Source organism: Callithrix jacchus, chromosome 12 (genome assembly GCF_049354715.1).
Source record: "Callithrix jacchus isolate 240 chromosome 12, calJac240_pri, whole genome shotgun sequence".
In the NCBI taxonomy this organism is placed as follows: Eukaryota; Metazoa; Chordata; class Mammalia; order Primates; family Cebidae; genus Callithrix; species Callithrix jacchus.
In genome coordinates, this window is record NC_133513.1 from 61333709 (window position 1) to 61454459 (window position 120751).

The following is a 120751-nucleotide window of genomic DNA, read 5'->3' on the forward strand; positions in this document are numbered from 1 at the left end:
CTGGGGCAACATTGAAGTGCCATCTCTCAGTGGGATAACACAGTAAAAGTTTGTTTTTTACTCTCAGAAAGTCTGTTGCGGGTCTGGACAGCTCTCTAGGGCAGCTGCCTTTAGTGATCTAAGCTGCTTTGATTTTGGGGCTTGACCATCTTTTGAGGTCTCATCGCTATGGCAGAGGAAGAGAGTGCCAGAGGGTCTCACACATATAATTACTTGCATTGGCCTGCAAGCAACACTTGGCACTTCCATTCATGATCTGTTGACCAGAACTAATCATGTGGTCTCACCTAAGTACTAAAGACAGGAAGTGTAAACTTCCTGTGTGCCTGAAAGGCAAGGGAACCAGGTATGGGCAAGTGTTAGAAGACCTACCTTGAAGTTATAAGTGCATATTTTAAGATACACAGCAAGTAATGTGAATAATATGCCATATAGGTAAAGTATAATTGATGTTTAAAGTGACTCATTGCCATTATTCAGTATATGAAATATGATTTTCCAATACTTGTATGGCAAATTGGTAGTTTTTATGGATATATCAAATTCGAAGTGGATTTCAGGCAGTATAATTTTTTATGCTCCTATAATCCTTTTATTTAAAAAAAGTCATTGTTACCAGAGGCTTAAATAGCACAAACCTTTTTTTAACCTCTATCAACACCTTGTATACAACCATTTAATCTAGAGAGAGTATCTTCATCTCATTAGATAAAGGAGGCTCAGAAAAGGTGACAGTTTAAGACCTTTGTCTTACTAGGACTTTTAAGGCAAACATAATTGACCTGCAAATGAACAGTGTCCAGCAGATGGCAGCAGTGTACCACTTAGTACCTGACAGTTTTTAGGGGCTAACAATCTTGAGTTTATTGTTTAATCACAAAATAGCTATCTCTAAAAGTTCAGAATGCATCTGGATTGACCTTTAGTCCTTAAGATCCATGAGTTTCCTTTTTGTTCAGTAGGTTTATGTATATGGTATGGGAAACAACAAAAACATTCATTCTGTGCTTTGGAACAAGACAGTGTTTCTGATCTAAAGAGAAGACAAAGTCTGAGAACGGTTAGAGAATTGATGGCAAAAGCTGAGAACAGTGTGTTGAATTCTACAGTGATATTGGAGTTGCCATTTTTGCTTTGAAGTTCTGTGAATTTTTTGTTTTGTATAAATTTTAGGCTTATTTTGTTAGGTTTGTACCTGTTCAGAATTTTTGTGGTGTTTTTTTTTTTTTTTTTTTTTTTTTTTTTTTTTTGGTGAATCGGACTTTTCATCATTATTTAGTGATCTTCTCTAATTGTGCTTTTTGTTTTCAGACTTCTTTTTTCTTAAATATTAATAAACCTTACCAGTTTTATTTATATTTTTTCCTTCTTTTACTATCAACCTTTTTACTATATAGCAAATAGCTTATTTTGTTAACATTTTCAATTTGTCTTTTTCTTTTAACTAGTGAGTTTAAGTTTTAAATTTTGCATTTCTTGGTATACTTGAACTTTATTCTTCCTTCTTATTATTTTTATTTAAATTTTTCTTTTTCCGCCCCTCCCCCCAACATAGTTCAAAATAATGTCTCTAACTTAGCCCAAAGACCTTTAGCATATTCTCACTTTTCTTGGTCTCTACAACACTGCTTCTTCCAGTCCAGGTCAAAATAAGGAGCTTTCACTAGATAGAATGTACATCAACTGTGTCACTTCTGACACAGCTTAGTTCCATCCACTATTTATTTCTGCTGACATTGTTTTTATATTAAGTCTTCCTTTTTAAAAGAAATAGTTCCTTCCTGTTCCTTTCAGTCATTCTCTTACTCTGCAAGAACTTTATATAAATGAAACCATAAACATGTACTAGTTTTTGTCTGGCTTCTTTTCATTAATATTATGTATTTGTGAGTTATTGTTTCTTTATTCTTGTTGTATCATATTCCTTTGTGTGAAAATACTACAACTTATCTTACTGTTCATGGGCATTTAGGTTGGTTCCAGTTTCTGGCTATTAGAGTATGCACTATTGTGAAGATTTTGATGTATGCTTTTATTGGTGAACATTCATTTTTGTTGGAAAAATGTGTAGGAGAGAGATTCCTGGGTTATAGGCTATGCTGATGTATAAAGATGCTTTCAGTTTTTCAAAGTGATTGTGCCTGTTTACACTCTTCATTGGCAGTAAATGAACGTTCCAGAAATTTCACCTTCTTCTCTATGCTTGGTGCTTTCTGCCTTTTTGCATTTTTTATTTTCTGGCCATGGGTATAGTAGTATTACATTGAGATTTTTTCTTGTATTTTTCAATAACTTTTCACAGAGCCTTCACATATGTTTATTGGGCCGTGTGTCTTCTGTTGGGTTATTTGTATTTTTTCTTAATGATTTACAAAAATTCTTGATGTTTTTATATATAAATCTTTTATTTTGTTTCAATATGTAGATGTTTTTATGCATGTATGTATTTAGATATTATATATGTAGATTATATTATCTACTGAGGGTTACTTTTGAAATCTCCTAATAGTGTCTATTGGTGATAGAACTTACTAATTTTGATATTGTCCAATTATATAGGTTTTCCCTTTATTGTTACCAATTTTTTAAACTCTGAAGCTTTTTCACACCTTAATATCATGAATATATGTTTCAGTGTTTTACTATAAAAGCGTAAAAGCTAGGTGCTGCTGTTACAGAAATGAAATCAGATATCATCTCATTTTCAGTGTCTCACAAATGCAGCCATTCCCGATTCAAAGGCCAGTCTCTTGACTCCAAGTGCTCACTTTTGCGAGCTTTGCTTAATGTGTATATCCCCCTATTCTCCAGGTCTTCTTTCTTTCTAGTTCTTCTTAGTATACACAACCTCTCAGGGCAATCACTTCCATGCCATGGCTTCAGTTGTTTCTCTATTCACTGAGGACAATAGAATTTTAAATTTAAAATATTACCTTTATTCTTTGTTAAGATCCCTCATTTGCTATAACCATAGATTCAGAGTTGCTCCATGAAAGTAAGAAAAAATGGTGATATACTTAGCATGTAAATTTTAGGAATTTTTCCATTACTCTAAATGGTTTGATTTAGTATGTGTGTTATTTTTAATAATATATGTTGGGATGTCACAAATGGACTTAGCCTACAGAAATTTATATTCAACTTTGACCAGAGAGATCCATTTTAATGTGATACTGAGCGTAAAAAAAACTGCCTTTTCTTTTTTATCTATTTCTCTTCCTACATTCTCTGCCAGGAGAAAGGTACAACTCTGTACCCGGTCTTCCCCAACAGAGCCGAAGCAGCCCCGTTTTTCCCTCTACTTTGCTGCTTTCACATCTCATGATTAAGTACTTCCTATTCTGTCTCCTTAATAATCACAAAATTTTTTCCTCCACTTTTGTCACTGCCACTGCCTTTTGCATCAGTCTTCCTTTAGATAGTCTCTTAATTGGTCTGTTGCTTTCTTCAGTCCTTCCTTATTATACAGACCACTACACCCACATCTGAAAGAGACTCCTCAACTTTGTATGGTTCAATGACTCAAATTTTCAGAATAAAATTAAAACCACCCAGTGTCAAATTTGAGGTCAGATAGAGGTGAGTTTGTATCTCAGATTCCTACACTGTCCAGTAGTGTGATCTCAGAAAACTGAACTTCGTAAGCCTTTGTTTGTGTATCTGCCTACCCTCATTGAAATTTTGGGCGGTTTCACATATACAGTGTTTGGCATGTAGAAGGGACTTCATCAATGTTGAATGAAGAGGAGGCATTTTAAAATTCACATTTAAAAAATCATTAAAAAAAAATATGCCAGTCTATAATATCACTTCCCTTCCAAGCTTGACTTCTACCTGTACTTTCTGATAGTTTGGTCATATCCTCACCCAAATCTCATCTTGAATTGTAATCTCCAAAACTCCCACATGTTGAGGGAGGGACTCTGTGGGAGTTAATTGGATCATGGGGGCAGTTTCCCACATGCTGTTCTTGTGATAGTGAGTTCTCATGAGATCTGATGGTTTTATATGTGTTTGACAGTTCCTCCACATGCTCACACTCTTTGGCCTGCCGCCTTGTAAGAAGTAACTGCTTCCCCTTCTGCTAGGATTGTAAGTTTCCTTAGTCCTCCACAGCCATGTGGAATGTGAGTCAATTAAACTTCTTTCTTTTATAAATTACCCAACCTCAAGTATTTCTTTATAGCAGTGTGAAAATGGAATACTGCACTTCCTGATAATCATGCTTGAGGAATTGGGGAATTCATACTACCTGAGATCAAATAATGGCCCCAGCCTGGGCAGTCATATGACCTTGGGGATAACTTACCTTCTCCATCTTAGAGTCTTCTCTAAACTGGTGAGATTGTTTCTGAGGGCTAAATGAGCATAGCCCACTTGGAACACTGTCAGGCACATACTGCTTGCTAGGTGTTCAGTATTCATTTTTATTGAGTTAGCACTGTGGTAACCCAGCTTATGGCTCTCGATTTTGTATAACAAAGTCATGCTTAGTGCTTTGTTAGTAAAAGAGAGAAAATCTAAAAGTCCCTGCCATGGAAGGAAGAAACAGGGGAGAAAGGGAAGTTGGTAAGTTTCAGTACTTTAGAGCTTGGGGGGACAAGTTAGGTTTCTATTTTCTGGAGAAGGAGGTGGAGGCAGGATGGATTATAAGGTGTCATTCAAGACACACAGCCATAAGTCTTTAGTGAGAGTAGAGCTAGGGCCCCAGGGATGGCTGTGGACAAGTTGCAGACAAAAACTACCACTCATTGGAAGACAGGAGAGGAATATTTCAGGTGTATCTATATTGAGTTAACAAATAAAAGTTCAACTTAGTTGCCAATGGGACCCACTCTGCTAACTGCCACTTTGTATAGAACTCCTAGAGGAAGATGTCTTCCAGTAATGAACCACCCTGTTTTTAGGACTAAAAAGCTCAGGAAGCTGGTGGGTGATGAATGAAAAACTTAGTTCCACTGGCACTGAAGGAGGGGCCAGGAGAGCAGTGGCATCATAAGCCACAGGGTGGGGCAGCCTGGGCAGTGGGAGAGGGGTGACAGCCAGGGTGGGGCATTGTGAGGTGTGGGGTAGGGCACTGGGGCCAGTGGGCTTCAGTCTGTAGGTGACTGCAGAAGGAGGAGGAGCTCCTTTTGAACTCTCTTCCAGCAGTTGTATCACTTGGCGCTTGTTGGGTTCCCAACCTATTAAATTAGCCAGCTGTTTGTTACCCTCCCAGACAAGTCAACTTAGGAGAGGCAGCGGGGTGCGGGCCTTGGGCCCGGCCCCAGCCGGGGCGTGGTGTGGGCAGGTGAGCAGCGGGCAAGGCCATCTCTGAAAGTGTGGCACAGCCTCGGCCTAGGGCAGCAGGAGTGCCTGGCCAACACTGAGTGGAGGCACAGGTGGCGGCAGACAGTAGAGGTGCCTTATGGGGAACAAACTGTGCTGCTGTGTGTGCCCCGTTTCGGACGATGATGAGGTGTCAGGGTGTTCTCCAGATTCTAAAATCTGTGAAGCAGCAGCTGAGGATGCCACAGCAGCAGCACCCACGGCTGCTGCCATAGAACCTGCCGAGTTGACTGTTGAAGCTGGTGACGGCCTTCCTGTGCGTGACATCAGTGATGGGGAGATGCCTGAAGGTAAGGAGGTGATGGTGCCATATGCCCTGGCCACCCCTCTGGCTGCTGTTTTCAAGGTCCCCTGGGGGCCATTTCCTACCCCAGGCTCCTTTTTGCCTGTAGCCAGCTGTTCCAGGGCTGGTCAGAAACACAGGCTGGCTCTGCCTTGTGTTCCTTTTTCAACCACTTAGTCTTTCTCCACGGAGTCCAGTCAATTTTGTCCTCCCCTCCCAAACACCCAGTTCTTGCTCCCTCATCTCATTCTCTCAGGCTGGCCTGGGACCATTTATTTATGTCTCTTCTTGTCTGTAGCTCTGTTTATTATTCTGTGAGATTTTTTTGAGGCTTTTATTAGAATATCTCTTCCTTTTTTCAATAAAAACTCAAATACACCAACTTTCCAGGAGCCATCTCATTCTTTTTTGTACCTATCCAGATGGTACCTAAGTGAAGGAACCAGGTAAGTGCCTAATTATTTCCTTCTTTAAAGTAGCTAAATCTCAGGACAATTCATGCTGAAATATTTGGGGATTTCTTTTTTGAAATCAGAATGAGGTTGCCATGGGAGAGATGATAGGATATTCTTTAATTTTATTTTTGAGTTGGAGTTTCACTTTTGTTACCCAGGCTGGAGTGCAATGGTGCAATCTTGGCTCACCACAACCTTCGCCTCCTGGGTTCAGGCAATTCTCCCGCCTCAGCCTCCTGAGTAGCTGGGATTACAGGCACGCACCACCACGCCCGGCTAATTTTTTGTATTTTTCATAGAGATGGGGTTTCACCATCTTGACCAGGATGGTCTCGATCTCTTACCTTGATAGGTGCTTATTTTTTTCTAACTGTAATTTGAATGCAAAAGGAAAGAAAATGGGAGGGTGCTTAAATAATTGTGAAAGGTATGAAATGTCATGGCCAGGGCTGCAGAAAAATGGGTGTTTTTTTTCCTCCAAAGGAGTTTTCCTGTGAGGCTCTGATGAGTTTAAAATTCTTACTTTGACAAAATGTGTCTTTAGATTTATTCTGGTGACTTAACAGACTTTATTTGCCTCCTTGTTCTAAAAGAGAGGTACGGATGGTTCGTGGTCAAAACTTTCAAAAGACATGAAACGTCAATGTAGACTTAACATGTAACAAAGATTGAAGGTTAAAACTGTGGAAGAGTGTTTGCTGCCATGGCTCCCCATTTGTCATTCCCCCACCTGACAATAGCATCTTGTTCAAAGATAAGAACATAAAGCATAAGAAGCTGGAAGCCATCGTTCTCAGCAAACTCACACAGGAACAAAAACTAAACCCCACATATTCTCTATCATAAGTGTTAGTTGAGAACACATGGCCACAGGGAAGGGAACATCACACACTGGGGGGTTCGTTGCTGGGTGGGGTGTAAGGGGACGGAGAACATTAGGACAAATACCTAATGCATGTGGGGTTTAAAAACCTTGAAGATGTGTTTATAGGTGCAGCAAACCACCAGGGCACATGTATACATATCTAACAAGGCTACACGTTCTGCACATGTATCTCAGAACTTAAAGTAAAAAAAAAAAAACAAAACAAAAAAACCAACATTGGTTGGGCTCTTAGTTTTTTCCAGAGGTAGAATAATTAACATTCATGATGAATGTGACATTGTAACTTGGAGTACTATACTCACTTTTCAAGATGTTTAAGAATTTTGAATAAACAAATATGTGAATTGATTATACCTTTATACACAAAATGTGTAAGTACTTGTGTAAACTTATACTCTGGTTGCTGGTGTAAGGAAAGCCTGTGAGTGATTTTACACAACAGTTTATAGATGGGTGGTGCTGGATTAGAGAACAAAAAAGGCTCTTTATTGCTATTCTTTAGGATTACAATACAGTTTATGTATGTCTCTTTTGGCCCCTTCCAATACAAAGAAGGCTTGTGTATGTTCTCCCTATGTATTCCTAATGAAGAAATGAAGACAGAGATCTCACATGACTATGGAAGACAGCTGCTCAACAGAGCTAATATTCTGTGTCTTCAGAATGTTGTGGAAGTGACAAATATGCTGAATTTACTTTTTAAAAAACTTTTAAACTCCAGAATATATCTTATACTTTGTCTATAAAATAGGCCTCACTTTTAAAATGTATTGCCATCTTGATTTATTTTATGCAAAGTTGATTTTACACAATTTAAAGGGAACATTTACCTCTTTCTTTTTTTTAAATAAAAAAGAGTCTCACTATGTCACTCATGCTGGCCTAAATTCCAGACGTGGGTTCAAGGGATTTTCTTACCTCATCCTCCTGGGTAGCCGGGAGTACAGGCATGCGCCACCTTGTCTGGCCTCATCTTATTTCTATACATTCATTTCAATGGATAAGAATAAAAGTAGAAGTATGAAAGTGGCCTCCTTGTCGAATAAATGAGTTGATAAGTTGTTATACTGATCATATCTTTTTTCTTTTCTCTCTGTATAGATAGGGCATTGGAGTCCGAACCTTCCGATCGTCCAGAAACAAAGAAATCTGAAGCAGTTGGTGAGCCAACAGTGTTTTTCTCCACCAAGAAAAAGACTGAAAACGCTTGTTTGATGAGGTGTATAGTAGAAAGAGTTTAGCAGAACTCATATTGGTTTAAATTTTTAAAATTTTTACGTATTCACTTGTGTTATGTTAACATGTGATATACTTTGCTTGTTATTATGTTACTGAAAACATGTCAACTTTTTCTTCATTGATTTTCCCATCTTTATCAACACACTTTGTAATGTAGTTGAGGAGTCTTACATTTATCTTTATGTTTAATTCTTTGTCCCTTTTCCCAATGGATAAGAATAAAAGTAGGTGTAGAAATGGCTTCCTTGTCGAATAAGTGAGTTGATAAATTGTTATAAGTGATTACATACTTTTTCCTTTCTCTCTATGTATAGATAGAGCTTTGGAATCTGACCCTTCTGATCATCCAGAAGAAAAGAAATATCCAGCAGATGGTGAGACATTGTTGTTTTCTACCAAGAAGAAGAGTGAAAACTCTTGTTTGAAGAGTTGTATAATAGAAGGTGTTTAGCAGAAGTCATATTGGTTTAAAATTTTCACATATTCACTTTTGTTATTTTAACATGATATACCTTGTTATGTTAGTGAAACCATGTCAGCTTATTTTTCATAGATTTTCCCATCTATTTATCAACACAATTTGTCATGTAGTGGAGGAGTCTTAGATTTATCTTTATGTTTAATTCTTTGTCTTTTTTCCCAATGGATAAGAATAAATGTAGGTGTAGAAATGGCTTCCTTGTCAAATGAGTGAGTTGATAAATTGTTATAAGTGATTACATACTTTTTCCTTTCTCTCCGTACATGTATAGATAGAGCTTTGGATTCCGACCCTTCTGAAGATCCAGAAATAAAGAAATATCCAGCAGATGGTGAGACAACATTGTTTTTTTCTACCAAGAAGAAGAGTGGAAACTCTTGTCTGATGAGATGTATAATAGAAGGTGTTTAGCGGAACTCATATTGGTTTAAATTTATAAAATTTTCACATATTCACTTGTCTTATTTTAACGTGTTATATCTTACTTGTTATGTTCGTGAAACGATGTCAACTTATTGTTCATAGATTTTCCCATCTTTTTATCAACACAATTTGTCATGTAGTGGAGTCTTCGATTTATCTTTATGTATAATTCTTTGTCTTTTTTCCCAATGGATAAGAATAAAAGTAGGTGTAGAAATGACTTCCTTGTTGAATACGTGAGTTGATAAATTTTTATAAGTGATTACATACTTTTTCCTTTCTCTCCGTACATGTAGATAGAGCTTTGGAGTCCGACCCTTCTGATGATCCAGAAGTAAAGAAATATCCAGCAGATGGTGAGACAACATTGTTTTTTTCTACCAAGAAGAAGAGTGGAAACTCTTGTTTGATGAGGTGTATAAAAGAAGGTGTTTAGCAGAACTCATATTGGTTAAAATTTCTAAATTTTTTCACGTATTCACTTGTGTTATTTAACATGATATACTTTACTTGTTATGTTAGTGAAGCCATGTACACTTATCGTTCATAGATTTTCCCATCTTTTTATCAACACAATTTGTCATATAGTGGAGGAGTCTTAGATTTATCTTTATGTTTAATTCTTTGTCCCTTTTTACCAATGGATAAGAATAAAAGTAGGTGTAGAAATGGCTTCCTTGTCGAATACGTGAGTTGATAAATTGTTATAAGTGATTACATACTTTTTCCTTTCTCTCTGTGTATGTATAGATAGAGCTTTGGAATCTGACCCTTCTGATCATCCAGAAGGAAAGAAATATCCAGCAGATGGTGAGACAACATTGTTGTTTTTTACCAAGAAGAAGAGTGAAACTCTTGTTTGATGAGGTGTATAATAGAAGGTGTTTAGCAGAAGTCATATTGGTTTAAATTTTTAAAATTTTTACATATTCACTTGTGTTATTTTAACGTGATATACCTTACTTGTTATGTTAGTGAAACCATGTCAGCTTATTGTTCATAGATTTTCCCATCTATTTATCAATACAATTTGTCATGTAGTGGAGGAGTCTTAGATTTATCTTTATGTTTAATTCTTTGTCCCTTTTCCAAATGGATAAGAGTTAAAGTAGTTGTAGAAATGGCTTCCTTGTCTAATGAGTGAGTTGATAAATTGTTATAAGTGATTACATACTATTTCCTTTCTCTCCGTACATGTACAGATAGAGCTTTGGATTCCGACCCTTCTGAAGATCCAGAAATAAAGAAATATCCAGCAGATGGTGAGACAACATTGTTTTTTTCTACCAAGAAGAAGAGTGGAAACTCTTGTTTGATGAGGTGTATAATAGAAGGTGTTTAGCAGAACTCATATTGGTTTAAATTTTTAAAATTTTTACATATTCACTTGTGTTATTTTAACGTGATATACCTTACTTGTTATGTTAGTGAAACCATGTCAGCTTATTGTTCATATATTTTCCCATCTATTTATTAACGCAATTTGTCATGTAGTGGAGGAGTCTTAGATTTATCTTTATGTTTAATTCTTTGTCCCTTTTCCAAATGGATAAGAGTGAAAGTAGGTGTAGAAATGGCTTCCTTGTCAAATGAGTGAGTTGATAAATTGGTACAAGTGATTACATACTTTTTCTTTTCTCTCTGTACATGTATAGATAGAGCTTTGGATTCCGACCCTTCTGAAGATCCAGAAATAAAGAAATATCCGGCAGATGGTGAGACAACATTGTTTTTTTCTACCAAGAAGAAGAGTGAAAACTCTTGTTTGATGACGTGTATAATAGAAGGTGTTTAGGAGAACTTATATTGGTTTAAATTTTTAAAATTTTTCACATAATCACTTGTGTTATTTTAACGTGATATACTTTGTTATGTTAGTGAAACCATGTCAACTTATGGTTCATAGATTTTCCCATCTTTTTATCAACACAATTTGTCATGTAGTGGAGGAGTCTTACATTTATCTTTATGTTTAATCCTTTGTCCCTTTTTACCAATGGATAAGAATAAAAATAGATGTAGAAATGGCTTCCTTGTCGAATAAGTGAGTTGATAAATTGTTATAAGTGATTACATACTTTTTCCTTTCTCTCTGTGTATGTATAGATAGAGCTGTGGAGTCCGACCCTTCTGATGATCCAGAAGGAAAGAAATCTCCAGCAGATGGTGAGACAACATTGTTTTTTTTTACCAAGAAGAGTGAAAACTCTTGTTTGAAGAGGTGTATAAAAGAAGGTGTTTAGCAGAACTCATATTGGTTTAAATTTATAAAATTTTCACATATTCACTTGTGTTATTTTAACGTGATATACTTTACTTGTTATGTTAGTGAAGCCATGTACACCTATCGTTCATAGATTTTCCCATCTTTTTATCAACACAATTTGTCATATAGTGGAGGAGTCTTAGATTTATCTTTATGTTTAATTCTTTGTCCTTTTTCCAAATGGATGAGAATAAAACTAGTTGTAGAAATGGCTTCCTTGTCGAATAAGTGAGTTGATAAATTGTTATAAGTGATTACATACTTTTTCCTTTCTCTCTGTGTATGTATAGATAGAGCTTTGGAATCTGACCCTTCTGATCATCCAGAAGGAAAGAAATATCCAGCAGATGGTGAGACAACATTGTTGTTTTTTACCAAGAAGAAGAGTGAAAACTCTTGTTTGATGAGGTGTATAATAGAAGGTGTTTAGCAGAAGTCATATTGGTTTAAATTTTTAAAATTTTCACATGTTCACTTGTGTTATTTTAATGTGATATACCTTACTTGTTATGTTAGTGAAACCATGTCAACTTATTGTTCATAGATTTTCCCATCTATTTATGAATACAATTTGTCATGTAGTGGAGGAGTCTTAGATATATCTTTATGTTTAATTCTTTGTCCCTTTTCCAAATGGATAAGAATTAAAGTAGGTGTAGAAATGGCTTCCTTGTCAAATGAGTTAGTTGATAAATTGTTACAAGTGATTACATACTTTTTCTTTTCTCTCTGTTCATGTACAGATACAGCTTTGGATTCCGGCCCTTCTGAAGATCCAGAAATAAAGAAATATCCGGCAGATGGTGAGACAACATTGTTGTTTTCTACCAAGAAGAAGAGTGAAAACTCTTGTTTGATGAGGTGTATAATAGAAGGTGTTTAGCAGAAGTCATATTGGTTTAAATTTTTAAAATTTTCACATATTCACTTGTGTTATTTTAACGTGATATACCTTACTTGTTATGTTAGTGAAACCATGTCAGCTTATTGTTCATAGATTTTCCCATCTATTTATCAATACAATTTGTCATGTAGTGGAGGAGTCTTAGATTTATCTTTATGTTTAATTCTTTGTCCCTTTTCCAAATGGATAAGAATTAAAGTAGGTGTAGAAATGGCTTCCTTGTCAAATGAGTTAGTTGATAAATTGTTATAAGTGATTACATACTTTTTCCTTTCTCTCCGTACATGTATAGATAGACCTTTGGAGTCCGACCCTTCTGATGATCCAGAAGGAAAGAAATCTCCAGCAGATGGTGAGACAACATTGTTGTTTTCTACCAAGAAGAGTGAAAACTCTTGTTTGATGAGGTGTATAATAGAAGGTGTTTAGCAGAAGTCATATTGGTTTAAATTTTTAAAATTTTCACATATTCACTTGTGTTATTTTAACGTGATATACTTTACTTGTTTTGTTAGTGAAGTTATGTACACTTATCGTTCATAGGTTTTCCCATCTTTTTATCAACACAATTTGTCATATAGTGGAGGAGTCTTAGATTTATCTTTATGTTTAATTCTTTGTCCCTTTTTACCAATGGATAAGAATAAAAGTAGGTGTAGAAATGGCTTCCTTGTCGAATACGTGAGTTGATAAATTGTTATAAGTGATTACATACTTTTTCCTTTCTCTCTGTGTATGTATAGATAGAGCTTTGGAATCTGACCCTTCTGATCATCCAGAAGGAAAGAAATATCCAGCAGATGGTGAGACAACATTGTTGTTTTTTACCAAGAAGAAGAGTGAAACTCTTGTTTGATGAGGTGTATAATAGAAGGTGTTTAGCAGAAGTCATATTGGTTTAAATTTTTAAAATTTTTACATATTCACTTGTGTTATTTTAACGTGATATACCTTACTTGTTATGTTAGTGAAACCATGTCAGCTTATTGTTCATAGATTTTCCCATCTATTTATCAATACAATTTGTCATGTAGTGGAGGAGTCTTAGATTTATCTTTATGTTTAATTCTTTGTCCCTTTTCCAAATGGATAAGAATTAAAATAGGTGTAGAAATGGCTTCCTTGTCAAATGAGTTAGTTGATAAATTGTTATAAGTGATTACATACTTTTTCCTTTCTCTCCGTACATGTATAGATAGACCTTTGGAGTCCGACCCTTCTGATGATCCAGAAGGAAAGACATCTCCAGCAGATGGTGAGACAACATTGTTGTTTTCTACCAAGAAGAGTGAAAACTCTTGTTTGATGAGGTGTATAATAGAAGGTGTTTAGGAGAACTCATATTGGTTTAAATTTTTAAAATTTTTCACATTATCACTTGTGTTATTTTAACGTGATATACTTTACTTGTTATGTTAGTGAAACCATGTCAACTTATTCATAGATTTTCCCATCTTTTTATCAACACAATTTGTCATATAGTGGAGGAGTCTTAGATTTATCTTTGTTTAATTCTTTGTCTTTTTTCCCAATGGATAAGAATAAAAGTAGGTGTAGAAATGGCTTCCTTGTCCAATAAGTGAGTTGATAAATTGTTATAAGTCATTACATACTTTTTCCTATCTCTCTGTGTATGTATAGATGGAGCTTTGGAATCTGACCCTTCTGATCATCCAGAAGGAAAGAAATATCCAGCAGATGGTGAGACAACATTGTTGTTTCCTACCAAGAAGAAGAGTGAAAACTCTTGTTTGAAGAGGTGTATAATAGAAGGTGTTTAGCAGAAATCATATTGGTTTAAATTTTTAAAATTTTTACACATTCACTTGTGTTATTTTAACATGATATACCTTGTTATGTTAGTGAAACCATGTCAGCTTATTGTTCATAGATTTTCCCATCTATTTATCAACACAATTTGTCATGTAGTGGAGGAGTCTTAGATTTATCTTTATGTTTAATTCTTTGTCCCTTTTCCAAATGGATAAGAGTTAAAGTAGTTGTAGAAATGGCTTCCTTGTCTAATGAGTGAGTTGATAAATTGTTATAAGTGATTACATACTATTTCCTTTCTCTCCGTACATGTACAGATAGAGCTTTGGATTCCGACCCTTCTGAAGATCCAGAAATAAAGAAATATCCAGCAGATGGTGAGACAACATTGTTTTTTTCTACCAAGAAGAAGAGTGGAAACTCTTGTTTGATGAGGTGTATAATAGAAGGTGTTTAGCAGAACTCATATTGGTTTAAATTTTTAAAATTTTTACATATTCACTTGTGTTATTTTAACGTGATATACCTTACTTGTTATGTTAGTGAAACCATGTCAGCTTATTGTTCATATATTTTCCCATCTATTTATTAACGCAATTTGTCATGTAGTGGAGGAGTCTTAGATTTATCTTTATGTTTAATTCTTTGTCCCTTTTCCAAATGGATAAGAGTGAAAGTAGGTGTAGAAATGGCTTCCTTGTCAAATGAGTGAGTTGATAAATTGGTACAAGTGATTACATACTTTTTCTTTTCTCTCTGTACATGTATAGATAGAGCTTTGGATTCCGACCCTTCTGAAGATCCAGAAATAAAGAAATATCCGGCAGATGGTGAGACAACATTGTTTTTTTCTACCAAGAAGAAGAGTGAAAACTCTTGTTTGATGACGTGTATAATAGAAGGTGTTTAGGAGAACTTATATTGGTTTAAATTTTTAAAATTTTTCACATAATCACTTGTGTTATTTTAACGTGATATACTTTGTTATGTTAGTGAAACCATGTCAACTTATGGTTCATAGATTTTCCCATCTTTTTATCAACACAATTTGTCATGTAGTGGAGGAGTCTTACATTTATCTTTATGTTTAATCCTTTGTCCCTTTTTACCAATGGATAAGAATAAAAATAGATGTAGAAATGGCTTCCTTGTCGAATAAGTGAGTTGATAAATTGTTATAAGTGATTACATACTTTTTCCTTTCTCTCTGTGTATGTATAGATAGAGCTGTGGAGTCCGACCCTTCTGATGATCCAGAAGGAAAGAAATCTCCAGCAGATGGTGAGACAACATTGTTTTTTTTTACCAAGAAGAGTGAAAACTCTTGTTTGAAGAGGTGTATAAAAGAAGGTGTTTAGCAGAACTCATATTGGTTTAAATTTATAAAATTTTCACATATTCACTTGTGTTATTTTAACGTGATATACTTTACTTGTTATGTTAGTGAAGCCATGTACACCTATCGTTCATAGATTTTCCCATCTTTTTATCAACACAATTTGTCATATAGTGGAGGAGTCTTAGATTTATCTTTATGTTTAATTCTTTGTCCTTTTTCCAAATGGATGAGAATAAAACTAGTTGTAGAAATGGCTTCCTTGTCGAATAAGTGAGTTGATAAATTGTTATAAGTGATTACATACTTTTTCCTTTCTCTCTGTGTATGTATAGATAGAGCTTTGGAATCTGACCCTTCTGATCATCCAGAAGGAAAGAAATATCCAGCAGATGGTGAGACAACATTGTTGTTTTTTACCAAGAAGAAGAGTGAAAACTCTTGTTTGATGAGGTGTATAATAGAAGGTGTTTAGCAGAAGTCATATTGGTTTAAATTTTTAAAATTTTCACATGTTCACTTGTGTTATTTTAATGTGATATACCTTACTTGTTATGTTAGTGAAACCATGTCAACTTATTGTTCATAGATTTTCCCATCTATTTATGAATACAATTTGTCATGTAGTGGAGGAGTCTTAGATATATCTTTATGTTTAATTCTTTGTCCCTTTTCCAAATGGATAAGAATTAAAGTAGGTGTAGAAATGGCTTCCTTGTCAAATGAGTTAGTTGATAAATTGTTACAAGTGATTACATACTTTTTCTTTTCTCTCTGTTCATGTACAGATACAGCTTTGGATTCCGGCCCTTCTGAAGATCCAGAAATAAAGAAATATCCGGCAGATGGTGAGACAACATTGTTGTTTTCTACCAAGAAGAAGAGTGAAAACTCTTGTTTGATGAGGTGTATAATAGAAGGTGTTTAGCAGAAGTCATATTGGTTTAAATTTTTAAAATTTTCACATATTCACTTGTGTTATTTTAACGTGATATACCTTACTTGTTATGTTAGTGAAACCATGTCAGCTTATTGTTCATAGATTTTCCCATCTATTTATCAATACAATTTGTCATGTAGTGGAGGAGTCTTAGATTTATCTTTATGTTTAATTCTTTGTCCCTTTTCCAAATGGATAAGAATTAAAGTAGGTGTAGAAATGGCTTCCTTGTCAAATGAGTTAGTTGATAAATTGTTATAAGTGATTACATACTTTTTCCTTTCTCTCCGTACATGTATAGATAGACCTTTGGAGTCCGACCCTTCTGATGATCCAGAAGGAAAGAAATCTCCAGCAGATGGTGAGACAACATTGTTGTTTTCTACCAAGAAGAGTGAAAACTCTTGTTTGATGAGGTGTATAATAGAAGGTGTTTAGCAGAAGTCATATTGGTTTAAATTTTTAAAATTTTCACATATTCACTTGTGTTATTTTAACGTGATATACTTTACTTGTTTTGTTAGTGAAGTTATGTACACTTATCGTTCATAGGTTTTCCCATCTTTTTATCAACACAATTTGTCATATAGTGGAGAAGTCTTAGATTTATCTTTATGTTTAATTCTTTGTCCCTTTTTACCAATGGATAAGAATAAAAGTAGGTGTAGAAATGGCTTCCTTGTCGAATACGTGAGTTGATAAATTGTTATAAGTGATTACATACTTTTTCCTTTCTCTCTGTGTATGTATAGATAGAGCTGTGGAGTCCGACCCTTCTGATGATCCAGAAGGAAAGAAATCTCCAGCAGATGGTGAGACAACATTGTTTTTTTTTACCAAGAAGAGTGAAAACTCTTGTTTGAAGAGGTGTATAAAAGAAGGTGTTTAGCAGAACTCATATTGGTTTAAATTTATAAAATTTTCACATATTCACTTGTCTTATTTTAACGTGATATATCTTACTTGTTATGTTCGTGAAACCATGTCAACTTATTGTCCATAGATTTTCCCATCTTTTTATCAACACAATTTGTCATGTAGTGGAGTCTTCGATTTATCTTTATGTATAATTCTTTGTCTTTTTTCCCAATGGATAAGAATAAAAGTAGGTGTAGAAATGACTTCCTTGTTGAATACGTGAGTTGATAAATTTTTATAAGTGATTACATACTTTTTCCTTTCTCTCTGTACATGTAGATAGAGCTTTGGAGTCCTACCCTTCTGATGATCCAGAAGTAAAGAAATATCCAGCAGATGGTGAGACAACATTGTTTTTTTCTACCAAGAAGAAGAGTGAAAACTCTTGTTTGATGACGTGTATAATAGAAGGTGTTTAGCAGAACTCATATTGGTTAAAATTTCTAAATTTTTTCACGTATTCACGTGTGTTATTTAACATGATATACTTTACTTGTTATGTTAGTGAAGCCATGTACACTTATCGTTCATAGATTTTCCCATCTTTTTATCAACACAATTTGTCATATAGTGGAGGAGTCTTAGATTTATCTTTATGTTTAATTCTTTGTTTTTTTTCCCAATGGATAAGAATAAAAGTAGGTGTAGAAATGGCTTCCTTGTCCAATAAGTGAGTTGATAAATTGTTAAAAGTGATTACATACTTTTTCCTTTCTCTTCGTACATGTATAGATAGAGCTTTGGAGTCCGACCCTTCTGATGATCCAGAAGGAAAGACATCTCCAGCAGATGGTGAGACAACATTGTTTTTTTCTACCAAGAAGAAGAGTGAAAACTCTTGTTTGATGAGGTGTATAATAGAAGATGTTTAGGAGAACTTATATTGGTTTAAATTTTTAAAATTTTTCACATAATCACTTGTGTTATTTTAACGTGATATACTTTACTTGTTATGTTAGTGAAACCATGTCAACTTATGGTTCATAGATTTTCCCATCTTTTTATCAACACAATTTGTCATGTAGTGGAGGAGTCTTACATTTATCTTTATGTTTAATTCTTTGTCCCTTTTTACCAATGGATAAGAATAAAAATAGATGTAGAAATGGCTTCCTTGTTGAATAAGTGAGTTGATAAATTGTTATAAGTGATTACATACTTTTTCCTTTCTCTCTGTGTATGTGTAGATAGAGCTTTGGAGTCCGACCCTTCTGATGATCCAGAAGGAAAGAAATCTCCAGCAGATGGTGAGACAACATTGTTTTTTTTTACCAAGAAGAGTGAAAACTCTTGTTTGAAGAGGTGTATAAAAGAAGGCAGAACTCATATTGGTTTAAATTTATAAAATTTTCACATATTCACTTGTCTTATTTTAACGTGATGTATCTTACTTGTTATGTTCGTGAAACCATGTCAACTTATTGTTCATAGATTTTCCCATCTTTTTATCAACACAATTTGTCATGTAGTGGAGTCTTCGATTTATCTTTATGTATAATTCTTTGTCTTTTTTCCCAATGGATAAGAATAAAAGTAGGTGTAGAAATGACTTCCTTGTTGAATACGTGAGTTGATAAATTTTTATAAGTGATTACATACTTTTTCCTTTCTCTCCGTACATGTAGATAGAGGTTTGGAGTCCTACCCTTCTGATGATCCAGAAGGAAAGAAATCTCCAGCAGATGGTGAGACAACATTGTTTTTTTCTACCAAGAAGAAGAGTGGAAACTCTTGTTTGATGAGGTGTATAATAGAAGGTGTTTAGCAGAACTTATGTTGTTGTAAATTTTTTAAATTTTTACATACTCACTTCTGTTATGTTAACATGATATACTTTTCTTTAGTTGTTATTATTGTAGTGAAAATATGTCCACTTTTTGTTTATACATTTTCCCATCTTTATATCAACACACTTTGTCATGTAATGGAGGAGTCTTAGATTTATCTTTATGTTTAATTCTTTGTTTCTTTTTCCAATGGATAAAAGTAGAGGTAGTGAGATGTTTTTCTTGTTCAGTAAATGAGTTGATTATTTGTTATAATGATCACATCTTGTTTCTTTTCTCTCTGTATAGATAGGGTTTTGGAGTCCGACCGTTCTGATCATCCAGAAACCAAGAAATTTCAAGTAGTTGGTGAGCCAACAGTGTTTTTTTCCACCAGGAAAAAGAGTGAAAACTCTTGTTTTATGAGGTGTATCATAGAAAGAGTTTAGCAGAACTCATATTGGTTTAAATTTTTAAAATATTCACGTATTCACTCGTGTTATGTTAACATGTGATATTCTTTGCTTGTTTTCATGTTAGTGACAACATGTCAACTTTTTGTTCATGCATTTTCTTATCTTTTTATTAATTCAATTTGTCATGTAGTGGAGGAGTCTTAGATTTATCTTTATGTTTAATTCTTCGTCCATTTCCCAATGGATAAGAATAAAAGTAGTGGTAGAAATGGCTTCTTTGTCGAATAAATGAGTTGATAAATTTTTATAAGAGATTACATATTTTTTCTTTTCTTGCTGTATAGATAGGGCTTTGGAGTCTGACCCTTCTTATCATCCAGAAGGAAGGAAATATCCAGCAGATGGTGAGACAACGTTTTTTTTTTTCACCAGCAAAATTAGTGAGAACTCTTGTTTGAAGAGGTGTATAATAGAAAGTGTTTAGGAAAACTCATATTTGTTTAAATTTTTAATATTTTTACATATTCACTTGTGTTTTCTTAACATGTGATATACTTTGCTTGTTATCACGTTAGTGAAAACATGTCAACTTTTTGTTGATTGATTTTTCCATCTTTTTATCAACACAATTTTTCATGTAGTGGAGGAGTCTTGGATTCATCTTTAATTTTAATTTTATGTCCCTTTTCCCAATGGATAAGAATAAAAGTAGAGGTAGTAAGATGGCTTCCTTTTTTAATAAATGAGGTGATAAATTACTGTAAGTTATTATGTATTTTTTCTTTTTTTTCTTTACAGATAGGGCTTTGGAGTCCAACCCTTCTGAAACAAGGAAATCCCAAACAGGTAGTGAGACAACATTGTTTTTTCTGCCAAGACAAAGAGTGAAAAATCTTGTTTGATCAGATGTATTATAAAAACTTTTTAGAAAGACTCATGTTATCCGACATAGTCGGAGGTCTTTTCTCCTTCCTGGATTTTCCCTCTGGCGTCTTACTTCCACACACTCTCTCGTGGAAGCTTTCTCTCTTCTCTGTTTCTCTCTCACTCTGTCTCTCTGTCTCTCTCAATAAAACATTTTGTTTAAATAAGCAAAAAGAAAAACTCATGTTGGTTTAATACCAAAATGAGAATTTGCTTTTTACCATGGGAATGGCACTAAGCCATTTATTAGGAATGCTCCACTGTTATCCAAACACTTCTCATTATGCCTTGTCCTCAGCATTAAGGGTCCCATTTTAACATGAGATTTGGAGAGGGAGACATATCCAAACCATATCAGAGGTTTATTTTCCACTTACTTTCAGAGACATGGGCTTATCACACTTGGAGAGCATGAAAGCAGAAAAAAAAGCTATTCCATGTCTCTCACACTTCAGTGATGGGAATGTTTGTCTACAAGGCCTTTCCAGCATTAAAGGTAGAGGCAGTATAAGAAACAAAGCAAGGCCCAAATCCCTCTTGAAGCTCTTACTATTCTTTTTTTTTTTTTTTTTTTTTTTTGCTGCAGACACCATATCCAAATTTCTTTACTTTTTTTAACATTTAAATTTGGCCGCGTGTGGTGGCTCATACCTGTAATCCCAGCACTTTGGCAGGTGGAGGTGGATGGATCATGTGGTCAGGAGTTTGATACCAGCCTGACAAAAATGCTGAAACCTTGTTTCTACTGAAACAAAAACTAGCTGGGCATGGTATTGTGCGCCTCTAATCCCAGTTACTCCGAGGCTGAGGCAGGAGAATCGTTTGAACCCTGAAGGCAGAGGTTTCAGTAAGCCAAGGTCATACCATTTTACTCTAGCCTGGGTGACAGAGGGAGACTTCTTTATATCAAAAAAAAAAAAAAAGAACAAACAAAAGATTAAATTTAAGATTGGTTACTTTTCAGTTGTGTAAAGACCCTGTTTTTGTTTGTTTGTTTTTTTGTAGCGACATATTATAGATGACCACTAATTGTGGTTGGAGAGGCTTACAGGGATTCTGATGCATCTAGAGATAGGTGCCTGGCCAGCAAGTAGTTCTTAGAGCTTTTAGCTCTTAGATTCTGGTAATTAAGCTATATGTAAATCCAGAATGGGAGAATACTAACGGATCATGGCTCATATATGCAACAATTAAATTTTTTAGTTAGCTAAATTTTTTATCTGGCCTAATTTTTGTGCCTTTTTTTACATGAGCATTATTTCACTCGTATATAACAAAACAGAAAGTAAACCAGGTCAAAAAACAAATCTGAGTTTTTGTATTTTACTTATGAGATTTATCATGCCAGAAAATTTAAATTATAAATTGTTGAAATTAATTTTTTAATGGAATTTTCTCTGATTATACATAGGAGTAGTAAGACTTTCACAACTACTTTTATTTTATATTATTTGTGGCAGAAGTGACCTTTTTTTCTTTTATTCTTAGCACAAGAAATAGGAGAAAACAGCCATAGAAACCATGTAAGTAAACAGTCAAAAAGTTGAGGAATTGATAGTTTGATGTAAAAGTATGTCTGTTTTGATTACTTTTTATTATAATGGGGACCAGTGGTGATAGAGTGGACCTCGTTTCATGGATTTTTCTGAATCTCTTCTACTTTCCTATCAAATTTATCCCAAAAAGTCTTCAGCTTAGTGTGCCCACCTTTTAAGGATTTCTGACACTTAAGTTAAATTTCAATACTTGGTTGTGGTATAAAGATCTGCTTTAAATATTTAGTCTTATTTTTAATGAAACAACAAAAAGAGCTAAGTTAATTGTCAGTATGGTGTATTGACCCTCTGTCACAGCAGGTGAAAGCTTATCTTCCTTGCTAAACATGACCTTATTTTTCTCCCTCTGTTTCTTTCAATTGTAGCACACTTTTTAATTCAATCAGTAATATTGACATGATTATGACTATCCAAATATTCACTGCTGAGTTATATGTTGTTTTCACTGTGTCTCTTCATTACATATTCCTTCATCCTTTCTCTGAAACAGTTCTGAAATCTGAGCACTTCTGCACTTCTTCTGGATCATCTTTTTTTCCTGACCTATGCTGGTTTATACAGCCAAATGCAATACGTAGCCTCTGGATGGTCTGTCACTTTACTGAAAAATAATAATTGTTAAATTATATTTTACATATAATTTACATTTTGCATCCATTATTTTTTAGCATGAAGCTGATTTTCTGACTATATTCATTTGCCTGTTTTCTAACAGCTGATTCCCTTCCACACACACTCAAGTGTGGTAGCATTTATCACATGCCTTTCAAAGATATTTTCCATCTGCTAAAACATATCTGTTCCTCTTTGTTTTTGGCGGGTGGTGGGCAACCTTTCTTTGGCCTTTTGTCATCCTTGTTTAGTATAGAGTGGTTTTACCTAGATATACTTGATGTTTTAGTCTATCTGTGCTATCTTTTTAAAGTCTTTTGGGAATCTCACATAACTGCCTTCTTGTGTGGGATCACGTGAGTCCTAGATTCTGTGTTTTTTTTCTGTCTTGTTATCCTCTCTAGTTGTACTTAAGCACACGTTCCTGGGCAGAGATGTTTAGAGATCTGACCAGTCTTAAAATTCTTCTTCCTTGATAGAGAGTAAACTTCTAGGTTGAATCTAAATTTTATGGTTCTGAAGATATTCTGCAATTTTGCTCTCATCACCTTTTTTTCTTGAATCTACTGCCATTGCGTGACACGTTATTTATAACCACGTTTTTATGTGTTTTGGGAAGCTTTTTTGGAGCTTTTCTATCTCTGAGATTCTGAAATTTTATAATAACAGCGTAGCAGGGGATCTTTTCATTTTACTGAGGCTACTAAGTCTGCAGAGTCTCTTTTTGAGAATGTTTTTTATTTTCTCTGTTCCTTTTTTCTGGTAGTCATGTTACTGAGGCGCTACACTGCTTAGACCAGTAGACCTGCTTTTGTTTCCAATTTTTTCCCTTCAATTTTTTATATGTATATTTTTGGAGAGTTTTAACATTTTTTAAAAAGTTTTGCTCCCGATTTTGACTGGTCCCATGAATTTTGTGTGTTGTTTTAGTCTCTCTTGTTGGAGGCTTTACTCCAATGTGTGGTGGTCCCTGGCTTCCTTGCTTGGATTTGGAAGCAGGACTTCTGTTAACTGATGGCACTCAGTGTGAGGTTGTGGAAGCAACTAGCTTTTCATTTGGGAGACCTCAGTGTATTACCTGGGGATCTTTATTCAAGACAGTTTAGTTTCTTGAGAATGTTCTTTTAAGTTTCTGCCTGACTACTTGCTTTCCAAAAGCAGAGTTAGGGAAGCAAGTTGGAGTTCCATTTTTGGTGTATAGTTTTCTTTATATCTCAGGTTTAATCTTTGGTAGTTGGGACCCAGAAATTCTCAGGTTTGGTATAGCCAGGGAACACACATCTAAGTTTCTTATCAGATGGGAGAACAAGTGGATGTGAGTCTCTAACCACAGATTTTCAACTGACCTTGGTGGCTTTGTTTTACATTTTGCACTACTTTTTAAAGTGCTATTTGCCTCTAAGTTCACAGCCCACCTTTAGTTCTACAAGACAAACTGCTCGCTTCTGTTGCAGTCACTTTCTCTTTTTTTTTTGAGACAGAGTCTTGGTTTGTCACCTAGGCTGGAGTGCAGTGGTGACATCTCAGCTCACTGCAATCTTCGCCTTTTTGGTTCAAGCAATTCTCTGCTCAGCCTCCTGAGTAGCTGGTATTGCAGGCAACTACCATCACAGCCAACTGATTTTTGTATTTTTAGTAGAGATGGGGCTTCACCATGTAGGCCTGGCTGTTCTTGAATTCCATGGCCTCCCAAAGTGGTAGGATTATAGGTGTGAACCTCTTTTCCCGGCCTCCACTTTCTTTAGGCATCATAGTTGTGCTTCTCTGTTATTTACCACTTTTTTTTATCTACTTTTTATGTCTCAGCATTTATTAAAAATTGTCTCTTTTCAACTTTCTCTCCTGGCACTGTGTTTCACCTTTATTTTGTGACAAAAGAGATGTCTAGAGGGAGAGGAAATAAGTTTATGATGAATCTATTATATTTAATCCAAATTTAGGACCTATATTAAAGCATAAATCAAAGTTTAATTTCATTAATATCATTAATGATATTAACCCAGACAATTTTTTAGTGATGTATCTATAATAAGCTTGTTACAGATAAGGCCTTGTTTTTTTCATTCAAACTTTGTACACTGTTATATTATCTTATTACTTCATAACATAGATGGAGCTCTTTTCATGAATGCTCACAGTGTTACAAATATTTAAGTTAATTAAGAAATGTTTATTTTTAGCCTGGTCAACAAAGCAAGACTTCATCTCTACAAAATGGTGAACTAACAAATTAGCCAGGCATAGTGGCATATGCCTTTAGTTTTACCTACTCAGGCAGCTGAGGCAGAGGATTGCTTGAACTCAGGAGTTTGAGGTTGCATTAACCATCATTGCACCACTGCCCTTCAGCCTGGGTGACAAAGTCAGACCTTGTCTCAGAAAAAGGAAAAAAGACATGCCTAAAATTTGTCCTGCCAAAAAGGAGAGAGAAAAACGTAAACTTTAGTTTTTATTTTATTTTATTTATGTTTGCTGAGAAGATTGCTATAGTTTATTTATTTTATATTTCAGTAGGTTTTGGGGGGAACAGGTGGTATTTGGTTACATAAGTTCTTTAGTGATGATATGTGAGATTTTGGTGCACCCATTACCTGATCAGTATCCACTAAACCTGATTTGTAGTCTTTTATTTCTCACCCTTTTCCCACACTTTCCCGAGTTTCCAGACTCCGTTGTATCATTCTTATGCCTTTGCATCTTCGTAGCTTAACTCCCATGTATGAATGAGAATATACAATGTTTAGTTGTCCATGCCTGAGTTACTTCACTTAGAATAATAATCTCCAATTTCATCGAGGTTCCTGGGAATGCCATTAATTTATTCCTTATTGTAACTGAGTGGTATTCCATCATATATATAATATGTATATAAAATATATGCACGTATATCACATTTTTTTATTCCCTCGTTGACTGATGGGCATTTGGGCTGGTTGCGTATTTCTGTAATTGAAATTTGTAAATTGCAATTTGTTTGAGTTCCTTGTAGATTCTGGATAATAGCCCTTTGTCAGATATATGAGTGTGAAGACTTTCTCCCACTCTGTGGGTTGTTTGTTTACTCTGCCGATCACTTCTTTCCCTGTGCAGAAGCTCTTCAGTTAAGTCTTACCTGTTTGTTTTTGTTGCATTTGCTTTTGCGTTCTTGGTCATGAAGTCTTTGCCTAAGCCAGTGTCTAGAAGGGTTTTTCCAAGTTTGTCTTCTGGAATTTTTATGGTTTCAGGCATAGATTTATGTGCTTGATTCATCTTGAGTTGATTTTTGTGTATGATGATAGTTGAGGATCCAGTTTCATTCTCCTGCATATGGCTTGCCAATTATCCCAGCATAATTTGTTGAATAGGGTTTGCTTTCTTCACTTTATATTTGAGTTGGCTTTGTTGAAGATCATTTGGCTATAAATTTTTGGGTTTATTTCTGGGTTCTTCTGTTCCATTGGTGTATGTGCCTGTGTTTATACCAGTTGCATGCTGTTTTGGTAACTACAGCTTTATAATATAGTTTGAAATTAGGGAATGTGATTGATGCCTCCAGATTTGTTGTTTTTGCTTCATTTTGATTTTGCTATGTGGAGTCTTGTTTGGTCCCATATCACTTTTAGTATTATTTTTCTACTTTTGTGAAGAAGGATGATGGTATTTTGATGGGAATTTCATTGAATTTGTAGATTGCTTTTGGCAATATGCTTATTTTTACAATATTCATACTATCCATTCATGAGCAGGAGATGTCTTTCCTTTTGTTTGTGTCCATCATTTCATTGAGCAATGTTTTGTCCTTCTTAACAGCATATTAAAAAGATCACCGTGATGAACTGGGTTTCATACCAGGGATCCAGGGATGAAATAACACAGGTCAATAAATGTGATACACCACATAAACAGAATTTGTAACAAAAATCACATGATCATCTCAATAGACACAGAAAAAGCATTTGACAAAATCCAGCATTTTTTAATGATGAAAACCCTCAGCAAAATTGGCATACAAAGGTCATGTATGTAATAAAAGCCATCTATGACAATCCCACAGCCAACATAATTCTGAAGAGGGAAAAGTTAAAAGCATTCCCTTTGAGAACTGGAACAAGACAACGATGCCCCAGTCTCATCACTTTTATTCAGCATAGTACTGAAAGACCTTGCCAGAGCAATCACACAAGAGAAAGAAATAAATAAAGGGCATCCAGATCAGTAAATAGGAAGTCAAACTGTCACTGTTTGCTGCTGATATGATTTTATACTTAGAAATCCCCAGAGTTTTCCAGAAAGCTCCAAGAAACTCATAAATGAATTTAGCAAGGTTTCAGGAGACAAAATTAGCATACACAAATCAGTAACTCTGTTATACCCTAACCGTGAACACTGATAATTGAACCAAGAACTCAGCCTTTTTTATAATAGTTGCAAAAATAAAATAAAATACTTAGGAATAGACTTAACCAAGGAAGTGAAAGATGGACCTTTGATGGTAAGCCTTTGGTTTTGACTTACTAAATTACTAGGTGTAATTATTTTCTAATTTTTGTTGTTAACCTACTATGTAACACCTTCCACTTTTTGTTAAAGGTCATAAAATTTCACACTCTTTATTCATGCTGACTGCAGTTAGATTTGTTTCTTTTTTGTTGACTACCTTAAATACCTATAAACAGTAAACCATTAGGAGTGTTTTTGGTGTAATTAAGTTTAGTAAGACTTATTTTCCAAATTATAACTGAATTAATTTATTAAATACTTGTTGAAGTTTTTGATTTACTCAAAATTCTGTGCTCAGCAGCTGGAGGTAGAAAGAGTAAGAGCCCTCCCTTATTCTTATGGAAAGGCATACTTTTTTATGAGGGAAATACTTGGCAAGAATTAGTATCTTGTAACCAGTGGTGAAATTAATTAGTATATAAAAAAACAAAAACAAAACTTTTTTTGTGTGTGGTTACTGGCAGAAAGATCCAAGAAGGTAGATGGAATCAAGCTTGCTGAAACAAGGAGAGAGAAAAAGTCTTCTAGGCAGAGAGCAAGGGTATAACAGGAAAATGCCTAGGTGCAGGTCAGATGATTTATAGAATGAAATCAATCAACTTTTTAAATGAATGGCAAGTATTCTGAGAGTTTCATTTGAGTCATGGCATGGCAGTCTTTAAACATGAAATGAAAGTTAAATTTTTTAAGTTGTTATCTGTTTTCAGGGTGTGAGAATATTTCAGTGATAATCTTTTTATCCTCCACATAAGAAAATAGGACTAGAGAAACCTATGGCTTTCTCACTTGGTACTGGCCTAGTAACCCTGGCAAACAGAACCTCTGAATGTGAAACACCTGTTTTGTCACCATATTGCCTGAAATAATACATGTAGGATTAGTAAGTTTGTAAATACATTAGTCTTGTATTCATTGCAATAAATTTGTCTTGTACCAGTATTATTTAATACAATACATTTTATTGTAATAAATTAATAGAAATTCTTAGCTGCTTTATATCATGGTAGAAAAAACAATGAAATTGTATTTTAAACTTTTGTCATTATCTATAAAGAGAATTCATAAAATCCTTTTTAGGTTTGATGACAGGTAGCATATTAAGAGCAGCATTTTCTAACCCATATCTCAATATCACCTCTGGAAGTTAAGAGCCTCCACTGGTTTTTCTATACAGTGCACATGATATCACACTCAGGCAGTTCATGGAGTGTAAGAAATATCTTAGTGCTTTGTCATTGGACATTTTAACTGAGAAAAAAGAAACACACTTTGATAAGTTTACCTTATCCTTTCCTTCCTCTGTAGATATATATGGATCGTTTTTCTTTGAAATTCAGTTCATGCTCGACAATTTTCCTTGAAGACAGCACAGCCAGCTGCCCTGATTTTGAAATGACACTACACTAGTGAGTACAACTATATTGCCAAGGGACAGATTAAAATTATTTCAGCCATTTGATTGTCCTCTTCAATCAGTTTAAGAAATTGGAGTCAACTATATGTTGATACCAGATTCTAATTAAGTATCAATTCCTCTTTTCATCTTCTACGTCATGGTGGAAGGAAAAATCTCTTAGCAAATAAGCAATTTCAGAAAAAGTGTTGCTATTTATTTGATGCCTTTATGCCTTAAAAGAATATTGAATGCAGTGAGAAGTATAGGTTGTCTTTATTGATTTTTTTGTGAAAAATTAGTTTTTAAATGCGATGCAGGCCTCAGTCAATGTGTACTACTTTGGACATTAGTCTTAGAAAAAGGAACAGCTTTTTTTCCTCTGGCACCGCAGTGTATCTGCATTTGAATTTCTCCCATCGTGCATGAGCACCTCATGGGCCACAAAGATGCACTTTGAGAGCACTCTTAGTTGAAGTTTATTTTTTAAAAGGAACAACCACCAACACCATTACCACAGGGGCTGTCCATGATATATTATTATTAATCTCCTTGGTTATGAGTGTTGATTTTTAGAGCACAGTTTGCAAAGTGCTAATTTAGAATATTAATGTCCTTACATTTGTTTCCTTTTCATTCTAGAAATATAACTATCTTATAAATAATTTTGTTTTGAATGCACTAGCCTTTTTAGCAAATTCAATTTTCAGTAACTTTTACTTTAATTAAAAATGGCAGGTTTACACTCATAATAATGTCACTTTCCTCCCTCCCTTATAACAATAGTTGAGATGAAATTGTGTTTCAGTACAAATTGGAATCAAATTATGTCTTAGGTGCTGAGCTTTGGGACCTATTGAGTAATCACTAAATGTCTGTAGTCAGCCAAGTTTCTTCACTCTTTTTTCTTTCTTTTCTTTTTTTTTTTTTTTTTTTTTTTTAAACAGAGTTTTCCTCTTATTGCCCAGACTGGAGTTCAATGGCACCGTCTTGACTCACCACAACCTCCACCTCCCAGGTTCAAGCAATTCTGCCTCAGCCTCCCAAGAGTAGCTAAGATTACAATCATGCACCACCACACCCAGCTGATTTTTTTTTTTTTTTTTTTTTTTTTTTTGGAGAGTTGAGCTTTCTCCCTGTTAGTCAGGATGGTCTTGAACTGTCAATCTCAGGTGATCTGCCCACCTCTGCTTCCAAAAGTGCTGGGATTACAGGCCTGAGCCACCACACCCGGCTGTCTCTCTTAAATCTTTGAGCATAAAAACAAACTACTTTGGCTGAAGTCCCTGGCTGCTTTTGAATGCAACCGATTTTTATGTGTTAGCATAGCATGCCAAAGTAGCTTTGAAGATAGTCTTGTTCAAACAAATTTCATGCTTTTTTCCTCATTCTTTAATTTTTAGAAGTCTACTTTCAAAAGTAAATTAAGTTTTAATTTGCCATCAGCAAGTTTGAGAAATGATCATTTGGTGTATTCACTTTTGGTGAAATAGAGATTTATTGAACAAATTAATAGGGCAAATTGGCTTCAGGAAAAGATTTTGAAAAATGTTCATCACAAGTTAGTAGTGCACTGTTATCAGTGGGATAGGTGGAACTCATTGGGATCACTTTTGCAAAGTTTGTCTTCAAAATACATGTCTGCAAATACATGTATCCTCCAATCTCCACTTTCCCTCTTTCTCCAGGCACTGAGAAGCCTTTTAGGAAAACATAGCATCTTTATGTGAAGAAAAGCATCCCAGAAGGTTCTGATTTTCATCTCAACTCAATCATTTCAAATTTTGCTGCATATTGAAATCACCTGGGAAACTTTTACCAACAACCCTGATGGCCAAAGTTATATCCAATGCTAATTATTGAAAATGAGGCAGTTATTAAAGCTTCTCAGGTGATTTTAATGTGCAGCAAAATGTAGAGCCACTGCCTAATTTGAGTTTAGGGCAAGAAACTGCTCCTGTTTGTTGGGACCTTGGGCAAGTCAGTTTTAAGATTTATTCCCCTGACCTGTAAAATGAGTGTTGGATTAAATGTCTTGTAAGGTCATTGGTTCTTTCCAGCATATAACTTCAAATTCTGTGATTTTAAAATTTTTTCAGAGATGAAAACTACTTAACGCACTATAGACATATCCCTCTGAAGTGCTAATGTTACAGGCTTTTTTAAAAAGTGTTGATATTTTATTGACCTATTATTAAAATTGAGATGTGCCTTCCCTCAGTTATTTTGAACCTCATCGTAGATGCTGAGGGAAAATGGAAGCACATAACTTATGTAAGAGAACCTCTTGTTTTCTGAAACACAGCATCAGTGGGTAACTTAGGAATACAGTTACATATATCTGAAGAGTTGTGTGTGTTCATAAATATTTCAGTTAAACTAACTGAAGATACCTGCCATTGATATTACACTGTATCATGCTACACTACCTTGTAAGTACTGCTTATTTTAGGATTGCTGTACCTATCATTGATGTCATGTGAGCTTATGTTTACTGATATATTTTCTAATAATTATGCAAAAGCAATTTCAAATAATTTTGTTATAAAGCACTTTCACTATGTTATGCATTTTTTGGGAAATAATTTTAAAAATGGGTGGGTAGGAGATAGTGAACTAAACTAAAATGCAGGGCCTAACATCTTAAAAAAGAAATCACTACTGTGTGGCTGAAATTTAAACATATGTACACATAGATATAAATTGCATGAGTCAGGGTGTGGTGGCTCAAGCTGTAATCCCAGCACTTTGGGAGGCTGAGGCAGGCAGATCACTTGAGGCCAGGAGTTTGAGATCAACCTGACCATCATGGCAAAACCCCATCCCTACTAAAAATACAAAAATTAGCCGGGCATAATGGCACCAATCTGTAGTCTCAGCTACTTGGGAGGCTGAGGCATGAGAATTGCTTGAACTCGGCAGGTGGAGGTTGTGGTGAGCCAAGGTTGCTCTGGGCAACAGAGCAAGACTGGGTCACACAATAAATACATAAAATTGCATGTGATGAAAGGTTTTGTGGGTAGAAGAACATATAACAGGGAAATATGTTATTATTTATAAATTATAATCATCAACAGAAACATGTTTTCTAACAGGGTATTGTATTGCCTTGCATTTTTATTCTCATATTTTTGCTAAAACCCAAGAAATGAAAACAAAGTGCCCTTATGGTTCTGTTTTGAACTACAAGGTTTTAATTTCAGGGCCGCTAGCAGAGTTTTCACCACACCCTTTTAAAAAAAATGTCTTCAGACCTAACAATTGATAATATCTATTGTTATATTGAATGTTTTTTCTTCCACAGTATCTCCTTGGAGTTATATATTCTTATCAAGGAAAGGTGAGCTTTTTAAAAAACTGTCTTGTTATTCTGGCTAATTACTTTGCAAGCTATCAAGCCCTTTAGGTCACAGCTCTGGACATCGAGAGCTGTATTGGGCCTACTAAAATATCCAAGCAAATTATTTGTGTTTTCTTTGGTCCTTAACACTTTTAATTCTTAAATGATTGGGAATCTCAAAGAGTATGTATTTATATTGATGATATTGATATTTACTGTCATAGAACTATAAAATTGTTATTTTTTTCAAAATCTATTTTTAGTTTAGATTTTACGGCCTTACCACTGTTAATATCTTGATCTTGATAACGATTTGTCACAAGGACTGCCCTGTGCATTGCAGAAAGTTTAGCGGCACTGGTGGCCTATACCAAGTAGATGTCAGTAGTAACCCATGACCCAGGTTGTGACAACAGAAAATACTTCTTGAGAAAAATATTGTTAACATAGATTTTTAAATGAGAAAATAGATTTTCTACAACAAAAAGTAGAGTAAAAAGTATGTCATGTATTTATATTATTGAAAACCCTGAATGTCACACTTAATAGAAGACAGCCGGATTCTCTAGGTCTTTCTTTGCAATTTGCTTTAAGAAGCAATAAGATGGCCAGGTGTGGTGGGAGGCACCTGCAATTTCAGCACTTTGGGGAGGACAAGGAAGGCAGATTTATCTGAGGTCAGAAGGTTGAGACCAGCCTGACCACTATGGTGAAACCCATCTCTACTAAAAATACAAAAACAGCTGGGCATGATAGTGCATGCCTGTAGTCAAAAAAGGGAAGCAATGACATGACTTAATCTCATGCAAATATGTAGTTGGTAAAAGGTGCATTGTTAAAGCTTTGAGACCACTGTGAGTATTTAATAATAAGTGAAAACTTGGCAAGTGCTACTTTTTAAAATCAGTTCTCACTAATCTGTCTTGCATGGTAAATGGATCTTTTCCTCCATACTTGCATTTATACTATCATGCGTTAGTTATTTGGAATATATTGGTTTATGTTTTATTGTGTCAAAAATCACTTTTAACCACCAATATTATTTTAAAAGTCTTTAAGTGTTGAAAAGCTGTCAAGCCTACAGTAGAAGGAGTGAGATTTTCAAAGTCCTCAGGAAAGCTTAATTTGTCATTGGGAACACGTGTTCATTTATTTTTGATAATGGTAGTTGTCCTTTTTTTTAGACTGAGTCTCACTTTGTCACTTGGCTGTAGTACATTGGCATCTCAGCTCAAGCAATTCTCTCACCTCAGACTCCTGTGTAGCTTGGACCACAGAGGTGTGGCACCACATCTGGCTTTTTGTGTATTTTTGGTAGAGACAGTTTTACCATGCTTTCCAGGCTTCTCTCGAACTTTGAAGGAGCTCAAGCCATCTGCCTGCTTTGGTCTCCCAAAGGGTTTGGATTTTAGAGGTGTGAACCATTGCACCGGCACAGTGGTACTTTTAAATAAAAATGATGATCTGTGAAAAAAGTGATTGTTCTGCTCACAATTAAATTATGAATTTTTCTTAAACACAACTATACTGCAGTCAGCAGAAGCGCTTCTTAGCTTTCTACTGATTCAGAATATTGAAGAGACATGTCAAGATTTAGTAACACCATTAATTTTTACCACCTCAACAAAGACATTCTTAAGTACTTTAGACTGCTTTTTAATTTTAAGGGACAATAAAGAACAGAATTACTATCAATGTAATTGGTACCACTGCCTTGATTTGGGCTGAGAAACCAGCAGTTTTATCCACTTTTGCTTTTATACAGTTGTGGCGGGTGTTTATGAAAAAGTAGTCAGTGTCTTTATATTACTTTGTTAATTAAAAAAAATTTGTATCAACTTTCTGAGGTTGAATTAGTATGATTATCAAAACAGTGTCCAGCAGACACGGTGGTTTAGGCCCATAATCTTGGCACTTTGAGAGGCCAAGCAGATGGATCACCTGTGGTCAGGAGTTCAAGACCAGCCTTGCCAGCATGGTGAAACCCCATTTCTACTAAAAATACAAAAGTTGGCTGAACGTGGTGGTAGGCACCGTAATCGCAGCTACTCAGGAGACTGAGGCAGGAGAGTAACCTGAACCTGGGAGACAGAGGTCCCAGTGAGCCAAGATCCCACCATTGCACTTCAGCCTGGGCAACAAGAGTGAAACTCCATCTCAGAAAAACAAAAACAAACAAAAAAAGAAAAAAAAGTGTTGACCTCTTAGGCCTTCTCAGAAAGGGTCTTCAGGATCCCCAGAGGTCCACAGAGTACATTTGGAGAACCACTGGTTTATCACACAGGGAGAATGCATTAGTTTTACAAAGTTTAAAGTTAATCAAAGACTAGCCTCTTAAAATAAAAGGGCAGATGAGTTTTTAATCTAAACAACAGAAAATAAATTGATCATGAAAGTATACTACAGAGGACTAAAAAGAAAGGAGGCTAGGAAATCGGAATCACGTTTACATTTATGAAAGTCCTAAAGACTATTACCCACGACTACTGCTTTGTAAAACATTCTTGTGTTTCATTGTGTGGTTAACAGAGAAAATATGTTTGGTTTATTGCCATTGCCTGTTCGGGAGTCGATACCTATAGGCAGTTCTGACTGGTTATTGTGGAAAAGACTTCACAGTGCAGGATATGATGTGCTGAGGAAGAGGTCAGGAAACATTCTGCAGGGCGGGATCCAGGAGAAGAATTTGTAAAAACTTTGCTTTGGTGAAGTAAACACCAAAGCATATAGGAGGCATTGTTATATTAAACAGGTATTATGCTAAGATATTAACAGTTTCTGAAGTAATGCACATTCTTATTTTATAGAGATGGAAATATATCTTTCAAAATATTTGATGAACGTATATACCCATTGGACGTAAGTGGCACTTTTATTGAGGTTGTATTTTTATCATAGACTTGTATTTGTTTCATGCTGATGTCAAAGCTGTCTTTAAATTTTCCCCATTTTGTGTTGCATTTAGTCCTCTTAGGTGTTGTAAAAAGAATGTGTTAGAATAAGAACTGATCTTCAGCTCTGTTTCGTGAGTGAACTAGTATGAGTAAATCTACTATGAAAATAACAGAAAATGTATCTTTTAAAAGACAGCTATTAGTAGCATCAAGCAGTATGAGTATATGTAAATACTTTTAACACAGAAGCATGACATTTATGAAGAGAGTTGAAAATAATTTAAATTTATATCAACCTACATGTTATAAAAATTTTAAAATGCACTTCCTCAAGTACATAATAGCCACATGTGGCTAGTGACTATTGTATTTAACAGCATAGGCTTAGAGCCTCATGGTTACAGGAAACTTTATTTTCCCAAAGTTTATTGCAGAGAATGACATGCCATCAGTAAGGCATTAAAGCCTAAGGGTAGCTTACATTTGGATAGAATTATGTGGGGCAAAGAGTAAAAAAGAACAAAAATTTTCTGCCCTTTAGCTCATATGATTTTTAAGTGAATGTTGATGAGTATTACTATGGTATTTTAAGATCCCACTGTTCATATTGTGAAAACTGAAAGACATCTCACCAATCAAAATCATTATAAATGGTACATGGGCACAAATGTGAACACTGCTGTCTTAAGAGCACTTCAGGTTTTCTCTTCAATGGATACTTACATTGCATCCTTTCTTCTTTCAGGACGAAATGGAAAAATACATTATGTGTGATCCTTCACAGACAATGATTTATGAATTTATATGTTCCCTGTTTTATGTAAAAATTCTAAATGTTGTTGATGCCATCAAAAGTAGGGTAAGATATTTCCTATTTATAAAGCATCTTTAGAAATTGGTCTTGTAAAGACCAATTGGCCTGGCCAACGAGGTTAAACTCTGTCTCACCCAAAAATACAAAAATTAGCCACTCATGGTAGCATGCCCCTGTAGTCCCAGCCACTTGGGAGACTCAGGAGAATTGCTTGAATTCAGGAGGCAGAGTGCAGTGATCCGAGATTAAGCCAGTGTACTTCAGCCTAGGCAACAGAGCAGGACTCTATTTCCAAAAAAAAAAAAAAAAAAGAAAGAAAAGAAATTGATCTTGTAAACAGGGTAGTATGTTCCTGATTTTAAGTGAAAGTAGGTTTCTGAAATTATCTCAGAATTTTAAGAGAAACTTAACGACAGGAAATACACACATGAGAGTTGAATCATCATTATGGCTTAAATGTTGCCTTGGGTTTCTCATTACAGAACAATTGCTATTAAAGGCAGCAGGAGGGATTTCTGATTTCTCCCCCCACACTTCAGTGCACACATGCACATGCAGTGTGCTCACATCCACGGCATGTGGAGGGCTTGGAATGAAGAGCAGTAACAAGACCATCTGGTTCATGGGCAGGAATGTGTGCCATTGTAGGTCTAAGCTGAGTCCCAGGGTGTATCCCCAGGCAATTCTCATGTATGTTGTGATTGAGAGCTTGTGCCCTCGGTTCATTGTTCCTTGGATGTGTTAATCTACCCCGGTGGGCAGAGTAGGTAGCAGAAATATTTTGGCTATGATTGTGATATGGCCCCTTAACCTGATGAAACAAAGTCTCTGTAGAACATAAGAATAAAAGGCATCTTTCTGGTCAAAACCAGAAGTATTCTGCTTTTTCATAAGAGTTCTTATCACAGCACTTAAACTGAGTTAAATCAAAGGCCAGTGTTCTGTTTTGCAGATGTACATCCGAAGACTTCTACAGTGTGCTCCTATGTACATTCGTCCAACCACCTGGAGGAGGATTATCCTCGGAGCCTTTCTTGTTGTCATCAAGGTTGGGAGCAATGTGGCTGTGTGCAATGAGGACTTATGCATGCGCTTTGAGAAAACTACAGTTGACGATCTGTGAGTTTGTATGGTTTTTGTGAACTTTCTAACCATTTTTGGATACTTTGTTTGCTCCCATAAACTTAAACACTTTGAGAAATACTTTTAAAGGTTACATTATGCAGATAATAAAAATGGGCTTAAATACCACTCTTTCTTTCTCCCCAGTTTTAGAAGAATAGTTCATATTTTTCACTATTCATTGGTAGGTCTTGGTAAATTGCCATTGTAATAATCTCATAAATGGAAAAATATTTTTCTGGTGAATGTTTTTGGCAAATACCTTACCAGTGTACAGTGAGAAACATAATAGTACAGTCAATTTTCTTACGGCTTTTACAAGCTGTCTGCAAGTTCTAGTCTCTTTGTGAGGAGCGCACTTCTGGTCTTTGAAATAATTGTTTGCCCATTGACAGGTCTGGGGCCTCTGCATTGTGAAGTATAGCTTCACCCTTAGCCATACATTGTGTATTTGCGTTTGCCGGTGTTCTCCCACTTTTCTCTAAAGATCCATTTTATAGAAACCTTGAGATACGGAATAGCCACAGTTCCCTGTGCCCCTGTCCTTTCCCGATTAGGAGCATTGCATCATTGGGCTGATGAGTTAGAAGTTCTAGTGTTCCCCTCAGGCAGTCTGAGAAACATTGCTGGGGCATCACCCAATGCTCACCACACTCAGGAGGTTCCCAGGGCATTAATGCAACCACAGCAGCATTTGGAGGGCCCCAAGTTATCTGTGAGAATGCAAAAAATCTTGCTAAATCATGGGGTTGCTCATAGATGGCAACATGACACTGAAACAGGAGCTTCATGGGTCTTTCTTTCAGTCTGGCCTCATGACTGCTGTAAGGGAAGGGTCTTGGAGCTGGTTGGTAGGGTGCGCCAGGGAGGCATTTCCAGCACAGGCTCTCAGTGTTTGCTAGACAGCGAGAATGGCTTTGTGGGTGACACTTAGGAAAATCTGAAGGAACACCTCTTGATGACATAGAAGCATATGAAGATGAAGATCCTCAGGCTGTGGCAAGAGGTTTTAGTTTTTCGGTTTGTTTCTTTGTTTTTACATTTGCCTATTACTCCAGATAAGACTGTGATTCAGGATGCATGCAGTCACAAATAGAAGTCTCTGCCAATTGTGCTCCCCACAGGAATAACAACTTTAGCAACTAAATTAAAAAGCACCTCCATAAGAACTGAAAATTATTTAAATGTTCATATGACGTGACTGAACAGCTTAGAACAGACTGTCTTGAATTGTTGATGCCACCACTCTGAACCTGTGGCAAGGAGAGAGGCTACACACTTGGGGAAGGGAGAGCACAGCAGCTGCGGGACTTTCCCTGAACTCAGTGCTGCCTTGTCATAGCAGAAAGCAAAACAAAGCTGAATCCACCCAAAAAAACATTTAGCCCCAACCATAGGGGAATTATTCATCCCCATGGTTGGAACTTGAGTGATGAAAGCCTGGCTGCCATGGGATAAAATAGTCTGGGGTCCTTAATAAACCTGAAGGACTGTTTAGGTCACAAGAACTGCAACTCCTAGTGCCATCTGGACAGACCTAATGCTGTCCCAGAGGTCATGGCCACAGGGGTACTTGTATCACGTTTCTCCCAGCTTTAGGCAGCTTAGCACAGAGAGACAGACTTCATTTGTGGGAAAGTAAGTGAAGAAGCGAGTCTGTGTCCATTAATCTAGAGAATTCCTTCAGGTCTGATCTCAGACCACCAATGTGGAACCTCCACAATTCTGCAAAAACCAACGACATTCTTCACAGAAATAGAAGTAAAAAAAAAATGAATCCTAAAACATACAGGCAACTAAAAAAGACACAGGATATCCAAAGTCAACCTGAGCATAAACAAACAAACCTGGGGGAATTACATTATCTAATTTCAAGTTACCCTCTACACCTGTAGTAACCAGGTGTGATTAAAAACAGGCAGGTAGCCCAGTGAAACAGAATAGAAACCCAGAAACCAATTCATACATCTGCAGTGAACTCATTCTCTATGAAGGGGCCAAGCACATGCAATGGGTTAATGACAGTCTGTCGGTAAGGGGTGCTGGGAAAACTGGATATCCACATGCAGAAGAATGAAACCAGGCCTCTATTTCATACCTTATACAAATATCAAATCAAAATGGATTAAAGATGTAAATCTAAGTTGGGCAGGGTGGCTCACATTTTGGGAGACCAAGATGGGAGAATGGCTTGAGCTCAGGAGTTCAAGACTATCTGGGCAATGCAGTATCTCTGTCTTTTAAAAAACTAAAAATAGATTTAAATCTAAGACCTCAAATACAAAACTAAAATAAAACATTGGGAAAACTCTCCACAATATTGGACTGGGCAAATATTTCTTGCATAATGTTTTATAAACACAGGCAACCAAAGGAAAAATGGGCAAATTAGGTCACATTAAGTTAAAAAGCTTCTGCACAACAAAGGAAACAGTGAACAAAGTCAAGTCACAACCCACAGAATGGGGGAAGGTATTTAAAAACTATCTGAGAAGGGATTAATTACCAGAATACTTAAGGAGCTCAAATAAATCCATAGAAAAAAACTCTGATTTTTAAAATGGGCAAAATACCTGAACAGACATTTCTGAAAAGAGGACACTTTAGGCAGGCTTGGTGGCATGTGCCTGTAGTTTCAGTTGTTTAGAAGACTTAGGTGTGAAAATTACCTGAGCCTGGGAGATCAAGGCTGCAGTGAGCTGTGGTTCTGCCACTGCACTCCAACCTGATTGACAAAGTGAGACGTGTTTGAAAACTCCTTAAGAAAGGCACACCAATGTCAAACAGGTATATGAAAAGATACTGAACATCAATATCCTTGATGTTCAGAGAAATGTGAATCAAAATTACGAGAGATCATCTCACCATACTTAAAATGGCTCTTATTGTAAAAGAAGGCAATAACAAATGCTGGTGAGGATATAGAGCAAAGGTAATGCCTGTACACTGTCAGTGGGAATGTAATTTAAATACAGCCACTATGGAGAACAGTGTGGAGGTCCTCAGAACTAAAAATAGAGCCACCATATAATCCAGGAATCTCACTGCTGGGTATAAACCCAAAAGAAGGGAAATCAGTATGTCAGAGAGATACCTGCACTCTCATGTATGTTGCAGCATTATTCACAGGAGCCACGATTTGGAAGCATTCTGAGCATTCATCAGCAGATGAATGGCTAAAGAAAATGGTTCATATACACAATGGAGCACTCTTCAACCACAAAGGAGAATGAGATCCTGTTATCTGCAACAACATGGATGGAAATGTTAAGTGAACTAAGCCAGACACAAAAAGACAAAATTCACCTATTCTCACTGATTTGTGGGAACTAAAAATTAAAACAATTTAACTCATGAAGATATAGAGTAGGAGAATTGTTTGCAGCTGCTGGTAAAGTAGTATGGAGGATGAGAGGAGTAAGGGGTGATGGTTAATAGGCGCACACATTTGGTTGGAAAGAATAAATAATATCTAGTATTTGAAAGCACAACAGGGTGACAACAGTCAAGAATTATTTAATTGTACATTTTAGAGTAACTAAAAGAGTATAATTGAATTATTTGTAAAAAAATAAGAATAAAAGGACACATGCTTGAAGTGCAATTAATTTTATATTTACCCTGCTATGATTATGACACATTATAGGCCTGTATCAAATAATTTTATATACCCCATAAATATGTACACCTACAATGTACCCCAAGAAAATTTTTAAAGGCTTTCATTCAAAATTAACACAGTGTATATTTACAATTGAAATGAGGCTTCTTGTAACCAAGAAGAGACTAGTGATGGCTGGTTGCTGTTCAAATGGCTGCTAAGTTACGAATTTGCCAATAGCATAAACTGAGTTGTCATGGTGATATTGCTAGTAGCCATTTTTATAAAGGATTTAACAGAAAATGAATGTCATTTGAAAGTTGTAGAAGCTAAAGTTCTCTTAATCACTACTGTCATCAATTTGTAAACTGGTTTCTTTGTGTGAATGAGTGTGTGTGTGAGAGAGGGAGGGAGGGAGGGAGGGAGATGAAGTTTTGCTTTTGCTGCCTAGGCAACAATGTGCAATGAGGGGATCTTGGCTCACTGAAACCTTTGCCTTCTGGGTTCAAGTTCTCCTGCCTCAGCCTACTGAGTAGCTGGGATTACAGGCATGTGCCACCACACCCAGCTAATTTTCTATTTTTAGTAGAGATGGGGTGTTACGTAATATTCAGGAGCCTGGAGAAACCAATGGGTGAAACAGGAGGATTTTATTGAAGTGGCCACCAGTTCGGCGGATTTGCATCCCCAGGCTGAGAGCCTAACAAAGACAGGGCTTGATTTGTTATACAGCCAGGATGACATAGCAACTAACAGGTTTACAGAAGCCAGAGAAAGAACAGTTAACTTGTGACATGTCTTGTGATGTATGTTATGTTTGAAAATCGCATTTTGAGAAACACATTGCACATTCTTTGGTGTTATATTACCCTGTGACCTTGCAGCTGGACTGCAAGAAAAACGGGAGTCCTGAGATGCCTGGGAACTTTGCTGAAAAAGTAGGGAGAGTAGATAAGGTAGATTTGATAGGGAGTTAATTTCAAGCAGAGCTGGGGGTTAGGTTTTATACTGAACAGAACGAGTAAACTTTTATTATGTAGCAATTACAGGCTACTATTATTTAATTTATTTCTTCACGGGTTTCTCCATGTTGTTTCTCCATGGGTCACGCTGGTCTCGAACTCCTGGTCTCAGATGATTCACCCATCTTAGCCTTCCAAAGTGCTGGGATTATAGGCGTGAGCCACTGTGCCCAGCTTGTAAACTGGTTTCTTGAAGGGAGCAAAATTTGTAATGATAAACACTTAGCTCCGCTATAGTGGCAGTTAAATTGATCTCAAGACCTACAGCTAATCTGGCGGGGCTCTAGTTCTAGTTCCAAGGTCAGAGAATACACAGAGAAATGTGCAGGTGTCCATCACTCCAGAGACAGTGATGACAGAGGCCAGCCCCAAGATGACCAGTTCTACATAGTGCCATTTGTGAACGCAGAAGCATCGGGAGCTATGCTCTGAAGAGGAGCTATGCTCATGATCTTTGGAGATTGAAAAACATTACACCAAAGTGTTTAATGCACATTTATCTTGTCCCTCTACTGTTGATTGTTTGTAAAGGTCTCTTTTTGACTGTAAATTGAACCTTTTAAAAATTAGTGTCTATCAGGTTTTTCTTCAAACTTTTCAACATCTGTTAGTCTTGTTAGGATGTATTTTTCTTCAGAAACATCACTAATTATCAGGGAATTTCAAATTAAAACCACAATGTAATATCACCTTACTCCTGCAAGAATGGGCCATAATTAAAAAATCAAAAAATCATCTATGCTGGTACAGATTTGGTCAAAGGGAACACTTACACTGCTGATGGGAATGTAAGCTAGTACAAGCACTGTGGAAACAGTACTGCCATCAATCCAGCGATCTCACACTGGGTATCTACCCAAAGGAAAAGAAGTCATATGAAAAAGACAAATGCATGTTGATAGCAGCAGTTTACAATTGTAAAAATGTGGAACCAGCATCAATGCCCATCAATCGGCAAAGAAAATGTTGAATATACATACCATGGAATAATGCTGAGCCATAAAACAGAATGAAATAATGGCCTTTACAGCAACCTGGTTGGAGCTGGAGGTCGTTATTCCAAGTGAAGTAACTCAGGAATGGAAAACGAAATATGTATTCTCCATGAGAATCCAAAGTCATAAAATGATACAGTGGCCTTTGGGAACTAGAGGGGGAAGGTTGGAATGGGGGTGATGGATAAAAGATTACATATTGAGGCCGGGCGCACTGTCTCAAGCCTGTAATGCCAGCACTTTGGGAGGCTGATGCAGGTGGATCACGAGATCGAAAGATCAAGACCATCCTGGTCAACATGGTGAAACCCCGTCTCTCCTAAAATTACAAAAAATTAGCTGGGCATGGTGGCACGTGCCTATAATTCCAGCTACTCAGGAGGCTGAGGCAGGAGAATTGCCTGAACCCAGGAGGCAGAGGTTACGGTGAGGCGAGATCACGCCATTGCACTCCAGCCTGGGTAACAAGAGCGAAACTCCGTCTCAAAAAAAAAACAAAAAAACAAAAAAACAACTAAGGAGATACATATTCTGTAGGGATAATTGTTGTCTTCAATAACTACTATTAGTAAACACAATCATTCTATGAAATACCGTATTTTACACAGTTAAAATGTGTTTATGGAAATACACAAGAGATTATGAAGTGCACATGTTCCTATAGTAAATTAAGTCCTGGTCAGCTGATTATTCATATCTGACTGACATTCCCATCACAGCCTTGTGGTTATTTGAATAGGAAATTAATGTTGGAAGTAGTTTCAGCTGGGTTTTCAGTGAAACCAGTGAGAAAACCTCATGTCTGCTTACATCCTAACTGCTTTCCATACCGGAGAACTTCAAGCATTTGTTGACTTAGCCAGTGGATAAAACATTGAAACTTTAAAAGCAAGAAACCAAGTGTGCTGTTGAGGTATTGTTTTATACAATTAAGTCTTGACAGGGATTACTATGAGAGTGGGAAGATTACTGTCGTTTTGTATTTATTTAAACATTTGACCAAGCGCTGGATACAGTGGTTCATGTCTGTAATACCAGCACTTTGTGAGGCCAAGGTAGGAGTATCCACTTGATCACGAGTTTAACACCAGCCTGGGCAAAAAGTGAGACCTTGTTTCTACAAAAGGAATTTTTAAAAATTGCCCAGTTAAGTGGCACGAGCCTGTAGTTCCAAGCCTTGAAAGGCTTAGGTGCGTGGGTTACTTGAGCCTGGGAGGTTGAGTCTGCTGTGAGCTAGGATCATGTCACTGCACTTTAGCCTGGGTGACCCTGTCTCAGAAAAACAAAAACAACCTTTGGTCAGGATAGGTGAATAATCATGCTGCAGAGGGCTGCTTCGAGCCTGTTCCCCTCTCAGTGCATTCAACTCAACCCCACATTCTGTTGTGGCCAGGGGTGACAGATGCTGAGCACCTTGGGGTTTCATTTCTAACTTAGGAGAAACAGTGTGTAAGGCTGGCACCCTACCAGAAGGCATCTCATAAAATGAGTTTAGTTTAGCCAAGATGTCTCTCTCTGATCTACCATTGGAAGTGTAAAGAGTATTCCTGCTCCGTAATAGTGACAGCTAATAAATGGCATTCATCATTTCTGTCATCTGATCACTATTGTGGTGTCTTGGGAGTGACTGGGAAGTCTGAGTTGTGCGATAGAACGCTCAAGAATGATCCCGAGTCAGCTGCACAAGTACAGAGGAGGCCGTCGCCTTTCTCTTCATTCCAATCTTGGGGTTCTGGATTCAGAATGGACTGCAAGCAGCTGTGCCCTGTTTGGACATTCACGTAGGAACCCACCTCCATGTGTTTCAAAACAGAATTTGGAGCCATTCTAGTAGCTCAGTGTGATATTTTTAAAGAACTGAGAATTGTTTTGTTAACTGACTTAATGAAAACTGCTATTAATGCATATAGTATTGTTTAAAAAGTATCTACAAAATTGTAACCTCAATGTTTTCTTGCAAAAGTGGAAGTAATACAGAGAACCTTTCAAATGAAGAATCACTGAGAAACAATAAAAGTAGGGTAACATGTACTTATGTATCTTTTTGAAGATGAATTTGCATCAGGCTTTTCAATTTATGAACATGAGTAGGATTTTCCTCTAGGGAAAGTTTTCACATCAATGTTGAAGAAAAACTGTAAACTTTTCTGTATTTGGTAATCTACCAGGGTTCCAATGCAATGTTCTTTCTTATATTTATAAGGTCTGTCTCCAGTGTGTATTATCATGGGTCTTGGAGCAAATATCATGTAAATGAAGGCATTTCTACATTCTATACATTCATAGGTTTTTTTTCAGAAAGGAGTTCTTACCTTCTTGTGGAACTGGAACAACTGAAGACCTTACCACATGTTTCTATTTACAAGGAATTTCCCATTGAATCCTTTCATGTTTTCAGAGAAGTAAAAAGGCTGAAGCCTTTACCATGTTTCTTAAGTTTATGTCATCTTTCTCCATGTTAAATGTGAATATGTCTTTGAAAAGGAACATAGGGAAAATCAAGTTTATTAACATTTTTTACATTTATGTTTCATTTCGGGTACAAGTTTTTTTCTGAGTTTTCAAAGAGAATTGGGAAAGTTGCACTCTTTCTTGTATTACTTCACTGGATCGGGTTCTGTTCAGTGTGCGTTATTTCATGAATTCTAATAAACTAGAGCACGATAGCCTTACCACATTTCTTACATGAGAATAATGTTTTTGAAGATAGCCCAGTGAACTAACATGGTCCTGTGTTTGTTCTGTTGTGTTTCTCCTTCCCCAGGAATATGCTGGAAATGTACTTCTTGAGGCTAATTGATTATGATACTAACGTTTCTAAAAGTGCTTATACCGGATACTACTTCCGTCTTCGTGACTTTATAGTCAGGCAGGGCCTGAGTTTGCCTACTTACCTTCTTGACAGAAAAAGAGCATGGGATCTGCAGGTAAGGCTGTGAAGTAACTAAGTGGGTTTTGAGTCAAACACCAGTGCCAACATTTATGACTATGTCATATGAAGTAGTGATTAGAAAAATGGAAAGCTTCAAAATTAACATACTGAAGAGCTTATTAACCTTTTGGCATTCTATTTCCTGTATCTCTTATGGTTTTTCTAAGGATTCACATTTTTGGAAAATTATAGATGTTATCTCTTTTGTGGCCATAATTCAGAATGTTTTAATCAAATTTATTCTTAATGAATTTGAACGTTTTGAACCTTTGCCCTTGCAAATAATATACAGAAATGATTTCTTGCCATTGTATTTCTAATGATTTCTACATACCACAATGCACTTACCACTCTTGACTACTTTTTGTTACTCGGTTTGCAAATTTTTGTCATTTTCTACTGTGTATATCACAGTGCAGTCAGTCCCATGGGCGTGTTAGAGAAACCATTAGTGCCTAAGCCAAGAGACATGCACTTAGACAGTATGAGGCGTGCGTGTCTCAAGTACTGGCTGCAGGAAGTACATGGGATTTTACTGGAAATGATCACTTTTATGGAACAAAGTAATATTTATGGTTTGTGACTTTTGGTAAGTACACAGCAAAATTACTCACAGCTGACAAGCATCAACATTTAAAATAGGCATGTTCTGTGGCATCGTGGAAGTATTTTAAAATAATACAATTTTCTACCATAAGCATAAAAGTAGTGCCTTTTGATGTTTAATCATTAGACTTTGTTGACATTTCAATACAATCCAGCACATGCCTGCCCGGTTACAATTTTCTGTGAGTATATAATAACTTATAGATTGGGTAGAATGTGAATAGATTAATAAACTAACTTTTTGCAAAACTGTGCTTTCATTATTTTTAAGGCACAAGTGCACAGGTAACAGATAATACTGTTAGAAGCCTGTCACAATATAGTGACATTCTGGGGAGCCCAATTTTTAAGTAACTTAATAAAGCAAGCTCCCCTTTGCTCCAGCAATCTAATTCTAGCCCTGAAAGGAGATGGCCTAAGTAAGCTGCCAGAAGGGGGCGTGTAAACCTCAGCCAAAGTAGCTGTAGCTGAACTAGCTAAAGGATCTGCATGTGTGGCTTCCCATCAGTGGTGATTGTTAAAAGGATGGAACCCTTTTTAAAATTGTTCCTCTTTTCTATTTGACATTCTTAGGCTTTATCAAGGATGGAACAAGACGAAGTGTTCTATACTGGCATGACCAGGTCTGTGAGCGTTGATGACATAACTAGTCTTCAGCGCACCAAGGCCATCCTCTCCTGAAGGAAGAAATGAGGGGTCATGTAACATCTGAACCCCTCACCAAAAAAGACAGGAAAATACCACCTCTCCTGCTAAATAACTAGAAAAGTTTGTATTTTCAAAAGAAGAAATAATTCAAGTTAACTCAAAGACAACTAAGATTGCCCTTTATAATAAAGAATGGGACCTTGTCAGGGCAACAACACATTCTTCACTCTTCTGTCCCTTTTAATGTAAACAGTTATAGAAACCACTTTAAAGCGAAGGCTCCTTCTGCCCACTCACAGATGCTTGCTTAGTGTGTCGGCTGATAGCTGTGAATGGTGTCAGGCTTTTTTTTTTTTGTTTTCAGATGAGTCTGTTGCCAGGCTTGGGGGTAGTGGTGTGATCTCAGCTCAATGCAATTTCCACCTCCTGGGTCCAAGCCATTCTCCTGCCTCAGCCTCCCTCAATTAAATGTTTTATTTTAAGTAGCTGGGATTACAGGGGCACCCGGCCTGTGTAAGGCTTTTAAAACGATGATTTAAATTTTTTAGATTTTAAAAGATAACTTTTTTGTTTATTAAAAATATTTTTTCTTTCCCCCCAAATTGCAGTATTAGTATTCAGACATGTCAAAGGAGTTCATGAATAGCACAGTCTTTTCTTCCTGAGGGTCCTCCCCTTCAGGTGTCCCAGCCTGCTCGCAGCAGCCATAGACCGGGCCTTTATACTGAGAGAAGCAACAGAGCGCTGGAAAGCTGGGAATACACAGGGAGACATGATCAGAGTTGAGAATAGGAGGCGGGTTGTAATGTCCTCTGTGAGGGAATAATTGTTATTGTCCTGGGGCTGTTTCTAGATATTGTCAAATAAATTCAGATGTAGGTAAGACGTGACTTTATTCTAAAGGAGTATTATAATGGGGAAATCACCAAGCATCAGATCTGCAAGCATCTCATAAAATGCAGAAAAGGGCTGTGTTTTTTATGGAGGAGCAAACAAGATTAGAAGGAAGGTGGGAGGAAGAGTGGAGAGTGGCAAAATCAGATTCAAGCTCAGGGAATGTGTCAGCCAGAAGTCAGCCTGTTCTTAGGAGGGGCATAAACGGGGTTTGTATGTTGCCTCGGACCGAAGGCAGAGCACAGTCTGGGAGCTGGGGAAAGGAGAGAAACTTAAGCAAAGTTGTGATGGAATTCCTGGAACCCAGGAGGCAAAGGTTGCAGTGAACCAGGATTGCACCAGTGCAGTCCAGCGTGAGAGAGTGAGACTCTGTCTTATAAGTAAATAAATGTTTTATATAAAGTCTGGTTTTAACCAATTATAGTTTCTATTTGTGTAATTTTGTTAACATAAAAGACCCACCTCTGGAAAGACTATTAGGATTTTCTTCTTACTCATATCCAACTAAATTATACCACCCTGTTTTCTAAAAAAAAAAAAAAAACCCACGAAGTTTCCATTAACTAATCTTAATATCAATTTATATATATGATTCACAACATGCTTAGACTTTGTCTTGCCTAAATATTCTCTTTCTTGAACAACTTGGTCATTTTATTTTAGGAAAAAAAATTTACCACACAAGATTTCTTCTTATATAAAATTGCTTTTTTTCACCTTTATCAAAAATACCTCTTTATATCTTTAACTTTCTTCCCTTATTTCCTGGTTCCTGTTACCTCATTTTATAAATAACTTTTATAAAAGCTTTGAATTAGACAAAGATAATAACATTTAAAAAATGTTTTTTTACATTTTTTGAGTTGGAAATTACCCAGCTACTTAATATCTGTTAATAACCTTAGATACCAAATCAGATGACAAGTCTGTTTACAACCATTTATTCCATTACATTTACAAGATTAATATTTTATCTAGATGATGAAAACTGTGATAGTCATTATTTAAAGTAAAATCCCTGTTAACCATTTTTATTGCTGTGAATTTTAGGTGTTTAATTTTCTTTTCTTTTTTTGTTTGAGACAGTTTTGCTTTTATTGCCCAGGCTGGAGTGCAGTGGTGCAATCTGGGCTCACTGCCACCTCCACCTCCTGGGTTCAAGTGATTCTCTTGCCTCAGCCTCCCAAGTAGCTGGGACTACATGTACCCGCCACCACACAGGCTAATTTTCTTTGTATTTTTAGTAGAGACAGGGTTTCACCACATTGACTAGGCTGGTCTCGAACTTCTGCCATCAGGTGATCGGCACCCCCTGGCCTCCTGAAGCACTCCCAAATTAAGAGGCATGAGGCACCGTGCCCACCCTATTTAAGTAATTTTCTTAAGGTTAAATATAAGGGTATTTTACCAATAACTCAGAATGTAGATGTTTTCATTAAACCAAATTATTCCACGTCTTTTTTATCAAAAATTACACAAGCAAAGATCATTCTGTCTTGGGCGGGGTTGTATAGTTCTATAACCCTTGTAACAAATCTTCATTGTATTCTGCAGGAATAAGCATGAACTCACGTGATCAACAAAGGCAAACAACAATGCTGGACATTTTCACAGCATTTCTAATACTTTCTCAATAATTTGAAAGCCAGCTTATTTATAAAAGATTTTACTAGGCCAAGGCGGGTGGATCAGGAGGTCAAGAGATTGAGACCATCCTGGTCAACAAGGTGAAACCCCGTCTCTACTAAAAATACAAAAATTAGCTGGGCACAGTAGTGCGCGCCTGTAGTCCCAGCTACTCGGGAGGCTGAGGCAGGAGAATTGCCTGAACCCAGGAGGCGGAGGTTGCGGTGAGCCAAGATGGTGCTACTACACTCCAGCCTGGGTGACGGTGAGAATCCGTCTCAAAAAAAAAAAAGTATGTTCATTAGGAAATTCATGAAAACAAACACAATAATAAAGGATTGGTTCTTAAACCCAAACTAAGGTGAACATTTTGCACACCTTACTAGATACAATACTCTTCCTGAAAAGTCATTTCAACTTAACCAGCACTCGATATCAAATCTCTGTTCCTGAGGTAGGTACTTTGGAACCTGAAGCACACAGTTTAACGCTGTGCCTATGAGACCATCCTGCTCTCCTGTTTTGGTGCTGCCCCACTCTGAAATAAGAAATGGATATAGGAAAATTGTTACTGATTCTGCCTTAGGACAGTAATAACAGATTTATTAACTTAGGATTGTATAGTCATTCCTCTATTGAAACATACTGTTGATACTTCCAGGTCAAGGTACTAGGCTTATAGAAATATCAACTCTTAAAAGTGATTTTTTTTTTTTTGAGACGAAGTTTCGCTCTTGTTACCCAGGCTGGAATGCAATGGCGCAATCTCGGCTCACCGCAACCTCCGCCTCCTGGGTTCAGGCAACTCTCCTGCCTCAGCCTCCTGAGTAGCTAGGATTACAGGCACGTGTCACTATGCCTAGCTAATTTTTTGTATTTTTAGTAGAGACAGGGTTTCACCACATTGACCAGGATGGTCTTGATCTCTTGACCTCGTGATCCACCCGCCTCGGCCTCCCGGTTGCATTTTTACAACTACAGTAAACTTGACCAGTTTTTCACATGTTAACTATATTTCTAGTATGAGATTCCTCTTCGTTATTCTTTCCATATTTTCCTGCAAGACTGATTCTTTCCTTATTGTTCAGTGTATTGTGCCTATTTTGCATACAAATCCTTTGCTCACTTTAGTACTGCAAACTGACTAGTTTTAAACTGAAGACTGCAGGCTTAACAGCTCAGATATTCATCATGTGGCCATGATGACAGAACTTCAAATAATGCTTTAGGATCACCACCAGAAGAGTACAAAAGCTAAGAGCCACATTTACAACCAGAGTAAAGTTTGTCTTTCTCTTTATTTCACTTTAGTTGTTGTTTTTCTATTTAAAGCATAAAGCCACCTCCCAAAAAAGAGCAATTTGGTTTCTGTTGTAATAAAGGAACTTCAGCATAATAAAAGAAATGCTTTAATTAGCAAAGATTGACAAGACCTAGTTTTTCTCCCAGTTTCTCCGCTTCAAAAGATGATAGTTTGCATTAGGTCCATCAGGCCTATTTGAAAACTGCACATAAACTAGATATTTAGAAATTCAAACAACAGGTATTACCAGTATTGCACATTTGGGAGAGATATAAAAGATTTTTAATCTACTTCTCTTAAAACAGTTGTTCTTGGCTGAGTGTGGTTGGTAGCTTATGCCATTAATCCCAGCACTTTGGGAGGCTGAGGTAGGTGGATCACCTCAGATCAGGAGTTCAAGACCAGCCTGGCCAACATGGTGAAACCCGTCTCTACTAAAAACAAAAATTAGCTGGGCATGGTAGTGGGCACCTGTAATCCCAGCACTTTGGGACGCTGAGGCACAGGATTGCTTAAGCCTGGGAGGCGAATGTTGCAGTGAGACCAGATCACATTACTGTACTCCAGCCTGGATGACAGAGTCAGAGTCTCAAGGGGGAAAAAAACAAAAAATACCGAGACAGGTCCTTCAGGAGGCATTCCAGGACAAGGCATTGTTATCACAGGAGAGGACATCTCCATTCATGTTTTACTGTCCCTAAAACCTTCCAATGAGGCAAGATGTGGAGGTGGAAGACAGTCCTATTGATAATCCTGGCCCTGTGTGAACCTTGGTTAACGTGTCTTCATTTTTAACAAAAAAAAAGTTTTAAAAGTTAAAAAAATAATTAATTTTGAAAGAAGAAAAAAGCTCATAGAATATTTTTGCACAGTATACAATGTTTTAAGCTAAGTGTTATTATAAGAGTCAAGAGTTAAACAGTACAGCCAGAGTGTACAGTGTTTATCAAGTCTACAGTGGTGTGCAATAATGTCCTAGGTCTTCACGTTCACTCACCACTCACTCACTCACTCACTGACACAGAGCAACTTCCAGTCCTGCAAGCTCTACTCAAGGTAAGTGTCCATATAGGTTTATCTTTTTAAATCTTTTATACCGTACTTTTACTGTACCTTTTTTTGTATTTAGGTGGACAAATTTTGCCACTGTGTTCCAATTGCTTGCAGTGTTCAATATAGTAACATGCTGTACAGGTTTGCACCCTAAAAGCAACAGGCTGGTACAGCCTGTTGCTTTTAGGGTGCAAACCTGTACAGTCTAGATGTGTAGTAGGCCATAACTTTTAGGTTTGTATAAGCACAGTCTGATGCTCGTACAACAACAATATCACCTAATGATTCATTTTCAGAACACATCTGTCATTGAGCAAAGCATGCCTATACTACTGTTTTAAATTATCTTTTCATGGCACATCAGCAATACCAATATATTCAAGAAATTAAGCAACTAGTAACAAAACTAATGTGTAGAAGATATTCATTGTACAAAACAACAGTAAATCTACTGTACAATTTAAAACAAACAATACTCAAGAATAGTTAACGTTAGGGGGAAAAAAGAGGAATCCTAAAATTGACATCTGTGCTCTGGCTTAATCATATGAATAAAAAAGTTGTTTTATCTAATACAGTAAAGTTTTTATTCTGGTATTTATCAACCTAATAAATTCAACAAAACATAAGACAAATTAAATCATCAAGTTTATCATGTCATTTAACAGCATACCGGAAATGAATCTAAATGTTGAACATCGGAGACAAAAAAATAAAGGCACATCCACCCAACTATGTAGGCAGTTAAAAATTATAGGCTCAAATTTATTCTTTTATAGTATGAAAAAATGAGTAGACATTGTAAAAATGGTATAAATAAATAAAAATTACAAATGTGTTGGCCAGGCGCAGTGGCTCATGTCTATAATCCCAATAGGACCGAGGTGGGCAGATCACCTCAGTTCAGGAGTTCAAGACCAGCTTGGCCAACATGGCAAAGCCCCATCTCTACTTAAAAAAAAAAAAAATACCTGGGCATGGTGGCATGCACCTGTAATCCCAGCTATCTGGGGGGCTGAGGCATGAGAATAGCTTGAACCCAGGAGGCAGAGGCTGCAGTGAGCCGAGATCACACCACTGGACTCCAGCCTGGGTGACAGAATAAGACTTCATCTCAAAACAGAAAAAAAGTTAAAAAGTTTTCAATGTAGTATACAGATGGTATGATGACATGGAGGAATACAGATTTGCCATCTGAGCGCAGCCTCTCTCTCCACAGTCTTATAAAGTGAAAAGTACTGAATACATGTCCGTTTTGTATCTTCTTGTTTAAAGTTAAACTCTCCCATCCTCCACCTTAACCAGAATCTATTACCACCTCTAACCTAATTAAAACAGAATAGAGCAAGAGCCTTAAGTCACATCTGGCTAGCACAAAGCATTCTATACATTTTTGTGGCAAATGCTGCTGCAGTCTTCAGTTAAGTAATGGGGAGACATTGGCTTTTTTATTTTTGAGACATAGTCTTACTCTGTCACCCAGGATGAAGTGCAGTCACACCAATCCCAGCTCACTGTAACCTCTACCTCGCCTCATAGGTTCCAGTTTCAAGCAATTCTTGTGCCTTCACCTCCCCAAGTAGCTGGGAATACAGACACCTGCCACCAGGTCCAGCTGTAATTTTTATATTTTTAATAGAGATGGGGTTTCACCATGTTGGCAGAACTCCTGGTCTCAGGTGATCCGCCCACCTCAGCCTCCCAAAGCACTGGGATTACAGCTGTGAGCCACATCACCTGGCCTGAGATCTGATTAACATCTGTTCTGGGAAAACCTCTAAAATTTCTGGTTTACTCGTTGTTTCTTGTGTAAAATCAGGTACTTATTGTATATCCTAACCTGAGGTCAAACAACTTGATGTACTTCAGTGGCCCTACACATCTATTCTGAATTATACTTTCCCTATGGCATATAAACCCTGGATGTGGGGGTAATAGCATGGGGATCCCAAGACACAGACACGGCTTTTGATTATAAGTCCCTACTAAATGTTTCTTTCTGAAAAACTGGATTTGTCACTCTTTAGTTTCTCAGCTTCCCTGGACTTTGGGGGTACATTTGCATAGACAATAATAAATGTTTATTATAGTTTTGATGTTGGAAATGTCCAAAAACCAGGTTATTATGTAACAAACACTCTTATTTTTTCCAAAAATCACAAGCCAATTATCTTTTACCGGCCTAGAAACCACTGGAACATTATTGATTCTATAAGTAAAAAAAGCCAGAAGAAAGCAGAAGTGAAATAAAGCAAAAATGGCATAGCCATCTCACACATGGTGCGTTGTGATGTGCATAAGAGCAGCTACTGGCCATGACCGTATTATAAGGAACACCACCTCAGGGGAGGTGAGGTCCCTAAGAGTCTTCCTTGAGGTGTCTTCAGGGTTCTTCAGGTCCCATGAAACAGACACCCTGAGGTACTTGGAATAAATAGATGCCTATTCATTGAAAATGGCAGTTGTGTCATGAGTGGTGGCTCACGCCTGTAATTCCAACACTTTGGAGGCTGAGGTGACCTCGCTTGAGCCCAGGAGTTCAAAACCAGCCTGGGCAACGTGGTGAAAACCCCATCTCTACCAAAAACACAAAAGTTAGCCAGATATGGTGGCATAAACCTGTAGTCCTAGCTACTTGCGGGGCTGAGGTGGGAGGATCACTTGAGGCCAGGGGCTTGAAGCTGCAGTGAGCCATGACTGTACCACTGCACTCCAGCCTGGGTGGCATAGCAAGACCCTGTCTTAAAAAATAATTATTATTATAAATTAAAAAAGAAAAAGGCAGACGTAAATCTTCTGAAGTTTTTATTCCTGAAGAATAAGAACTTATATAAGATTTTTATCCTTGGAGAATAAGAATTCAAATTCCTAATAGCCTAAATGTAGTTCTACCTTTTTTTTTTTTTTGAGATGGTCTTGCTCCGTCACCCAGGCTGCAGTGCGGTGGTACAACCTTGGCTTACTGTACTCTCAAACTCCCTGGGCTCAGGAGATCCCCCAACCTAAGCCTCCTGAGTAGCTGGGACTATTGGTGCACACCACCATGTCCAGCTAATTTTTTTTTATTTTCTTTAGAGATGGGGGTTTTGCCATGTTGCCCAGGCTAGAACCAAACTCCTAGGTTCAAGAAATCCGCCTGCTTTGGCCTCTCAAAACACTGATATTGTAGGCATGAGCCACTGCACCTGGCCCCTTTTATTTCTTAAAAAATAAAATAAATAATAAAGAGAGAAGGACTAGGTGAAATGCAACAGAAAATGTGCAGCAATTTACTGGGCAAAAAACCTAAAAGCACATAAACTAGTTTAGGAAGTTCAGGAAAGGAATGAAATACTCAGAGCTAAACCTGATAATTTGCCAAACTGTAAACCAAGATTAGAAGTTAAATAATTTGCCCACAGTCACCCAGTTATTGCAACTAACCAAAGACTTTCTGAAAGTAATTCTCACCCTAGAAGGAAGGAAGAAGGAACCTACCGTTATATTTTCTAGATCAAGATGCTTGTTGTGTACAGTTTCACAGAGCCTTCAGATTTTTTCTTTAATTTTGTTCATGTCTTTTTCATTAAGTAGCTTGGCTGACGAAGCATCTTGTTCCAGTTCCAAAAGTCAAATCATGAGATCTAAGCTAGCTCTATCAAGATCCATGTTCAAACGATCTCTACTCAGTATATACATGAGGGCAGCTGTACAGAGGGACAGATTCTTCAACAGACCAACAAAAGGAAAAGAAAAAGTTCATGTGAGCAACTCCTGACAATCTCAGGAAGTAAGACTGTTAATGAGTTTTGCTTTCAAGTTAAAATGCCTAAAACTTGTATTACTGACCATGTTGGAAACTTTAAAAATGTTTTATTCAGTGGTCCCTCTAAAAATATTCTCAAGAAACATGCTTTAAAAATGAAATGCTGTTGCTTAAAATTATCCTTTCAATGGACCTTCCATACATGAATGCCTGAAAGCTGTAAGAATATAAGCTGAGTTACATATTTCTTTGGCTATTCTGTGCTAAATGAAGAGTTTATAGAACATTTTTACAGACCTGTGTGTGTGTATGGGTATAAATTCTATTATGACATACCTCACTTTTTTCTGAGACAGGATTTCACTTTGTCACCCAGGCTGAAGTGCAGTGGCATGATCTCAGCTCACTGTCGCCTTGACTTTCTGGACTCAAGCAATCTTCACCGCCTCGGCCTCACAAGTAGCTGAGACAACTGGCATGTGCCACCACACCCAGCTGACTTTTTTGTATTTTTGTAGATAGGGTTTCACTATGTTGCCCAGGCTGGTCCTAAACACCTGAAGTCAAGTGATTCACCCACCTTGGCCTCCCAAATTGCTAAGATTATAGGCATGAGCCTATAATGCACAGCCTATTCTTTATGATATAGTAGACAGTCAAATTTCAGTTTAAAATCAATAACTGAAGGCCGGGTGCGGTGGCTCACACCTGTAATCCCAGCACTTTGGGAGGGTGAGGCGGATGGATCATGAGGTCAAGAGATGGAGACCATCCTGGCCAACATGGTGAAACCCCGTCTCTACTAAAAATACAAAAATTAGCTGGGCATGGTGGCACACACCTATAGTTCCAGCTACTCAGGAGGCTGAGGCAGAAGAACTGCTTGAACCCAGGAGGCAGAGGTTGCAGTGAACCGCAATGGCACCACTGCACTCCAGCCTGGCACCTGGTGACAGAATGAGACTCTGTCTCAAAAAAAAAACAAAAAACTCAATAACTGAGTAATTTTAAATCTGTATCAAATCCTTAACGTTTTTTCCCCCCTGCAAAACACAGCTGGGTTTACATCTGTATGTAAACCCAGAATGCTGAATGACACATATTTGCATTTCTTTAAAATAAACCAATCGCCAGATCTGGTGGCTCATGCCTGTAATCCCAGCACTTTGGAAGGCCAAGGCGGGTGGACCACTTGAGGTCGGGAGTTCAAGATCTGCCTGGCCAACATAATGAAACCTCATCTCTACTAAAAATACAAAAAAAATTAGCTGGGTATGGTGACGCACGTCTGCAATCCCAGCCACTCCCGAGGCTGAGGCAGGAGAATTGCTTGAACCCAGGAGGCAGAGGTTGCAGTGAGTCAAGACTGCACCACTGCACTACAGCCTGGGTGACAGAGCGAGATTCCGTCTCAAAAAATAAATAAAATAAAATAAAACATCGGAGAAGGATAATTTTAGGAGAAATACCTAATGAAGGTGATGGGGAGATGGAGGTAGCAAACCACCATGGCATGTGTATACCTATGTAACAATCCTGCAAGATCTGCACATGTACCCCAGAACTTAAAGTATAATAAAATAAATAAAATAAAATATAAAAATTAGCCAGGTGTGGTGGCAGGTGCCTGTACTCCCAGTTACTTGGGTGGCTGAGTTGTGAGGATTGCTTGAAAAAATAAAATAAACCAATCAAGTCTGAGTGAACCAAGTAATTTTTTAAATCATTAATAAAATGTACCAAAATCACTCAAGTCAGGTAGTTAAGTTAGCACATTCTATATTTAATTTTAATTTTTTTTTTTTTTTAAGGAGTCTCACTCTGTCACTGAGGCTGCAGCACAGAGGCACAATCTTGGCTCACTGTAACCTCTACCTCTGGGGTTCCAGCAATTCTTGCGCCTCAGCCTCCTGAGTAACTAACGTTACAGGCATGCACCACCATGCCTGGCTAGCTTTTTGTATTTTTAGTAGAGATGGGGTTTCGCCATGTTGCCCAGGCTGGTCTTGAACTCCTGAGCTCAGGCAATCTGCCCACCTTGACCTCCCAAAGTGTTAGGATTACAGGCATGAGCCACCACACTCGGCCAGCACACTCTACTTATACAATTTAAAAATACTGAAGATGAAGTATTTTAGATAAATGTGAATATAAAAAAAGGTCTTACATTTGGGATATTCCAACACTTGAGATATTCTATTCTTACACTTATTTCAACATACAGAAAATACAACTATCTAAAGATTTAAACTTTGAGCCCCTAGAAGTATAGAAGCATCAGACCAGATGTCTGATTAAATGTTTATGCAGCAAATTATTTTTGGAAAATAGGATGCCATAGAAAAGGCCATGAGGGACCCACTGCCCTTAAAATCACACACTGTAATGCCTTAGTTTCCTGTTAACTGCATAATAAAGCAAACGAAGTCTCTTTTTTGTTTGTTTTTAAGAGATGAGCTCTCACTAGGTTTCCCAGAATGGATCTGAAACTCCTGGGCTCAAGAAATCCTCCCATCTACGTCTCCAGAGTAGCTGGGACTTACAAGTGGACACCCCCTTGTCCAGCAACAAACTACTTTTTTTTTTTTTTTTTGAGACAGAATCTCTGTCTCCCAGGCTGGAGTGCAGTGGCAAGATCTTGGATCACTGCAACCTCTGACTCCCAGGTTCAAGTGATTCATTCTCCTGCTTCCGCCTCTTGAGTAGCTGGGACTGCAGGCACGTGTCACCATGTTGGCCAGGCTCATCTCAAACTCTTGACCTGAGGTGATCCGCCCACTTTGGCCTCCCAAAGTGCTGGGATTACAGGCATGAGCCAAGACACCTGGCCCAGAAGATGCAGTATTAAATTAATTCTGTATCACCTAATCCATTTTTAGAACATAGTTTCTTTAACAAAAATATTGCAAGGCCATCTCAAAATACTACTAATCATAATAATTAGCAATGATGGTTACTTTCTTCTAATTTTGGAAAATATAAACCTAATTATTTTTGTTATGTTTACTTTGTTATTAAGCAAATACATCAAAGGCAAGGAAAATGAAGAATTTATTCCTTATCACAATGAGGCTATGTTCGAATCAATGAACAAAAAAGTTTCTAAGAAAATTAAAGCTGCATTTCCAAACCAGTTTTTTTCCCATGCATTAGTATCAAATAATACTAACAGATTCTTCTCAGTGCTTTCTGATTATTGGGAAAATCATGCTTATAAAATTCAGTGTCAGTATGCTACATTAGCCAAGATAACAAAATAAAATTTTAATAGTATAAAATGACAAATTAAGAAAAAATGTTTTCATGAGAAAATAAGTATTAAGCAAAAACTTCTGACCATAAGCACTACAAATTTAACAAATAAAATGAACTCAATCTATAATTAGGATATATTTGTAGAATATCCAATGAAGACATTTTTTTATAGCCAAACAGACTAGTAGTTTTCTCTGTCTCAGAAAGTTAAAAATACCTGATGGTGCTGGGAATCATCCAAGGTTTTAAAGACCATTGCTACCATCCCATGTGCTCTCAGGTGCATTCGAAAACTGGGCATGGCACATTTAGTAGTCAAGCTAATAACACTAGAAGAAAATACAGTAGGTTAGGGGAACTGGAAACAGCTAGTACATTAGTTTTGTTTGTGTAATACCATAACCAGCAAATAGGAAGGGGGTAAAAGGGTCAAAGCATTGCCCATACATCATCGCAATATAAAAACCAGAGGCAAAACACATTAATAAAAATATACTGGTGCCTAGTATGTGATTAGGTACACTGTATTTTTAAAAAATAACATAATTGTTTTTAGTGCATTCTTTACATTACTACTATCATTAAAAGCTTAAACTCTGAGCTACCTTTCATAATACTTCTAATAAAAATTAGAATTAATTATATTTGATTGAATATACTCCAAATGACTCAAAAATTCAATCAAAATTACAGTATTCAATCAATTCATTAGGGAGTACAAAAGATCATCTTTTTATTTTGAGCATTTCGGTGTAAATGTAAGCACTCAGACCACAACATGCTTAAATAAATCTAATTTATTACTTGAACATCAAAGGTAAAAATAACTTAAAAGATTCTTTTTTAAAAATTATTTATTTTCTTTCCGGTATTTTTTTCTTCCTTTTTCTGGAGACAGAGCCTCACCTCACTCTATCATCCAGGTCAAGCCATCCTGCCACCTCAGCCTCCCAAGGAGCTGAAACTGCAGGCACATGCCACCATGACTCACTTTTTATTTTTTAGAGACACAGGGTCACATTATGTTGCCCAAGGTGGTCTCGAACTCTCGGACACATGCAATCCTCCCAATTTGGCCTCCCAAAAAGCTGGGATTACAGGTATGAGCCACCATACAAGGCAAAAAGATGCTTTAGCATGTTGTTCTTGTTTTTTAACCACTTAAAAACTGAAGCCTATGCTATGCTAAAAATGCTATGATCACCCAGCTTTCCCTCTATCATGTAGAACCAAATTCTTTATAGAGAAATGGATAGTTCTGGCCGGACGAGGTGACTCATGCCTGTAATCCCAGTACTTTGGGAGGCTGAGCAGGTGGATCACAAGGTCAGGAGTTCAAGACCAGCCTGACCAACATAGTGAAACCTCATCTCTACTAAAACTACAAAAAAGTAGCTGGGCATAGTGGCTCATACCTGTAATCCAAGCTAACCGGCTACTCGGGAGACTGAGGCAAGAGAATCACCTGAACCCAGGAGGTGGAGGTCGCTGCAAGTGGAGACCATACCACTGCACTCCAGCTGGGGTGACAGTGTGAGAAACGAGAAAAGAGAGGACAGGAGAGAAAAGGAAAGGAAAAGAAGAGAGGAAGGAAGGAAAGAAGGGAGGAAGGAAGGGAGGGAGGGAGGGAGGGGGGAGGGCAGGCATTTTAACATATCACTAGCTGTATATACTATACACATCATAACAAAATAAAAAATGTCTGGCTTTTTGGATAATACATAGTTGAAAAAATTTAATACAGCATGTACATAATTGTAAAATATAAAAATCTTACCTAAGGCAACGCGTGTTTAGAGGCTGAGTGCTCTTTAAGCCACTTAACAAGTACTCAATGTCATCAGTGAACTCTTGATTTTCACCAAATTCTACGACATCATTGAATTGCTTCACGTGCTGAACAACAGTATATAATTGCCAAGAAAAAAAAATGTCCCCCCTTTTTAACTATGAACTATTTAAATCTGTGGGCTCACTGTACTTTACATAAGTGCATAAAAGAGTTTGTTAGATGGCAACAAAAATATTTTTAGAACAATAATGATGGTAGGACAAAAGAAGTTTGTGGTTCAAAACTGAGTATCAGTATACTGATATTTGTTGAAGATATTAAAAGGCTGAATGTTACATGCAAAAATCTATCAACATGCAGTAAACACTGTATATGGCTGCTTACTTCTTTGTCTTCTCGTGTGCATTTCAATGCAGTAACTATATCTTGGTAGGGCTGAGTAGGTATTGTCAGTTTTTATCACTTTGGATGGTGATGCAGGAGCCTTAAAAACGCCATCATTTTTTTGATTTGGTTCCTTTGAAGACAGCCTCACCTATTAATAAAGGTATTAAATTAGTTGTTCTAAATAAATATACAAAAATAGGAACATCTCATCTATCTGGCAAATTTGGCTTCAGAAAAAGTAAATAAAGCTTTTTTAAAAAGGGGGAATGGGGAGGCCTCTCAAAGGTCTTTAGAAATATTTTGGATTCCATGCACTAACAGGTAAGACATATGCATGTCTACATACAGAAGAACCACTCAAAAATTCTTTCTGGTCTTTTTTAAACTTTTTATTTCACACAATTTGTCTCTAGTACCATGAGAAAGACTACAGAACCACAACTGCATGCAAAAATAGCTTTCATAAGCAGAAAGGGACAGGACAGAAAAACTAGAGTCAAAAGAATTTTAAAATCAAAAGAGTGTGAAATAGTTTAGGGCAGAAATAAACAGCTGTAACGGGAGCATGATATATTACTACTAATATACAAAATGATTTCTTTATACTATCAAGAGGAGTCTAAACAGTTTACGAAGACAGGAAACTGTACATTATATATTAGAAAAACTTCTATCCCCAAATTATTTGTTGTTGTAAAGAACTACTTTACCTGATAACCCCAGATGACTGAAGCTTTACTGTTAACCTAGAAATCATGTATGATACCGTCAGTCATTCTGGAGAAAATAAGTTGCTAAGAATCTTTTTCCTAATGTTTTGGATTGAAAAGTATTACTGGACCAGCACTTTGGGAGGCCGAGGCGGGTGGATCAAGAGGTCAAGAGATTGAGACCATCCTGGTCAACATGGTGAAACCCCATCTCTACTAAAAATACAAAAAATTAGCTGGGCATGGTGGTGCGTGCCTGTAGTCCCAGCTACTCAGGAGGCTGAGGGAGGAGAATTGCCTGAACCCAGGAGGCGGAGGTTGCAGTGAGCCGAGATCGCGCCATTGCACTCCAGCCTGGGTAACAAGAGCGAAACTCCGTCTCAAGAAAAAAGAAAAGTATTACTGGAATAGAGGAAGAAATTTGCCTCTGAAAATCAAATTAAGCGTGGAAAGCCACTTAGAAATACATATAGATGCAATATACAGTATACCTCTTATAAAAACATCAAATATGGACAATCTTGCTCTTAAACACTAAATACTATAAATTCCATGAAATGTGGGTCATGAGTAACAAGAGTCTTATTTTTTATGCCTTTCATTCTTAACCTAGCAGCACTAGAATCTCTGCTATCTTACCGACAACCGTCAGTTTTCCAATCAATTAAACTGAAACTACTGTTTTAGTAAAGAAAGTCAAAATAAACTGTTAAATAGGGAAGTCAAAGATTTACAAACTGTGAATTAAAAGGGTAACTGCGTAATGTATAGCTTATTAAAAAACACAAAATAAGTAAGTACAGTTCACTTACTGTGACACTCTGAGGTTTTACTCCTGGTGGCCCAGGCAGTTCTTCTGAATCGGGATGATTCCAATGTCTGGCATTATATACAGCTTTTGTGGGTGACTAGAGAAATGAGAGAAAGATCAACTGCTTCCATCCTTATAAAAGACTCAATAAACAAAATCATAAAGAATAATTTATATGCATAAATGTGTATCCTAGAAACAGCAGGACAGATGCTATCTGGGTATAGTCCCACCATAATTCCCATACCCATGCCATTAGCAAATATAATCACTGTAGGACTAGGTCACAATATCAGCAATTAGTGCTCTGAGCAACTATGACTAACCAAGAAAAGATGGCTCTTGAAAGTAAACCTAGGCAGGGCATGGTGGCTCATGTCTGTAATCCAGTACTTTGAGAAGCCAAGGCAAGTGGATCACTTGAGGTCAGGAGTTTGAGACCAGCCTGGCCAACATGGTGAAACTCCATCTCTACTAAAAACAACAAAAAATTAGCCAAGCGTGGTGGTGCATGCCTGTAATCCCAGCTACTTGAGAGGCTGAGGCAGAAGAATCACCTGAACCTGGGAGGCAGAGGTTGCAGTAAGCTGACATTGCTCCACTGCACTCCAGCCTGGGAGACAGTGAGATTCCGTTTCCAAAAAAAAAAAAAAGGTAAGTAAACTTCTTGCTAGGCTTGTACTAAGTAATCAACACATTTACTTCAACATGGGTTGGGCGTGGTAGCTCATGCCTGTAATCCCAGCACTTTGGGAGAGTGAGGCAAAAAAATCACTTGAGTCCAGGAGTTTGAGACTAACCTGGGTGACAAAGCAAGACCCCATCTCAAAAACTTAAAAAAAAAAAAAAATTAATGATAATAGTTCAACATGTTCTTTGGCAAAACTTTATTCTTCAAACTACTGATTCATGCCTCACAATCTTCCAACAATGGGAATCCAGCAGTTTATGACAGATAATGCAGTCATTTAAAGCAAACCACTGCAGCCAGATGTATGCTACCACTCAAAAGTTCTCAATTCTGTTTAGAATACATATACCACATATTCCAAGACACAGTGGGATCTAAAAAAGTACCATGTAATAACATACACGGTTTCTGCAGCAAAATGTCACACTAAGCAGGACAAAGATGTAAAGTCTCTCACATCAAGCCAGGTTATTGTGCTGCTCTATCAATGTACTTAAACTTATCGGGGGGATTTTCAGTTTTAACACTGAATTTCAGAATTGAGAACAGATGACAGTAAACCTACAAAATCAAATCAAGGAAAAGAACAAAACCTTCACTTTCAATAGAAAATGCAGAACTACAAAGATTGACAAGACAGAAAGGTAACACCTCATTCTCTCTATCATCTACAAAAGTGATGTTAAATTATGTTTTGAAGTTCAAATAAATGGTGTGGTCATAAACCATTTCTTTCTTTCATAAACAGATTTTCTTTCATAAACGGAGAAACTTTCTGTTTATGAAACTAATCTTATTTTTGGTACAACATAAATATGAGTGGAAAAACAGTATTTCAAGACGGTCCATCAATCTACATTTAAAAAGCAGCTATCTCCCATTACTAGCTGCAGTAACACAATTAGCATTAAGCATTAGCGTGACCTAATGGTTAGCTTTTTATATATTATCTTTACTAAGGCAGAAAAACCTCATCTGTATTGTGTATACAAACCCATCACTCTTATATGCCAGGTTTGCATAATATGATGATGCATTAGCAATCTGAAACAATTTATGCACTCATGCAATGACTCACACTGCTTTCCTGAGGCACAACACAGAAAGTGGACAGTTTTATGTGATTAAAACCTACCTCTCTATTCCTTCTATTCTTTTCAAAGACCAGCTACATAACATGTGTGTCTGCTAGCTATGAATCCCTGATTTGAGCTACCTTTGGTACCGCATGCATACTCAGAGCCCAGGCTTTGGTAACAGCCTTTTTGTAAGAAAAAGTGCCTTAAAGCTCAATTTTACTTCTTTTTAGAAAGCACTGACTAGGCTAGATGCAGTGGCTCACACCAGTAACTGCAGCACGCCTGTAGTCCTAGGCAGGAAGATCACTTGAAGAGCCAGTTGTTCAAGACCAGACTGGGCAACAAAGCAAGACCCTGTCTCTAACAAAAAATAAAATCAATAAAATTTAAAAAACAAAAAGAAATTTAAAAAAAGAAAAAGCATTGATGGCTGGGTGTGGTGGCTCACGCCTGTAATCCCAGCACTTTGGGAGGCCGAGGCAGGCAGATCACCTGAGGTCAGGAGTTCAAGACTAGCCTGGCCAACATGGTGAAACCGCGTCTCTAACAAAACAAACAAACAAACAAACAAAAATTAATCATAAAAAAAAAAAAAACCAAAAGCATTGACTACAGATAATAATCTAGTTACCTAGTCCCATAGCTAACAAAATACTAGGGTAGCTCAAAGTTCTAAATTAAAACACTGTAAGGAATACCTGAAAGAGTATGTGCTTTGTAAGTATTAAATACTATCAATAATAATTGTTATGTGATGATGTGCTGCTCAGTTTAAGTCTAATACATTTGTAACAAAACAAATATATAGCTTAACTACCTAATAAAGAATATGATAAACAAATAGGATAACTGATGGGTCTAGGATAATAGGTAACTCCTTGAAGCATAATGGTATATGACTGAATAGCTTATATTAAAAGGTCATATTAAAGGAACATTTGGTTATGCTGTTGAACAAGGTGATTTAGTAACACTATTAAATTTAAAGCTTTTGATGATGTGTTACCATTTTAATACTAATAAGCAATATAAAGGGAAGAAGTCCAATAAGAACTTTTTCTTGACTTTTATTTCAATTACAAGACTAATATAAGATTTATTAAGGGAGGAAGGATACTGGAGACACATCCTTCTAACTAAAAATGAAAATAAGTAATATCTGTATATGGCTAATATACACACATGGCAGAGAGTGGAAGAAACAGGGAAAGAGAAAAAGGAACACTGAGCTTTTTACATCATTCCACAACAGTACAATAATTCCACATGCTCATAAGTGAATTGTGTATGTGAACCACACAACAGTGGTATGTCACATACTAACTTCACTCAATGAAAGTGATTGTGTGTGTACATGTAAAAATAGCATACAGCAATCAACTTTCCATGGAAAATCAAAAATCACCCTTACCATTTAGCAACCTAGCTAAATGATAACAGCATCATTCTGATTACATCATCAGGCTTGTCTTTAATCTTGTTAATTTTATTCTGGTTTGAAAAGCAGATACAGGGCCAGGCACAGTGGCTCATGACTATAATCCCAGCGTTTTGGGAGGCTGAGGCAGGTGGATCACTTGAGGTCAGGAGTCAGAGACTAACCTGACCAACATGGTTAAACCATCTCTACTAAATACACAAACTTGGCCAGGCATGGTGGCGGGTGCCTGTAATGGCAGCTACTTGAGAGGCTGAGGCAGGAGAATTGCTTAAACCCAGAAGGCAGAGGTTGCAGTAAGCCAAGATTGTGCCATTGCACTTCAGCCTGGGTGACAAAAAAGTGGCTCACGGTAATCCTAGCATTCTCGGAGGCCAAGGCAGGTGGATCACGTGAGGTCAGGAGTTCAAATCCAGCCTGGCCAACATTGTGAAACCCCATCTCTAATAAAGATATTTTTAAAGTTAGTGGGGTGTGGTGGTGGGCATCTGTAATCCCAGCTACTCAGGAGGCTGAGGCAGGAGAACTGTTTGAACCAGGGAGGCAGAGGTTGCAGTGAACAGAGATCGTACCATTGTACTCCAGCCTGGGCAACAAGTATGAAATTCCATCTCAAAAGAAAAAAAAGGGAGAAAGGGAGGGAGGGAAGGAGGGAGGGAGGGAAGGAAGGAAGGAGAAGAAAAGCAGATACAGCAAATAAACCAGATTCCTAAACTTTTTTTTCTGTGTAAAAAAAAAAATTTGTGGCTAGGCGTAGTGGTTCTCACCTGTAATCCCAGCACTTTGGGAGGTCAAGGCAGACAGATGGCTTGAGCCCAGAGTTTGAAACAGCCTGTGTAACATGGTGAAACTCGGTCTCTACAAAAAATAGAAAAATTAGTTGGGCATGGTGGCACATGCTTGTGGTCCAAGCTACTCTAGAGGTTAAGGTGGGAGGATCACCTCCTGAGTCCAGGAGGTAAAGGCTGCAGTGAGCCAAGATCATACCACAGCACTCCAGCCTGGGTGACAGAGCAAGATTCTGTCTCCACAAAAAAGGGTGGATTATGTTTGCTATACAAATTAATAAGCAAAATACTTATAACAAAATAAGCAAAAAGTTTGTAAAAATAACATTCTAAATATTCAGAACCATTTTAGCATATTTCAATACTGGTAATCTTAAATATATTATTCTTTTGTATTAAGTGCTCTGGGGCATGATAAGCAAGAAAAATCTCAAAAGTGACATTCCATTAAAGCTAAGGAAAAAAATATTCCAGTGATAAACTGAAGGGGCATTTCTCCATGAGAGATAATATAGCTTCCATAAAAACAATGGATAAAAATTGGTTTTTATACCACCACCAAGGTTGTGGTTAAAAGATTGGATTGCTGAATCACAGCTATAAACCAGAAGAAAAGGCTAGGCACGGTGGCTCATGCCTGTAATCCCAGCACTTTGAGAGGCCGAGGTGGGCAGATCACTTGAGGTCAGATCAGACTGGCCACCATGGTAAAACCCTGTCTCTACTAAAAATACCAAAAAATTAGCCAGGCCTGGTGGCACACGTCTGGAATCCCAGCTACCCCGGGAAGGCTGAGGAAGAAGAACTGCTTGAGTCCAGGAGATGGAGGTGGCAGTGAGTCAAGACTGCACCACTGTACTCAGCCTGGGTGACAGAGTGATACTCCATCTCAGAGGAAAAAAAAAAAAACCCACCAGAGGAAAGGAAGCATTCCTTCCTGAAAAGCTAAGAGGAAGTGACAACATGATGTTATCCCCCACTGGGCTGCTCATAAAAGGGGGAAAGAAAGGAATTTTTTAAGCCATAAATACTTCATAAACAATAAGAGCAAATTTATACATTTTAAAAACTATATGCTACATGAAGACAAAACAAGTAAGCTGATTAGAATTCATCCAGCCTTACCCACCGAAGGATAACACCAGTAATTCAATCAGCATGAAGTAAAACTAAATGAACTCTGAAGAAGTACCACACAATAACTGCGTGTGGATGTGTGCACAGTACTTTAGGGGAAATTCAAAAGGGGAAAGAACAAAACAAAACAATCTCGATTTGGATTTTTAAAAAATTTCATTAAAGAGGCAGAGCGTAGTGGCTCACACCCGTTATCCCAGCACTTTGTGAGGCCGAGGCAGGCAGATCACTAGGTCAAGAGTTCAAGACCAGCCTGGCTGACGTGGTGAAACCCTGTCCCTCCTAAAAATACAAAACGTAGCTGGGCATGCTGGCATGTGCCTTCAATCTCAGCTACTCGGGAGGCTGAGGCAGGAGAATTGCTTGAACTGGGACTCAGGAGGTGGAGGCTGCAGTGAGCAGAAATCGTGCCGCTGCACTCCAGCCTGGGCTACAGAGCAAAACTCCAGCTCAAAAAGAAAAAAATTATTTAAAAGACTTTTATAAAAGACAATTTAAATCAGATGCAGGAGAGGAAAGTCTTACAAAGAATCTTTTAGCTCTTTACAACTCCCTTTTAAGCATAATAATACAATCTCAAATTGTCTTAAACTATAAAAAATGTAACACATGTTAAATATTCAGAGTATTGAATTATTTGAAGGAAGACTAGAGAAATTCCTAAATTAAAGCCAACAGCATCTGTACTATCAAGAACCAGAAACTGTAATAGGCAATATGCAACACTGCGTGGAGAATCTAATCCACAGCTAACAGGAAGAAATAAAGCTGCAAAGTCCTTCTCTGCCTGAATCAATTACCTACTACAGGTAGTAACAACTTTTAAAAAGACAGCTGTCATTTTTTTTTGAGACGGAGTTTCGCTGGTTACCCAGGCTGGAGTGCAATGGTGCGATCTCGGCTCACCGCAACCTCCGCCTCCTGGGTTCAAGCAATTCTCCTGCCTCAGCCTCCCAAGTAGCTGTGACTACAGGCATGTGCCACCATGCCCAGCTAATTTTTGTATTTTTAGTAGAGATGGGGTTTCACCACGTTGACCAGGATGGTCTCAATCTCTTGACCTCGTGATCCACCCGCCTCGGCGGATGCTGGGATTACAGGCGTGAGCCACCGCGCCCGGCTGACAGCTGCCATTTTTATGAAGAAACTGTCAGTTCCTTTCTTCATGAAGAACAACGCACACCACTACCCTGGGTATAACTTCAAAAGTGTAACTGGTAGCCACAGTTTTATAAAATAAAAGATAAAACTTTTATTACATAAAAGTTATTTTAAAAACCCAGAAGCTGTTAAGTATCTTGAGACAACACCTGTGATTAGGGAATATCCATTCTACCCTTCCTTTAAGAACATTTAGCGAACCTGAGCAGCTACGCGGGCAGCGCCGCGACTGTCGCCTTAGCTGCCGAGCCCGTGCCCTTCCCGCCGCCGCCGCCCCCGGGCGCATTGGGGCCGCCGCGCCTGGCTGCGCTCAAGGACGAGCCACAGACGGTGCCCGACGTGCCGAGCTTCGGCGAGAGCCCGCTGCTGTCGCCCATCGACATGGACACGCAGGAGCGCAACAAGGCGGAGCGCAAGCGGCTGCGCAACCTCATCGCCGCCTCCAAGTGCCGCAAACGCAAGCTGGAGCGCATCTCGCGCCTGGAGGAGAAAGTGAAGACCCTCAAGAGCCAGAACACGGAGCTGGCGTCCACGGCGAGCCTGCTGCGAAAGCAGGTGGCGCAGCTCAAGCAGAAAGTCCTCAGCCACGTCAACAGCGGCTGCCAGCTGCTGCCCCAGCACCAGGTGTCCGTACTCAGTCCGCGCGCGGCGCGCATGCGCGGCCACCTTCCCCCAGGGGCGGGCTCGCGGGGGGGTGTCGTTGGCGTCCGGGACTTGTAGAGGGTGCGGCCCTGGGGACTCCCCACTTCCCCCGAGTGTACCCAGGAACTCAGAGTGCGGCCCCCGGGGATCCCCCCGAGGGTGCCCAGGACTCGGAAGGGGCGCCCCGGACTCGACAAGCTGGACCCCCCCCTGCTCTCGGGGGGAGGGGGAGCGAGCGCATGACCCCCCCGCCCCCGCCCTCGCGCTGCCTCTGTCCTTCGCGCGGCCGCCCTGTGTTGCACAAACCCGCGCGTCTCGGCTGCCCCTTACACCGCGCCGCGGAAGGGGCTCCGAGGGGGCGCAGCCTCAAACCCTGCCTTTCTTTTTCTTTAACTTTTTTTTTCCTTTGGAAGAGAGAAGAACAGTGTTCGATTCTGCCCTATTTATGTTTCTACTCGGGAACAAACGTTGGTTGTGTGTGTGTGTGTTTTCTTGTGTTGGTTTTTTTAAAGAAATGGGAAGAAGAAAAATTCTCCGCCCCTTTCCTCGATCTCGCTCCCCCTCTCCCTTTTTGTTCTGTTTGTTTTTTGTTTTGTTTTGCTACGAGTCCACATTCCTGTTTGTAATCCTTGATTCGCCCGGCCGGTTTTCTGTTTTCAGTAAAGTCTCGTTACGCCAAAAAAAAATAAAAATAAAAAATAAATAAATAAAAAATAAAAATATATACTAAGAAAGAGCTATATGAACTGATACAAAGTGACTTCCAAGAAATATTATTCAATTTTAAAGGCGAAACAGTACAAAAGAACACAATAGATGCTACTTTTTATGGAAGAAAAAAAATTTTTTTAATTAAATTTTATTTTTTTTGAGACAGTGTCTCGCGTTGTCACCCAGACTAGAGTGCAGGGGTGTGATCTCAGCTCACTGAAACCTCTGCTTCCCAGGTTCAAGTGATTCTCCTGCCTCAACCTCTCAAGTAGCTGGGACTACAGGTGTGTGCCACCACGTTTGGCTAATTTTTTCTACTTTCAGTAGAGAGATGGGGTTTCACCATGTTAGCCAGAATGGTCTCGATCTCCTGACTTTGTGATTTGCCCACCTCGGCCTCCCAAAGTGCTGGGACTACAGACATTAGCCACTGTGCCTGGCCACCCCCGCCCCTTTTTTTTTTAAGTCAGAGTTTCACTCGTTGCCCAGGCTGGAGTGCAATGGTGTAATTTTGGCTCACTGCAACCTCTACCTCCCAGGTTCATGCGATTCTCCTGTCTCAGTCTCCTGAGTAAGCTGGGATTACAGGCATGTGCCACCACACCCAGCTAATTTTGAAGTTTAGTAGAGACAGGATTTCTCCTTGTGGGTCAGGCTGGTCTCGAACTCCCAACCTCAGGTGATCTGCCTACCTTAGCCTCCGAAAGTGTTGGATTATAGGCTGAGCCACTACACCTAGCTGAAAAATTTTAAAGTCTGCTTATTTTTATATAAAATAGAAAAACAGGAAAAAAAGCAGAAAACACTAAAATTGGTTCCCTACAAGGGTGGATGACAGACTGGAACGGCTCTCAGATGAAGACCTCATTAAACTTACCTTTTTATTTAGTTTTGGCTTTTATAATGTTGTACATATTTTTAAAAAAAAAGTAAGAATGGAAAGGGAAAACACTACCTTTAAGTTTGCTAAAGCAAACCAGAACAAAGAAACCTACTCATATTTCACATGGACAGCAAACTGTGAAGAGAAGACAGACAAACCACCCATCTCACTGACCAACCGCGAGGCAGGCAGGCAGGCAGGCAGAAATAATCCCAAGTAATTTGTGAACACATTTGACTTTATACCCTCAATCGTGGCAGGGTGGAGTAGGGCAGGTGCAGAACTGCCAAACAATTCCTAAAAATTTTTGTAGAGTTACTTATTGTAGTGGAATGGGCAAAGCAATTCTGTACCTATTTAGATATATTATTAAAGGTTGAGTAAATGTGTTGCTGTTGTTCATTGTGAAAAAGACAGAAGGCAAGAAAGAACCCTGGGTTCTTGCTGTGAAAAAGACAGAAGAAATCCTGCGAAGATGCATTGATACTGTGGATATCAGTGTGAATTCATGATTTCTAGATTTATGTGCATAGGCATGAATCCACATATACATGGAAAGGTATATTTATATGTGAATGTATGCGAATATACATGCATGTATGTAATATACATATACATGCATGTTTCCTATGCCTGTTTGCTAAAAGGGCCAAGAAGCAAAGAGCACACCTAGGGCCCATTATCATAGTCTCCAATACCATTCTCCACTAAAGAGAATGATCACTCCTCAGAGAATGGGCCTGATCCCAAGGCTACAGCTGAACAGGTAACAAGATAAATCTGTATTACACCAGGAAGAAAGGTTTCATAGAATGATGGGGACATGGCAGAGGAATAAAACAGCCAGCTTGATGAGGCTCTAATAGCCAACTGAGGACCAATTGAAGCCCAAAAGAATTAAGTACAGTAAGCCAGGCATGGGGGCTCATACCTGTAAATCCCAGCAATTTGGGAGGCAGGCAGATCACCTGAGGTCAGGAGTTTGAGACCAGCCTGACCAACATGGAGAAACCCTGTCTCTACTAAAAGTACAAAATTAGCCAGGCATGGTGGCACATGCCTGTAATGCCAGCTACTTGGGAGGCTGAGGCAGGAGAACTGCTTGAACCCAGGAGGCAGAGCTTGTGGTGAACCAAGATCGCACCATTGCACTCCAGCCTGGGCAACAAGAGTAAACCTTGGTCTCAAATAAAAGAATTTAGTCCAGTAATAGATTATAAGCCATTGGGGAAAAAGCAGGTATTCACTAAGGAAGTCAAATTCGTAGGAACGAAGAGTAGAAAGGTGTTTGCCAGGGGCTGGCAGGTGGGGAAATGGGATTTTGGTCAAAGGGTAGAAACTTCCCACTATAAAATGATTAGGTTCTGAAGATCTGACTTATAGCATGGTGACTACAGTTAATAATAATGTACTTTATAGAGTCATGCACCACATAACAAGGTTTTGGTCAATTACAAACTTCATATACAACAGTGGTCCTCTTAAAATTTTAAGGGAGCTGAAAAATTCCTGTTGCTTAGTGACATCTTAGCACAATGCATTAGGTGAGTGTTTGTGGTGGTGCTTTCATAAACAAACCTACTGAGCTGCCAGTGTTATAAGAGATAGCAATTGAATTAAGTACAGTATGTAACACTTGACAATGACTAGTAACAATAATATAGTTACTACACTGTATTTTTAACCATTTTAGACTATACTCCTTCTACATGTAAAAGGAAAAAAAGTTCATTGTAAAACAGCTTTAGACAGGTCTCCTTCAGGAGTTATTCCAGAAGAAGGCTGACATCACAGGAGATGACAGCTCCATTCACGTTATTGGCCTTGAAGACCTTGCAGTGGGGCAAAATATGGTGATGGAAGACACTGAGAATGATAACTTTGACCCTGGGAAGGCTGGGATTTTTTTTTTTTTTTTTTTTTTTGAGACAGTCTTGCTCTGTTGTCCAGGCTGGAATACAGTGGCGTGATTTCAGCCCCTGCCACCATGCCCAGCTAATTTTTGTATTTTTAGCAGCGATGGAGCTTCACCATGTTGGCCAGACTGGTTTCAAACTCCTGACCTCAGGTGATCCACCCGCCTCGACCTCCGAAAGTGCTGGGATTACAGGCATGAGAGCCACCATGCCCAGGCAACAAAGAAGTTTTTCAAGTATAATTAAAAATAATTTTTGAAATAGAAAAAAGCTTACAGTAAAGATATAAAGAATGAAACTATTTTTGTACAGAGTACAGTGTGTTTAAGCTAAATGTTGTAACAATAGCCAGAAAGTTTTAAAGAAATTAAATGTTTATAAAGTTAAAAAGTTACAGTAAGCTGGCTGGCCACAGTGGCTCATGTCTGTAATCCCAGCACTTTGGGAGGCCAAGTGGGGAGGATGACTTGAACCCATAAGTTTGAGACCAGCCTGGACAGCTGGTCTCTACAAGAAATACAAAAATGAGCAGGGTGTAATGTTGTCCACCTGTAGTCCTAGCTACTAGGGAGATTAAGGTGGGAGGATCAATTGAACCCAGGAGGTTGAGGCTGCAATGAGCAGTGATCACACCACTGTACTCCAACCTGGGTGACAGACTGTCTCCAAACAAAAAGCAAAAAAGCAAAACAAAAAAGCCATTACAGTAAGCTGAGGCTAATTATCATTGAATAAAATTATCATCTTATAACTTTAGTGCAGCATATGTATACAGTGTTTATGAAGTCTACAGTAGTGTCCTAGGCTTTCACACTCACTCACTGACTCCCCACAGCAACTTGCAATCCTGCAAGCTCCATTCACAGTTAAGTGTTCTATATTAAGTATATCATTTTTATATGTATTTTTACTGTACCTTTTCTAGGTTTAGATACACAAATACTTACCATTGGGTTACAACAGCCTACAACATTCAGTACGGCAACATGCCAGGAGCAACAGGCTACCCCATATAGCCTAGGTGAGTGTAGGCTAGCTCATCTAGCATTGTGTAAGTACAATATTTGCACAACAATGAAACTGCCTAATGATACAGTTCTCAGAATGTATCCCTGTTAAGCAATATGTGACTGTAGTACAAAATGGAAAAAAGCGAAATTCCTAAACACCCTAACATACACAAAGGCGCACATGTGTGCGCATACTTACACTTTCTCTCTCTCTGACCATCCCCCGCCCCGCCAACTGTCAAATGGATGCCAGTGCCTTTCAGCTCTTGATTACCTACGGCCACATTGTCTCATTTCAAGCCTCATTTCCTGGGAAATAAGTTAGAGTAAAATACTTTGAACTTTCAAACTTTAAAGGCACCTATACTAAAGAAAATAAGATCAGGCTGGGTGTGGTGGCTTACACCTGTAATCCCAGCACTTTGGGAGGAAGGCAGGTGAATCACTTGAGATCATCAGGAGTTCAATACCAGCCTGGCCAACATGATAAAACTCCATCTCTACTAAAAATACAAAAATTAGCTCTAGAATATGGTGGCACCTGCCTATAGTCTCAGCTACTGAGGAAGCTGAGGCAGTAGAATCACTTGAACCCAAGAGGCCAAGATTGCACCACTGCACTCTAGCTGGGCAACAGAGCAAAACTCTGCATCCCAAAAAAAAAAAAAAAAAAAAAGAATAGTACTTTCATTCCATATTAAAATCCTTCCAGAATAAAGTATTAAAGAAAAAAAAAGCACAAGAATTGGATCGCAGAGAGAAAATAAATTACATTTTCCTAAGTGTTTTTGACTTAGGAAAGTCAAAAAAGGAAGATATATAAGGAAGATAAATGCTTCTGGTTTGGAACAAACACATTGAGGAAATGCTAAGAGTGCTCAAAATTCCAGTAGGAAAAACAATTCTGCCTTTTAAAGATACCCTTCTTATTCCTTTTTGTATCACTAGCACAGTGAAAATCATGTAATAAACACTAAATAAAAACAATGATGGGAAAAGGCCAACTAAAACTAACTCCCTCTCTTCCATATCCAGGCCCAGCCAGAACCTTCTTAGCTTCAACAACTCTTTGGATCACCGACCCAGGAGCTGTAAATGAATGGCGGCAGCTATTAACTTCCACACTTTTGCCAACTGCTACAGTCTTTTTTCAGGCTTCGTATCAATTAAGATCTCAGGTTTCTAGTACTTGAGAATATAGTGGATCTCACAATACCACATGATGACTGGATCTCAAGATGGTCAGTGAGTCCCCAAACATAGAACAAAGGTAACACTGGGTAAAACTGTTCTGACAGATATATGCTATTTCATGAGAGTGGGTTCTAACTGCTAAAGGAAGATATTGTGTAAAAGAAACATTGTTTCTGGGTGAGATGTAGGAGCACCTGCCCTTTAAAGTCTTCAAGTGTAACATTTTGCTAGTAAGTTGACAACCTATATAAACTCATTTTATAAAACAAAAAAAAAATGTTTATCAAACTATAAAGCTATACCCAACTTTAAAATGCAGGTTTATATAATTATAACATTCTAAAACAACTAAATATGTAACCATAATTTATACTGATAAATTTTAATTGCCCAGATGCCCACTATCCAGTGTCATATTGAAGGACAGATGGGAAGAAAAAATTTAGTCCAGAATGTTCCTTAAAGAGTTAGACAAAAGATAGTGCCAGAAGGGCATAGTTTTAAACCATAGGGGAATGATAAAAGTAAAGGTACAAGCTGGGCACCACGGCTAATGCTTGTAATCCCACCACTTGGGAAGCCAACACCAGCAGATGGCTAGAGCTCAGAGCCTGGGACTAGCCTGGGAAAAACGGTGAAATCTCATCTCTACAAAAAATTAGCTGGGTGCAGTGGCGTGCACCTGTAGTCCCAGCTACTCGAGACGCTGAAGCAGGAGAATCACTTGAGCCCAAGAAGTTGAGGCTACAGTAGACATGATCGCACCATTGCACTCCAGCCTGGGCGAGAGAAGTGAAACCCAGTCTCAACAACAACAAAAAGAAAGAAAGTAAAGGTATAAATATTTGAGAATTGAAACTGACACTGACGTTATGGTTAGTTTCATCAATGACCCAGCAGCAGTCTTAAAGGCAAAACAAGACGACCAACATCCCAGGTAAAATACCACCAATCCTGCAAGCGGAAAACCTATATACGCTCAGGCTAACTATACAGACAATGAATGCTTACAAGCAGGGAAGACAGGCAGCAGCTGAATAAAAAGGTAGAAATCCAACCATAAGCAAGGCAAGCAGAGGACACAATCTATCAGCACAAATATGACAGATACAAATAATGGCATGTAGGGAAACTGTAGCCAGAAATCAGAAACCAGATGACATTTCATGAATGAAAGCACCAAGAATTGCTCCATGATAAAAACCTTACCTAGAAACAACAGGTACTTAAATCCAGGTATGTTTCAACCCAGTCTATCAAATCCTACCTTTATTTTTCTCACCAGCAAATGACAACTTTTCCGAATCATCATTTCAACTATGTTCTTGCTAGAAGTTTTCTTCACCCTTCTCATCTTCTTTCTGGACTTGTATTCCTACAGTCAACCCTCAAACTGGATATTAACAACTTCTCTATATTCCTGGGAGATGTTAAAGTAAATTCTCACAGACAAGTATGCTTAAGAGTTAATGCTTTCTAACACAAGGTAGAGGGTCAGGAAGAGGGAAGGGGGACCTCTTGGCCAGACTCTGTCAGCAGTACTAAAGTGAGGAAGATGGCCGGCGTAGTCAAGAAATTGGTTACATAAATGAGGATTGAGAAAATAAGAACACATGTGGAGGATAAGGGAAACCAGATTTCTCTTGGTGAAGAGAAGTAAAATATGGCAAATGACAAGTCTAGAATAAAACATAGTATTGGACTAGAATCAGAAATATTAGTGTGAACTCCTTGTTCTAAACATACATAGAGGCCAGGTGGGTGGCTCAGGCCTATAATCCTAGCACTTTGGGAGGCTGAGGTGGGTTAATCACCTGAGGTAAGAAGTTCAAGATTAGCCTGGCCAACATGGCAAAACCCTGTCTCTACTAAAAATACAAAAAAGCCATGCGTGGTGGCACATGCCTGTAATCCCAGCTACTTGGGAAGCTGAGGAAGGAGAATCACTTGAATCTGGGAAGTGGAGGTCGCAGTGAGCCGAGATTGCGCCACTCCACTCCAGCCTTCGCGATGGGAGAGAGACTCCATCTCAAACAAAAAAAAAATTACATAGAATGATCATGAAATAGGCATGTGTCTGAATATGAAAGAGAATATGCATATTTTTACATGTTTCCTAGCAGTCTACTCAAAGAGGGCCTAGAAGTAATGACACTTCAGAAGAAATAAACATACCGAGTAGTGAACAACTCTGTCGCCAGGCTGGAGTGCAGTGGCGCAATCTTGGCTCACTGCAACCTCCGCCTCCCCGGGTTCAAGCAATTCTCCTGCCTCAACTTCCTGAGTAGCTGGGATTACAGGCACCCACCACTGTGCGTGGCTAATTTTTGTATGTTTTTGTAGAGATGGGGTTTCGCCACCTTGGCCAGGATGGTCTCGATCCTTTGACGTTGTAATCCGCCTGCCTTGGCCTCCCAAAAGTGCTGGGATTACAGGCGTGAGTCACTGTGCCCAGCCTAAAATACATATATACATTCTAACATACATGGAGGGGAAGAAAAGATACACCTTACAATAGAAGGCCAAATACTAGTAACTGTAGAACAAATGCTATAATTAGGACATCACATTTGGCAACCAATGTTGTAAAAACTGACTCAGGCAAGAATCAATGCTAAAACTAGGGGATCAAAGTCTAATCAAGAAAGGTGATGAACCTGATAGATACCATCTTAACCAAGTGATCAGTTAACATTAATAGTAATGGTACAGATATTGAGTACCACCTGATGGGACACAGCAAGAAAATGGCATCTCCTCTGTACTGCCATCAAAACTGTGTAACATAAATCAAATCATGAGACAGCATCGAACACAAACTAAAGGATATTAGACAAAATAACTGGCCTTAACTCCCCTAAAGATGTAAAAGCCATAAAAAGTACAGGAACCTAAAACGCAATAAAAAATAAAAATAAATAAATAAAAAAAAAGAAAGAAAAGAAAAGTCCAGGAAACACAGATCCCATGGCAGACTGAGGGAGAGTAAAGACTTTTGACAACTAAACGTAACATGTGATTCTGGATTAGATCATGGTTCTTTGTTTAGGAGACGTAGGGGTATGATTCTGTATTAGATCATGGGTTCTTTGTTTAGGAGATGTAGGGGTGTGGTTTAGTTGTTTTGCTATAAAGAACATTACTGGGGCCGGGCGCGGTGGCTCACGCCTATAATCACAGCACTTTGGGAGGCCGAGGTGGGTGGATCACGAGGTCAAGAGATCGAGACCGTCCTGGTCAACAAGGTGAAACCCCATCTCTATTAAAAATACAAAAATTATCTGGGCATGGTGGTGTGCACCAGTAGTCCCAGGTACTGGGGAAGCTGAGGCAGGAGAATTGCTTGAACCCAGAAGGCGGAGGTTGCGATGAGCCAAGATCGTGCCATTGCACTCCAGTCTCGGTAACAACAGTGAAACTGTCTCAAAAAAAAAAAAAAAAGAACATTATTGGGACAACTGCTGAAATTTGAATGGGATCTGTGGATTAGACAATGGATTACATCAATGTTTGATGGGTATGCTGTGGCAATATAGTGAGGTACTCTTGTTTTTAGAAGGTACAAAGTAGGTATTTAGGCGTAATGGGCATCATATCTGAATTTACGATCAAGTCACACACACATATATATACATCAGTGTGATAAGGATGCATTTCACCCTCAAGGGGCATTCAGCAATGTCTACAATGTCTAAAGACATTTTGGGTTGTAACAACTAGGAAAGGCGGGGAGGGGTGCTACTGACAACTAGTGGATAGAGGCCAGGGATGTTGCTGAATATCCTCCAGTATACAGGGCCAGCCTCCAAAACAAGAATTATTCTGTCCAAAATATCAATAGTGCTCAAGCTGAAAAACTATGATAAAGGAGGGGGGAAACTCCTGTCACTCTAAGTCACAAACTACCTCTTTACCACTTGGAAATGGGGCCACTGATACCCTTAAATCTAATCAGATTAAAGAGCCAGAAAATCCAGATACTCCCACTGACTACCAACTACACAAGGGTGTTTCTATTATAACAGAGAATGAGCCAGACACAACGGCTCTTGCCTGTAATTCCAGCACTTCAGAAGGCCAAAGAGAGCAGATCACCTGAGCCCAGGAGTTCAAGATCAGCCCGGGCAATATAATGAGACCCCATCTGTACAAAAAAATACAAAATTAAAGTGTGGCGTCGTGTGACTGTACTCCCAGCTACAGGCACTAGCTACCCTCAGGAGGCTGGGATGCAATGAGCCATGATCATGCCACTGCACTCCAGCCTAGGCAACAAAGCGAGACCATGTTTCAAACAAACAAAAACAGGGACTGGAATGACTGCTGAGAACATTTCCTGTATCCACCTAACTGGCCTTCTTTTTTTCCTCCTGGTATGTGCAAGATAACTTATGTAAAACTTCCTTGGAGAACTGAGCTTTCCATGCATCCTAATTTCTCATATATAAACAAATCTGTGTCATCCACATAAGTGAGCCTCTTCTGGGAATAAAATGCTAGGGCTACACCTAAGATCCTGCTCCTGTTAAGTGGTGAAATCAACTGAAGTTGGCTCCTAAAAGTTGTGTTTATTCTAGTTTTGTTTGTAAGTAGGTTTTGTGAGAATTCATTTATGTTTACTATATGTCTTTTAAATTAGAAAATAATTTTTTGGCCAGGTGCAGTGGCTCATGCCTGTACTCCCAGCACTTTGGGAGGCTGAGGCGGGTGGATTACTTGAGGCCAGGAGTTCGAGACTAGCCTGCTCAACATAGTGAAACCCATCTCCACTAAAAATACAAAAACAAAAAAGAAAATTTATCCGGGTGTGGTGGTGGACATCTGTAATTCCAGCCACTTGGGAGGCTGAGGCAGGAGAATCACTTGAAACTGGGAGGCAGAGATTGCAGTAAGTCGAGATCACACCACTGCACTCCAGCCTGGGCAACAAGAGCAAAAACTCCATTAAAAAGAAAAGAAAGAAAATATTTATTATGTATGTCCTTTTAGATTTTGCGTGCAGTGCATACTTTGAAATGATCACCCAGTAGTGTCTTATCTAGCATTGTCTAAATTTGAGAATCATACGGTGGAATCAAATTTCAGTAGGAAACCATGAGTTATTAATACATTTTCCATTCAAATACTAATTTCAGAAGAAAACATAAACTATTATTCTTAATAGGGCTAATCTGAATTAATCTGCCTTTATGTTTGGGGAAAAAAATAGCTGAGACATCGCATGCAAGATGTTGTGGGATATACGCTTATCTTTTGGCCCCATTTGTTAATTACCTATTTGAACACTGTCCTGTTCTGTTGTTAGTTTTCTTTACCATTTACTGTATAGTCAACTTTTAAAGTTCTGTAATATGAGACCTTTCTCCAGCTTTTAAATTATTGTTATCTAAAGTTAATAAATCCAGATTATATGTTTCTTACACTTGGGTAACATTAAAATGAATAAAGGCTTTGCCTTGCAAAAAAAAAACAAAAAAGAAAAAAGAAAGTTAGGGCTACTATGTTAAAACATAGCTTGTTAAGACACAGCTTTGGCTGGATGCGGTGGCTCACCCATGTAATCCTGGCACTTTGGAAGGTCAAGGTGGGTAAATTACTTGAGGTCAGCAGTTCAAGACCAGCCTGGCAAACAGGCAAAACCCCATCTCTACTTAAAAATATAAAAATAGCTGGGCATTGTGGTACATGCCTGTAATCCCAGCTACTCAGAAGGCCAAGGCAGGAGAATTGCTTATACCCAGGAGGCAGAGGTTGCAGTGAGCCGAGATCATGACACTGCACTTCAGCCTGGGGGACAGAGTGAGACTCCATCTCAAAAAAGATACAGCTTTACTCATATTTTTCAAATAAGCTCAGTCCCATCGCCCTTTTTGTTTTATAAATTAGCAATAATTTTCTTAATTTTCCCTGACACTATCACGTTGCATCCATCAACAGTAAATAGGTCTGCTGCTGACTCAGTTGCCATGACCTGATTTACTTTAGGCCAGACAGATTCCTTTGTAATCAGGTCAAGTACATGTACACTGCTGCCTTCTAAGTTATGTTAGTAACAAAGAAATTACTCCAATATTAAGTTCAAAATTAAAAAAACAGAACACAAATAGGTACAAATGAATTCAACTGAACATAGAATTAACATAAGCAGACAATATAAAAATCATTTCAACTAATTTTAACATACTACCATGGCTGTTCATTCTAAGTAAACTATAATCTAAGGACAAATTACAAAAAAATTAAAATTCACTCAATATATTTATTGCTCATATTATTGGAATTATAATTTATATATATGTGTGTATATAAATTAAATTTATATATATAATTTTAATTTTAATATATATATAATTTATATATATGTATATATATATATATGTATGCTGTAGGATAAAGCAGGTAAGTACACAATTCTGTAATGCTAAATTTGAAATAAAACTATCAATAATATAAACTCATGGTTCATTTTTTAACATATTTCCTAACTCTATCCGAAGAAAGAACCTAGAAGTAATGAACACACTCAGCACTAAGATCTTGGTTTCTAAGTACTAATGTCCACAAAAACAACCAAGGTTCCCAGAAAAACAGATGATTCCATAAAACAGGGAATCCACAAGATGAGCCTAAGCCATCTTACGGTACCAGAGGCAAGGGAAGTTCTCAAAGACGATAGGTTATTTCAAAAGGATACAAGAGACAGCTTGAAATGGTTCACATTGGCCAAATCTGAAACAACTTCAACTTTAAAAAAAAGGCAAAATCAACTATAAAACATTTAGTAAATATTTATTTTTATTGCATATATTTAACATACTCAAGATGTTTTCATATACACAGTGATTACTACAAGCAAGCAAATTAACGTATCCATCACTTTCCCATAGTTTACCCTGTGTGTATGTTAAAAGCACCTAAATCTACTCTCTTAGCAAATATCCTATATATATTATTAACGACAGGCCTCCTACTATATATCAGAGAGCTACATTTATTCATCCTATATAACTGCAAGTATGTACTATCTGACCAACACTGCCCTATTTCCTCCCCCTCCTCATCCCTGGTAACCACCATTCTATTCTGTTTCTACGTCTTCAACTATTTTTAGTCTGACACATAAGTGAGACCATGCAGTTTTTAATATTCTTTGTGTCTGAGTTATTTAACTTAGCATAATGTCAGTAAGTAAAAGTGTTATCCAATAAGCAAAAACTACTGAGTCTATAGATGAGGACAGTGGGAAGAAGAAGGGAAGGAGAAGAGAGATGGAGGTTCCTCTTTACAAAATTCCAGCTATTATTCCATGAGTATGAAATAACGATTAGAAAACTCATTCTACAGCTCAAGCAACAAATGATGTAGGCAAAGCTCAACAATGGATACTAAAATATGAGGTAAGACAGTAACGTGGAATAGGGCACGCACGTGGTGCCAGACTAACACTCTGAAGTCTACTACAAAATTATGAAAGGAGAAATGTATTTTTATTTTAGAAAGAGCTGGCAATCACAACCTTAACTAGGTGGTCAAACAATGATAAGAGGGGAATAATCAGGTGTCATAAAACTTCTGATGTAAAGCATCACACACAATGCAACTGCTGAAACAGTCTAAACCTAAATTTAATCCAACTTCTAGACTTAAATTCCGGAACTTTAATACAGTGAGGCAACAAGTTAAATAGCAATGCTAGGAAACAGTCAGATAAATTCTGAATGTAGAACTTTCTGTATCCCCGGCTCTTATAAAAAACATCAGGGCCAAGGGAAATTTTTTTCAAAGGAGGGGACTCTTCAAAAAAGAGACATAACTAAATGATTATGGTTTGGAAAAAAAATATGAAGACATTTTGAAGATGAGAAACATTGAATACACAGTGATTATCAGATTTTATCAAAGAATTACTAGGAATTTACATAAGTGTTATATAACCACAGGTATGAGACCTTTTTCTTAAGAAATTCAGGCAACTTACTTTTCAAATAAGACCATATATATATTTAATACAGTAAGTATTACACATCATACAATAAATACATAGAGAGAAGAGACCATGTACAATTATGGTCAAAATGTTAATTGGAAAGCAATCTAGGCAGAGGGACATGGGTATTCATTTTACTGCTCTTTCACATTTTCCGCATATTTCAAATTTTCATTTATTTATTTAGTTTTAAAAGACAGGGTATCACTCTGTTGCTCAGGCTGGAGTGAAATGCTGTGATCATGGCTCACTGCAGCCTTGAACTCCCGGGTTCAAGTGATCTTCCTGCCTCAGTCCCCAATTATGTGGGACTACAGACAAGTCACCATGCCCAACTACATTTTTTTTTTTAAGAGATGGGGCTGCCAGGCGCTGTGGCTCACGCCTGTAAATCTCAGCACTTTGGGAGGCCAAGGTGGGTGGATCACGAGGTCAGGAGTTGGAGACCAACCTACTAAACAAGATGGTGAAACCTTGTCTCTACTAAAAATACAAAAATTAGCTCAGTGCAGTGGCAGGTGCCTCTAATCCCAGCTACTCAAAAGGCTGAGGCAGGAGAATTGCTTGAACCTGGAGGAGGAGGCTGTGGTGAGCTGAGACTGCACCACTGCACTCTGCAGCCTGGGCGACAGAGTAAGACTCCATCTCAAAAAAAAAAAAAAAAAGATTGGGCCAGGCGCATTGGCTCACACCTGTAATCCCAACACTTTCGAAGGCCGAGGCAGGCAGATCACCCGAGGCCAGGAGTTCGAGACCAGACTGGCCAACATGATGAAACCCTGTCTCTACTAAAAATACAAAAAATTAGCCAGGCATGGTGGTCGCCTGTAGTCCCAGCTACTCAGGAGGCTGAGGCAGGAGAATTGCTTGCGCCTGGGAGACAGAGGTTACAATAAACTGAGATCACGCCACTGCATTCCAGCCTGGGCAACTGAGCAAGACTATGTCTCAAAAACTTTTTTTAGGCCAGGCACTGTGCCTCACACCTGTAATCCCAGCACTTTGGGAGGCCGAAACAGGCAGATCACAAGGTCAGGGATCAAGACCATCCTGGCTAATACGGTGAAACCTCATCTCCACTAAAAACACAAAAAATTAGCCAGAGTAGTGGTACACACTTGTAGTCACAGCTATTCAGGAGGCTGAGGCAGGAAAATCACTTAAACCCCGGAAGCGGAGGTTGCAGTGAGCCAAGATTGCACCACCGCACTCCAGCCTGGGCAACAGTGCGAGACTGTCCAAAAAAAAAAAAATCAAAAGATGTTATTTGGCTTTTTTACTGCACTGACATTCGTATGGATAGGTAAAATTGCTGGTGCCTTGGCATGAATCAAGGTAGGATCTCTGAACTGCTACATACTATGTAGCAGTCAAAACGTAAAATGTCAGTTTCACTGAAAGCCCTTAACGAAGGAATAAAAACGATTATTTTTATTAAATCTCTACCGCTGAATATACTAATAATTTCTGTGACAAAACAAGTATGCATAAAACACTGCTGCTGCATACAAAGCATAGTGGTTGTATGGAGGGAAAAAGCACCACTGTTTAAGTTGCAAGCCAAACAAACTACTTTTTTCTCAAACATCGTTCTTTTTTGAGACAGAGCCTAACTCCATCATCAGGCTGGAGTGCAGGGGCGTGATCTCAGCGCACTGCAACCGCTGCTTCCCAGGTTCAAGCGATTCTCCTGCCTCAGCCTCCTGAGTAGCTGGAACTACAGGCACACACCACCACACCCAGCTAATTTTTTGTATTTTTAGTAGAGAGAGGGTTTCGCCATGTTGGCCAGGATGGTCTCAATTTCTTGACCTCATGATCCACCTGCCTTGGCCTCCCAAAGTCTGGGATTACTGGCATGAGCCACCACAGCCAGCCTCAAACATCGTTCTTTACTGGAAAGATTGACAAACTATGCTGATTCAAACGTGGGAATGTGGCAGGTATTTTCTCAAAAACAAACAGTAAATCTGTCACTGCCAGTTGTTTTCCTTGAAGTATTTGCTTCCAATTAAAAAAAAAAAAATTGAACTTTCAAGCAAAAACGACTTTTAGAGAACTTATATCTAACACTGTTAACTTCACACGTTCCCAGTACTTACAAACTTTTCTGAATTTGGCAGTGATATTAATGTTTTTTTTTTTGATACTGTATAATGAAATGTGTCATCATTTGAAAGATGTGCATAATTTATTGTTACCAGTATTTTGCAAGTGACCAGTGTACGATGTTACAAAGCATGTATGGGTAAACACCCATTCAAAATGTAAAACAAAGCAACAGATCTTAATATAATGGTATAAAAGGTTACTGGCATGGTTTTAGATTCCAAGTTGCAACTAAGAAACTCCCATATCTTGAGTTCTGGGGTAGTACTGTATATATAAGAATATCCAAAATTACCTGAAAAGGCTATTAAAATACAATGACATATCACCATGAAGTCATAGAGTTTTCTAGAAATTCAAAGTCTCAGCTAAGCACCTGGGAAAGCAAAAGCATAACACAATTACAGTGAAAAGATCCCCAAATGGGCTCTTTAGGTAAAAGAAGAAAAACCAGGCCGGGCACGGTGGCTCCCGCCTGTAATCCCAGCACTTTGGGAGGCCAAGGCGGGTGGATCATGAGGTCAAGAGATCGAGACCATCCTGGTCAACAAGGTGAAACCCCGTCTCTACTAAAAATACAAAAATTAGCTGAGCGTGATGGTGTGCGCCTGTAGTCCCAGCTACTCGGGAGGCTGAGGCAGGAGAATTGCTTGAACCCAGAAGGCGGAGGTTGCGGTGAGCCGAGATCGTGCCATTGCACTCCAGTCTGGGTAACAACAGCAAAACTCTGTCTCAAAAATAAAAAAAAGAAGGAAAGAAAAACCAAAAATAAGGGCATAAAAATTGAACATTCATTCTTTAGTTACTAAAAAGCAATTCAATCTACAAGAATAAAAGGTACTGACAGCCTCTAATTGTAACTTTAAATAACAAAATACTAAAACAAGCTCTTTAAGGAATGTTTTACAAAAAAGGTGAAGTCAAACAAATCATTCTCAATACCTATGCTGGACCATATTACACTTTGGGAGGCTGGGGCAGGCAGTCTGAGCCTAGGAGTTGAAGACCAGCCTGGGCAACAAAGTGAAACCCCATCTCTACAAAAAATACAAAAGTTAGCAAGGTGTCGTGCCACACACTTGTAGTCCCAGTTATTCAGTAGTCTGAGGTAGGAGGATCACCTGAGTCTGGGGAGGTCAAGGCTGCACTGAGCTGTGATCATGCAACTGCACTCCAGCCTGGGTGGGAGCGAGACCAACTCAAAACAAAACAAGAGGAGAAATAAAATTTGCCCTAACCTTATGCCATATACAAAAATTAACTTAAAATAGAACAAAAACCTAAACATAAAGGCCTAAACTCTTGGAAGAAAACACAGACGAAAAGGTATGTATCACTGGATCTGGCAACAATTTCTCAGACATGACACCAAAAGCACAGACAACAAAAGAAAATTTAAAATGTTTTTACATCAAAGGACAGTATCAAGACAGTGAAAAGCAACTAACAGAATTGCAGAAAATATTTGTAAATCATATAACTGATAAGGACTAACATACTACTACAACTCAATAAAAACAAAAAAACTCAATTCAAAAATGGGCAAACGGCCAGATGTGGTGGCTCATGCCCGTAATCCCAAAACTTTGGGAGACCAAGGCAGGTGGATCACCTGAGGTCAGCAGGTCGAGACCAGCCTGATGAACATGGTGAAACGCCATCTCTACTAAAAATACAAAATTAGCCAGGCATGGTGTCACATGCCTGTAATCCCAGCTACTTGGGAGGCTGAGGCAGGAGAATCGCTTAAACCTGGGAGGAGGAGGGTTGCAGTGAGCCAAGACGGTACCAATTGCACTCCTGCCTGGGTAACAAGAGCAAAACTCCATCTCAAAGCAATAAAAAACAAAAATGGGCAAAGGACTTGGACATTTCTTCAAAAACAGCCAATAAGCACATAAAACATGCTCAACATCACTAATCATTAGTGAAGTGCAAATTAAACCACAATGAGATACCACTTCACACCTATTAGGCTATGATTAAAAAACACAAATAGAAGTGTTGGTAAGGATATGAAGAAACTAGAGCCCTCATATGCTGCTGGTAGCAATGTAAAGTGGTTGCAGCCACCACAGAGAACACTTTGGCAGCTCCTCAAAAAGTTATAGGCCTACCATATCAATCCAGGAAATCTACTCCCAGGTATATATAGGCCTACCATATCAATCCAGGAAATCTACTCCCAGGTATATATCCAGAAGAACTGAAAGCAGAGACTCAAACAGAGAGATCTATATGCCAACCTTCACAGCAGCATTATTCACAGTAGCCAAAAGGTGAGAACAATGCAAGTGTCCATCAACAGATGAATAAACAAAATGTGGAAGGTGTGGGGGTGTGGCGGTGTGCGGATGTGTGTCACACACAATGGAATATTATTCAGATAGATAGATAGATAGATAGATAGATAGATAGATAGATAGATAGATAGATAGATATAACTCACATACAATGGAATTTTATTCAGCTACAAAAAGGAGTGAAATTTTGACATACAGTAAAAGACAGATGTACCTTAGAAACATCAGGCTTAGTGAAATAGACACGAAAGGACAAATATCGTACGATTCTACTTACACAAGATAGTTAGAAAAGGCACATTCCTAGAGATAGAGTAGAATAGTGTTGACTAGGCATGGGGTGGGTTATTGGTTAATGGGTACAGAGTTTTTGTTGGATATGATAAAAAGATTTTGGGTAAAGATAATTAACATCGTGAAAGTAATGCCACTGACTTGTACACTTGAGAATGGTTTAAAAAATATGTGTATTTTACCACAATTTAAAAAAAATAGTTACATTTGAAAAAATTACTTACATATATCCTTTGAAAGATAGTTCCTGTTTATTAGTGACTTTCAAATTAAAAATTAAGAGCTGAGCCCTCCAATGACAAGTAAATAATAAAAATCACTGATAATGCTTTACTTACCCGTTTGGGGCCACTAAAAATCTTTCTGGTGTTTTCTTTTGATTTATCTCCTTGTTTATTTATGGGTTTCTTCACACTTTCAGGCACACCAGGCAAGTCCTCTATAAAATCCAAGTTTTCTGAAATGGTAACCAAAACTGTCTAGCTTACTAACATTTCAAATTACCTACCAGACAACCCATGAAGATTAAATATATATGAATGAATGAAAATGGGAATTAAAGTATAAAGGAATCAGAGCACCACAGAGCTGACAAAATACTCCCCAGAATAGGAAGTTTCATTCTGCTATTCTTCTCCCTTCCTGCTTGTCCCTTCCATAAGAGATATCATAAACCTGGTTGCTGTCTATGTGTTCTAGTCCTATTTTATGTTAAATGGCAAAATTTAATCTTTTCCAAAGTAATTTTCTTACTTTCGAGAAATCACATAACCGCTGGATATCTATGGATACTGACACTGGAAAGGTCTAGTTTATATATATACAAAACATCATGTGGTATCCACCTGTAGCATTTTTTAGGAACTTTAAATCCACTAAATCATGTTGGCCTTCAAAGAATGCCTGTTGGCAACTATAAAAGCCACAGTGAAAACGCCAGAAAAGGCCAGGCACGGTGGCTCATGCCTATTATCCCAGCACTTTGGGAGGCCGAGGTGGGTGAATCCCGAGGTCAAAGAGATCGAGACCATCCTGGTCAACAAGGTGAAACCCTGTCTCTACTAAAAATACAAAAATTAGCTGGGCATGGTGGTGCGCACCTGTAGTCCCAGCTACTTGGGAGGCTGAGGCAGGAGAACTGCTTGAACCCAGAAGGCGGAGGTTGTGGTGAGCCGAGATCGTGCCATTGCACTCCAGTCTGGGTAACAACAGCGAAACTCCATCTCAAAAAACAAAACAAAACAAAAAAAACACCAGAAAACAAGAACAGTTATCCTTGGCAAGAGATTTTAAATGACCTAATACAACAAAGTTTAATGATTTGTCAGTCTTCAAACACAACTAACCAAAGAATCAGCTTATTTCCCAACTGGTTAAAAATATGTATCTTTATCTAAGCTAAACAAAAAAAGGAAAATAGGAAGACTTTTCTCTATCCCAATGCTTAAAATTTTTTGCTGTTTCACATATGGTATGAAGACTGAAATTTCAACTTTCAGTAGATCAACCAAATGGCCTCTAATTTTCAAATGTTATTTATTATCTACTTTAAGTTTCTCAAAAGGAGTCTAATTTCACATTTTAAAGCTTTAAAAGTTTTACTACCCAATGTGTAAATTTCAGCCACAGATTTTCAATTGCAGACGAGGATAACTTGCTATCCAAGTCAGAATAAAAGCTCAGTAAACTGTAGCAGGACAAGGGCACCGGTATTGTATAGCAGCATTTATCATTCTCCTGAGGAACCAAACGTCTAGCTATTCTGCCCAGCCAGATCTCAAGACACAGTAAGGCTGCTGCAAACTTCCATTATCCAGAAAGGATTCAAAGATAACACTGGATGTATTCCTTTTTTTGGAGGGGAGGGAGGGTAGGGGTGAGCCCCTGGGGTACTCCTGTGTATTTCTAGTTTTGAAGAATAAATTGAACAAAACTATTTTTAGGCCAAATAAAGCAAAATGGTAGATAATCTCAAGAATGACTTATACTCTACAAGAGAATCTCTATTTTTAAATGCTATTATAATTCTAATTTACCATAATGACACTTCTGTGGCCCTATCAGGACAAAAGCTTTACTTAATATGTAAACCAATCCAGAAAAACTGTATTTGGTTAAAAAACCATGTATCCCAGAGGCTTCCACAAATTCTTCCTCACTAGACAGTCGATCCACTTCATAAAGTTCTTGTAAGGTAACGACTTAATTATAGCAGAGCTAACCCATTTCTTTTGTCTCGCTCTCACAGTGGAGACTGAACTCCTAGAGGACCTTTCATCATTACTGGGTCTACAATCTCCTACAAATTAAATTTCCATAGCTAAGAGTGAATGCATACTTACCTGGCACTCTTCAATTTTACTGAACCAACTTAAGAGGGTTTGAGGGTATTTTGAATGTTTATCAGTATTCAACCACAAAGGGTTTTTTAATTCTAATCTGTTATTTCCCTCATTATAACCATCTGTTATCAGTATAGTCCAAAGGTCCAAAACCTAACCTATGTCTTCACTGCATTTGGATTTGTCAAAATGAAAACATCATGATGTCTGATGCCCCTGCCCCATATACCTATATGCTTTAAAATTCTCAAGTGCTAAAGGTTAAATTAAAACTCAAATATGAAGACTCTCCAATTTACAAATTGGTTCCTTACAACCAATTTGATCATTAACACTTAAAATGCTGTACCTCTGAATAAGGTAATCTGCAGTTCTCAACAGGTACTTTTAATAAACATAACAACCTAAAATTGAGTAGGAAGAAACTATGAAGCTGTTAATTTAAGCCTGAAAAGCACACTTAAAGTAGTCCCCCTGCCATCAATAGGCGATACATGCCAGTCCCTAGTAGATGCCTGAAACCATGGAATAGTACACCAAAACCTGTACATACTATGTTTTTTCATATACATACCTATGATAAAGTTTAATTTATAAATCAAGCACAGTAAGAGATTAACAATAAGAATAAAACAGAATCATTATAACAATATGCTATAATAAAAGTTCTGTGAATGAGGACTTTATCTTCTTATACTGTACTCACCTCTTTTCAGAATGTGGTTGACCTTGGGTAACTGAAACCATAGAAAGTGAAATTGTGGATACGGGGGGACTACTGTACTTATTATACATATTTTTGAATTCTTACCTGCATTATTAGTACCGGACTGACTGTCCTGGGAATTATCATTGCTTTCTGGGGGAGGCTGCAAGGAGGGTGATGGAGCCGTTTTAGTTCTTTTTTTGCTTGTCTTTCTTTCCACTTGACAGTCTTCATCTTCATCATCTTCGCTTTCACTGAGATCATCAAAGCCAAAATATTTAATTTTGTAATTAGAACTTCCAGAACCTCCTTCATCACCTCCTGTCTCATGATCTTCAAAACCGAAAAATTTAAGTTTAACATCCTTTTTGGATTTAGTATTACTAGGTTGAAATTTAGTAGTGGTCTTAGAAGTTGCAATATCTGCCTTTTTTCTGAGACGACCAGCTTCTCCCAAATCTGCAGGAGTGGATGCAGTGATTTCATCCATGCTGCGTTCCATAGTATCCTGTATAGTAACATTACAAACTGACAAGCAAGATGGATGTAAAACAGTATAATCTCTAGTCCGTCCAACTGTCCCTCTAAAACTGGTCCCACAACTTACACCACCTTTCTTTGCCTGATTCAGGCCATCTTTACTCGATTCACTGTTTGCTTTGGCTAAGGCCTGACTGCTGCCGTCCATCAGCTTATCAAAATTCGACGCTCCTTGGGAAGATTTCGCTTTATTGGCCCTACAGTACATCCTACAATTGGTTGGCCTAAGAACACTTTGTACAACATCCTCCTCAATGGCTTCATTCAGATTTTCCAATTGATTTTTAAAATCATCGTCCTTCATCTCCAAAAGAGAATCACTATCCAAACTTAAAATACAGTCTTCTGATCTGATATCTTCAAAATCATTATCCCATTCATATAAACCAGTTCTTACAGATCCCTTGATTGGAGATATTTCTGATGGCGATTCTGGCCTTTTCCCACACTGGGAGTTCCAAGTATCATTTGTTTCCTTGATTTCAGAAGCCACTGTAGTTTCTGCACTGGGCTTCTTAGTATTGTCGTCAGCATTTTTGTGAATACGGTGACTGTTCTTTTCATGTTCTTCATGAAAATTCTCTACTTTATCTGTAAAAATAAGTAAAATGATAAAAACATGAATGGTATCAATATAAAAGTTAATAAATAACAGATATGTGGTTAATCAATGGTATATGATCAATCTTGAAAGAACTATAATTATTTTAAGTTGTGAAGAAATTAACGTTTAAATATCAGACATTTCCTCTCCTACCTTTTCAGTATATAGCTCTCATGTCTTCTACTGATCTTTCCTTAGGCAACCAAGTTCCTTAAAATTGTAAACTCATGAGAAATTTCAGCAGGGTTAAGCAACTGAATCCAATCAGAATGGCATATAAATGACTCAGCCACATCCTTAGTGGTATTATGGGCTTTTCAAATAAAGATGCTTAAATTAAAAAATACTTAGTAAAACCTAAACCAATTGAACAGTTAATAAAAACCTTCCATCAGCATTTGTATTTATCTGGGACAGGGATGCCCATAACGTATGCTAGTTCTATCTAGAAGCCTGTCCTCAGGATCAGGTTTCTCTGGCTATTTCTGTTCTTTTTTCTAATCCTAAAAGCCATATAGCCTCAAGGAACTTTTAGCAGTAGTTCTGATGTATTAGTTAAATGGCTAACAGTGGCTATTTATGCATATCAGCCAGTAATAAATCCTTAGCCTAACTATTCATCTTGTACGTGGAGAATTCGTTTTTGTTGCCTTTAATTTTTACTATCAGAAACATTCTTTTAACCTTTCCAAATGAGATACAAATATGATTCCAACTGGTATTTTGATTAATTCCCTCAGTACTTATAAAAAAACACTGGCAAAATGTATACTCTATGCCAAGCAAAAAAAATTACTTCCACAAAACACATCTACATTAATGAAAAGCTATTTACAAATCTCAGTATCATCAAATACAGGTGACAGGGATGCTTTACAGGGACAGATTCACTGTATACTTTTTAATGCTACCCCAATAGGTTTTCTTCCCCAAGACAGGGTCTCATTCTGTCACCCATGTTGCAATATGGTGTGATCAAGGCTCACTGCAGCCTCGGAGACCTCCAGGCCTCAAGTTATCCTCCCACCTCAGCCTCCCCAGTAGCTGGAATTACAGGTATGCACCACCACACCTAGTTTGTTTGTTTATTTAACAGATGGGGTCTCACTATGGTGCCTAGGTGGGTCCTGAACTCCTGGGCTCAAGCAATCCTCCTGCCTCGACCTCCCAGAGTGCTACCATTACTGGCGTGAGCCACCTTGCCCAGCCTCCTATAGGTTTTAATATAATTTAACAGGTTAAGATTTGGTAATATCTTTTAAAACTAAAAATGTGCATGTGAAAGAAATGGACTGAAGTCTTGAAGCCAGCAGTTTCATTTATAAGTATTTAGAAATAACAAGAAACTCACTACAATACTGTTTCCTGGTTTTTGCTTTCATAAACAATATAAATACCAATCAATAAAAAACTCATTAAATTACAAATGCCCACACACCTGAATACTATGTAGTTGTTAAAAAGAACCAGGCAGTTCTACATTGTTTATACTGTATTAAGCTGTCTATTCAAAAGCCAGAACATAAAAACTGCCAAAATTACACATTAAATAAATACCTTAAAGTGTATTTTTTTGAGATCCTTATCTGTCAAGTATATTTATGAATGAAATAAAACATCCAGAATTTGCTTTGGTGAGGATAAAAATAAAACGACTGGCCAGATGCATTGGCTCACACCTGTAATCCCAGCACTTTGGGAGGGCGAGGCAGGTGGAACACAAGGTCAAGAGTTTGAGACCAGCGTAACCAACATGGTGAAACCCCATCTCTACTAAAAATACAAAAATTAGCTGGCCATGGTGGCACATGCCTGTAATTCCAGCTACTCAGGAGGCTGACACAGAAGAATCACTTGAACCCGGGAGGCGGAGCTTGCAGTGAGCTGATATTGTGCGACTGACTGCACTCCAGCCTAGGCGACAGAGCAAGACTCTGTCTCCAAAAAAAAGGAAACAAGACTGGCAATGAACTGCCGTTTCTTGAGGCTGGAGATACAAATAGATACATATATATATACAGAGAGAGAGAGATTTTTTTCTAGACATATACACAAAAATGTATACAACTGTGTAATGTATACCAGGTCTATACACACAAATACATACATACTTCCTTCACCCTTCTTATAAGAAAATGAAGATGGCCGGACGCGGTGGCTCACACCTGTAATCCAAGCACTTTGGAGGCCAAGGTGGGCGGATCACCTGAGGTCGGGAGTTCAAGACCAGCCTGACCAACATGGTAAAACCCCATCTTAAAAAAAAAAAAAGAAAGAAAGAAAAGGAAAGAAAATGAAGATATTTCCTTTGACTACTTACCAAACCCATCATTACACAGATGAAAAAGAGAGACCCAGAGAAGCTAATGACTGCAGAGGTGGCCAATTAAACCAACGGCCAAAAGAGATTTCATAAAAAGACCCATACCAAGCTGTATTACACTATCTCTAGTGGTGGCTGCTAAAACCTGAAATGCTAGGCAGCCCACGCCTGTAATCCCAGCACTTTGGGAGGTTGAGGTGGGCAGGTCACCTGAGATCAGGAGTTCAAGACCAGCCTGGCCAACATGGTGAAACCCCATCTCTACTTAAAATACAAAAATTAGCCAGGCATGGTGGCAGGTGCCTGTAATCCCAGCTATTCAGGAGCTGAGGCAGGAGAATCACTTGAACCCAGGAGGCAGAGGATGCAGTGAGCCCAGACAAAAGCAAGCCTTCCTCTCCAAAACAAAACAAAACAAGCATAGACATACATACTGTGCCTATTAAAAGCTGTGTAACAAACTGTTAACAATACTTGTTTCAGTGTAAGGGAATTTACTTTTCACTGTTAATTAAGGGCATTGGCTAGTCATCAGAGGCACCTAAAAAGCCACAGAAAAAACACAGCACATCTTCTTAACTGAGCAAATCTTTATTCAAAGATTTAAAGGTAAAAATTATTTTTTAAAACAGTTAAGGCCAAGTGCTGTGGCTCACACCTGTAATCCCAACACTTTGGGAGGCTGGGGCGAGCAGATTACTTGAGGTCAATAGCGTAAGACCAGCCTGGCCAACATGGTGAAACCCCATCTCTACTAAAGATACAAAAATTAGCCATGAGTGGTGCTGCACACCTGTTATCCCAGCTACTCGGGAGGCTGAGGCAAGAGAATCACTTGAACCCGGGGGGAGAGGGGGGAGAGGCTGCAGTGAGCTGAGAACACACCACTGCACTCAGCCTGGGCGACAGAGTGAGACTCCGTCTGGGGGGCGGGGGTGGGGAACCAAAAAACAGTTAAATGCAACCCAAAACATTTTATACTTTTAAGGCATACCTATAAAATACAAAATTTGGCCTGGCGTGGTGGCTCACACCTACAATCCCAGCACTTTGGGAGGCCGAGGTGGGCAGATCACCTGAGGTCAGGAGTTCAAGACCAGCCTCCCCAACATGGTGAAACCCCATCTCTAAAATAAAAAATAAAAATAAAATATAAAATTTAGATGCAATTTTAAAGATAAAACACTAAACCAAAAACAATTTCAAAAGTACTACTCAGTTTGGCCCACTACACAGAACCATCCAAGTTATCACAACCTTCCCCAACCCCCATCAACACGGCCTGTGGGGAGCTTCCCAGCCAACTGCCACAGCTTATCTGCACATCAAGGAACTTGTTTGCTCCCTGGCCTCCTGCTGAAGCTACCCATCTCCACCCCACCCCTGCAGCAGAATAGGAAAGACACCACACGCCCCCACCACTCCTTAACCTTGGGCCTCTCTTTGAGATGGCAATTAACTCTTCAAACTAGAGACACATACGCCCGGAGGTACACAAAGGCCTTCCAAATACAGGTACAATTGCGTTTTAAGGAAATTCACTTCTAAATCCCCAACCTCCAGGTGTATATTGTTCCAAAAACTGAGGTGCCAACCCACCTGGGATTAACCAATCACTCTTCTCCCAATACACTATTACAAGTATCAGTAACAGCATATTGCTCTCCTGTCCCTAATCTTACATGGTACATTCCTCCAACCCTTCACATGACCTATAAAGAAATAATGTGATAGATTGCTGGTTTCTGTACTTCATAATTAAGTAAAACTTTCCTGTGTGGGTAACAAATCCCTTGGATGTCAGGTGGTTTCCAATTAATTGCATTTCACAAAATTGGAAAGACCTAACAAATTGATTCATTATTCCAATAAATTTTTATAATTACCACATGTTTTGTGGCACAGAGGAATTCAAGTAATAGGCCGGGCAAGGTGGCTAATGCCTGTAACTCCAGCACTTTGGGAGGCCAAGGCAGGTAGTAAATCACCTGAGGTCAGGAATTCGAGACCATCCTGGCCAACATGGTGAAATCCCATCTCTACCAAAAATACGGTGGCAGACATCTATAATCCCAACTATTCGGGAGGTTAAGGTAGGAAAATTGCTTGAACCCAGAAGGTGGAGGTTGCAGTGAGCTGAGACTGTGCCACTGCACTCCAGCCTGGGCAAAAAGAGCAAAAGTCCATCTCAAAAAAAAAAAAAAAAAAAAAACCAGAATTCAAATAATAGAAACTGCTGTAACAAAACTCTTACCATTCTTATGTTTATTTTGTTAATTTATGGCTTCTTAATATTCACACATACTATAAAGTTTAAATAGGAATAATACGGCATAGTAGTACACACAGCTCCCACCCAGAGCTACCCAGAGCACTGAGGCCAACAGTTCATTTGAGGCCAGGAGTCTGAGGCTGCAGTGTTGTGATCACACCTGTGAGTAGCACACCAGCCTGAGCAACAGTGAGGCTCCATCTCAACAACAATAAACAAAAAATAGGAATGAAATTGATGCCAAAAAATTTTTTTCCAAAATCTTTATATATGCTAGCAATAATATTCATTCAGATTCAGATATACATATAAACTAATTAAAAAAGGCTCATTCATCTCTTAAAAGGTAAATTTCCAATAAATTTTATCTTTTTTTTTTTTTTTTTTTTTTTTTTTTTTTTTTTAAACACTCTCTCTGTCACCAGGCTGGATTTCAGTGGTGCGATCTCGGGTCAGTGCAACCTCCGTCTCCCAGGTTCAAGCGAGTTTCCTGCCTCAGTCTCCCGAGTAGCTGGGACTACAGAGATGGAGTTTCACAATGTTGGCCAGGATGATCTCAAACTCCTGACCTCGTGATCCACCTGCCTCAGCCTCCCAAAGTGCTGGGATTACAGGTGTGAGCCACCGCACCCGGCCCTAAAATGTTTTTATTTTTAAAAATAAATAATAAAATAAAATGTCAATATTGGCCAGGCGTGGTGGCTCACGCCTATAATCCCAACACTGAGGAGGACCAAAGCAGGGGAATCACTTGCATCCAGGAGGCGAAGACCAGTCTAGTCAACAGAGCAAGAATCTGTCTCTACAAAATAATTTTGAAAATCAGCCAGGCATGGTGGCACATTCCTATAGTCCTAGCTACTCAGGAAGTATGGGCAAGAGGATCACTTAAGCCCAGGAGTTTAAGGTTGCAGTGAACTATGATCATGCCACTGCACTCTAGCCTGGACAACAGAGTAAGACCTTGTTTCTAAAAATAAAAATAAAAAGGATACCTGGGGTTCATTCTTTCTACCATTTCCTTGCCCTACACTTGACTGAGGGTGCCTCTTTCTCCAGCAGCCCTCCCTACTATTTCAGAGCAGGACAGTTTGGGAACATTGATATGCTGATTCTCCAGAGCCTCTTTATGAAATGATCACTCCTCCACCCAGTTATAAAAGCCCCTTCTTGGCTTGTTTTTCTTGTATAAGACTCAACAAATAATAACAACAATAGGGCCGGGCACGGTGGCTCACGCCTATAATCCCAGCACTTTGGGAGGCTGAGGCAGGTGGATCACGAGGTCAAGAGATCGAGACCATCCTGGTCAACAGGGTGAAACCCCATCTCTACTAAAAATACAAAAATTAGGTGGGCATGGTGGTGCACGCCTGTAGTCCCAGCTACTCAGGAGGCTGAGGCAGGAGAATTGCTTGAACCCAGGAGGCGGAGGTTGTGGTGAGCCAAGATCGTGCCATTGCACTCCAGCCTTGGTAACAAGAGTAAAACTCCGTCTCAAAAATAAATAAATAAATAATAACAATATTAATACGACAAAAATAAATGAGGAAATAGTATTTTTAAAAAGAAGAAAAGGCCAGGCACGGTGGCTCATGCCTGTAATCCCAGCACTTTGGGACGCTGAGGCGGGCGGATCATGGGGTCAAGAGAGAGACCATCTTGGCCAATATAGTGAAATCCCATCTCTTCTAAAAATACAAAAATTAGCCAGGTATGGTGGCAGGTGCCTGTAATCCCAGCTACTCAGGAGGCTGAGGCAAGAGAATTGCCTGAACCTGGGAGGTGGAGGTTGCAATGAGCCAAGATTGTGCCACCACACTCCAGCCTGGGCAACACAGCAAGACTGTCTCAAAAAAAAAAAAAAGTAAAGCCCCTTCTTTTGAGGCGTGTTAGTTACCCTCTAATCTTCCTAATACCTGTCATCCAACAATCTCTTAGTCACCCTTAATGTATTTAAGAATTTTACACCAGATTTATAATCTACTCCTCCATACCAATTTTGCTATCACACTGAATTCCACCAAATTCCAACCCTCTGACTTCCCAGCGTAACCTTATCTCATCAACAATCTGCCACATTCCATCTCAGCCAGCAGTTCTCACAGTTTCATCCAAAAGCTTGCTATATGTCCCAAAATGCTTCATTTTTTAAACATTACAATCAGATAACCCACTTTTTTATCACAACCTACCAACCATCCAAGTTGCTTGTGCCAGTACACCCATTTGTCACTTTCACTGAAGAAGATTCTCAGTATACTACCCACCCCACTTCTCCCCTTTCTCCTATTTATTAGCCCGGTCCGGGCACTCAACATTTTAACTTCCAGTTTATCTTCTCAATCACTCTCTGGGCAATAATACCCTAAATTCTCTTGCTTCTCTATCTCTTCATTCTACATGCTGAGTGACAAAATGTCTATCGAGGCCACTCCTAATAATTTTATCCAATATTCTGTATTCTGTGCAGGTTCCAGATAACGGGGCCTACTAAAGAAGGGGGAAAAACATACTCACACAATAGGTAGATTAGTGACCATGTGTTTTTTGTTTTGTTTTTTTTTGTTCTTCTCGCTGGGTTGCCCAGGCTGCAGTGCAGTGGCATGATCTCAGCTCACTGCAACCTCAGCCCCCAAGTTCAAGCAATTCTCCTCAGCCTCCCGAGAAGCTGGGACTACAGGCGCGTGCCACCATGCCCAGCTAATTTTTAGCAACAGCAACTTCAACTAAGGCCTCAATAATGCCCAGAAATTCTACTTTGTCTCTAGACAACACACTCTCCCACTTTTAGCAACATCTATCTGAACTCTTTCCTGTTCCACTAAAATCCCCAAGTTACCCTGTCTTTCTCCCTTTCAGTAATAACCTCTTTAGTCACTTTATAGGGAGAGGGAAAAACACTTTTAGCTAAAAACCACTTTCTCTTATGTCCTCCCACTAAGCTCATCTTTTTACTCATCTTTCCTCCTTTCAAAACTGCTCTCTTGTGCCTAAGATCCCATGCATGAAACTATCCAGAATCCCTCACATCCTTCTAGCTGCCCTTTTTCTTCTCCTCCCTTCAAACATCTTTAACAAGCTGTAAACACTTGTTATCCCCATTTCCTCACCCCTTAGATGACTCCAATCCAAGCTGCAAATCCAAGGTCTGCCTTGGAGTCCTCACTTTAGGTGACTGCAGCAGCATTCCGATTCAGTCAATATTTTCTGAAACACTTTTATGTTGGCTTCCATAATCTATCACTCCCCTGGATTGCCTTAAGCTGCTCTAGTGGCTCCTACTTAATTTTCTTTCTAGTTCCTTCCTCTTCACTCCTTCTATTAGCATTGGAAGTCCTTTACAGCACAGTACTAATACTTTTTCCTCTTACACTCTCTTTAATGCCTTCAACTAATCCTCTCTTTTCAGATAATATTTATATACTGAATTTCAAATTGTTTCTAGCTAATCAAGGCTTATTTCAGCTCCATTCCAGTAAATCTGTTATTTAAACATACCTTACAAACATCTCAAACCCAATGTGCCCAGAACTTAACTCAAACTTTCTGTCAAAATGTTTCCTATCTCAGTAAATGACACTACCATCTGCTCTGCTGTGCACATCACATAGCTGGGAATTATTCTTGATGTCTCCTTCCTCATCGCTCATGTCACCAAACTTGGTCACTACTATCCTTTTTCAGTCCACCAACAGGTCTCAGGTTAAATGTCAGCCTTGCCTACATATCCGCATCCCCAGGACAAGCAAATAAGCCCAGAGTGCTACACTCCCACAGCACTCTATATTTTTTCCTTAGTTTTCAACACACTTGTGATTCTTCATTCTATCTTCCCCAGTACAATGCAAAACATGCAATTGAGTCCATCTTGTGCATAGACACTAAAATAATAGCTGAATAGCTAGAAGGAGGTATCACCTAGACCTTCCTATGATCAAGCTCATTCTCCTCTACCATTAGGGGTCTAGGAAAGTGGAATACCACTTCCTAAAGGCGTAAGTGCTAGACAAGAAAAATTCATGAAGTATAATCTGGCTCCAAGTTCTAAAAGCACAGAATACTTATGAAAGATGCTCTGAAAAGTATAAAATATTAATATAAAAGTGTTGACATCATGTTAGAAGCAAGTTCTTATCATGACCAGCAGAAGTCAATAACTCTAAAGAACAGACTGTTTATAAATTTCATATTTTACCTTATGACTGGTATTCAATCTGGATCTGAGGAGAACCTTGTTAGTTGTCTCCCACGCTTTTGTTAATACACGAACCTTGAGAATAATATTCCCTTTATTCAGAAAATCTGAGTAAGAAAAAGTTCTGCTTTAGAACAACATGAATTTACTTAAAATTATAATACCTCTTTCATAATTTACATAATGTTGAATTTCCATTTGTATATACACACAAAAAAAAAAGTAGAAAATATCTACACAAATGAAGTCAGCATTACTAGGTAAGTATTAAAAATAGTCTGGTCATCATTCTCATTTTGTTTCTGAGATGGTATATCTTGCTCTTGTTGCCCAGGCTGTGACCCAATCATGGCTCACTGCAACCCTGAACTCCTGGGCTCAAGTGATCCTCAACTCAGTCTCCCAAGCAGCTGGAACTACGGGTGCACCCCAACACATCAGGCTAATTTTTTTTTTCTTTTGTAGAAATAAGATGTCACCACTATGTTGACCAGGTTGGTTCTGAACTCCTGGGCTCAACACATCCTCCTACTTTGGCCTCCCCAAGTGTTGGTATTACAGTTGTGAGACACCACACCCAGCTCATCATTCTTATTAAAAAGAAAATATGCCAGGCACGGTGCCTCACGCCTGTAATCCCAGCACTTTGGGAGGCTAAGGTGGTCAGATCATGAGGTCAGGAGTTCGAGACCAACCTGGCCAACCTACATAGTGAAACCCATCTCTACTAAAAATACAAAAAATTAGCTGAACGTGGTGGTGGGCACCTATAATCCCAACTACTCAGGAGGCTGAGCTAGGAATCACTTAAACTTGGGAATCGAAGGTTGCGATGAGCTGAGAGCACTCCACTGCACTCCAGCCCAGCTGACAGTATAAGACTCCGTCTCAAAAAAAAAAAAAAAAAAGAAAAGAAAATTACTGACAGGCATGGTGGGTCACTCCTGTAATCCCAGTGCTTTGAGAAGCCGAGGTGGGTGGATCAGGAGTTCAAGACCAGCCTGGCAAACACGGTGAAACCCCATCTCTACTAAAAATACAAAAAATTAGCTGAGTGTGGTGGCAGGTGCCTGTAATCCCGATTTCTGGGAAGGCTGAGGCAGGAGAATCGCTCGAACCCAGGAGGCGGAGGTTGCAGAGTCAAGACTGTGCCACAGCATCCAGAGCCTGGGCGACAGAGAAAGACCCTGTCTCAAAAATAAAATAAAATAAAATTACTTAGGCAGCATGCCTGTCATCTCAGCTGCTCAGTAGGCTGAGGTGGGAGCATCACCTAAGCCCAGGAGTTTGAGGCCAGCCTGGGCAAGATAGTAAGATACCAACTCTTTAAAAAAAATCAAATTTTAAAATTAAAAAAAGCAGAAAATTACTTAAATAGAGACAAGAGGGAGTTCATAATTTGCCCCTCGCAAAATAACTTTATTTTCAACATCAAGATAAAATTGTTCTTACAGTGACAGTCTCTTCTAAATAGACAGCTTTGAAAATGACAAAATTAATCTTTCGTATCAGAATACAACAGCACTGTATGTAAAGAACACTTTGGATGTTTCCCAGATTTTCCACTTAACAGTTCAAGTTATTCAACCTTTGAACGGTGCCTTACCCTCAGTACAATGGAAATAAAACCTCCTGTTTAAGGAGGTTTTATTTCCATTGTACTGAGGGTATAGTGATTAAGGATCAATTGATACGTAAAAGTAGGAATTTAAGAAATAACAGAGCTGGGCACAGTGGGTCACCCCTGTAATCCCAACAGTTTGGGAGACAGAGGTGAGAGGATCACTTAGCCCAGGAGTTCAGGACCAGGTTGGGCAACATACTGAGACACTGTCTCTACAAAAAAATTTAGAAATTAGCCCGGTGTAGTGGTGCACTCCTGTACTCCCAACCACTGGGGAGGCCGAGGAGGGAAGATGGCTTCAGCCCAGAAGGTAGAAGCTGTGACAACCTGGATGACAGAGTGAGACCCTGTCTCCAAAAAAGAAAAAGAAAAAAAGAAATAATTGGTCTTATCTGCTTCTCTTAAAACTCTGACTTTAGGTATGATTTAAATAATTCGATACAACGAATACATTCAATGAATAAAGGCAAGTAACTCTTACTGATACTATCCTCTCAGGGTTTAAAAAATAGTAATAGGCCAGGCGCGGTGGCTCACGCCTGTAATCCCAGCACTTTGGGAGGCTGAGGCGGGCAGATCATGAGGTCAAGAGATCAAGACCATCCTGGCCAACATGGTGAAACCCCGTCTCTACTAAAAATACAAAAAAATTAGCTGGGCGTGGTGGCAAACTCCTGTAGTCCCAGCTACTGGGGAGGCTGGTGCAGGAGAATTGCTTTAACCCGGGAGGCGGACGTTGCAGTGAGCCGAGGTCGCGCCACTGCACTCCAGCCTGGCACCTGGTGACAGAGTGAGACTCTGTCTCAAAAATAATAATAATAATCCTCATTAATTACCTGTAGTTTATCCAATAACAATCTCAACTCTGGTCATAAGTTCCTGGCCTATTTCCCTTTCTTAAAAATCACCTTCAGTTCCAAATCTAAGTTCAAAATCTCCTGACAATACCATCCCTCTTACATAAATACTCATTATAGCTTTAAGCAAATTTAAAAAAATTTTATTGGCTACAAAACCAGTCAGGCAAATTAAGAGCCTATGCTGTAGTTATCTCAATATTTGGCAGGATATGTAGACTGAATCCCAGCTGGCTGGCAAGGAAAGTGTGCCAAGCTGAAATATAAGTCTTTGCACACTTTATTCTAGAGTCCAGATTAAAAACCTGTAGAGGCCGGGCGCGGTGGCTCAAGCCTGTAATCCCAGCACTTTGGGAGGCCGAGGCAGGTGGATCACGAGGTCAAGAGATCGAGACCATCCTGGTCAACATGGTGAAACCCCGTCTCTACTAAAAATACAAAAAATTAGCTGGGCATGGTGGCGCGTGCCTGTAATCCCAGCTACTCAGGAGGCTGAGGCAGGAGAATTGTCTGAACCCAGGAGGCGGAGGTTGCGGTGAGCCGAGACGCGCCATTGCACTCCTGCCTGGGTAACAAGAGTGAAACTCCGTCCCCCCAAAAAAAACCACCTGTAGAAGACAGCACAAAGAAGTAGCCTCGCATAAAAGGCAAGAGAAGCCTTCTTTTACCTCTAATAGACAACACTGATTCAAACCATTAAGGAATACCTGGAGATCTCTTAGAAGGGTAAACCTCTAGCTCCTGCTAACGTTCATTTTTAATTGGCACACCTGGCTGATAACTCACTGGCTTTAACAGCAATTGCAATCAGAAATTTCTGTTTTCAAAATTAAAGATTAGATACAGAAGCATTTGCAGATAGAAACATAAATCCTAAATTAGCTTTAAAATCCAGGAAGTAAAGGAGGGGAAGTGGAGAGTAGCGTGCAAAACAGATGAAACAAGATTTGCCAGATACTAACAAGTATTGGATGTGGACATTCGAGTACATGAGGTTTTTTTTAACTCTTCTATTTTTGTGTGCCTGAAAGTTTCATAATAAACATTTTCTTCTTATTTAAATTAAGGAATAGGACATTTTAGCAACTCAACCCTTCCCTGCAGTATCTATTCCGTTTCTAATCTTGTTTCTGGTTCCAAGCATCTATCTGTCTGGAAAATGGGAACCACTATGTTTTGTTTTGTTTTTTTGAGATAGTCTCGCTTTATTGCCCAGGCGGGAGTGCAGGGACACAATCTTGACTCACTGCAACCTCCACCTTCCAGGTTCAGGCAATTTCCAGCTAATTTTTTTTGTTTTGTATTTGAGATGAAGTTTCACTCTTGTTACCCAGGCTGGAGTACAATGGTGCGATCTCGGCTCACCGAAACCTCCGCCTCCTGGGTTCAGACAATTCTCCTGCCTCAGCCTCCAAGTAGCTGGGACTACAGGCGTGCGCCACCACGCCCAGCTAATTTTTGTATTTTTAGTAGAGACGGGGTTTCACCATGTTGACCAGGATGGTCTCGGTCTCTTGACCTTGTGATCCACCTGCCTCGGCCTCCCAAAGTGCTGGGATTACAGGCTTGAGCCATCGTGCCCGGCCTTTCCAGCTAATTTTTTATATTTTTAGTAGAGATGGGGTTTCACTATGTTGGCCAGGCTGGTCTCAAACTCCCAACCTCAAGTGATCGGCCCACCTCAGCCTCCCAAAGTGCTGGGATTACAGGCGTGAGCCACCATGCCCGGCCATTGTATGTTTTTGTTTTGTTTTGTTTTGAGACAGAGTTTCGCTCTTGTTACCCAGGTTGGAGTGCAGTGGCGTGATCTCGGCTCACCACAACCTCCACCTCCTGGGTTCAGGCAATTCTCCTGCCTCAGCCTCCTGAGTAGCTGGGATTACAGGCACGTGCCACCATGCCCAGCTAATTTTTTGTATTTTTAGTAGAGACGGGGTCTCACCATGTTGACCAGGATGGTCTCGATCTCTTGACCTCGTGATCCACCCGCCTTGGCCTCCCAAAGTGCTGGGATTACAGGCTTGAGCCACCGCGCCCGGCCCATTGTATGTTTTATAGTGAACTACTCAACCTGAGTTTCCTCTTCGAGGGAAACACAATTTTTAAAAGTACTATCCATTGACAGGCATGGTGGCTCAAGCCTTAATCTCAGCACTTTGGGAGGCCAAGGCGGGTGGATCACGAGGTCAAGAGATCGAGACCATCCTGGTCAACAAGGTGAAACCCTGTCTCTACTAAAAATACAAAAATTAGCTGGGCATGGTGGTGTGCGCCTGTAGTCCCAGCTACTCGGGAGGCTGAGGCAGGAGAATTGCTTGAACCCAGGAGGCGGAGGTTGCGGTAAGCCCAGATTGTGCCATTGCATTCCAGTCTGGGTAACAACAGCGAAACTCCGTCTCAAAAAAAAAAAAGTACTATCCATTATAAAAGTACTTAAAGAATTTTAAGTGTCCAAAAAAAAAAAAAAATCAACCACATATTCCCCTATAGAGAAAGATACTTAAAAACATAATGCCAGGACAGATGATACAATATTCCTGAGCCTGGATAAGCCCTTTTCACTGATGTGATACAATTGTACAGCAAAAAATAGTATGAATGAGCAGGGACACTCAACACTCCACTGGAAGGATACAGTGAAACTTTACCGGTGCACTTTGAACAAGTTGTTAAAATTTGCAATCAGTTCTTAAATAAAATGCCTAAACGTGACCTGCAAAAGACTGCTAAGATTTCTGAGACCTAAGTAGGTACATGAGTACTTGCATGGAGAAAAGAGTTTAAAACTTTATTATTCTCAGAAGGGACCCTAATGCAAAAAAGGTTAGGAACCACTTGAGATTTACAAAGACCTCTTTTATCAAAAATTTAGGTTTGGGTTTCTAAATTTCTACTAAAATTACAAGGCTTCCTGAGTGAGAGTAAAGGCAATGAAAACTGACAACATAATGCAAGAAAACAGTCTAGGCACAAGGAACATGACCAATGTTTAGAGGGGAGAGACAAAGGAAACGTCACAAAGTACAAAAGCATCCCCACAACTAAAACCAACTTACAAACATACAAACTTACAAATGGTTTATAGGAACAACTAACTTGCACACATTAGAGACAGCATAAGACTACCATGAAAATTAAATGTACTCCCTCAAAGTTCACTTCTTATCCTACAGGGAGCTGCCAAGGTTGCTGCAACTCTAGATGGCCAAGGGAGAGGAGAAAAAAAGAGAAATATTCATAGTGCTACACCATTGCCTGACCACCAAGAGAGCCTTTGTGAAGGAGGATGGAAGAAGGACAAGATGTTCTTGAACATCTATTTACCTGTATTTTAGTATGTATTTTCTCCTCTCAAACCAATTTAAATGGAGTTTGTACTCAAGAGTCAGTAGTTCTATCAGCATTAGAACTCTAATTTAGCTACATAGACTGGGAAGCAATTACCCCACTTAGCTGCCAACTTCCAACAGAATGAACACAAAGATATACTGTCAGCAAGGCTACATAAACAATTACTTACATGATTAACTTTCACATTCCTTTTCCCCCTCACCTAAACATTCATCTTTATTAATACACTCTGACATCAGGGACCCTGCCTGCCAATGATGCCCCATTCCTCAAAAGACCACACACTTAAGGAAGCTGGAGTCAACCTTGAGCATTTTCACCACCTGCACAACTTCATCTTACTTCCTCCAGCCCACCCACCCCACAACACTGTAGATTATCTGAAAACAGAAAGAAACGTCAGTAGAAACAACAAACAACATAAGCAGAATACCATTTGCAGTGCCTATTACGGTGGGGTTTGATAAACATTAGGTGCTCAATAATATGTTGACAATAAACAAATCTCATTCCAATTCTGCCATTATCTGACCTTAGACACTTAACCTCTTTGAGCTTCAGGTATGAGACCTGAGTTAAAATTCACTTTCATTCAAAAAAGTTTGATGGGCCAGGCGCAATGGCTCACTCCTGTAATCCCAGTACTCTGGGAGGCCGAGGCAGGTGGATCACCTGAGGTTATGAGTTCAAGACCAGCCTGACCAACATGGAGAAACCCCATCTCTACTAAAAATACAATATTGGCTAGACGCAGTGGCTCATGCCTATAATCCCAGCACTTTGGGAGGCCGAGGCGAGTGGATCACAAGCTCAAGAGATCGAGACCATCCTGGTCAACAAGGTGAAACACCGTCTCTACTAAAAATACAAAGATTAGCTGGGCATGGTGTTGTATGCCTGTAGTCCCAGCTATTCAGGAGGCTGAGGCAGGAGAATTGCTTGAACCCAGGAGGCGGAGGTTGCGGTGAGCCAAGATCTCGCCATTGCACTCCAGCCTGGGTATCAAGAGCAAAACTCCATCTCAAAAAAAAAAAAGTACAATATTAAGTCAGGCAGTGGCACATGCCTGCAATCCCAGCTACTCAGGAAGCTGAGGCAGGAGAATCACTTGAACCCGGGAGGCAGAGGTTAAAGTGAGCCAAGATTGCCCCATTGCACTCCAGCCTGGGAAATAAGAGCAAAACTGTCTCACAAAAAAAAAAAAAAAAAACCTGTCTCTACACTTTATGAAGTAAAAAACTTAATTATTAACCAACTTATAATACGGTATCTACAAAATACAGAAATTAGCCAGGCATGATGGTGGGTGCCTGTAACTCCAGCTACTGGGGAGGCTGAGGCAGGAGAATCACTTGAACCCGAAAGGCGGAGTTTGCAATTAGCTGAGATTGTGCCACTGCACTCCAGCCTGGGCAACAGAGCAAGACTCCATCTCAAAAAAAAAAAAAGATGATTTTTAATACATTTTTAGGAGCTGACCTGGAAAGTTTTTATGCTGGGTTGCTTTTTTTCTTTTTTTTGGTGACATCTTGCTCTGCTGCACAACTGAGTGAAGTGGCACAACCTCGGCTCTTTGCAACCTCTGCCTCCTAGGTTCCAGTGATTCTCCTGCCTCAGCCTCCCCAGTAGCTGGGGTTACAGGCGCCCACCACCACGCCCAACTAATTTTTTGTATTTTTAGTAGAGATGGGGTTTCACCAGGTTGGCCAGGCTGGTCTTGAACTCCTAAACTCAGGTGATTCACTTGGCCTCCCAAAATTCTGGGATTACAGACACCTGGCCCTTTTTGCTGCTTTTTAATGCAAATTTAACCTAAACTTGTGAACAATGCCTAAGGAGAAATGTAGACAAAGCAGTAGGAACAGCCAAATTAGAATTAACCCTGAGGATCAAGGGAATGACAGTAACAGCTGGCTCACCATCTCATCCAAGAGTGAGAAAAAGAGTGAAAAACTGCTCAGCATTGAAACTATGCAAGGCCCAGCACACTGTACTGTTTGACGTGCTTACATTAAACCTTCAAAGGACAAATTCCCCTTAAAAATTCAGTAAAGTTTTGTGTTTCTGTTTACTTCCTTTCAAACTTTGAGATTCTTATAACCTTTTATTATTGCTAAACTTTGCCAAGAAGTCAAGAACTAAGGTTTCAATTTCATTATAGTGCCACCCTTGTCCTACAGCTGATAGAGTGCTCCCACTTCTCTCCCCCACCTCTTCCCTAACACCCTCAATATTAGCTCTTCAGTCTTTTAGTTAATTGCACTTTTCACTTAAGTCTCAAATCCTTTACAGGAGTAGGACAGAACGAACAAAATATTTTGTTTTAGGAGAGAATACTAGATGCTATTTTTACAAATTAGCAATTTAAAATCAGTTTTGTGGTTTAAAATCTATCAATACAAATTGCTACTGCCCCCAGACTAATTTCAATTTGGAATCAAGTTCAATTCTTTAATGTCTCCACTCAATACCTCCTTAATCTTTCTGAACTAGTTTTGGAAGAGAGTCTACTATTCTTAACTAATCCTCATTTTGAATATTCATCTCATTCTCATTATCAATAACCATCCAAATCCTCCATAATAATAGAAATGAGATACTTTGTGATCCTAACACAACAAAAAGAGATATTTCTTACTGGAATTGGGGTTAGAAACTTATTGCTGTTCCCAATATGTACACCGAGTTAACAGTCTTTAAACATTAATATCCAAGTTGTTTTATTAAATATTTCAACCTCTAACTGGTTTCTTTAAAGTTGTTAAATGTCTTTTACAAAACTATCATTAGTCCCCATTTATCCTAAGTGCAGGGAAAAACACAATATATATATATCCTTTTTTTTTTAGAAAGAGTCTCACTATCACTCACGCTCTGTCAGCAGGCGCCAGGCTGGAGTGCAGTGGCACAATCTCAGCTCACTGCAACCTCCACCTCCCAGGTTCAAGCGATTCTCCTGCCATAGCCTCCTGAGTAGCTGGGATTATAGGTGCGCACTACGACGTCCAGCTATTTTTTGTATTTTTAGTAGAGATGGGGTTTGGCCAGGCACGATGGCTCATGCCTTTAATCCCAGCACTTTGGGAGGCTGAGATGGGTGGATCACGAGGTCAAGAGATTGAGACAATCCTGGCCAACACAGTGAAACCCCGTCTCTACTAAAAAAATACAAAAATTAGCTGGGCGTGGTGGCACGCGCCTGTAGTCCCAGCTACTCAGGAGGCTGAGGCAGGAGAACTGCTTGAACCTGGGAGGTGGAGGTTGCAATGAGCCAAGATCATGCCACTGCACTACAGCCTGGCACCTGATGACAGAGCGAGACTTTGTCTCAAAAAAAAAAAGAGAGATGGGGTTTCACCATGTTGGTCAGGCTGGTCTCAAACTCCTGACCTCATGATCCACCCACCTTGGCCTCCCAAAGCACTGCGGCCACTGCGTGCAGCCGAACAATCTATATTTTAGAATTTAAATCATTTAAATAAATTTCTTGTACAAATCTCTCTTGGCTAATAAAGAAAATCAAAACTTACCTGAAGTTATTAATTTATTACAGCTACTTATGCTTGCATCATCTTCCATGATTCGGTTTGTGCTCTTTTCTTTCCCAAGCGAAGTGTCCTCCAAAGGGAAGCATTTATCAGATACAACAGTGTCTTCAACCACCACATGACTAATTTTGCTATTAGCTTCAAGGACTGAAGTGACTTCTTCCAGCTGAGCAGCTTCACTAGATTCTGAATAAGAACCCTTACCCTGGGCTAAATTCTTTGAAGAAACGGGTAGAGACTCATCATCACTATCAAATCCAAAAGGATCTCCAGTATTTTCTTCTTCCACTTTAGGTTTCTTCGGAATTTCTTGGATATCTGGTTTGAAATTGGGCCTCTTCTGCCCTAATTTAGCCATAAATGTGGTCTCTCCCCATTTTGTGCTAAGGGTGGTCCGTTTGCTGGAAAAAGACTTCATCAAATTTTGAACTGCCATTTCCACCTTTCCTACTGTATGTTTTCCCAAATGTGGATGTCATTTTGACACCAGTTTCATATTCTCTGTGGGAAAAAAAAAATTTTTTTAAAAACATATAATCATCAAATACTTAACAAGTGTTAAACAGTGCGTACAAAAATAAAAACCTAGGGATTTTCCCCCTCATGATTTTGTCACACTCACCATACAGACTTTTAAGTAAACAAATATGAGGAAGGGGTATAAAGAAAGGCTGATTTATTACTCTAAATGCTTCCATGTCAATTTTCCTCTATGATGAGTATATTCCTACGCTTTATGAAGTAAAAAACTTAATTATTAAAACCAACTTATAATACTGTATCCACAAAGCTAACTTAAAATGTATTTTTAAGTTCAAAATGAATCAACTTACTATTCTTATAAACATCATTTATACCTTGATCTATATAGGCTGGGCACGGTGGCTCAGGCCTGTAATCCCAGCACTTTGGGAGGCCGAGGCAGGCACATCAAAAGGTCAGGAGTTCGAACCCAGCCTGGACAACATGGTGAAACCCCGTCTCTACTAAAAAAATACAAAAATTAGCTGGGCGTGGTGACGCCAGCTACTTGGGCGACTAAGGCAGGAGAACTGCTTGAACCTGGGAGATGGAGGTTGCAGTGAGCCAAGATTGCGCCACTGCACTCCAGCCTGGTGCCTGGTGACAAAGAAAGACTTTGTCTCAAAAAAAAAAAAAAAAATACAAAATTAGCTGGGCGTGGTGGCGCACACCTGTAGTCCCAGCTACTCGGGAGGCTGAGGCAGGAGAATCACTTGAACCCGGAAGGCAGAGGTTGCAGTGAGCCAAGATCATGCCACTGCACTCCAGCCTGGCGACACAGCGAGACTCCATCTCAATAAAATAACAACAATCTGTATAGAGGCTGCGTGCTCTATACAGATTACACTCAGACCTGTAATCCTAGTACTTTGAGAGGCCAAGGAGGGCAGATGACTTGAGGTCAGGAGTTTGAGACCAGCCTGGCCAGCATGGTAAAACCTCATCTCTACTAAAAATACAAAAATTTGGCTGGGCATGGTTGCTCACACATGTAATCCCAGCACTTTGAGAGGCTGAGGCAGGTGGATCACAAGGTCAGGAGTTAGAGACCAGCCTGGCCAAGGTGGTGAAAACCTGTCTCTACTAAAAATACAAAAATTAGCTGGACGCAGTGGTAGGCTCCTGTAATCCAAGCTACTTGAGAGGCTGGGGCAGGAGAATCACTTGAACTCAAGAGATGGAGGTTGCAGTGAGCCAAGATTGTGCCACTGCACTCTAGCCTGACAAGTCTAAAAAAAACTTAAAAAAAAAAAATTAGCTGGGAGTGGTAGCACATGCTTTTGATCCCAGCTACTTGGGAGGATGAGGCAGGAGAATTACTTGAAGCTGGGAGATAGAGGTTGCAGGGAGGTGAGATCACACCAATAACTATAATAATATTAATATAATAACCCATATAGGGTAATTACCTCTAATAGAAAATCTTAAGCACAGAATGTTAATTTTTTTCAGGATCCCAGAAATATCCAATAATTTATTAAATTTAGTATTTTGAAATTTCATAGCACTAATTCATGAGAAAAAAGGTCCCCAAAATGGTGCTTTTTCTCATGTTTTACAATCTGCAGCTTTTAACCCAATCTTAAAGATTACGCTTGTTGGTGCAATGTAATTTGGGCTGTGACTTAAAAAAATATTCCTTAGATGGTCAGCTCTCTTAAGGGAAAGAAACTATCCTTATCCTGTCTGCCTTGTCCCGATACTGCTGTGCTCATTTGCTGAGTTACATTTTCTGGAGCTTGTGAGCTCCAGCGTATTACCCTGTTTCATACAGGAATAGAAACATATAACCTTTATTTCACTCTTGAATTTATAAATGACAAATCGATTCACCTGATTTATCTACTTCACAGGACAAAAAAAAAATCTTGAGGGCAGTAAATCAAGAGTCAAACATCTTTTTAAAACAAGGTACTTGCATTGGTTCTGTGCCCGTTAAAAAACATTACAGTACTTTTTAAACATTATCAATCCTTATCAGTTTCGTACACTTTGACCTTTCTACAGTTCAAACATCAATACATCGAATATAACTTTAAAAACTGAACAAAGGCCTAAGGGCTTGAAAAATCTTCATTAATTTGAAACCTACAAGAATTGAAATATTTGAACTATACTTTTGAATGTTTTGACCTATACTTATTTTCCCTTAACTTAAATTTCTACAACTTATAATGAGTCACTGTCTGAGTTTTATATAAAATCAGTAGTGATCCGTGCCCCGCCCCATCCCCCCTTTGTGAGAAGCCAATTTTATTTGACAAAATAATTTAGTCATCATACATCTGTGTTAAAACAGTGTTCCTGAAGGAGATCTATTTCATCTTCTACTGCAGCTCTAACACTAACAAGTCTTACTGTCTTTCTTGTTAAGTACAGCCTAAAACACAACAGAATACTGGACAACTACCACAGACAACAAAATAAAAGTCAATTATCTTGATTCCTTTAAGAATGCAAAGCTGGGCTGGGCACCGTGGCTCATGCCTGTAATCCCAGCACTTTGGGAGGCCAACGTGGGCAGATCACAAGGTTAGGAGTTCGAGACCAGCCTCCTGACCAACATGGTGAAACCCTATCTCTTTAAAAAAAAAAAAAACGTGAAGCTGATATCCTGCAGGTCTGTAAGTGTACTTACATATACACCAAGGAAGCTAACTAGAATGCTTTGGATACACTTACATGGTAATCATCTAAAAACACCAAAGGCCAAACCAAAAACCTAGACTTGAGTTCCTTTATGCCAATATCAGAAAAACTCATTATAAAAATGGTTCTAGAACCACAAAGCATTCACTCCTGACCAAGTTTAAAGTCTGCAGATGAATACACCACAACAGTAAGGACTTAATTATTTTATGTGATGAGAAATAATTTTGTGATGGCCCGGCACGGTGGCTCACCCCTGTAATCCCAGCACTCTGGGAGGCCAAAGCAGAAGGATCACCTGAGGTCGGGAGTTCGAGACCAGCCTGAACAACATGGAGAAACCCCATCTCTACTAAAAACACAAAATTAGCCGCGTGTGGTGGTGCATGCCTGCAATCCCAGCTACTCGGGAGGCTGAGGCAGGAGAATCGCTTGAACCTGGGAGGTGGAGGTTGCGGTGAGCCCAGATGGCGCCGCTGCACTCTAGCCTGGGCAACAAGAGTAAATCTCTGTCTCAAAAAATAATAGAAATTTTGTGCTAAAAGACTACATCTTTTACAAATACATACTGAAATACAGATGAAATAACATCAGCGATTTTCCAACATTAAGGAATGAGAAGTGTATAGATGAAATAAATTTAATAGTAGCTGCTGAATCCAAGAAATGGGTACAGAAGAGTTCATTATATAATATCTCCTCCTGATTGCCTTTATCGTTTCCCACAATAAAATGTCTTCAAGTCAGCACATTGTTGCAACGGCATTATCTAAGCTTAAAGCACTATAGATTCCAAAATAAGTGTGCAGACGTTTTTGAAGTAAAAATTTAAGTGTTTCAAGTACCAATCTTGCTCAACCTTTAAACTCCAAAAACTGTCCTAACTAAAAAGGAAAGAATGATTCACGACTAAGTCTTTTCGCTCGTTGGGCTTTTGCCCTAGCCCAAAATCAGGTCGAATTTTGAGGGAAGTGCGCTGTGATTTAAAAAAAATTACACTTCACTCCAATCCGAATCTAGCGTCCTCCCGGTCCCCAAAGGCTCTAGGGGCATCCATTAAGGAAGAAAAGAAGACGGGACAAACCTTACCACCCAGAAATCCTCACCTGGGAGCGGCCGGTGAGCCACGGGTAGTGGGCGCGGCGGCCCCCTCTGGCTGGACACTCACCAACTTTTCTCCTCCCCACCCGCGCCGCCCAGGAAAGGGAGGTCGCTTCCGACGCCCCGGAAGCTTCTGCCACCGAATCCCTAGGGCAGTGCAAGGCCCCAGTGGCAGCCAGGGGCGGATGAAACCTCTAGAAAGGACTCGGGGTTGAAATCAACACAGTTGACTGGGTTTAGGGAGCTAAGTCAATCTGCAGTAGCCCGAAAAAGATCTCCGAAAAAGGAAAATAAAAGGGGAAAAAAAGAGTTCTTCAGGTCGTTCCCCTGCCCAACTTCCTCAGCGGCCAGGTGGGCGAGGCAATGAGACTTCCATCGCCCGCTCCCAACCTCTGCCTCCCCCACCCTCCCGGCGCCCTCCCGGCCTAGGCAGCCGCCCGACACCTCACTTACCCTCGGCGCCTGGCGGGTGCTTTGGCTACGGACCGCCTCCGACATTGTCTTTCCCGCTCCCTGCGGCTCGCAGGCAGGCGCGGAACCCCCGCGCGGGAGAGCAGGACCGGCTGGTGAGAGACGAGAGGCGAGGGGCTCTGCTTTCGGTAAATAGGAAGCCCGGTGGGGGGGAGGAGCGGCGGCCCCGCAACTTCCCTCCCCGCCTCGAGTACCGCCCGCCGGGCCCGGGCCTAGCTCTCGCTGGCCGCCGCCGCCGCCGCCGGCGCTGGTGCCGGAGCCCGCTACGTGCCCCCGCTTGGCCGCCGCCGCCTCCTGCGCCGCCGCTTCCGCCGGTGAATGGTCAGCGCTGGAGTTTGAACAGGGCCCTGAACCATCTCAACGCCATTTGCGCTCCCGGCCCCCACCTCCTTCCTGCAACAGCCGCTCGCTCCGTCACTCCGCTTCCCACAGTCCCCGCGCGGCCGCCTGACCCCACAGCCAATCGCGCAGCCGTTTACTCAAACCGCCGCGCAGGCGCTGCGCCCTGCATGCTCCGGAGCCCGCCATTGGCCCGGCCGCGGGGCCCGACGGGAGTTGTAGTCCAGGTCCGCGAGGTTGCAGAGCCGAGGTCCAGGCGCTGGCGCGGGAGCTGGAGCGGGCGACAGGCCTGGCCCTCCTGGGCTCTGGACCCAATGCTAGCTCCTGGCCCCGCCAGGAGATGCAGGTGCCACGGGGATAGGCGGCCGGGCCGGGGGTGCAGTGCAGGCAGCTGTATCAATCGCTTCCCCTCCGGGGACCCGCCGGTGTCTGGGGACCGTGGGTTGTGCAGCTGTGCCGGGCCTGCAGGGGCCGTCTCCCAGGAGCGGAGAGGCAGGGAGCGCGTGGTCCAGAGCCTCCCTCGATCTGGCCTGGCCGGTCCTGGCCTGACGCAGGTGACAACGGCGGGGACTGCGAGGCGCCGGACACCCGAGGGCGCGAGCAGCGTCGTCCCGCGCTTTTTCGCGCCCCTCCAGCCCTGCACTCCTTCCTCCGACTCTTAACTGCGTATATCCCTCACCTATTAAAAGTGGCCCCGAGAATATTGGATGGTATTGAGCAATTATCATTAATCTTGCTGGGTGTGGTAATGGTAATGTGGTAATCTTTTTTTTTTTTTTTTTTTTTTAAACCTAATGTGTTGATAGGTAGAGTGATCTGGTGTCAGAACTGTAAAATACGCCTATGGAAACGGGGAGAGGAATAAACAAGCTGGCAGGACGTTTTTCATTGTTGACTCTGCGTGATGCGAACACATGCGCTCATCATACAGTCTCTCTACTTGTGTATCTGAAACTTTCCATAATAAAAAGTTTAAAGAAGTGAACTAGTGATTGCCTCTAGGGAGGACAGGGAGGTGGTGGATGACGGGAGGAAGGAGTATTAATTTTTCGCTGTACACCCTTTTAGGGTTTTTCCCATTCAATGTGTTACCTAATTCAGAAAATTGGGAAGTTTTTTTTTAAGGCTACCATGGGAAAACAGCGTTCTAAAGAGTAGCACAACCAGTTCCCCCTAAGAGAGGTGCATGAGTCATCGGATTTGGACAGCCTTGGTGTTTGTTAGACGGTTAATGGAGACCCACCTGGGAAATTGGAAAACTAATTGCTTTCAGTGAAAAGCCCGCCCTTCCACAAATGGATGATTTGCACCCAGAAGTTATCCAGCTCCCTCCGGTATAATCGGGGAAACTCCAAATAAAGGAAAAGTAGTTCAGAGACCCTGCACCTTTTCCCAGTAGGAATTTAAGATGGATTTTAGTGTGGTTGGATTGTTTTGCCTACCTGACTGTTTGCAGAATTTATATTCTGACATTTCCAATTTCCCAAATAATCCGTATTTTTCTTGTTTCAAAATAAATCAACTTCTTCTGCAGTTTATATGAATAACAAGTCATGTTTTCCACTGTGGGTGGAATCCACATGACTTTTATTTGGGTCAGTTTTGTCTCTTTTCTTTAATTGGCAGTTTAGGAACTTGTTTTTATCATTTTGTTTAAATATCTCTGGCAGAGGTGCAGGTTGCACTTACTATAATTATTTAGATGACAAGGTGGCGGGTGCTAATTAAAGGGTAATTATCATCAGAGGCAAAAGCCAGAAGAGGTGAGGAGACAATTGCCAAGATCTTCCTGTAGGAGGGTGTTGTGAACCTCCCAAGACCAAAGGATGTGTCCATTATGCTTGGCCTCTCTAGTGCTGGACACTTGGCAGGGTCAGTAGCTGCAAGAAGCTGAAGTGGAAGGGCTCATTGTCTACACTGTGTGATGCCTTTTGAGGGCTTTTGTGTGGTGGTTGTGTTAAGTAATGGAATTTAGTGTCAAATTCTTGCCAGTCAAAGAATGATCCCCAGTCAGCAGTGTAGCATAACCTGGGAGTATGTAAGGAATGCGTAATTCCTGTCTTCACCCCAGCTCCACTGAATCAGAACCTGCATTTTCACAGGATTCCCCCAGCTGATTGCGCTGCACATTAAAGTTTGACAAGCACTGATTTAAAGTATACCCATAGCATGTGACAGCAACCTAATATTTTTTGTTAGGATGAGGGAGAGGAAGGAAGATGATTAAGAACCTTGTATTTATCAGGTAAGATGCTAGGCTGATCAGGGGCCTTGTCTGCTTCCCAGCCTGTTACCCTATCTTACAGGTAAGAAAATGGGGAGACTTGTATATTAAAGCTAATGAGGGAGTCAAGCTTTTTCTTAACAGTTGTTTACCCACTAGTACTTGTGAATGTTCTTGAATCTGGTAGAAAGTGGTACATGATTTGAGAAGTAAACTGTGTGTGTGTGTGTGTGTGTGTGTGTGTTTAGTTTGTGGAAGCTTATTTGTGTGTGTGTGTGTGTGTGTGTGTGTATTTAGTCTATGAAAGCTTATTTTGTGTGTATTTAGTCTGTGGAAGCTTAGTGTGTGTGTGTGTGTGTGTAGTCTGTGAAAGCTTATTTTGTGTGTGTGTATTTAGTCTGTGGAAGTGTGTGTGTGTGTGTGTGTGTGTGTGTATTTAGTCTGCGGAAGCTTGGTATATGAATATTAAGCAGAGCTCTTCTGGGCTCTGTACTCTTGTGTGCCTCATACTAAAGAGACCTCTCGGTCCCCTCCTCGAGGGAGTTCAGACTCTGAGCCCTACAGTCTGTACCGCCACCTTAAACCTTTACCTCCCCTGCTTCCACTGAGGCAGGCAAATGTCCTAAAGTCATCTCATTCCCTTACGGGGGCCCTGAGTTCCACACCAGAATGAGCAAACAGGACTCCAGTGTGGATGTTACATGGCTGAGCAGTTTTTTGTTGTACTGTTTTTGTTTTCCTAGTTCTCTGAACTCAGGCTCCGCCCTCTGCCCACCCACCTGGCCCCCCTCAATCAGTAGAATGGTTGTCTTCTTGAGAATCTTCTTCACACTAACATCAAGTAGCCTATAGGTGCTTTATGTTTTGCTAGAAAGCCTCTGTGCAAGCTCTCAGATACCTGATTTATTCCCCTCACTAAATGCTGTATTTGTGTCAGAAACTGAAATCATGAATTGGAGCCAAGTTTGTCATACCCTTAGGAGGGGCTTCTGCCCTCCTGTGTGCTGCCTCCTTGAGGGCAGAACTCCCTACTGCCTGGAGCTTCACTTGAGCAGGCCCATACCTGTACTTTCCTCTGAAAAAAGAAAATCCTACAAAGAAAATAGAAAACATTGGCCGGGCACAGTGGCTCACACCTGTAATCCCAGCACTTTGGGAGGCCAAGGCAGGCAGATCACGAGGTCAAGAGATCAAGATCACCTTGACCAACATGGTGAAACCCTGTCTCTACTAACAGTACAAAAAATTAGCCAGGTGTGGTGGTGCCTGCCTGTAGTCCCAGCTACTCGGGAGGCTGAGGCAGGAGAATTGCTTGAACCCAGGAGGTGGAGGTTGCAGTGAGCCAAGATCGAGATACTGCACTCCAGCCTGGCGACAGAGCAAGACTCCACCTCAATTAAAAAAAAAGAAAACATCTGTTCTGCCATTGTGGTGCCCTTATTCTAGCCCAGACATGAGAACTGTCAGAATTGGAGTTACTAAACAGAATTTGTTAGTCTTTTTCTGATTATGTTTAGTAAAGTGTATTACAACTTACAGAATTCTACATAGGGAACCTGAAGGTCAGAAACTACCATTTTGGTAGCAGTCAATTTTTCTTTGCCATAGAATGTTGGATAAAATGTTAAATTGCAGGCCAGGCGCGGTGGCTCAAGCCTGTAATCCCAGCACTTTGGGAGGCCGAGGTGGGTGGATCACGAGATCAAAAGATGGAGACCATCCTGGTCAACATGGTGAAACCCCGTCTCTACTAAAAATACAAAAAATTAGCTGGGCATAGTGGCACGTGCCTGTAATCCCAGCTACTCAGGAGGCTGAGGGAGGAGAATTGCCTGAACCCAGGAGGCGGAGGTTGCGGTGAGCCGAGATCGCGCCATTGCACTCCAGCCTGGGTAACAAGAGCGAAACTCCGTCTCAAAAAAAAAAAAGCGTTAAATTGCACGCTTGGATATTGTTGTGGTTGTGTTACAAAGCTCTACAAGATGTGGGCCAGGCCCTGCCCTTCACTCATGCAGCTCCTACTTTCTGCTCTGCCTACACCTGACTCTTTGCTGTTTCCCCACCTTAGGGCCTTTGCATTTCCTATTCCCTTTGCCCACAACTTCCCGAGATGCAGCCTGCTTCAATTCCTCACCTCCTTTAAGTTTTCACTTAAATAGGACTTTTCAGTGAATCTCCCCTGACCAACTTATTTTAAATTGTTGTAATATCGTCACTCCTAAATGTCACTGTCCCTGCTTTACTTTCCTTCAGGGGATTTATCTCTCCATCTAACATCAGGCATTTTGCATGTTTATCTTACATGTTGTTAAGGGCAGGGATCTCTGCCTGTCTTGTGAAAACAAGACAAACCTTGCTGCAACCCTAGCACCTAGAAGAGTGCCTGGCATAGAGTACGTGCTCAATAAATATTTGTTGAATAAAGGCACCCATTTATTTCCGTCTTTCATATAAAATTATATACATATATATATACACACATATACATATATGTGTGCTACTGCACTCCAGCCTGGGCAATGCAGTGATACTCTGTCTCAAAAAAAAAGTATATATATATATATATACATACACACACACAGTGTGTATGTATATATATATATATATATATACACCTTTTTATGTATATATTTATATACATATATATACCTTTTATGTATATATATTCATATACATATATGTATATATATTTATACACATATATATGTATATATATATTTATACTTTTATTTTTTGAGACAGAGTCTCACTGCGTTGCCCAGGCTGGAGTGGAGTAGTACCATCTCTAGTCACTGCAACTTCTACCTCCAGGGCTCAAGCCATCCTTTCACCTCAGCCTCTCAGGCAGCTGGGACTACATGTCTGTGCTACCATTGCCCAGCTAATTTTTGTATTTTTGTTAGAGGTTTTCACCATGTTGCCCAGGCTTGTCATGAACTCCTGGGTTCAAGCCATCCACCCTCCTTGGCCTCCCAAGTTGCTGGGATTACAGGCATGAGCCCTGCCCCTGCCTATATCTTGAAAGGAAAGTGACAAAACTATCAAGAGTTTCACATAACCTGGTAGCTCAAATAAAGTGTTGACTGGGTTTTCACAATGCGGAAGGGTGTGCCTTCTGGAGTGACCTTTTGTTCTTGTCTGGATAGGTTTTCATTCTGAGAATTGAGAAAGTGAGTACTCTCATAATCCCAATTATCTTATTTCCCAGGATAATTGGAATGTGTTCTTTGGAGATAGTGACATCCTTTGGGGAATACGCTGCTGTCTAGGTAGATGACACACAAAGCAAAGGAAATTCTCTAGGAGCACATTGCCTGACAAGATTGGTACCAGAAACCTCAAAGAAGTGTGGCTTCCTAACCCATGTCCTGGAAACAGCCCTTTTCTTCCCAGGATCCTTACCCCTAATACTGTATGATAACCCCCTATCAAAAATCCTCAAGGATCCTCCTGTCACTAAGACTAAAATCCAAAATTCTTATGGCAAAAAGGCCCTGCATGATGTAGCCCCTGAGTACTTCTATCCCTAGCCGCCTTGCCAAGCCTGTCTACTACTAGAATATGCCAAACCAGCTCCTGCCCGCGGGCCCTCTTCGTACTTACTGTTCCCTCTGCTAGTCCTCAGAAGACACACATGACTCAGTCCCTCCATGCTTTCAGGTCTTTGCTCAAGTGTCTCTTTCTCAGTAGTGTCTTCCCTGGTCATGCTATTTAAGGCCATCCAGCACCCTGTATCTCCTTTCCCTGCTGCTGCTTTTCTCCATAACATAGTCATTGCATTTGTTTGGCTACGAATTTGTATATTATCT

The 120751-nt window shown here is 39.2% G+C and overlaps 4 protein-coding genes across 53 annotated transcripts; 3 read left to right on the forward strand and 1 right to left on the reverse strand.

The window, feature by feature from the left end:
• The first annotated feature begins 3209 nt into the window (after positions 1–3209).
• On the forward strand, positions 3210–47664 carry LOC103791199 (uncharacterized). 50 transcript variants are annotated; one of them, XM_078345697.1, is made up of 37 exons: positions 3210–5618; positions 8054–8113; positions 8506–8565; positions 8944–9003; positions 9392–9451; positions 9846–9905; positions 10298–10357; positions 10751–10810; positions 11202–11261; positions 11652–11711; positions 12105–12164; positions 12558–12617; positions 13009–13068; positions 13461–13520; positions 13907–14038; positions 14356–14415; positions 14809–14868; positions 15260–15319; positions 15710–15769; positions 16163–16222; positions 16616–16675; positions 17067–17126; positions 17512–17571; positions 17965–18024; positions 18420–18479; positions 18858–18917; positions 19308–19367; positions 19759–19818; positions 20213–20260; positions 21827–21861; positions 28291–28391; positions 31683–31718; positions 34526–34577; positions 35358–35471; positions 36379–36545; positions 44931–45093; positions 46278–47664. In XM_078345697.1, the coding sequence occupies exons 1-37, from the start codon at positions 5408–5410 to the stop codon at positions 46383–46385; spliced, it is 2727 nt and encodes a 908-aa protein (XP_078201823.1). In that variant the 5' UTR covers positions 3210–5407; the 3' UTR covers positions 46386–47664. The 50 variants fall into 50 exon arrangements, with proteins under 50 accessions (XP_078201823.1, XP_078201841.1, XP_078201840.1 ...); XM_078345715.1 differs by having other exon boundaries at positions 13907–13966; XM_078345714.1 differs by lacking the exon at positions 19759–19818.
• Positions 47665–58445: 10781 nt separating this feature from the next.
• Positions 58446–114557, reverse strand: LOC103791197 (wings apart-like protein homolog). The gene is given in 10 exon segments (XM_078345747.1): positions 58446–58557; positions 59644–59748; positions 60405–60555; positions 61930–62025; positions 87610–87728; positions 88372–88494; positions 90425–91450; positions 109619–110045; positions 110047–110137; positions 114362–114557. Coding segments are annotated over 8 exon segments (2070 nt in total). The 5' UTR covers positions 110116–110137; positions 114362–114557; the 3' UTR covers positions 58446–58557; positions 59644–59689.
• On the forward strand, positions 62246–69394 carry LOC144578532 (transcription factor JunD-like). The gene is made up of 2 exons (XM_078344113.1): positions 62246–62276; positions 68410–69394. Exons 1-2 carry the CDS (start codon positions 62246–62248, stop codon positions 68940–68942), a joined length of 564 nt encoding a protein of 187 aa, XP_078200239.1. The 3' UTR covers positions 68943–69394.
• LOC144578805 (uncharacterized) lies at positions 112981–115695 on the forward strand. Its single transcript, XM_078346854.1, has 4 exons — positions 112981–112997; positions 113751–113937; positions 114172–115272; positions 115525–115695. Exons 1-4 carry the CDS (start codon positions 112981–112983, stop codon positions 115531–115533), a joined length of 1314 nt encoding a protein of 437 aa, XP_078202980.1. The 3' UTR covers positions 115534–115695.
• Positions 115696–120751: the final 5056 nt, after the last annotated feature.

Bases quoted from the DNA above. Each gene is read 5' to 3' on its own strand.
- LOC144578532 (XM_078344113.1), top strand. From the start codon at position 62,246: ATGACTAACCAAGAAAAGATGGCTCTTGAAA. The intron at 62,277-68,409 runs GTAAACCTAGGC...CCTTCCTTTAAG, and splicing joins AGAAAAGATGGCTCTTGAAA to AACATTTAGCGAACCTGAGC.
- LOC103791199 (XM_078345697.1), top strand. From the start codon at position 5,408: ATGGGGAACAAACTGTGCTGCTGTGTGTGCCCCGTTTCGGACGATGAT. The intron at 8,114-8,505 runs GTGAGCCAACAG...CTCTATGTATAG, and splicing joins AAAGAAATCTGAAGCAGTTG to ATAGAGCTTTGGAATCTGAC. The intron at 20,261-21,826 runs GTAGTGAGACAA...TTTTATTCTTAG, and splicing joins AACAAGGAAATCCCAAACAG to CACAAGAAATAGGAGAAAAC.
- LOC144578805 (XM_078346854.1), top strand. The intron at 113,938-114,171 runs GTAGTGGGCGCG...AATCTGCAGTAG, and splicing joins GAGCGGCCGGTGAGCCACGG to CCCGAAAAAGATCTCCGAAA.